The sequence below is a fragment of the Myodes glareolus genome, chromosome 9, assembly GCF_982192425.1.
Source record: "Myodes glareolus chromosome 9, mMyoGla1.1, whole genome shotgun sequence".
Classification (NCBI taxonomy): domain Eukaryota; kingdom Metazoa; phylum Chordata; class Mammalia; order Rodentia; family Cricetidae; genus Myodes; species Myodes glareolus.
In genome coordinates, this window is record NC_142034.1 from 19,670,340 (window position 1) to 19,780,469 (window position 110,130).

At 49.0% G+C, this 110,130-nt stretch overlaps 7 protein-coding genes across 13 annotated transcripts; 4 read left to right on the plus strand and 3 right to left on the minus strand.

Moving 5' to 3' along the window:
• The first annotated feature begins 262 nt into the window (after nucleotides 1-262).
• Nucleotides 263-7,558, plus strand: C1ql1 (complement C1q like 1). The gene is made up of 2 exons (XM_085695866.2): nucleotides 263-1,126; nucleotides 6,889-7,558. The coding sequence occupies exons 1-2, from the start codon at nucleotides 530-532 to the stop codon at nucleotides 7,066-7,068; spliced, it is 777 nt and encodes a 258-aa protein (XP_085551992.2). The 5' UTR covers nucleotides 263-529; the 3' UTR covers nucleotides 7,069-7,558.
• Nucleotides 7,559-17,848: 10,290 nt separating this feature from the next.
• Nucleotides 17,849-36,235, plus strand: Kif18b (kinesin family member 18B). The gene is made up of 16 exons (XM_048445842.3): nucleotides 17,849-18,005; nucleotides 25,229-25,555; nucleotides 26,106-26,263; nucleotides 26,572-26,676; nucleotides 26,916-27,026; nucleotides 27,105-27,302; nucleotides 27,413-27,589; nucleotides 28,174-28,248; nucleotides 28,381-28,478; nucleotides 28,876-29,044; nucleotides 29,558-29,673; nucleotides 33,160-33,365; nucleotides 33,629-34,154; nucleotides 35,048-35,131; nucleotides 35,603-35,688; nucleotides 35,909-36,235. The coding sequence occupies exons 2-16, from the start codon at nucleotides 25,237-25,239 to the stop codon at nucleotides 35,983-35,985; spliced, it is 2,505 nt and encodes an 834-aa protein (XP_048301799.3). The 5' UTR covers nucleotides 17,849-18,005; nucleotides 25,229-25,236; the 3' UTR covers nucleotides 35,986-36,235.
• Nucleotides 36,236-44,236: 8,001 nt separating this feature from the next.
• Gfap (glial fibrillary acidic protein) lies at nucleotides 44,237-53,684 on the plus strand. Of its 2 annotated transcripts, XM_048445834.3 has the most exons (9): nucleotides 44,240-44,723; nucleotides 45,605-45,665; nucleotides 45,877-45,972; nucleotides 47,179-47,340; nucleotides 48,149-48,274; nucleotides 48,470-48,690; nucleotides 49,588-49,631; nucleotides 51,573-51,658; nucleotides 52,213-53,684. In XM_048445834.3, exons 1-9 carry the CDS (start codon nucleotides 44,257-44,259, stop codon nucleotides 52,252-52,254), a joined length of 1,305 nt encoding a protein of 434 aa, XP_048301791.3. In that variant the 5' UTR covers nucleotides 44,240-44,256; the 3' UTR covers nucleotides 52,255-53,684. The 2 variants fall into 2 exon arrangements, with proteins under 2 accessions (XP_048301792.3, XP_048301791.3); XM_048445835.3 differs by lacking the exons at nucleotides 51,573-51,658; nucleotides 52,213-53,684 and adding an exon at nucleotides 49,956-50,542 and having other exon boundaries at nucleotides 44,237-44,723.
• Fam187a (family with sequence similarity 187 member A) lies at nucleotides 53,676-55,693 on the minus strand. Its single transcript, XM_048445836.3, has one exon. The coding sequence runs from the start codon at nucleotides 55,674-55,676 to the stop codon at nucleotides 54,414-54,416; it is 1,263 nt and encodes a 420-aa protein (XP_048301793.1). The 5' UTR covers nucleotides 55,677-55,693; the 3' UTR covers nucleotides 53,676-54,413.
• A 133-nt stretch (nucleotides 55,694-55,826) lies between these two features.
• Nucleotides 55,827-60,148, minus strand: Dnaaf19 (dynein axonemal assembly factor 19). 2 transcript variants are annotated; one of them, XM_087909919.1, is made up of 4 exons: nucleotides 60,018-60,148; nucleotides 58,422-58,573; nucleotides 57,948-58,080; nucleotides 55,827-57,295 (listed from the first exon to the last, which is right to left on the minus strand). In XM_087909919.1, exons 2-4 carry the CDS (start codon nucleotides 58,562-58,564, stop codon nucleotides 56,858-56,860), a joined length of 714 nt encoding a protein of 237 aa, XP_087766045.1. In that variant the 5' UTR covers nucleotides 58,565-58,573; nucleotides 60,018-60,148; the 3' UTR covers nucleotides 55,827-56,857. The 2 variants fall into 2 exon arrangements, with proteins under 2 accessions (XP_087766045.1, XP_087766044.1); XM_087909918.1 differs by lacking the exon at nucleotides 60,018-60,148 and adding an exon at nucleotides 59,803-59,925.
• Eftud2 (elongation factor Tu GTP binding domain containing 2) lies at nucleotides 60,109-103,945 on the plus strand. 2 transcript variants are annotated; one of them, XM_087909916.1, is made up of 28 exons: nucleotides 60,109-60,239; nucleotides 63,085-63,193; nucleotides 73,407-73,572; nucleotides 74,370-74,448; nucleotides 75,702-75,777; nucleotides 76,259-76,324; nucleotides 77,056-77,091; nucleotides 78,264-78,354; nucleotides 78,780-78,862; nucleotides 80,711-80,877; nucleotides 83,541-83,665; nucleotides 88,374-88,437; nucleotides 88,792-88,882; nucleotides 92,018-92,153; nucleotides 94,211-94,338; nucleotides 94,667-94,860; nucleotides 96,145-96,256; nucleotides 96,581-96,721; nucleotides 98,075-98,176; nucleotides 98,946-99,028; nucleotides 100,812-100,898; nucleotides 101,070-101,196; nucleotides 101,370-101,457; nucleotides 102,004-102,122; nucleotides 102,274-102,368; nucleotides 102,820-102,973; nucleotides 103,123-103,230; nucleotides 103,509-103,945. In XM_087909916.1, exons 2-28 carry the CDS (start codon nucleotides 63,089-63,091, stop codon nucleotides 103,602-103,604), a joined length of 2,919 nt encoding a protein of 972 aa, XP_087766042.1. In that variant the 5' UTR covers nucleotides 60,109-60,239; nucleotides 63,085-63,088; the 3' UTR covers nucleotides 103,605-103,945. The 2 variants fall into 2 exon arrangements, with proteins under 2 accessions (XP_087766042.1, XP_087766043.1); XM_087909917.1 differs by lacking the exon at nucleotides 60,109-60,239 and adding an exon at nucleotides 61,335-61,435.
• A 432-nt stretch (nucleotides 103,946-104,377) lies between these two features.
• Nucleotides 104,378-106,847, minus strand: Higd1b (HIG1 hypoxia inducible domain family member 1B). Of its 4 annotated transcripts, none has more exons than XM_048445840.2 (4): nucleotides 106,692-106,847; nucleotides 105,850-105,999; nucleotides 105,032-105,166; nucleotides 104,378-104,519 (listed from the first exon to the last, which is right to left on the minus strand). In XM_048445840.2, the coding sequence occupies exons 2-4, from the start codon at nucleotides 105,947-105,949 to the stop codon at nucleotides 104,449-104,451; spliced, it is 306 nt and encodes a 101-aa protein (XP_048301797.1). In that variant the 5' UTR covers nucleotides 105,950-105,999; nucleotides 106,692-106,847; the 3' UTR covers nucleotides 104,378-104,448. The 4 variants fall into 4 exon arrangements, with proteins under 4 accessions (XP_048301797.1, XP_085551990.1, XP_048301798.1 ...); XM_085695864.1 differs by lacking the exon at nucleotides 106,692-106,847 and adding an exon at nucleotides 106,642-106,682; XM_048445841.3 differs by lacking the exon at nucleotides 106,692-106,847 and adding an exon at nucleotides 106,091-106,520.
• Between the last annotated feature and the right edge of the window lie 3,283 nt (nucleotides 106,848-110,130).

Consider the following 110,130-nt stretch of genomic DNA (forward strand, 5'->3'; position numbering starts at 1 on the left):
TTTACCTGACTCTAGTCCCCCTCCCCATTTCTGTACCTCTCCTACTACCTCTGTGGCGCCCACCCGAGTCTCATAAACCCCGCCCCTCTCTGCCCCTCCCTCCTCACGGCTTCCGCGGCCCAATTAGGTGCCTGTCCCGCCCGCAGCCCCACCCCTCGCCCTCTCCGAGCCCGGCGAAGCGGGTGGGCGGGGCCCAACGGAGGGGGCGGTGGCCCCCAACCCGAGAACGCGGGAGGAGCTAAGCGCAAGGCGGGTGGCGGTGGCCACCGCGTTCAGTCCGGCAGCTCAGCGGGAGGGAAGTACGAGGCCGAAGCCGGCTGCTGGGCTCCGCAGCGCAAGCAGCGCAGCGCGGCGCCCGGGCTCCGGCCCCATGCCCGCAGCCCCGCCGGACCGCCCTTGAGCGCGGGCATTACGCCCGCGCCCCCTACCCGCCGGCACCATTGCCCCGACGGCGCGGCCGGGTGGCCCGGCTCTCCCCAGGCTCCGCGCCAGCCGGAAAACGCTGCTGGCAGCCGCCGCGGGCGTGGTGATGCTGCTCGTGCTGGTGGTGCTCATCCCGGTGCTGGTGAGCTCGGGCGGCCCGGACGGCCACTATGAGATGCTGGGCACCTGCCGCATGGTGTGCGACCCCTACCCCGCGCGGGGCCCCGGCGCCAGCGCGCGGTCCGACGGCGGCGACGCTCTAAGCGAGCAGAGCGGTGCGCCCCCGCCCTCCACGCTGGTGCAGGGCCCCCAGGGGAAGCCGGGCCGCACCGGCAAGCCGGGCCCCCCCGGGCCTCCAGGGGATCGGGGCCCTCCGGGTCCTGTGGGACCGCCCGGGGAAAAGGGTGAGCCAGGCAAGCCTGGTCCTCCTGGCCTGCCGGGGTCAGGAGGCGGCGGCGCCATCAGCACGGCCACCTATACCACGGTGCCACGCGTGGCCTTCTATGCCGGCCTCAAGAACCCTCATGAGGGTTACGAGGTGCTCAAGTTTGACGACGTGGTCACCAACCTAGGCAACAACTACGATGCGGCCAGCGGCAAGTTTACATGCAACATTCCTGGCACCTACTTTTTCACCTACCACGTCCTCATGCGCGGCGGCGACGGCACCAGTATGTGGGCGGACCTCTGCAAGAACGGCCAGGTGGGCCATGAGGGAGCATGGGGCTGACCTGGGGGCAGGGCACCCAGGGAGCCCTAGCAGAATGCGTTTTGGATCATAGTCGACAAGGCACACCAGGCAGGCGTATGTGGAGACCCTAAAGCGGCCCTCTTAACTATCACATGAAGAATGGTTGCAATTAACAGGCACCCCTGACTCTTCAGCCCTTGGGCTCGAGCTCTAAGGCAAATGGTTCAAGGCACCCGGGGAGTGAAAATGCGTAAAGATAAATCCAGCTAGTCAGATCATAGGGCTCTAGGGCGCGCGGACTGGTCCTTGGGGGTTTGGCCCTTGGGAGGCTGATTCAGGTTGATTTCACTCGAGAGCTAAGATTCAAGCTGACGCCGACTGACTTTAAGGGAACAGCAAGGATGTGCTCTAGGGCACGGATAAGGAGAAACAGTCTCCGCGCCGGAGGGCGCTAAACCGAGTGGCTAGGGCGCGCAGGAGGAGGGCTGCAGGAAATGTTTTGGGCACAAAGGCAAAGGGAGTCCGGCACCCAATAGCCTTAGCTGCAGTACATCCCTGGCTCTAGAGAAGGAATCCTCGAACTGGTCTGACACCCTTTGCAAACACCGTGGAATGCGCAACCTTTCCCCAGAGTCTCAGAGCTATCCAGCGCCTCCAGGGAAAAGTTTCCTCCAGAGACGGGGCGGAGTGATAGAAACTCCTCTTCTTAAGGTCTCCAGGTCCAATTCCTCCATTATCCTAGAAGATAGGGAGGTGGAAAGGTCTCCCTTGTTCCCTGGATTGCTTGGGTCTGAGATAGGGACGGCGGGCGGGCGAGCGGGCGCACAGCGTTTTCCTTGGCACCACCCACCCTGTTTTCCCAGTTCCCAGTGCTTTCATCTCTGGGTTACGTGAGTCCCACCCCGGGGGCGTGGTCAGGTTGAACCTTCTCTTCTCAGAGGCCGGGGTCAGAACTGAGGTGTTCTGACCTCAGTGAAGTTTAAAGGGAATCCCCTGTGATTGAGACTCCAGATCTTCTCGGAACCCCTCCCACTGCAGCACTACCCTGCTCTGGGATCTGCAAAGTTTGGGGACAGGAGAGTGGGCAGAAAGCCTATCAGCATGGAAGTCTTGTCTTCTTTTTTCTTCTGCCTGCTCCCTCCACTCCCCAGTATGGTTTCTGCCTCTTCTTTCTCTGTCTCTTGACCATTTCTTACCGGAATCCGCCATTCATCTCTGTCTGTCTTCTCTGGGTCGTCCACACACACACACACACACACACACACACACACACACACACCCGCCCAATTCTCTATAGCTCTCCCATTTGTGTCTATCAGGCTTCTGGTGTCTCTCCTCTTTGTCCTTGGTTCCTGACCAAATGGGAAAGCCCCAGAATCCAGCAAAGCCTCATTCTGCAGACAGCCCCACAAGTCCCCTTATTAATCACCAATAAGGCATGCAGCAATGTCACCTTCATTGATGACATTCCTTCCTTCCTCAAAGAAAGTTTGAGCTGGCCCAAAGCCGAGGTTTAGGGGACTGGAGGCTTGCTCGAATTGAGTGGTTACTAGGCCTATAGACTCTGCCCCACCACAGGGGTCTCCCAGCAGGGTCCCAGCAATAGAGCTGAGGAGGCTCCTAAGATAGCATGTACTTGGAGTGGGGCCACTTGCCTTAGCGTCCTGGAACTGAAACCATTCCCCAAAAGTCTTTCCCCTCCCTCAGAAACACAGTGTTAGCACAGCCTGATGAAGAAGAGTTCTCAAGGCGGAAGGACCACAGGCTGCCAGAGGCTCTCTGAGGGTGATTTTAGGGTTTCAGAGACTCTGCACATTAACAGTTACTCAAGACATCCCCTTGGACGGTGGTGGCGCACGCCTTTAATCCCAGCACTCAGCAGATAGAGTCAGGTGGATCTCTGTGAGTTCGAGGCCAGCCTGATCTACAAGAGCTAGTTCTTGGACAGGCTCCAAATCTACAGAGAAACCCTGCCAAAAAACAAAAACAAAAACAAAAACCAAAACAAAACAAAATCCCTCCCAAACAAAAATATGATAATAGCAATGGAGTTTGCGGCCTCCTCCCCAGTATCCTTTTGTGCCTTCTTCCAGATTGTCCAAGAGGCTCACTGAATCTCACCAATCATTCCACATATTTGTCATGACCCCCTACAGGAAGCAAGGTGTGAGGCTTGTTTGGCACCAAGGGTTTAGCCCATTTGCCCACTGGGTCTTTATGGCTTATGTAGTAGAGACAGTAGTGGTCATATAATAACCCACTCAATAGGTACCGCATCAAAGGTGGGCTTGGAATGCACCTGCAAATGTGTTGTCTGACAGAGTGATTCAGTGGGTCGGTCCTACCCTAGCTCAGAACCACTTGGCAGGAAGGAAAGGATGCTGAACCTGGGTTTGCCAGGTAAGGAGAGGCCACTAAAGAGGAAGGAAACAGGCAGAGGTAGGTGAGAGCATTTTACTAAGAAGAGAAGAAAATGACAGGACTGCACAGTGGGTGGAAACAGAGGGAAGGAACTTCTGCCTCCATGTCTTCAGGACAGAGGTCACCAGAGTGTTGACTGCCTAGATTCCTGCTTTCAAAGAGGTTGCCAGTTCTTTGGGAAGGCAGACCAATTCTGGGCAAGAAGAGCGGAGAAAGGGGTTTGCCATCTGATACCAAGTGCCCAAGGACCTTTGCCCAAGGTCCACAGCCCTCCCTCCACTGAGATAGCCTTGTGTCAACCCCCCTCCCAGTCTGATAGCACCTGGTACTAGTGCTTAGGATGAGGCGTCTGAGGAAAGGGTTCTAGGATCGGGGCGACCGTCTGCCTCCATATCTGGTTCAGACAGGTCAGGGTAAACACTAAATTGATCAACATGGCTATATATAGAGGCCGTGTGAGGACATGCCAGTAGTCAGTGCTGTTTGTCCAGGGAAGGTGAGTTCTACCCATGGGTGAGGGCTTGGAGGGCAAAGGCTGGCAGAGATGTGTAAATTGAGGTCCGTGCCATAAAAAACTCCTGGGGATCACCTCACCTGGAGGGTGGAAAGAGACCCAACTGTCCTCGCTAATTCCTGGTACCATTCACAGCACAGAGCCTAGTACCACGTGTAGAAAGGGCCCGGTAAACCTATGAATCCTCTATGAACCAGGCACCTTGGCCACTTCTGGGAGCCACACCTGCATACCCAAGACCCCAGCCTGGACTGGGGACAGGAGCCATTTCCCTGACTATAGCCTAGCAACTCGGTTCTCTTGGTTGAACCACTGCCTCGGTTTCCCCTCTTGGCAATCCCTCCTGACAAGGAACAGGCTGCTTTCTGGATTCCATGGCAACCTCAATTCTCCCATCTTTCCTACGGCTCCCAAGAGGAGCTGGATGCCTCAACGGCTTCCAGTCTTGAGTAGAGAATTGGGACCCCTGGGTTCCATTTCAGGATCTCCCACTGTCTCAGGATGGAAGGGCATAAATTCTTGCTGCTTCCATGGATAATTAGGATAATTACAGCAACAATCATGGTGATGAATAAATAATAAACATAAGCTTAACACTTCTGATGCCTGTCACATCACCAGGAGATTCCTGTTGACGGATGGCTGTGTTCTGATGGATTTGCCTATTAAGGAGCACACTGTTTTAATGAGTTAAGTCTAAATTAATCTGGGTAATAAAAATAATTGTTATTAGTAGTAATTTATTAGCAAAGATAATGAAGTGCACGTGTAATAATAAATACTACCAGGATTAGGGCCCAGGGAACAATACAGAAGTTGGCTGTTTGCTTTTTGCTCTTCTCTGCTAGTTTAAAGCCCAATCAAGGCTTAATTTTTTTTCTTTGCCATCTAAAGGCGTTTGTAAAGGTGGCAGTAGTGAGATACGGACTTCTCATCCAGTTTTCTAGACAGAGAAACCGAGGCTTTAAATTAACAGAGTCTCTTCCTTATTTCTTTTTTTCCACTTTTTTTTTCTTTTTTTTAGGGGTGGGAGACAGGATTTTTCTGTGTAGCCCTCACTGGCCTTGAACTCACAGAAGTCCCCTTGCCTCTGCCTCCCGGGGGCTGGGATGAAAGGTGTGTGCCAGTATTGCCGGGCATACCTTTAATATTTTATTGCATTTACTGAGGTGGGGACACAACCCTTCTTGTTGTGGAGACCGGAGAACAACTTGCAGGAGTCAATCTGTCCTACTGTGCGGGTTTCCATCTGGGAACTGAATTCAGGTCATCAGGCTTGGCAGTAGGGGTACCTTTACCCTCTCACCAGCCCCTTCTCTTGCTTTGTTTTAGGAGATGTCTCCTCAGTTATAATCCATATAGTTCCAGCCCTGACTGGGGAAGAGGTGTAGTGGGCCCTATGGGTGCAGCATTGCTGCGGAGTCGGCTGTTTTAGCAAGGATGACCCGCAATTGTACTTTATCTCCTCTGTTTACCCCCACTGCCGGCTGTGCTTCGGCATCAGCCGAGGTTGCAGGAGCTGTCTGAGAACCCAGTTCAACGTAGCCTTCCCCACTGCTGACCATAACCCAGGGGATGGCTTTTCTCCTCTTGCTCTCTCTTTCTAATTTTTAAAGTTTACTTTATTTTATGTGGATGGGCACTTTGCCTGCATGTATGTCTGTTCATCACATGTGTGCCTGGTGCCTTTGGAGGACAGAAGAGCATAGGATCCCCTGGAGCTGGTGTTACAGGCAGTTGTGATGTAGGTTCTGGGAATCGAACCTGGGTCCTCTGGAAGAATAGCCTGTGGTCTTATGCACTAAGCCAGCTCTCCAGCCCCTCTTCTTCTGTTCCTAACTCTTTATTTTAGGGAGACCCTAAGTCCTAAAGCTTAGTTCTCTTGTTGCTTCAGAAATGTCCACAGATATTCAATCACCAATATCCTTCCCTCAATGTCTTAAAACTAGTGAGAGCCTCCAAAAGTCGTGACAATATTCAAAGATCTGTGCTAGTGCGTCCCTTGAGCGGTCCCCTCCTGTCCTCATGTCCCTTCAAGACAAGGACCACTGAGTATGTAAGGCCTCAGTTCCTTTCTTCCCATCCCGTTCCTCTCTGCTACCCTAGGATGAGGCATGAACATCCTTTGGTCAGGGATATAGCTGTAACTCCCAGCGGCCTTGGGCAGGGAGGTCAATCAAAGGCCAGGAGAGGAAATAATTACCAGGCCTTGAGTCTCAGTAGCAAGGTAAAAGAGACTCTAGAATGAGCTTCGGATAGGACCAAAGGTTCAGCCCTGGTTCCGGGGTGGCTCCTTACTGGCAGCCTGGTATTACCCCAGCTGCCTCACCTCTGGCCAAGCTGTATCCTTTGTCCATCCATTGCCATGAGAGCAGGTGGGTGTGAGAGAAAGGAAAACATCATGGAGATTGAAGCAGAGAGGAAGGAATGCTAAGGACAGATCTTCCATCTCAGAAAGCACAAGGCAGCCCTCTATGCAAGGAAGGACTTCCAAGCTGGGCCACCCTGGAGGCACTGAGGTGGGCAGCAGGCAGATGGTAGGACCTGCAGGAGTTATAGAGGAAGACTCCATCTGGACTTCAAATTCGGGTGCAGATGTGCCCTGCCCTGGAATCCAGGGCTTCTCTATGGCTGCTCCCAAAATGTGATGCATGATTAAAAGGGGGTAGGGTGGGCTGGTGGCAAAGCAGGCCGAGTCCGGAATGGCCGGAAAGCTGCACCTGAGGGCCTCCAGATCCTCACCATGTGGCTGCCTCACCTCCTTCCCCTCTCACACTGCCCCATTCCCCATCCCTAACCCCACCTCCACCCCGCCCCCACACCCCGCCCCCACCCGTAGGTACGGGCCAGCGCCATCGCCCAGGATGCAGACCAGAACTACGACTATGCCAGCAACAGCGTGATCCTGCACCTGGACGCAGGCGATGAGGTCTTCATTAAGCTGGATGGAGGCAAAGCGCACGGTGGCAACAGCAACAAATACAGCACTTTCTCTGGCTTCATCATCTATTCAGACTGAACCCCTGCACCCCTTTCCATCAGTTGCTCTTCATCCCTGGGGCTCCCCTCTCTGGAGAGGCAAATGAGAACCCATTCCCTACTCATTTTCAAATTGCCTGGCCCAGACTGCCAACCCTCCCAGGCTGAATCGCCCCCAGCCCGCCTCCAACCACCCAGTCCAGGCCTTTACTCCTTGGAGCGCTAAATCCCCTCTCTGGCTCCCCCCCTCCCCGCACGCAGTTCCGGCCCGGGTGGCAGGTCGCCTTCCTGGTCCCAGCCTGCACTGTATATGTGTACAATAGGACTGTTTACTGCCCACCCCGTCCTGCCAGCCAGCCCCAGTCTGGGGGGCGGGGAGTTGGCGCTGTTGCTTCCTGCGGAGTGACCCCGCCTCGGGGAGAAGCGGGTTAGGGGCTGGATAACTTCCCAGCACCCACAAAACCCTGGAACAGCTGCAACTGGTCTGACCAAAGCTATAATAAAAACATTTCCACCCCGTGGGGATTTCAGTCTGTGCCCTGGGCAAGTCTGTAGGAGGTACCCTGGACCTTCACCTCTAGACTGGGAAGGAGTATGGTAAAGGTTTCTAGGGACAACCAGATGCTGGAAGCAGACATGCACCGGGAGAAGGACCAAAAGGTCTGGTGCTTACCACAGCCCACGTGGGCAGCTGGAGTGGGAGGAGTGGGAAGCAATGCCGCTATATCTTACGTGGGGGTGAAGTGACATTTTTGTGTTGGCTACGTTGGGAACAAGGTACAGGCAACTTTTTAAGCAGAGAGCCTAGGTTCTTGTGAGACCGCCTGCGATGCAAGCTCCTCTCCAGCTGGCGAAAGCCGCAGAAAGAACCAAGCTTCGCACTAAAAGCTAGTTAACCTTGTTCCAAGCGCTACTCCTGGCCTCTGGTTTTTCATCAGTAAAATGTGGGAAAGGAGACCCACTTCCCCCGATTGAAGATTAAAGAGGTATAATGGACATGCTCAAAGACCATAGCTCTTCCTGTTTAGATGTCATTTTAAGGTATGCAGAATGCTTTTAGGTACTCTCCCACCCACACTGGAGTTAGGTGAATGGGTAGATTTGGTTGTTTTTAGTTCTGTGGTTGTATTTGAAGCCAAGTCACCCTGAGTCTCTTTGGCCTGCCTTTGCCCCTTTCAACTTGTAACTGGCAAGCTGCAACACCCGGACAGTTAGAGCATTTCTAAATAATTATAGCTAATATTTAGAAAACTCCCACTGTGTGTCACACTGGGTAAGTACTTTATAAATATTTCCTCACAGATGTGTGTGAGGTGCAAAATGGGTTCATGAAATGATTTCCCATGCCCACAGGTGCTTTTATTTTGTCTAATTTTTGTTTGTTTGTTTGAGAGACAGTTTCACTATGTAGCCCTGGCTGGCCTAGAACTCACTTACTCTGTAGACCAGGCTGACCTACAACTCGCAGAGATCCGCCTGCCTCTAGAGTGCTGGGATTAGAGGTGTGAGCCACCAATGCCCAGCATATTTTGTACATTTTAATGATATGTTTATTTTGAGGTGGCGTCTTGCTCACCATCTTACCCGGTGGGTCATCACTCCCTACCTCACATGAGCCTCTTGTTCCAGCTTCTCGGGGGTTACAGATGCTCTGCTCTACACCTGGCAATTTTATCCACTTTTAGATAAAGACACCAAAGCTCAGAGAGGTTATGTAGCTGGCCAAACCACGGGGCTACAAACAGGCAAATGCCAACCTTTGAGCCAAGGATAGCGCTCTTACCCAGTGCTCCATATTCATAAGGAACTGGCATATTCAAAGCAGAGCTGAGACTGGAGCTGAGGTAGCCCTGCCCCATTCTCCTCCTTCCACCCCAGCCCTACAGAGGCCTGATGCATTAATAAGCATCTGCCATGGGCCGCCGCCACGGGCTGGGGCTTTTGGAGAATGCCAAGGCTCTACATTGAGGAAAGGTCCCATCTGGCTCGCCAGTCTGGCTCAGCTGGAGAGACAGGAAGGAGGGGTAGCCACCCTCCTGGCCAGGCCCCATGTATGGACCCTTGTCATGGCTGGCAGATTTGAATGGCTTTCTTTATCTTCCCTTCTCTCCCCTATTTCCCCCCCCGCTGCCAGCTGTGGCCATTTAATAAAATTAGTTTAATGCTTGTTCCCTCCCTGTGGGATCTGGAGATTGAAATCTGCAGGTCCCCATAAACCCAATAAAACCCCTGGCAGCTCTGGATGAAACTAGAGACTCAGTGGGAAGTGTGATTAGATTAGAAGGCACTCCTCCTGTCCCCAGGGATATCCACAGCTGCCTCTGACTCTTTAATAGCCACACTGGCTCAGAATTACCCAGTGACCATACTTGGGGGTGTCTGCCCTAACCTAGAGACCATAAGGACTGTCCCAGGACCTCTGGTATGACCAAAAGTATGCTAATTGTGTCTACAGTGAGTGCTTGGCTAGCTGGCTGCTTTGCATTTCTGTCTGGTGACTTGCTAATCCTCATGTCATTTTGAGAGATGGGGGCTCACAGATTCGTGACTTGCCTATGGCCAGGTAGGATGCCTATGGCACACCTAGGAATGGACTGAAGTCAAGGATTTTTTCTACCTTTGCAAGGCTCCGGGAATGTCCCGCGATGCCAGCTGCTTGACACTTAGGCGATATCCCAGCTGCAAGGGAATCTACTAGAAGGTGTCTTCTCCATCTAACAGTGACTCCCTAAAGACAAAAATCTGTTTTCTCCCTCAGATGAGAGACAGCTGATGAGGGGCAAGAGCTGTGTCTCCTGCATCAGACTCGTGGGACCTCAAAGTCTGTATTTTCTTTAAACACTGCCATCTAACTCCTTGACAGAGAGCTGTATATCTGCTTCCCACAGTAACTGATCCCTCAATGTAGTGGTGGTTCCCATTCGTAGTTCTGTGGGTAGGGACAAGTTTACTTTTCTGTTCGTCTAGGCCTTTCTGAGATGAGGGGACTGTTTCTACCTGTGAGCTAGGGTAACTTGAAGACAAGATTGCCTCCTTTAAGCTGGGAGTTCTCTAAGAGCAGATGGCCCATTTCCCCCTCAGCCTCCTCAGTCTGGGGCTTTTTAGGCACAGGGATATTCCGGGGCAGGGCTAGGTGGGGAGTGGAAGAAGGCTGGACAGATAGAATGCAAGGCCACTCTAGGGAATGCAAGCAAGAAGTCTCCCCAGGTTACCTCCCCCTACTCTAAGGAGAGGAAGCAAGAAGTCTCCCCAGGTCACCCCCACACACACTCAAGGGAGTGGAAGCAAGAAGTCTCCCCAGGTTACCTCCCCCACTCTAGGGAGTGGAAGCAAGAAGTCTCCCCAGGTTACCCACACACACACACTCTAGGGAATGGAAGCAAGAAGTCTCCCTAGGTTACCCCTCACTCCCGCTGCTTTAGAGAGACATGTGACTAATTAAGGAAGAACGTCTCTGTCAGGGAGTGAGGATGGAGATATCCCCAGAGTTCACTCACATAGGAATGGCAGCCCATTCTCTGTCCAGGCAGCTGCCAGCCATAGGTGCTAGCGTCACCCTGGTTTCTGAGGTTACCGGGTCCAGAGGGGGCAGTGGGGTCCACTGCTGGGGACTGCCCTAATTGGATGACTTTGCAGGAAGGCCAGGCAGGTGCACTCAGCCCTCCGCTTCAGCTTCCTACAACACATCTGCCATGTCGAGGTCTAGGGGTTAATTGGCTCCTGCCTCACTCCTGGTGACCAATATTTCATTTACTGCTCAGAGGGGGAGCTGCCCAGACAATCAATCCTGGACAAGTGTCCAGGAGGTAGGGGAGCTGGGCAGGCACAGGGGCTGTTCGGGGAGGAGTTTGGGGGCGCTGGGGAAGGGGCAGGAGCTTTAGACCTGGAGAAGGTGGCCAACTGACTACTCAAAGCAGCTCTGACTCTGGCTGGGTTCTGCTGACCATGATAACAGCCCCAGGACTCTCAAAGGCCAAGAGCAGATTCCAGGGGTCCAGAGGCTTCCGCACTGCAGCCAGCCATGCTGTTTCCATGCCCTGGCGCTGCTGCATTCCTTGATCTAGATGCCCCCCAGACGAGGCTGTGACAGGCTAGGTACTGTTAATAAGGCCTCTTTTCACACGTCACATCACGAAGGTATGTATGAGAAACTGAATTGGAGGTGTGAGCTCCTAGCTCCCAGGTAACGAACCTTAAAATTCTACAAATGAAGTGATAATGGGGTGGAAGCGAAAAGCCTGTATGTGCCTGGGACAGGAAGGGCCTGGAAGGGTGACTGTGAAACAGCAGCTAGTGACTGAAGGAGACCAAAGGACTCTCCCTCCCCAGGCACTTTCCACAGGCCGCCCAATTGTCTTATCTGCTGAAGCTGAGAATCAAAGCCACAGAGTGGGTGGCTTCCAATCCACAGCTGGAAACACAGGGGCCCAGAAAAGGTTGCCCAGGGCAGAGTTTGAACCAGAGACTGCAGGACCTAGTGCACAAGCAAGGAGTGGAGGGAGACGAAAGACCCGGGTCAAGTCCTGGCCGTGGTACATGTTCTAAGAGAAGACACTTCATTTTCCTGACCCTTTGTTTCCTCATCTACAAAATGGGGCGGGGGTGTGTGTGACAAAATCGACTTGCAAGGCTGTCGTGAGGACGTGAATGAGAACTTGGAAGTTACGAGGAAAAATGCGTATGTGTTGTTATTGTTGTAATCCAAGTCCCCTGAGCCCTGTGACATACTGTTCCTTGTATGTCAGAGACTGGGGTTAACATGATGCTGCTTAAGAGACAACACCTGGGTTGTTTTCCAGCCTGGTAACAACCAAGTAAGTTGGGGGTTCTAAGGGGAGGATCTGGTGTGGGGGATCCAGGAGGGAGAGCCAAGTGTTCAGAATGTGCTCTCTGGTCTCCATTCCGGACTCTACTTTCCCTTCTGCTCTGAGGTTCCCAGTGGGAGTGAGAACAAGGATACCCCGAGGCCTCCATCTGTTCCTGTCTGGATCTCCTCTGCACACCTCTGAACACCTACCTATATACAACCAAGGCCCTTGCTCAGTGCTAAGGACAGGACAAGAAGCCACTAGAGCAGTGGTTCTCAATCTGTGGGTCGAGGCCCCTTTGAGGAGGTCAAGCGGTCTTTTCGTAGGGGTCGCCTAAGGACATTGGAAAACACAGATGTTTACATTACAATGCATAACAGTAGCAAAATTACAGTTATGAAGTGGCAACGAAAATAATTTTATGGTTGGGGGGTCACCACAACATGAGGGACTGTATTAAAGGGTCACAGCATCAGAAAGTTGAAAACCAGAGCACTGGAGATTCAAGATACCTGTGGGGTAGGTGTACAGCCACCCCAGCATGGTGGCATGTGAGGGCAGGGGCAGTTCAACCAAGTGTGAACAGGGGTTGCGGTGGCACAACTACACTACGCGAGGCTTGCTTTGTTCTTGTTTCACACGTACGCTGGTCTCTAAAATCTGAGCCCCTGTACCAGGAATTGTTGTAGCTGAACTTTTGGGGTGACAATGTTTCTTCTTCCATTCCAGGCTGAGCAGCTCTCCTTCCCCCTAGTCACCCAGCAGGCCTTCTGTAATGCCTCCTTCCAGATGGCAAAGGGCAAATCTGAAGGCTTCTCCCCAGGTCCCCAAAGTAGAAGTCCCTTAGGTCCCTCAGGAAGAAGCTCCAGCCTGGGCAGGAAAACTCCAAGGGCAAGAAAGTCACAGACTTCTCCCTGTGACTGACTGACCAGATGTAGAGATGGATCTGCTAGGACCCTTGGCTACCACGGCTGCCTGCAGAATACCTGTGCACTAGTCAAAGCCCAGGTCCATCTCCTGTTCTTCCACAAAGCCTTCTGGTGAGGGCCAGACTTTTCCATAGAGGACAATGTTTCCTTTAGTATATGACACTGTGCCAGCCACATAAGAACCATTCTGCCATAATGTTAGCTACTTCTTTTTCTCCTTCTTTCTCTCTCTCTCTTCCCTTCCTTCCTTCTCTTCCTCCCTTCCTTCCTCTCTTTGTCCCTCCCTCCCTTCTTCCCCCACCCCCGCTCCTTCCCTCTCTCCCTTTCTTCCTTTCTTTTTTGGTTTTTTGAGGCAGAGTTTCCTCTTTATAACTTCGGAGCCTGTTCTGGCACTTGCTCTGTAGACCAGGCTGCTCCCAAACTCACAGAGATCCCCCTGCCTCTGCCTCCCAAATGCTGGCATTAAAGGCATGAGCCACCACCACCTGGCAATGTTAGCGATTTCAAATGTTAGTCTCTTGCCTTCCTTAAACTCCCCCCTTCCCCTCCATGCTGGTGGATGGGCACCACGAGACACCAGTCAGGTGTCCTTCAGGGTGAAAGGATCTGTTCCCTGACTGCTGGGAGTGCTGCCAGCCAGCCATGTGCAGCTGCTGAAAATCCCTCTCCTGGGGGACTTACCTCTGCCAGTGTGAGCGCGCCTGTCCTCTCATAACTCGCTCCTGTATCTGAGTTTGCCAAGGGCTTTGAGACCTCGGCTCCCTGCCCAGTCCTCCCGCCCCTACACAGGACCACTCTGAAGTATCCTTCTAGCTTCAGAGACTTGGCACAGTTTCTCCCTTTGCTCCATCCTGCACCATCCTCTTCCACAGGCGTTAACTCCCAAAGCAATATGACTGAAATGAATGAATGAATGAATAAAAACTTGGGACACACTGATTTGCTCCACGGAACATACTCTGCAGCGTACCCAGTCTGTCATACTTTGTCTGATTTAAAAAAAAATTTTTTTTTGTTTGAGTCAAGGTTTTACTACGTAGCCCTGGCTGGCTTCAAATTCTCTATGTAGACCAAGCTGGCAGAGAACAGATCCACCTGCCTCTGCCTCCCATGTTGGCATTAAAAGTATGTTCTACCAAACCTGAGCCCCTACTTTGATTTTTGTTTGTTTGTTTGTTTGGTTTTGTTTGTTTGTTTTGTTTTCAAGACAGGCTTTTTTTTGTAGCTTTGGAGCCTATCCTGGAACTAGCTCTTGTAGACCAAGTTGGCCTCGAACTCACGGAGATCCACCTGCTCCCGAGTGCTGGGATTAAAGGCATGCGCCACCACCACTGCCTGGTTCTACTTTGATTTTTTGAGACAAGTTGCTCACTGGGGCCTGGGAACTTCTCACCAGGCTGGAATAACTGACTGGTGAGCTTCTGGAATCCATCTGTCCCTACTTCCAGCACTGGGATTACAAGTGCATGCTACCATGATCAGCCTTTTACACGGGTGCTGGGACTGGAACTCAGGGATTCATGCTTGCCTGGCAAGCAACTTACTGACTGAGCCAACCATCTTCCCAGCCCTGATAATCTCGGTTTTGTATTAATCTTCAACTGCTCATATTTCATCAGCTCCTTTCCATCACGGTTTAAATCTTTCTGTGTCAAAGGCCTCCTTAGACACTGTCGTCTCTCTCACCTAACTACTTCCTATCTATCTGTCCCCCTTGAGAATTAAATGTCCTTAAAGAGTGGTCATACCTTCCTTTGTCCCATCCTGATCTGGAGCCTGCCATTCCTCCAAAACTGTCCAAGTCAAGGCCACTGAGAATGCCTCTATGATAAAGCAAATGGACTCTTTAGTCCTCAGCATGCTTGGCTTTTGTACTAGGTTCGACTGGGCTTGATTTAAGTTGGTAAGAATAGTATCATAAAGCTGTCCCTGCTGGTACAGGCCTGTAAGCCCAGCTACTTGTCAGTCTGAGGCAGGAGGATTTTGAGTTCAAGGTCAACCAGGAGGACAGTGAGTTCAAGGGCATCTTGAGCAACTCAGCGAGACCCTGTCTCAAAATAAAATTAAAATGGAGGGTTAGAGCTATAGCTCAATGGGAGAGCACTTGCCCTAGTTTATGGGAGATTCTGGGCTTCATTCTCAGTATCACTAATAAATAACAGAATGATGGGCTTGATCCAAGGACCTTTTCTTTCGGTTGTTGTTAGTTCGAAGTCAGCCTGGTTTTACAGGGCCAGTTCCAGGACAGCCAAGGCTACGCAGAGAAACCCTGTCTCAAAAACCAAGCAAACAAACAAAAGAAACAACAACCAAGTGCTGGAATTAAAGACATGTGCCACTGCCCAGCCCAAGGACCTTTTCAAATTTTTCTATTTCTTTTTAAAAATTTATTTATTTGTTTGTTTGTTTGCTTGCTTATTTGTTTATGTATTTGAGGTTTTGTCTGCATAGATGTCTGTGCGTTGCATGCACGCCTGTATCTTTCTGTGGAAGCCAGAAGAGGGTGTCAGAGTCCCTAGGATTGGAGTTATGGACCATAGTGAGTAGCCATATGGGTGCTGGGAATTGGATTTGAGTCTTCTGGAAGATCACTTAATATCTCTCCAGCCTCTAAAATCAGTCTGTTTCTGAAGCATCTAATGCCAGACCTTGGTGCAAAGATTGTAGAAATTAAACACATAAGGGATGTGGCTTGGCTGTACAGTGCCTGCTTGGTATGCACAAGATCCTAGTTTTGAGTGTACAGATGTGCTTCTCGTCTGTATCCCCTAACCACCTAGGGCTGGCTGTTTCAGCAGTCACAAAAAGTAAGACGTGCGTACACCTCACAGGATGTAGGATGTAGACCACACCGGTCAAGAAGCCCTTCTTGCCTGAGCAGAAGACAAAAGCTAAGACTGCACAGTCTTCAGGGTTAGAGTCTATGTCTTGAGGGTATTTTTCTACATTTATTTATTCACTGTGCATTATTTCACATTTATTTATGCACACCACAATAGGCATGTGGAAGCCATAGACAGCCTGAGAAAGCTAATCCTATCTTCCACCATGTAAATTCTAGGGATAAAACTTCAATCACCAATTTAGAGGTTTTTATCACTGAACCACCACGCCAACCCTGCCTTGAGTTTGTGTGTACTCACATATATATTTTACAGTGCTGGGCATCGAAATGCGGCTTCCTGACTTCCAAGCAAGCACTCTACTGCTAAGCTACATGCTCAACCCTAAATCTTAAAATCTTTGTGTTTTGTTTTGTTTTTTTGAGACAGGGTATATTTTATCTTGGCTCTCTTGGAGCTCAATATGTAGACCAGTCTGACCCCAAACTCACAGAAAAACTCCTGCCTCCTGAGAGCTGGGATTAAAGGCATGCACCACCATGCCCAGCTGAAATGCTTTGGGTGGGGGAGGGTCCTGAATCGAGACAAGGTTTCTTTGGGTGGTTCTGACTGTACTGGAACTAGCTTTGTAGGCCAGGCTGGCCTCAAACTCAGAGATCCACCTGCCTCTCTACCTCCCTGAGTGCTGGGATTAAAGGCGAGCCCCATCATACCCAGCTGAAATTATTTTTTTAGGATTTTAAAAAATAATTATGAGTACATGTATTTGTCTATGAGTGGGTGTTTGCATGCATATGGAGGTGCTTGCAGAGACCAGAAGAGGGTGTCAGATCCTCTGGAGCTGGAGTTATAGGTAGTTCTGAGCCCCCCAATATGAGTGTTAGGAACCCAACTCAGATCCTCTAGAAGAGCTATAAGTTCTCTTAACCAGTAAACCTTCTCTCCAGCCCCTAAGCCTTGAAATTCTTATTTGGCTAATTGTAGATCAATTGACCTTCTCACAAAACAACAACAACAACAACAAAAACTCAAAAAAACAAAAACTCTTGTCTTTGCTTCTAAGATCCAAGCAACAGACACTTTGCATTGCTATCCCAGGGGCTCACTCTATAGTTCTGGCTGGCCTCACATTTACTATGTCTATGAAGCTGGCTTTGAACTAGTAACATTTCCCCTCTTTTTCTGCCATAGCATGTACTGCAATCCCCACCCTGATACATACCTAATTTTGCCTATAGATTGTGAGCTCCATGTATCACTCATCGCTGTATCCTCTGAGCCTGGCTCTCATAACAACTGTTGAATGAATATGAGAACACCTAGTGTCATTTCACTGAACGTCTACAAGAAGTGTTGCTCACATTATGGCTTTTTAATTTTTTATGGGGTTGGAGATTAAGCTCAGTGGTAGAGCAAAGGCCCTGGATCCAATCCTCAGCTCTGGGGAGTAGGGGTCGGGGCAGGGGGGGAGACAAAACAAAAAGTGCCAGACTTGGTACTTGTTCTCTTCATGGCCTTCAAGGTTCTGAACCCTAACTACACCTAACACCTCTGTACAAACACATCACTGTAAGAGGGAGAGCCTGAAAGCTATCCTTAAACAACCGATGCCTTTTGTTGATGGAGAAGGCAAGATTATCCAGTGTTTCTTACTGCTTTGCAGTAACTGCACCTTCAATCAGTTTCCTTGTTTCGTCCTCACTAAGGGCTGTTCTATCGTTTTGGGTCCAAGAGTTCGGGTCACATCAACCAGGTATTCAATAAAGACGCTACTAACCTGTTGACAGTTGTGGTGAAGGAATTTTTTTTTCTTTCCTTATATGCTCTAGATCAGCACACAGTGTCACGATTTACTGAAAATAGAGAGCAAATAGAGGTCTCATTTTGTAGTCCTGGATGGCTTTGAACTCACACAGATCCCCTACCTTGAGTGGCGAAGGAAGGCGCCACTACAGATAGGAGGGTGCCCGTTAGGGCAACAGAAGCAGATTTAAAATCCTGTCGAATATGTTGTCGTTGTGACTGAGGCGGAGATCAGCAAACAGACGACAGAGATGGGGCGGGGCCTCTCGTATTATAGCCGGTGCGGGACTGGTTTCGGGCGGCAACTCTGGTCAGTCCAGTCTCTGCCAAAGAACCTCCGGCAAGCTAGGCCGCCAGTGCGCAGGCGCAGCTCGGGCTGTCTTTGTTACTTAGGAAACAGCCAATGAGCGAGCTCGGCGGTGGCCAATGGGAAGAGCGGATGAGCGGACCGGCTAATTTGAACGTGCCGCGCCGGAAGAAGACTGGTTCGGTGAAAGAAGGTGTAGGGGAGCTCTCTCCCGAGTCCGTGGGCTCGGATCTGCGGCGGAGGGAGGCGTGAGCCACCCGCGACACCAGCGGCGGGAACCGACGTAGGTAAGCTTTGGCCCACGGTGGCGGCGGCCCCGCGGGCTCGGTGCGGAGGGCTCGTACGCACGGGCCGGGCTGCCGCCGCCCCAAGCCCGAGCCAGCGCTCGTTTGGCAAGGGCAGGAACGAGTAGGAGGGCACTTCCTTTACACCAGAAGTACAGCAGATCGCGACCCCTGTGTCCGCCGTCCGGCACCCATGTTGGGCCCGCTCAGGTACACCGATCCTTTGAAAGATGCACCCGGCTCCGTGGCAGCTACCTCTCCTCGAGTGTGAGGTGGAATTGAGACTTTCTGTGTGCTAGACCTGGAAAGCTGGGACGCCCTACGGCGTGGGGTAGCCACGCTCCTCTTCACACGTCTTGTCAGAGTGGATTACAAAGCTTTGTGCGCCAGGGTTCGGGGGTGTGGGGGCGCTGCAACTTGGTTTACGAGGCACCCAGTAAACACTGTCGTGAACGAAACAGAAAGGGAGTGAAAGAAAACCAGGTCTGTGTTTTACCAGGAAGATCGATTTTTTTTTTTTAAAGCTTTGAACAGTTGAGCTGCTGACGTGACATTTAAAAGACAGAGTCAGAGAACTTAAAATAGTTTATTGAACTTACTGGTTCTGTGTATCAAGGGAAATGCTGTATCCTATATTTTTACTAGCAATGTCTAATATTCGTTGGGCACTTACATGAACTCAATTTCAGGTTGAAACGAACTCATTCAAGCCTCACAATAACCTGATGAGACAGATAATAATATTACTTACAATTTGCATATTGTGAAACCGAGGCACAGAGTAGCTAAGCCGACTTGGCAGAAGATCTGTAATTTTATTTTTCCCAATGAGCTTTTTGGTGTTAATACCACTTCCCTAAATCTCCCCACTCCATTTCTTCTTTGCCTATTTCATTATTGAACCCCACTCCCACCCAGACAGGTCTTTAAGGCTTCAAGGTGTCTCATTCTCAATTTATACACACACACACACACACACACACACACACACGCACGCACGCACGCACACGCATATACATATTAATTTTGCTCCATTTGTACTTTTTTTTCCCCTTCTCTTTTCATGGTCTAGGGATCAAATCCAAGACCATGAGCACTCTACCAAGGAGCTCCATTCCCAGCCCTGGTACCATTTAAAGAAAGTATAAAAGTAGCATATTGTTAGAGACTTTTGTAAAGCCTTTCTCTGTCTGGTGACAAAGCAACTGTAGGGAATTATCGCAATCCTGTGTAAGCTACATACTCTCTCTACAAGCGGCTAAATTATAAACACAAACCAGGCACAGGAAAATGCTTTCGTAATCCTGGCACCTGTGATCCCAGGTGAGATGTGGAAGAGGAAGATCTCTGAGTTTAAGGCCAGTCATGGTGAGACTCAAAACAAACACAAACAAATACCAATGAAAGAAATAAATTCGCATTTGGGAATTTAAAAAAAGTACACTGAACTCAGTTAAATAGAATGTCACAGTTAGGATTAGAGGGTGAGCAGCAGTTGTTGCGGACGGGATTTAGTGGCAAATGCTTGCCCAGCATCTACTAAGGCCTGAGTTTAGTTCTTAGCACCCCCACCCATTCCTCCCCAAATAGAAGTTATAAAAATTCCTAATTGATCTAAGGCCAATGAGGAGATTAAATTAGTTTAAAATTTACCTTCACACAAATGGAAACCCCCGACTGAATTCCCAGATATTTACAGTCAATTAGAAAAGCAAACATTTGCATTCTATCTTAAGATTTAGACTTTATGTTGAACATGATTAGAATTACAAGTACATAAAAAAATAAGTGTGGTTGTTAAAGCTTCAAATAAAACATTAGGAATCAGAAACGAGCATGTTCAGGGCCCTAAGTTCAATCCTCAGGCCTGCCCACATCCAGTGTCTGTGTGTATTTGTGGGGGAGAACTGGAAATGGAGAGAAATACCCTTACCCTCACACCATATGAAATAATAAGAGCATTCCCTTTACAATGAGGAGAGATGAAAAACGCTGCTTCCGTTCAATACTGTAATAGAATTCCTAGCCAGAACTGTTAAGACAAGAAAAGTGAATCACGGTTTAGAAGATAGGAAAGTATAAGCAAAGGAGACATGGTGGCCTGTGCTTATGGTCCAGCATGTGGGAGGCTGTAGCAGGAGGATCTTACGTTCCAGGCCAAACTGACCATAGAAAATGGCAAACTAAAGGGACAGACAGAATTATTAAACAGCTCAGCACTAGGACACCTGCCTGGCATGTGCAACACCCAGCCCTGGATAGAGAAAGAACAGCCTATGATTTTCTATTTAAAAGTCAAGCCATGCATAAGAGAATCCAGTTATTGTACCACACCGTTCTCTGGATACCAAGGAAAGGGACATACAAAGCCCACGAATGGAACAAAAAGACTAAATTGGCTGAAGGGCAGGAGTAGTGTGGAAGGGTGGAGCAGTGCTTCCCATCTGTTGAATGAGTTGTTTTGCTTCCATGTCTCGGATCAGACTCCTGTTCACAGAATGGGATAGTTGAGGAAACTTAAAGAAGCCATTTGTAAAGCATTTAGCATAGAGAGCTCAGCATACAGGCACTGAGCGAAGCACTCCGTAAGTGTTAGCTATACTTATTTTTAGGCTTTTGGGGTCCAACTCTGTTCTTCTCTGGCCCTTCTTCATTCCTAGGACAAGTATTGTTCAGCGCCTGCTGCGTGCTGGGACAGGTTCCCAAATGCCTGGGGTGCGTGGGTGAGACTGGACACACGTGTATGAGGACTGGTAAAACTCAGTGAAGGGGCTGTAGCTGGGCCTGCAACAGGGGTGTCCTAGGGATGTACTCCTTCATCCCCCTCCTTCTCAGCTCCCATCATCTGCAGGGGCATCCCCTCAAGTCCTAAGAAATTCTCCTCCAGGCCCCTCAGAGGTTGATTTCATCCCTACAAGGATGGGCAAAAGAAGCCACCCCTAATACATCTAAATCTTGGTTTCCCAGCCTCAGCTCAGCAGCGCACTTGCCTCTGGGTTTTAATGAGCTGCCCAGGGTTAGAAATAGGACTTGAGTGTGCCTGCCTGAGAACCCTGAAGATCTTATTAAAGAATCATCTCCCTTGTACTTTGGGCTGAAATGCTCTTTCCAAGCGAGGATCAAAGCAAACTTGACAAACGTTCTCTCATTAATCTCCCCATCCCCCTGGGGTGGGAGCAGATTGGTAGCTGGTTCTCACTGGCTTCCAAAGCGGGAAGCCGATGTGACGCTGACGGGTGGCGGGTGGCGTGGCTCTCGGAAAGACCACCCCACTAGTTGGATGCAGAGCGCAGACTGGGACCCAGGTGTCCTTGGGGCACCCATGGCAAGTGTTACCCTACATTCTGCACCTGGCGCCCTCGGCACTGTCTCGGGAAGAAAGAAAACATCTCATTAGGCAAACAGACTGGCCCCTCTGGCCCTCAGGAGGCGGGAGGAGAGAGCTGTAAAGGTTACTCATACTCTTTGCCGGTGCCCTTTTTAATTTCCTGCTTAGAATGTTAGGCCGCTCTGAGGCTCCTCCTCAGCCAGAACCCTCCCCACAGGCCTCTGGAACTGCCGGGGAGGCAGCCAGTGCAGACCTAGGCATACTCTGCCTTCATTCTCCCACAGAGAAATGGGTCTCCGGGGGGGTGTGAATGTAGAAACAAGAAAAAGGAACTCTGGTGTTGAAAATTTGGTAGAATCCATGTATCTGCAAGTACTTCCGGAACACGCCATCTAGTACTGTAAGAGGGATTATAATTATACAAACATAAGGGACTGTTAAAATCATGTGATCATCAGAGCATAATACATAATATCATTATCATACAGGATGGCAGGCTTTGCGGTCAGACTGCCTGGGATGGAACTGGGGCCCCATCACTCACTAGTATTGGAACCTTGGGCAAGTTGCTTAACCCTCTCTGTCTCAATTCCTCACTGAAAAATGAGTGTAATAATGCTATCCATCTTGTGGGACTGCAGTGGAGATAAAAGGGGATGATGTGTGCACGGTGCTTTGACCGGACCTTGACAGCGAGCTCTTCGCTAATATGTGTATTATGACAATCTGATTGCTGGGATGAAAACTGAATTATACACACATAAAAGGATTATTGCTGGTTGCTATCTTTCCCTTGTTTGGTGCTGGGAAGAAGTTTAGTTTAGGGGTAAAGGAACAGGAGTTTCAAATCAGCTCACTTCTACCCTGAGCTGTTGGCCAGAATGCTCAGAAGCCCTCTCTTGCTGAACAGCCTTCATTATGACTGATCAGCAGATATTACCTTTATTTGGGAAAGCATTCATCTGTTCATATCCCTCGGGAACAACCCCATTACTTCCCCATGTTAATATGTCCCTAGAGCCAGGCTAAGCTGACTGACTCCTGCCTGCATCCCCAAAATTCCACTCCTACCTTTGGTAGTCTGCTCAAAGGAGAAATGAAGAGGCAGACGCAGAGGTATGAAGGAACACCAAATGATTACAGGCAGGAAAGCTCTGAAATTACCAGATCAACACTGGGGAATCTGTTGTCTTACCCTCTGCATCAACAGATTCGGGGAGCGACATAGAGAAACCATCTCACCAAGTGCCCATTCCCACATCCCTAATGGGCAGTGGAGGGCAGGCAACCAAATAAAGAGAGCTGAAAATAGAAAGCAACTGTCATTATTTGCAAACTATATTATCATTTAATTGAAAGGCCTAAGAGAATCAATGGCAGTCTATTAGAACTAATAAGAACATTTGGTATTCCGGGCAGATGCACGGTATGCGTCCAGATATACAAAGCTTTCCTATATTCTGGCAAAATATGGTTCTGAAAATGGAATTTTAAAAAGTGTCTTTTCACAATATAACAAAGACTGTAATAACTAGTAATAAACCTAACCAAGAATGTACAATACTCATGAGAGGAAAATTATGAAATTTTACTGATGATTATAAAGTTGTAAGCACATGGAAAGAGACAGCAGGTTCCTAGGTGGGAAGCTTCCGTATCATCAAGATACCAAGTCTTCTCATATTAACCTATAAATTAAAAATAATCCAAGTTTCCAGGCGGTGGTGATGCACGCCTTTAATCCCAGCACTCAGAAGGCAGAGGCTGGTGGATCTCTGTGAGTTCGAGGCCAGCCTGGTCTACAGAGCAAGTGCCACCACCACCCAGCGCCCTTTTTTAAAATAAGAAAAAAAGTTGTTTTAAAGATGGAGAAAAGAGTGGGGGAAATCCTCAAATATGTAAGTATTTATTTGACAAGTCAAGAAACATAAAAGTACTGGAATTAAGCTTGGCAGTGGTGGCACATACCATTAATCCCAGTACCCAGGAGGCAGAGGCAGGTGGATCTCTGAGTTTGAGGCCAGCCTGGTCTACAGAGCAAGTTACAGGACAGCCAGGGCTACACAGAGAAACCCTGTCTCAACCCCCCACCCCAAAAGTACTGGAATTAAATAAGAGAATTTGAGGGTGGTAAATATAAGACCCATATCCAAAGCTCAGTTGGAAATGGAAGTAAGGAAGATGTTCCATTCATAATAGCAATTAAATTGAACCGATGAGATGGTTTTGTGGGTAAAGGTGCTCGCTGAAGAGCCCTGACAGCCTGAGTCCCTGTGTAAATATGAACATAGAGGGCCAAGTCCACGAAGTTGTCTTCTGACCTCCTCACACACACAATAAATGGGTATTTTTGAAAAGCAATTAAATCCATACTTTCGCATATACATATACACAATTAAAATAAAAATACAATATTTTGAAAATGTAGTTACATAACATCTGGAACTTTTTTAAAAGCAGAAAATCTCTTCTTGTGGGGCTGTCCTAGAACTCAGAGAAATCCTCCTGCCTCTGCCTCTGCCTCCCAGTGCTAGGATTAAAGGCATGTGTCATCACACCCAGCCTAAAATGTTAGCAAGTGTGTAAATTTGATGTAATTTCAGCTGTAATCACATCAGGGTTATTTTTGAGAGGAAAAGAGTGTTGTGGGTTGGGGTTAATAATACAATTTTGTTTTCTTATGTATTTAGATATGTATGCATATATGTATTTATTGGTGCTGAGAATCAAACCCAGAAACTCGTGTATGCTAGAATACATGTTCCGCTACACTACATCCCAACTTCCAATTTATTTCTTTTTTACTTCCCATTTGGTACTAGGATGGAAGTCAGAGCTTCATAAACACTTGGCTCCAACCTTCTTATTTACTTATTTATCTGAGCCAGGACCTCACTCTGAAGCCCAGGCAGACACCGGACTCATAGTCTTTCTGCCTCATCCTTTCCTATAGCTAGGACTGTAGTCTTGCATAACCAGGGTTAGTGCCAATAAATTTCTTAAAAAGTCAAATGGCATAACAAATGCCTGGGGATGACTAAGAAAGTTACAGAAAAGTCCAGTGAGGGCGTCTTCCTGCTAGCTTTAAAGTGTGTTTAGCGGTAGAGAAAGTATGGCACTGGTGTAAGTATAGACAAATTGTTTACTATGTTTTATTTGTCAGAAGAAGGCCATGCCACAAAGCATGTGTTGTGGTCAGAAGACAACTTGCAGGAGTCCTGGGGATTGAACTTACGTCATTAGGCTTTGCTGCAAGCACTTTTGCCTGCTGAGCCATCTTGCTGGCTCTATAACCAAATGACTTGGTTGGAAAATATAAGAAGTTCAGTAAAAGACTTTTGGAAGCATAGCCATTTGAATACGACAAAAGTGGTATTTCAAGTGAGAAAAATATGCATTCGTAATTGATTCTGCTGCCGGGCGGTGATGGGCACATGCCTTTAATTGCAGCACTTGGGAGACAGAGGCAGGCAGATTTCTGTAAGTTTGAGGCCAACCTGGTCTACAAAGAAAGTTCCAGGACAACCAAGACTGTTACACAGAGAAACCCTGTCTTAAAAAATAATAATAAAGCTGGGCAGTGATGGCGCACACCTTTAATCCCAGCACTTGGGAGGCAGAGGCAGGTGGATCTCTGTGAGTTTGAGGCTAGCATGGTCTATAAAGCTAGTTTCAGGACAGGCTTTAAAGCTACAGAGAAACCCTGTCTCAAAAAACAAAACAAAGCAAAATAATAATAATAATAATTGATACTGCTATTGATGTCTTGCTTCCTTGGGGACAAAGTTAAAAAAAAAAAGTGGAAGTCAGCCACTTTGGAAAGTGGGGAAAGACCCTTTAATATTGAAGCATACTCTTGAGTTGACTTGGTCCTCATCTCAGTCATGTCTCTGCACAGGTGTTGCCATGGTGATGGCTGTGGAAGACAGCGTGGTTCGGGTGGTCGTGCGGGTGAGGCCTCCCACCCCTAAGGAGCTAGAGAGTCAGCGGCGGCCTGTGATTCAGGTGGTAGATGAGCGGGTATTGGTGTTTGACCCCGAGGAGTGTGACGGGGGATTTCCTGGCCTAAAATGGAGTGGCTCACACAATGGCCCCAAGAAGAAGGGCAAAGATATGACATTTGTCTTTGACCGGGTCTTTGGCGAGGTGGCTACTCAACAGGATGTGTTCCAGCACACTACACACAGCATCCTTGACAGCTTTCTCCAGGGCTACAACTGCTCAGGTGAGAACTGCCTGCTGGGTAGTGGGCTTCCCTCGCTGTTCTGAGAGAAGGGGCTCAGGGATTTTCTGATCTCTACTTTGGGTTCCATTCATTCACTTGACTAGGCAACACATTCCATTGAATCCTAGTCTACTGTACTAGCCAAATAGACATGGCTTTGAACTCCTGGTTCTTAAAATGCTCTAGAGGGAAGAGGTGTGTGTGTGTGTGTGTGTGTGTGTGTGTGTGTGTGTGTGTGACGCACGCGCGCACAAACAGGTGAGTGATGGCAAGAGAAAACTGTGGACCTCGGTCAGCTTGGAGAAGGAAGGGGTAGTCCTCAGCTCCAGTGCAGATCCACAGGTCCTGGGGACCAGGATGGGCCCAGGGAGAACACGACTGAACTTGGACACTGGGGGAACACCTGTGGTGGAAGCCTTGGAACTGCGGTCTTAGACAACAGGGGAAAGGGACTTGGGAAGGTTGAGCCTGGCGGAAACGTGCTGGGATAGCCCTAAGAGAGGGAGATTTGGCCTAGCTGCCTCCCTCTTCCCCATTTTGTCCTTCATAGTGTTTGCCTATGGAGCCACTGGGGCCGGGAAGACACACACCATGCTGGGGAGGGAGGGAGACCCTGGCATCATGTACCTGACCACCATGGAGCTCTATAGGCGTCTAGAAGCCCGCCAGGAAGAAAAACAGTTCGAGGTGCTCATCAGTTATCTGGAGGTAGGGCTGCTGCCTCTCTGGCCCACATCGTACTTTATTCTCAGAACACCTGAAGAGGGGGTGGAGTGGGACCTGGGGAAGAGGGTCCAGGGGGCAGACATGGCCCAGTGAGAGACCGTGGGGAAAGGAAACCTGTCCTCCCTACTCTTGTCATCGGACATGACCTGCAAAGCGCTACTTTCAGGGCTGGTGTCTCAACGCCAGTTCTACTAAGTCTGTCCCCTCCAAGTCCCCCGAGTCAGTGCTCTGTTGCTGTCCCAGGGAGCATGCTCTTCCTTAAGTCTCTTCCTCTTGTCCTTTTTCCTAAGGTGTATAACGAGCAGATCCATGACCTCCTAGAGCCCAAAGGACCCCTCACCATTCGTGAGGACCCTGATAAGGGAGTGGTGGTGCCGGGACTCTCTTTCCATCAGGTACATGCTGGGCCTCAGGTGTGGCAGCCTCTCCATTGGTCCTCTGGGGTTCCCTCAAATGGCAATTTGGGAATCTCCTGAATGCTGTAGTAGTGATGGTGGTGGCGGTAGTGGCGGTGGTAGTGGTGGTGGCGGCAATAGCAATGAAGGCTGACAGGCTCTGAAGAGCAGCCTTTTCTGCCAGGAGAAAAGCCCTGGTGGTAAGACCACAGCCCCCTCCCTGGGTATCTCCTCTGTAGCCAGCCTCAGCTGCACAGCTACTGGAGATGCTGACCAGAGGCAACTGCAGCCGCACACAGCATCCCACGGATGCCAACGCCACGTCTTCCCGCTCTCATGCCATCTTCCAGGTGAGCGACATCATGTGCTCAGTCTAAGACTGGGGGTCCTGGTGTCTACACTCCTCATTCTACCCTCTCTGCCCCCAGATCTTTGTGAAGCAGCGGGACCGGGTTCCAGGACTGACCCAGGCCATTCAAGTAGCCAAGATGAGCCTGATTGACCTGGCTGGCTCAGAGCGGGCATCTAGCACCCATGCCAAAGGAGAGCGGCTACGGGAGGGTGCCAACATCAACCGCTCTCTGTTAGCGCTCATCAATGTCCTCAACGCCCTGGCCGATGCAAAGGTAATGCAGAGCAGCTCCAGCACCTCCAGAACAGAGAATGAGCGCCCGAACCAGTGGTCTTTCCCTCCAGCACAGGACGATCTAACCCAGCTATCCACTTACTGCCCCAGGGTCGCAAGTCACATGTGCCCTACCGAGACAGCAAACTGACCCGCTTGCTCAAGGATTCCATTGGGGGCAACTGCCGCACTGTGATGATTGCTGCTGTCAGCCCTTCCAGCCTGACCTACGAGGATACTTACAACACGCTCAAATATGCTGACCGTGCCAAGGAGATCAAACTCACGGTACATGCCCAGGGGATGTCCTGCATGTGGAGGGTGCCCCAACCTGAAAGGAGGTGGGGACAAGCCCTAGACAGTCACCTTAGAGCTCTATTTATTGTTCCCTAGCACAGGAAGGTTCCCTGTGTTCTGAATGCTCTTTGTGATAGAAGCAGTAATATTTTGTCCTGAGGAAGAGCTCAGCTCCACTGAGGCCGTGTCCAGACTTGCTCCAGGCAACAGAACCATATTGTCAATACAGTGATATCAATACCCATGTTCACTGACTCAGACAAAAGCAGAGGAGTTCCAGTCTCCTCTCTGTCTGTCTCCACAGTGAACCCTGCTTACCTGGAGCTGCTACAGAGCAGGCCGCTGCCTGGGTAGAGTGTTACGGTCAGAGTCAGGGTTCAGGCCACACACAATCCTCTGCCTTTTGCTGTGGTCCCAGGCACATTACAGTAGATCTCTGGTCCGTTACCTGTCTTGGGAGAGCGAGTCACGATACCATGAGTGAGGCTTCGCACACAGTTAGTGGTCATGGAGAGCATTGTCATTTGTTTGACAATTTGTTTAACAAACGAGCCTCTAATGTTTGCCCATCTCAGCTGAAGAGCAACGTGATCAGCCTGGACCATCACATCAGCCAGTATGCCACCATCTGCCAGCAGCTCCAGGCTGAGGTGAGGAACCATCGAGGAGGCAGACTTGGGGCAGGGAGCAAGACACAGAAGCTTGGGGTCCTGCTGGGGTTCTGTGCCCCCCTGGCTTTTGTGGTCCCCTGGGCTCTGAGGACTGGGCTGCTCTTGTTTCAGGTGGCGGCCCTGAGGGAGAAGCTCCAAGTGTATGAGGCAGGAGCCCAGGCCCTGCAGCAGAACTCCCCACAGCCCCCCAAGTTGAGCATACCACAACAGTGAGTTTGGCTGCCCTTTCCTGCCTCATCCCTTAGATCAGCTGCAGAAAGAATGAACCCCATTCTTTTTTGCCACTTGGTGGGTTTGGAATCTTTGCCTGCATTCTAGCACCTAAAACGAGGGGTTCCTAGCCGGAACCCAACAACTAGCCACTAATAGTAACCTAGATGAAGCACTAACACCCAGCCGTATAAGCAAACAGTGACTCCTCATCAGGAGAAGGTCAAGAGGGATTGTCTCTTGAACCAGAAAATCTCTGACACCCCCCCACTCCCAATGGCTTCTCATTTGTCACTCAAGTGTTGGCAGATGGACTCTGCCACCAGATACCAAAACATTCTGCCTCCCCTTGCTTACTCCACCTCTTAAGCCTCTCAAAATTCACTTCTTCCTTAGCCTTCCCAGCTCCCCATTACAGCCTGGGCGCTCCAGCCAGTCCTACACCCCAGAACTCCATGCACAGTGTGGGACCTTTCAAGAGGAGAGCCTGGAGTCAGAGGCTCAGGACCAGAAGGTTTTGGAGGACAATACTTCTGAGCAGAAACGGTCCCCACAGGACAAGCAGGTGGGATATGTGGGTGGGAAGCCTGGGCCTTGAGAAGGCTTGGGCTGGTGGAACATCATGAAGGAACTCCCTTTCTCCACCCAAAAGTCTTGATCGACCAGGTGCGCTTACATGCTTGCAAGTGGCTGGGAGAAGGGAGAGAAGGATTCTACTTATTTTTTTTAACACTTATCTGTGTATCTATCTATTTATCTACCTACCTATATGTCTTGTCCTGTCTGTCTGTCTATCATCTATCTATCTATCTATCTATCTATCTACCTATCTATCGTGTGTGTGTGTGTGTGTGTGTGTGTGTGTGTGTGTGTGTGTGTCCGTGCCATATGCATATGTATGAGTCAGAGGACAAGTGACAGTTGGTTCTCTCCTTCTATCGTGTGAGTCCCAGTGATTGAACCCAGGGTTTCAGGCTTAGTGACAAGCCCCGTTGTCTGTTGACTCCTGTCAGCAGCCCAGGGGAAGGATTTTGGGAGATCATCCTAGCTGTACTACTAATGCCGTCTCCTCTTTTAGTTTCCAGAACAGATTCCAGAGCCGAACCTGCCAGGGTCCCCTAGTCTGACTTTGCAGCCGAAGCCAGTCATGAGTCAACACTCACCACAGAAACTGGACGGGACCCACTTCAAGCAGTAGGTGTCTAAGGTGGGGAGGGACAGGTCAGGTTCCTGAGATGGGAGCTGATGTTCAGATTGTCATGAAAGTTCCAGCTCTTAGCTGACAGTTAAGTCCCTTTTCTTTTTTTTTCTTTTTCTTTTTTTGTTTGTTTGTTTTTCAAGATAGTGTTTCTCTTTGTAACCCTACCTGTCCTGAAACTCTGTGGACCAGGCTGACCTCAAACTCCTCCTGCCTCTGCCTATGTAGTTGTAAGATTAAAGGCATGCCCTGCCATGCCCAGGTCCAAGTACCTTTTCGTCAACCTTACCCCATGCAGTATTCAAGCGCTTGCTGTGGTCATGGATTCCATCTTCTTTATTCTGCCACATTGTTGGCAACCTAACAGGCAAGGAAAAAAGCAAAACAACCATAGACACACACACACACACACACACACACGCACACACGCACGCACGCACACACACAGACAGACACACCGCTCCCAGATAGACAGCAACAGCTGAACTGGGTAGGGCAGACTGCTGGGGGTGCTGGCAAGCAGCTTTCCAGTCTATGGGCAGAGCTGCTGTCCCTGTACCGCCAAGAGGCGCCGGGTCCCAGGCGGAAGGGGGGCAACCTTCATGAGTCAAGTTTTCCTATGCATCCTCAACAATAGATTGTGGCTCTTTTTTTCCCAGAAGTAAATAAGATCTTCCACCCCAAGCCAAAGAGGAAAAGATTTGGACCATTTCTTCTGGGCCACAGAGAGGGGTTTTTCTCTGGTTTTCCCATGGCTCCCGGTATACAAACCCCCTGCCACTTAGCATCGCTACTGTCAGCCCCTCTCTCCCTCCCCTGCATGGTTCACACTAGGCAGTGTATTTAAAGCTTCCGGACAGAAGGGCCTGCTTAATTTTATTTCTTGTCGGGGAGTGTCTGTTCCCGACTCAGCAAAAATGCTGCGGCCTGAATAATCAAAGGCTCATTATCTGTCTGCTGCTGCCAACTCCCTGGGCCCTGAGGAGGCAGGGAGATGTGGGTGGGGTGTCCCATTGACCTCCCAACTACTGGCTCCAATGGAGGACTCAGTGTCTTTCTGCTTGGTGTCCCCCATTATAAAGAGAGGCCACTTGGTCATCATTTTTGCTCTGCCTGTGGTTTGGTGGCCACTGAAAAGTTATTTCTATCTAGGCTGTGATCTGAAAATCACAAGTCTTACGCTCTGAGTTCTCTGAGATGAAATACTAATAAAGTATGGCATAGGATCCCAAGTATCAGTTGCTTCAGAGCATTGTAGTATCCTTTGCATTTGAAAAAGCTCTGGCAACCAGATAATAGGAATTTTCCTTTGACTTGATTAGAATCCAGAGCCTTGGGCAACCAGGGCTTTCACCTCCCATGCTGTTTTACAAGTACTGGAAACCTGATTTGAAAGTCCAACTGCTCATGTGTCAACTGGGGAGCTGTAGCCACTGTACAGGGTGCAGAGCAAGGATAGAACCCAAACCCGAGTCATCTGACATCCAGGCCCATGTATTTCTCCCAATGCACACTCTTTTTTTTTTAGTATTTAGAAGGGGAGCCGGGCGCTGGCGGCACACACCTTTAATCCCTGCAGAGGCAGGCAAATCTCTGTGAGTTCAAGGCCAGCCTGGTCTACAGAACTAGTTCAGGACAGAACCAATGCTACAGAAGAAATCCTGTCTTGAAAAAAAAAAAGAAAAAAAATTTCAGATGGGGTGGGGGCAGGCTGGAGAGATGGCTCAGCTGTTAAGATCTCTGGCTGCTCTTCCAGAGGTCCTGAGTTCAATTTCCAGCAACCACATAGTAGCTCACAACCATCTGTAGTGAGATCTGGCACACTTTTCTGGCCTACAGGCATACTTGCAGATAGAACACTGTATACATAATAAATAAATAAATAAATAAATACATCTTTTAAAAAAAGAGAGAGACAGCCAGGACTGTTTCACAAAGAAACCCTGTCTCAAAAAAACAAAACAAAACGGGGCGGGGGGGGGGGGGAATTCAGATCTTCCTCATAATAGTGGCTCAGAAAGATAAGAGTTTCCGCTGTGTCCTTGTTAGTTAATGTCCTGCCTGCTTTCACAAAGTGAGGCCTTGAGGCTCCTTTGCCAAATGAGTTTGTGTTTCCTGAGCACACGCTGACTGGCTAGTGAAGAGGTTCCAGAGAGTCCAGACAGGTGGTTACCTGAGGATAAATCATTTGCCATGAATAATCCTTACCAAGGTAATTGTGTTTATTTCTTTTATCACAGGCGTGCCTTAGAGGAAGAAAATTTGCTTTATGAGATTCTAAATTTACAATATCAATAATCACATTACCCTCAGAATTTCCTTTAAATAGTCCCCTGGTGCATGTGAAATGTGTGTTGATTTTCAAATACTTTTTCAGGGTCCCTACTATTAGCTAGCAAACACATCTCCAAATGCATTTCAAGGGTCTTCTCAAAGCCACAATCAACATAGCCTCTTATTTAATCTCTTATTCTAGCAAGGGTAGATACCATTTTACAGAAACAATAGCTTGCAGTGTGCCAGGCATTCTTTAAATATTCTGCATCTAAAATAAGTGACTTAGGCCAGGTGTGGTGTCTCACACTTTAGTCCTAGAACTTAGGAGTCTAGACAGGTGGATCTCTGAGTTCTAGGCCAACCAGACTTATGTGATGAGATCCTGTCTCAAACCACAGAAACAAAACCAGATATGGTGGTGCACCCTTTAATCCCAGCCCTTCAGAGGCAGAGATAGATGAATCTCTGACTTCTAGGCCAGCCAGGGCTGTACAGAGAAACCATGCCTTGAAGAACCAATAAATAAATACCTCAGCTAATGTCCCGAGCAGCCCTGTGATATAGTGGTACTTGTTACCACCCCATTTTAAAGTTGCTGGGCCTGAGGTTAACCAGTGCAGTGAAGATCCTGCATTGAGATTTGAATAGGACAGATCAGATCTGGGCTCTTAACTAACCCTGAGATAGAGATAGGACCACAGCTCTAAGCTAGGAGTGGTGGCACCATCTAAAATCCTCACGCTGGGCCGTGGGAACTGGAGGGAAGATCTGGAACTTGAGGTAATTCTCAGACACATTCAAGGCCACTCTGGGCTACCGAGACTAAAGACCACACCATTTATTAAATGGCTGAGCTGAGGAGGAACTCAGACTTCCCATGTCCAAGGTCACTTGGCACCTTTTTCCTATTTCTCAAGACACTGCCTTTGTCACAGGGAATGTAGAATAGGGGACACCTCCCACCATTATCTGTGGAGGTGTTAGCTTTCAGTAAGGGTGTGTCAGAGCAGGATCCACGGCGGGGAGCGTGGTGTAGGGGGGGTGAAGGAGTGTGGGTGTGACACAGCCAGTCTGGGGCAAGGCAGAAGGGAGATGATAGTAGACCAAGTGTCCTAAACCACATCTAGAGCGATGGGTCAGCGTACAACACAGACCTGGGCTGGGTCTAAATAAGTTACATACAAATTCTCTGTCCTCTTTTCTAGGTTGGCCCTCCGGGTACTATGCCTGGCACAGCGACAATACTCCCTGCTGCAGGCAGCCAACCTCCTGACTCCTGACATGATCTCAGAATTCGAGTCCGTACAGCAGTTGGTTCACAAGGAAAACACTGAACTTGGAACTCAGAGCCCCAGGATTCCTGGTCAGGCGAGGGGGAGCCCTCTGGCTCAGGACCTGTATCTGGAGTCTAGTGAGTGTCACTTTTGCCCTGTCTCACTGCTGTTGCAATCTCTAAGGCCCACTTGTAGCCAAGGTCTGGACTGAGGCCTCAGATGCCCGGGTATGCTGTGGTGGGAGGCTGGAGCCTAAGGTCGTGGGTTTCTGTGTGCAAACAGGCCAAAGAGAACCGAGGAGTTAAGGGCTCTTCTGTGCCTCCTGTGTCTGCTCCCATGTTCTGTCCACTCCCTCTGGCCAGCCCCAGGTCCCCTTTCAGCATGTTCCTTCTCTATCCAGAGTCTTCAGGGTACTGTGGTCCTGTGACGCGGACCATGGCAAAGCAACTGAATGGCCTCACACACACTCTGGGAATCCCGCTTGGACCTGACCGCACCTCAGATAAGACATTCCAAAAGCCTGCCGAGGAGAAGAAGAAGAAAAGGAAACTAAATCCTAGAGAGCCAGGCAGTCCTCCAGACCCTAATCAGGAGACTAAGCGCCAGCGCCAGTCCTTCCTTCCCTGCCTGAGGAGGGGCTCTCTACCTAAGACCCAGCCTTTCTCTGAACCCCGAACTCCCAAAGGAGAAAGGGCCTCCTCCCCCTCCTCTCGAGTCTGCCCATCTACAGTCATTAAAAACCGGGCACCCCTGGGCCCTTCTGCCCTACAGAACTGCTCTACTCCTCTTACCCTACCCACTCGTGACCTCAACACCACCTTCAATGTCTATGAGGAGTCCCCCTTCAAACCCAGCTCCCACGAATGTGTTGGCTGGAAGGAAGTCCCCCAGCAGCTGAACAGCACAGATCAGCCCTTCATCCCCAGGTGAGTTCCCAAGTATCTCCCACGTCTCCCAGGAGATGGAAGGCTGCTGACTCTCAGAGTGGAGACCTTTGCCATCTGTCTCTCCTTGGTCACTTGTCAGCCTTGTGCCCATGCCTCGTCCCACCAACTCTGCTGGCCCATGGCATGCTAAGAAGGGTCATCAGGGAACCAGGAATGAACAAGCCCAGCTGTCTGTTCTTAGGCTTTATTTTGGTTCCGTGACAAATACCTATTTCATCTACTTGTACTCCAGATTTTTCTCTCTATCCCAGCATCTGGAATAGGGAAGGAAGGCTGAGTGTGGTGGTGCCCAGCATTCAGGCAGCGACAGGCGGATCTCTGTGAGTTCAAGATCAGCCTGGTCTACAGAGCGAGTTCCTGTCTAGCCATGGCTCTGTAGGGACACCCTGCTTCAAAAAACCAAAAGGAGATGTGGGACACGAGGAAAGGAAAACTTTTCTTCAGTGTTTTCCAGGGCAAAGATGAAGCTGTTACCTTTGCCCTCGAACCCCATGATAGGGGAAGGGAATGGCAGCCAGCTCAGGACTGAGCTGGAGGCCAGCAGACTGCCCAGCCACAGCCCCACACCTTCCGTGCCCCTGAGCCGGCTCTCAGTAACAAGCTCAGAGCTGGGCAGGTGGAAGGGTGAAATTGCTTGAACTCCAGCTCCCAAGACACACCAGAAACTGACATCTGGATGTTCTCCCAGAGCAGGGCTGTCACTCAGCTGTCAGCGCAGGCTGAGAGAGGCAGGGAGAGAGACTACCTCTTAGCAGAAAGAAGCCTCGGGTCATTTGGTCCAAACTCTCTCCCTGCAAGCTTGGGGCTGGAGGGAGGAGACTGGTCAGTGGCATTTCTGGCTTCATCCTGATCTGCCCCTCCCACCCCCACAGTGCACCTGTGCTCCTGTTCACCATGAAGGGCCCCAAGTCTTCTCTACCTACGACCACTGCTGGCAAGAAGAGGCAGACTGTGAGGTGAGGCTGGAGGTGGGGAGAGGAAAGCCCTGACCAGATCAGTGGGCGCAACTAAGCACAGGCCCCCACCTGGTTTCCTCTGGCCTCCTTAGAGAAAGTAGCCGAGGTACTGTGAGCAGGGCCAGCATTTAGTTCTCTGACTGGAATCTCTCTGGTCTTTGCTTATTATTTATCAGGAAGTTTTCCCAGAGGTGATATGGGCCTTAACCCTAGCCCTGAGGGAGATTGGCATCATTCATTGGCTAATCTACTGATTGGATGGTTTCTCTCACCTGAGCTTTCTTGTGTGTCCCTCATTCCACAAGCCTCTCCTCCCCTCATTGTTCCTCCCATTCTCTCAAGTGGTTTTGAAACCGACTGTTCAGCTTTTGCCCTTGGGTTTAGTGTCTAGCTGCCTCCCTTCCACTTGCATCCCTGTCCAGAACACGCCTGTGACCTTCTCACCTTACCTCCCTGCCTTCCCTTCTTCAGGCCTTCAGTTTCTCGAGGCCGCAGCTGCATTGCCCGCCTCCCCAGTAGCACTTTGAAGAAGGCAGACAGAACCTTCACGGTCCCAGGTAACTGGAACTAGGAGCAAGTATGGCTGACTAGTGGAAGCAGACGAAAATGGGATGCGGGACAGGGTGGATGGAGACCCAGCGGGAAGGAGGGCCTGAAAAACTTGCAAGCATTTCAGGGACCCTGAGAGGGAGGAGGAGGATGGGATGAGAGGCAAGGGGACTGGGACAGAACCTCATTTTGTCCCTCTGTACCCCTTTCTGTCTAACTGGCCTGCAGAACCACCCTTGAGTCCTCAGTGCCTCGGCGACCAGAGGACTCACAAGGGACTGAGTGGTGTGACAGAGTGCTGTTAACTGACCATGAGGCCTCCAAGTTCATCCCAATCCACCAACACCTCTAGGCTGACAACCTTCTCTGGAGCTGCCAATACCATGAGCCCCGACCTGCTCTCCTGACCTTGGAACAATTAACACGTGCCTTTTCGGTATTAACACCCTCCTCAACCATCCATCTGCCATTTGCCTTCTCTATTAATCTCTGTTACAATCAGATTCTTGGTATATGTATATCGTTTGTGAGTATTAAATGTGTGGCTATGTTAAAGGATCCTGTCAGGCTTTCTAATTCACAAAGCCTTCCTTACAAGTAGGGAACTCTTGCACTCTCTTCTCTACCCCTAACGTTCATATCTGACAACAGGCGCTGCATAGTAGTGGCCTCTACACAGGGAAGTGGATGAGGACAAAGGGGGGATTTGCTGACAAGTCTGACATCTTCAACCCTGTGCCCACAGCCTGGGGCGGGACTCACCCCTGGTTGACAATAGAGCTTTGGTTCATAAAGTATTACTTTCACTCACTAGACACAGGGCATACACCCAGTGTATAAGAAGCGAATATAGCCTTAATGTTACCACTTAGATATAAGTGGTAGCTAGTTATACTGATATTTAAGCGTCCTTCTCATCCTTGGCTTCTCCATATATACATATAAATATATGTATATGCCTATAGATCTATAGATTTTTCTGCTGTAATGATCATCTCTCTCCCTGGAGTGTATTCTTCCTGCTACACGCTCATGGGTTAGTGTCCCCTTTCCTTTCTTACCTCAAGTGAGTGTGGTGACACACGCCTGTAGTCCCAGCACTTGGGAAACTGAAGCAGGAGGATCATGAGTTAGAGGCTAACTTCTGCTGCATAACATGAAGAAAGTCAACGGGAAATTTCTAGGGCTGTATCTCAGGGGTAGGGTGCTTGCCTGGCCGCCTGCAGCCTTCTGTTCTGGGGCCTGAACCTGGCTCTTCGCTCTAGGGAAGAGCCTCTCCATGGACCTAGGAGACGGCTCAGCAGTAAAAGCGCTCATCTTGCAGGCCTGCCTGTCTGCCTGACAACCTGAGTTCAATCCCCAAACCCACCAGAGTTGTCCTTTGACCACACACACACACACACACGCTGTGGCATGCATGTTGCCTGTGCATATGCACATACACGGTACATGGTATTTTCTTCCTTATAGGATCTTTGCTCCCAGCGGGTTTAAAAGAAATCTCACTTGGATGTCTGTTACACCTTAGGTGGGTCATTCTGCTGTCAGGGAGGGCCTTTCGGTAGGACCCAGGCCTGGGGTGAGGCTCCAAGTGAATCCCAGCTGGAGTACTGTGCAGCCTGCTCCTCTCCCTATTCCACCAGCTCTTGGGGGGAGGGAACTTCCTTTCCACTTGCCGGATTGTATAGCCGTTCAGCATGGCTATCTCTGTTCTCCCCATGAAGACATGGTTGGCCGAGTGAATTAATAGTGTAAACAAAATTACAGGAGCTTGTGTTGAACTTACTCCTGAAAACAAACATTTTAAGGGTATTTAGCACATTGTGAATAGTATGTCAATAATGCTGCCAGGTTCCCAGAATGCCTGGCCTCTCCTGCTCGGTTCTGTCCCTTATCTGGAGAGTGAGGAAAAGCAGGTAGATGAGCTTCCCTGTGCTGCCACTGCTAGGCCGTGTCTCTGCTGACGTGGGCCCTGTTAGGATAAGAGAAACAGTGAAAACCCCTCTGCCCAGCTTGCCCACAGTTGAACAGCAAGTGTCTGGGACCCAGCCCATGTTCTGGTTTTGACATAACACGGGACTGCTTCCTTTCTGAAGTGAATAGACATCGTTTCTCTTCCCAGGCATGGGGTTCCCGCCTCCCCAATTAGTCTTAATGAGTTTGTTCCCCTGGGTACCATGGCTCCCTGGAAGCAGCCACACTCACATCTGTATCCCCTGTCGGCTGGCACGGCACTTTCACTGAGGGATGGATTCCGTTGGAACAACGTCTCCATTTCCTGGGGTCTTCTCATACATTGCCTCTTCCGATCATCTGTTGCCCTTCAAGCCCAGAGGCAGTCTGCATGGGGCAAGGCAACCGGTAACAAGGGCCAGGAGGGCACGCTCTGCACCATGGGGGCCTTGCATGAGGCAGAGTTTGCCAGGCCGGGGGCAGCGTGATAGTGGAAGAGGTCACTTTTGACAAGGGTGTTCAGCAGGCAAACATTTGCGGCTCTGTGATGCAAAGTGTGCTCTCGGGTGACCCATAAAATGTACAACGTCTCTGGGCTGATGGAGCCAAGCACGGGTGGCTCCTGCCCTCAATCACAGGAGGTCGAGCTGAGAGCTTGCTGTGTAGTGTCCTGCATGCCATAGGCAGTCGGGCTGGCAGTGACTGCAGGGGGGCAGCAAGCTGACATCCAGCTTCCATCTGACTTGCATGGGCGATGAGCCTCTGAAATTGGATTGTTCTTTCATAGAGTCATCCATGAGACCTGGTAATCAATGCCTCTCCATCTACCACAGGCCCAGCCTGGCCTAACACCCCCTCTCCCTGCATCATCTCAGGCCTGCTTCTATGAGTTTAGAATCTTTTCGCCCCACACCCCTTATAGCCACCCCGTTGCTCACACTGAACCTGCCATTGAGGTATTCATTTCTTCCCAGTTCATGAAACCAGGCTTGTGGCAAAGAGCTGAAAACCTTTGTGATGGGAGAAAGGGCAGCATCTGTCCCTGTAACTGGATGAACAGCAAAATCTACCATCAGCGCTGAAAACTGTCAAGGGGGGGGATCTAGTCTTTCTGTGTCCCCCTCCCCCTTATATGTAGCCTTCAGCTTGCCCCTTCCCAGGGGAGATGGGCTTCATTCCAACCTAGGGAATCTTCCCAACAGTTAATTCATGAGTTCTATCCTAGAACCCCACTCACCTGTCTCCAGATTCTCCCTGGAATGGTCCCATGGCTCTCTTGGCTGTGCTTGAAAGTTCCTGGCTCCAGGTAGAATCTGTCATGACTGTCCTCCAAATTTTTATTTTTATTAGTGTGTGTGTGTGTGTGTGTGTGTGTGTGTGTGTGTGTGTGTGTTTGAGACCAAGTCTCTATGTAATGTTATTTGTCCTGTAACTCGCTATGTAGACCAAGCTACCCTGGAACTCATAGAGTGCCACCATGCCTGGCTTCTTGTAGTTCTGTGAAGAGGCATCCAGGACAGTTGGGGATGAATATTGTTGAGGGAGGAAGGGAACAGATTCACTTCACACCCAGAAGTCTGAGGACTGTGTTTCAACTAAGCCTCGTGGCTCTCCTCTGCTCAACACAGCTTCATCCGTTGGCCCATCCTATCCACTTTGAGAGCTGGAGGCTGGAAATAGTGGGTGATTGTCAGCCCTCTTCTCCTTCTAGGGCCACCTCTAGTTCCCACCTCTCACCCCTAATCAGGCGGGAGGGGGAGGGGGGATGTAGGGAGGAAGCGCAAAGCAGACTGGGAAAGCAATTAAAAAGCAGATCTCAGGGTTGGAGACTGGGAGATAAAGGATAAAGGACAAGCTGAAGTGGGTCTGGTCAGACCCGGGAGAGGCGAGGGAGAAAGGGCCGAGCTTATTAACCTTGCCACAGCAGCCTGGCCCCAGGACCTCTGAAAACGAATAAGCTGCCCACTCCAACCATAGGAAGAGATGGGGCCTAAGGAGGAGGAAGAAGGGATTCTGGGGTCCGGTCCGGAGTCATTCTGCAGCCACAGGCGCTGATTTCTGGCCAGCAGAACATGGCTGGGTGTAGGCTAAAGGTGGGAGAATGAATGGCTCCTGTCCTGAGGCAGTCCTCTCCAACTGAAGCCCCTGCCTGCAGAAACTTCCATTGGTAAGAAGCTAGCCCTATGCTGTGGCACCTTAATCTGGGACATGTAGACCCTGGTCTGAGGGGGAAGACAGATTCTAGCATCGGGAAATCTCTGCCTGCAGGGGAAGACACAGCTCATCTCCCCGGGAGGACTCAGGCAGAGGTGCACAGGGAACCCATGGGGATCCAGGCGTGAAAGGTATCAGTAGGAGTCATGATCCTCAAGCCTAGGGATGGAGGAAGGCAAGTGAGACCAGAGCCCACTAAGGGATAAGGGAGACAAGAATGTGGCTTAGGGGGCAACATCTACTTCCGTCATCAGTTTCAAAAAAATGCATGTTGGACTGAACTGTGGGTGTAGCCAAAGTGCTTGCCTAACATCCATGATGTCCTAGGTTTGAACATCAAAGAAACCAGGCGTGGTGGTGCATGCATGTAATCCCAGCACTCAGGAGGTGGAGGCAGGAAGATCAGAAGTTCAAGGTCATCTTTGGCTACATACCTAGCAAGTTTGAGGCCAGCCTGAGATATAATGAAACTGTCTCACAAAACAGTAACAAAAACAAAGAAACAACTAAAACCTAATTACAACTTGTAGGACCTGAAGCCACCAACAGCTAGAAGTCCAGGAGAAAATGACATTGACCCCCCACTCTCTCTACTCACTGCCGTTCCTTGGTCCTATCTGCATGGCCTTGGGACCTCCCTTCAAAGGTTCTCACATACTCCCAGTAGACGCCATAGGACTTGGCAGCCCTTTCTCAGGTTCCTGCCTCTGCTGGCCAAGCCATCACAGAAGCCCTGGCACGCGGTGAGTGGAGCACCTGGGAGACAGGACATGGATGCTATGTTTGTCGACAGTGCCTACTGCGGCTGTCTCTCACCAACTTCATTCTCAAACCGTTCTTAGAAGGTGAGTCCTCATCTCACAGATCTGGAGATGGAGCTTCAGTGATGGTTCCTGGGTCATCCCAGGCCCTGAGAAGCTGTGTTGCTTTCTTCTCAAGAGGGCACCATCACGGCAATTTCTAAAAGAAAAGAAAACAAAACAAACAGAATGCAAACAAAGGTGGACTCTAGAGAAACCACCAACCTCTAGGAAACCCTAGTTCCTTCCACCTTTTTGGACCTGGGCAGCTGAGCTCTGCCATCTAGTGGCCCTGGGGCTCAATTTCCTTCTTTCCGGGAGCACCATGGGGTCGGGTCAGCCAGTCTTGCACCCGGCAGGAGCTGGTGACACTCGGGTGGCAAGGCCACTTGGAATAGAGACTGGCATCAGTGGGAAACACCAGGCACTGTGTAGATGGGTTGAGACCAGAAGTGGCATTGTCCCGGAAAGGCACTGAGGCCTTGCCCTGGAAGCAAAAGATCTTTCAGATTTTAATACAGGCAGAGGGACAGGAGGAAGCCGTCCTTCCCCGCTTTGGCTTGAAGCAGGGCTCAGTTTGACTGTGGACTCTGTAGTGAGGTATCCTAGCATCTGTCTCCATGGTTGGCAGCACCCTGCTGCGGAGTCTAAAAGTCGGCTGGAGTTTGGCCTGAGGCTTTTGTTGTTGGAGACTTCTGCTTGGGAAAGTTGAAAAAGGAATAAGCCTTTTCAGGATGAGGCATGAGCAAGGCTAGGAGGATAGGAATCCCTGCAGCAACTGGGAGGGCAGAGGGCCTGCCTGTTTTCCTACCAAGTGCCTGTCTGGGGCAGAGATGCATGAATGTGGTAAGAAGTGGGCTGGGAACTTGGCTAGAGAGCTGCCCAGCGACAGGGCTTAGTCACGTGGAGGCATAAAGTGGAAACGATGCAGCTGTGAAGTGATGACGCAGGTAAAAGATGACAGATTCGGAAAGATGCTCACAACATATTGTTGAAGGAAAAGCAAATTGTAAAATAATTGGTGCAGTATGGGCCTGTTTTGAAAAAAAAATGTATTATATGTGTAGAAAAGTCTGGCAGTGTTTGCTACATGTGGCAAAATCATGGCTAATTAAATATTTATATTGCTTATGTGTACTTTCTGATTTCTCTACAGTGGATGTACAAAAAAAAACACTAATAAAGTTTGTACATCAAGTGCAACCAAGAATGTCTTTCTTTTGTCTCTATACACAAATACCCCTTGAGAGAGTGTAGCAAGGATCTGAAGGCCCAGTGCGGTTAGAATGGAACTTGGGCCTGCATCAGGGGTCTAGGGAGGGGGCTGAGGGACAGAGGCTGGGGGAATCTTTGGCTGCACTGAAACAAACACGGTGGACAGGAGGAATTCTCCGGTTGTGTTGACACACCTCTCCTGCCCTTGATCTTTTCCTTCCAGAACCACTTGGCTTACACCTAGAAAGGTAGGCCACTCCCACCCTGTGAGGTGTGTCCTAAGTTAAAGGTTGCCCTCTAGTAAGGCTCTTCCTTTAAGTTCCCTGTTCTTTAATGTCCCAACTTATAAGAGGAGCAATAAGTCACTGGGGCAGGAAGTGGTCACACAAGCCTTTAATCCCAAAGGGGCAGTTGGATTGCTGTGAGTTCCAGACCAGCTTGATCCAAATAGTGAGTTCCAGGGGACACGATGAGTTCCAGGCTAAAGGTCGCTGGAAACTTCTCTACCTTACTGTGCCATTGTCCCTGACAGGGGTGGGGGGAGGTTTGGCTAGATCCTGAGAGGCTCCTTCCTTCCCATGCTGGGATTTGCTAGGTGAACCTCAGCGCCCATTGCATGCTCAAATAAATGCCATGTCCCTGATTCAGAATAAGGGATGTTGCTATACCAGGAGTTAAGGGGTCTGAACTGGCTCGAGCAATGGGAGGGGCAAGCAATCAGGCATTGTGTGTAAGCTGGAGACCTGGCAGTGCTGAGCTGGCCAACCCCCTGCCCCAGGACCTCCTCCTTGTGCCCACTGAATGACTCACCTTGGCATAGACACAATGGTCAAGGGTGGGCACACAGCCTGCTTCCCGCTGGACTCCAGACCCCCTTCGAAGCTTTCCGAGAAATCCATTGAGCTGGGAGCTTGTACAGCACCCGGGGCTGACATCCTGGCATCTTGGGATAAAAGCAGCCCAGCCCCTGTGGGGCTGCCCTCGCCGTATGGCTCCCTCACTGGCGGCAGAGAACAAGGCTCTATTCAGCAAGTGCCCTGGAGTAGAGATCAGAAGCTCAGGCATGGACAGAGGAAGGCAGGGGTGGGGGGAGCTGAGCTGTCTGTTTTCCAGAAGCCCAAGGGCACAGATGGCTAAGGCGCATGGGAGGGACCACAGTGGAGAGGATAGACAGACCTGAAGTCTCGTGGCAACAGCCTCATCCCCACCATTGATGATGGTGAATTCTGATTTCCCAGACCTACATATCCCCCAGAGGCCTGAAGTGTGGAAACTTGAAGGAGATAAATCTCCTGGGAGAATGAGGGGTGGGCCAGGGAGACAGGGTGTTACAGAAATAAAGGACCTAGCATGTACAGCCAACTCATTCAGGGCTGCTCTGTGGAGCTATCAGGGGCCAGGCTCCGGGAGGAGCAAAGGGAAGCTGGACCAGGAAGCCAAAGAGGGGCTCAGGGGCTTGCTGTCTTGCCCTATTAGGATCCTCATGCATTCCTTCTGTCATGCCCCCTTGACACACAACCAGAGGCCCAAGGTGACCCTGAAGTCATAGGGAGGGCCCCAAGCCCAGCCCTTTACTCCTGAACACCAGGAATGAGAAGACATGATGGCAGGTTCTAGGGAGAGGACTCTGGACATCTGTTGGGAATGGGAGTCAGCAGGAAACTATAGTATTATAGGCTGGTCCTGGAGGTAGGGCATAGGTTCTTCAAGTTCCTAGCATCTCACAGGCCCATGGAGAAGTGCGGAGCGAGGGTAGCCCTGGCTTATAGGCTCGAAGAGCTGAAGGCAGCTCACCATCCCAGCTTGTTTGTTCTCTCTCTCTCTCTCTCTCTCTCTCTGTGTGTGTGTGTGTGCACCCACACACAAGTGTTCGTTCACTGCATAGATGTTCATATGTGTACATATATGTGCTGAGACCTGGTGTCAACCTGAGGTATTTTTTTGAGACAGCATTTCTCCCTGGGACTTGGAATTCACCAATTAGTCAGAGAGACCCAAGGATCCTCCTGATTTTCCTTTCCGGGCACTGGAGTTACAAGTATGCATTGTCAAACCTGGCCTTTTGTGCTTGTTTTGTGGCTAGAACTTGGAACTTCATGCCTGACAGCAAACAATTTATGGACTAAGCTGTTTCCTCAGCTACTCTAGCCCTCTCTTGACCCCTCTTACCAGAAAGGGGGTTTTCTTCATCTCTGGTGAAGCCAAGCTGGTATGCCCACGGAAGCCTTGAATCTGATACAAAGACCTCAGTGGGGTGAGAGGAGCTCTCCCCATAGCTGGGCTAGGGCCCAGCTCCACCCCCTCGGGCTATTCAGTGGGGTGCTGCCGGGAAGTCAGGGCAGAGCCAGTCCAGCCCATTCCTCCATAAAGCCCTGACATCCCAGGAGCCAGCAGATGCAGGGAAGGATGGAGCGAAGACGCATCACCTCTGCACGTCGCTCTTATGCCTCCACCGAGACGGTGGTCAGGGGCCTGGGTCCCAGCCGCCAGCTGGGTACCATCCCGCGCTTCTCTCTGGCTCGAATGTCTCCTCCACTCCCTGCCAGGGTGGACTTCTCCCTGGCAGGTGCTCTCAATGCTGGCTTTAAGGAGACTCGGGCCAGTGAGCGCGCGGAGATGATGGAGCTCAATGACCGCTTTGCTAGCTACATCGAGAAAGTCCGCTTCCTGGAACAGCAAAACAAAGCGCTGGCAGCTGAGCTGAACCAGCTTCGCGCCAAGGAGCCCACCAAACTGGCCGACGTCTACCAGGCAGAGCTGCGGGAGCTGCGGCTGCGGCTGGACCAGCTTACTGCCAACAGTACCCGGTTGGAGGTGGAGAGGGACAATTTGGCACAGGACCTCAGCACCCTGAGGCAGAAGTGAGGAGGGGGACAGGGGAAACGGCTAGTGAGCAGTGGGACTGACCCGAGAAAGGTGCTGTAAGGAAGGGTACTGATTCTGTCAAGCGCTGGGCCTCTCAGCTGCTGTATGTATTTCCCCATGCCTAGGAAAGGGAGAGCTATCTTTGCTCCCTAATATGATGGAACTAGCCAGGACAAGACCAAACCTTCAGGGATCTGATTCCCAAAGGTCTGCTGCCAGGGAGCTGGGCACTCTGGGGCACCTCCACACTGAGGAAGGCTGTGTGGGTAGCGATGGCACCAGCCACCAGCCCGTGGGTGCTCTGCCCTTGCATTCATTTGTCACTGGGAATGGTCAGAGTGGAGGTCTGTGCCCACAAGGAGGCTCTGGTCTCTGAAATATAGGAAATGCAAGAAAGAGCAGGCTGGCCTGGGTGCAGAACCCAGACGACGGTCTGTCACCAGCTTTTGACCACACTCAAGTCATTTTGATCGTCATAGCTGTGAAGTAGAGGTCATGCTACGATCGGTCCTAAAAGATAGTGACCAGGGGTCGAACTATGGGGCGTGGTGATTTGCATGGTGGACATTCGTGGGCCCCTCTGGTGCAGGAGGTGCACTGGTGTCTGCACAGAGAGCACAAGGTGGTGGGCGCGTCTGTGGGAGCCTGAACAGCTGCACCGACTCTGATAAGGCGCCTCAGTAATGAGTCAAAGCAGAAGCCCTTATCTGCTGCTCACTCTCTCAGCCAGGGCCTCTGTCTCGGAACCCTCTGACGCTTACTTCTCCTGCCACTCTATGGGTCCTGTGAGAGTGTTTTATGACGGTCACCTCCAGAGAGCTTGGGACATGGATCCAAGAGTCCTCAGGAAACCCTAAATCTGTGTCCCCTATCCCAGGCTCCAAGATGAAACCAACCTGAGGCTGGAGGCTGAGAATAACCTGACTGCCTATAGACAGGTCAGTGAGATGGGAGGGATGGGCAGCGAGGGGGGAGAGGTCGGACAGACAGACAACAGGGAGGTTAATGGCAGCCCACCCAGACACAGTCCCTGAACTTAACCTCCACAGCAATTGCCTGCTTCCCAGAGCCCCACAAGGACAGGGAAGACAAAACTGGAGGTTGTCATGGGGCAGGCTCTGGGGTCAAAAAGTCCTCTTCCCATCCCAGGAGGCAGATGAAGCTACCATGGCCCGTCTGGATCTGGAGAGGAAGATTGAGTCGCTGGAGGAGGAGATCCAGTTCTTGAGGAAGATCCATGAGGAGGTGAGGCCAGGTGCAAGGAGGGAGGCCCAACAGGTAGCTGTAAGTAAGAGAAAGAGAGAGAAATATTCAGAGAAACAGAGACACCAACTGTCAGGAAGAAGAACATGGAAGAGAAAGAGTGAAGACAGAGAGGCTAAGGGAGATGCTTTCCAGTATCTACTACCCCTGGAAAATGCACACATCCTACCCACACCACCATGCTCTAAGAAGCACAAGGCCAGGTCTTTGGTTTCTCCCCATCAGCTCTGTGAACCCTTCTTATGGTTCCCTTTCACAACAAGGAGGGCATTGAAACCCGGAGAAGTTTTTTTTTAAAAAAAAAAAAAACACCCCAAAGTCACACAGCCTCTCTGGTTTCACCCTCTCCCCCACCTGTCTCCAGTAAGATGGGACCCACAGGAAAACCCCACTGAGGACATGGTGACACACATCTCAGAACCTGGGAGGTAGAGGTGGGAGGCTCAAAGTGTTTAAGGCCAGTTTCAGCAATACAGAAAAGTTGAGACCAACCTGGTCTACATGAGACCCTGTCTCAAACACACACACACACACACACACACACACACACACACCTGTTCTCTGACCTCAGGGTCTGGACGCAAGACATATTCAATATTCATGCCTGGTTCCTGGCTCTGCGGCTCTGGGAGGAAGACACCCTCAGACTTCCGTGTCATAAACATTAGGGTTCTTATTTTTTTTAATATTTATTTATTTATTTTGTATACAATAGTCTGTCTGTGTGTATGCCTCAGTCCAGAAAGGGGCACCAGACCCCATTACAGATGGTTGTGAGCCACCATGTGGTTGCTGGGAATTAAACTCAGGACCTTTGGAAGAGCAGGCAGTGCTCTTAACCGCTGAGCCATCTCTCCAGCCCCAACATTAGGGTTCTTATTTTTACTTTTTGATAGGGTCTCACTGTGTACCCTTGACTGATCTAGAACATGCTATGTAGACAAGTCTGCCTCAAAAATCATAGAGATCTGCCTACTTCAGCCTCCCACATGCTGGGGTTAAACATGTGTGTCAGCAAGCCTGGCGTATATCTGTTAGGTTAGGTCATATGCTTCTTCCAGTAAAGACTGCCCCGTTTCCCTGAGCCGAGGCCATATCTGGGCAGGCAGAAGTGTGATGCTAGGAGAGCCCCAGCTGTAGCCTGGACCTAAGATTAGAGCCTCCATACCCCCTCTTCTACCCTACTAGGAAGTTCGAGAACTCCGGGAGCAGCTGGCCCAACAGCAGGTCCATGTGGAGATGGATGTGGCCAAGCCAGACCTCACAGCAGCCCTGAGAGAGATTCGAACTCAGTACGAGGCAGTGGCCACCAGTAACATGCAAGAGGCCGAGGAGTGGTATCGGTCCAAGGTACCTGTGGGCCAACCTGCCTCTTCCAGGCAGCCCTTCCTGATCCATACTGGAGAATAAGGAAAGGAATCTTAGGAAAGCACCCATATAGGTGACCAGCCTTTCTGAGAGAAGCGAGATGACTTGCTCAGGACCACACAGGCACCACTACTTCCCAAACTACTAATTGCTATTGCGACAACTGCTTTTAACCAGCAGGGTTAAAAGGTTAACTAGTTTGCACAATGTCACACAGCTCCTGAGTGATATAGGGATAAAGTTGCCCATTCTAACCCATCTCATTTGAAACGCCGCCTTTTTGGCACCTCTGCCAGTCTGTGTCCTGTGCTCCTGAACATCTACTACTGTGTGCTGGGTACTCCCGAGATGCAGAAACATTTGGTCAAGGTGCTGTCAGAGTTCATACAGACTGTGGGAAACAGGGAAGGTGAGGGGCTGGGTCTTGTGCTAGGCAGGCAGCCTAGAGACTCAAGAGAAGAGGGAAGGGCATCTCATGTAGAGAACAAGCTTTGGCGGGAGGCCTGAGATACAAAAAGCAGACTGGAGATGCTGCTGACCCAGGGCACCAAGCCCAGTGTGAACTGCCTAAGCCAGTGACAGCCTGAGCAGGATGAAGGCCTGATAAATCCTTCAGTTAAAGACGCTCCCGGGGTGGGGCCGGGGCGGGGCGACTACTGAGGTCGACCCCACTTTTCTGATATTCCAGAGACCATGTCTATCCCCCATCCCAGGCAGTTCCCTGGTCTGTGCACTGTGCCATTGGGAGGCTCCAGTCCTCCCTTCAACTTCAGGTCCTCTCTCGGTTTAGTTTGCGGATCTCACAGACGCAGCTTCCCGCAACGCAGAGTTGCTCCGCCAGGCTAAGCACGAGGCTAATGACTATCGTCGCCAACTGCAGGCCTTGACCTGCGACCTGGAGTCTTTGCGCGGCACGGTGAGCATTGGCAGGCACTGCTGGTCGGATGGGGGCCGCGCCACCCAAGATGTTGCTGGAAGGGGACCGGGGTCGGGAGTTGGGGGGGGGGGGGATGATATCTGAAAAGTTGGAAGCGGCAATAGGGGGCCAGGGCAGAGCCTCGAAGCCTCTTGGAATCGCCAGGCTCTTCGATCAGTGGGCTCTATCCGACAGAATGAGTCCCTGGAGAGGCAAATGCGTGAACAAGAGGAGCGCCACGCACGAGAGTCGATGAGTTACCAGGAGGCGCTCTCCCGGCTGGAGGAGGAGGGTCAAAGCCTCAAGGAGGAGATGGCCCGCCACCTACAGGAGTACCAGGATCTACTAAACGTCAAGCTAGCCCTGGACATCGAGATTGCCACCTATAGGAAATTGTTGGAGGGCGAGGAAAACCGGTGAGCTCATCACCGCCCTAGGGTGGTGTCTCTCGGGAGTTGCAGTTCCTCTTGTTCCCTACAGTACTCCAACCTTGTGTCCCCTCCCACCCCCAGAGTCCAGCCTAACGCACAATAGCTATTCAAGAAATGTCTGAAGAATAGATACCTATTCAACTAATATTAAGTACCAGGGCTGAGGACTTGAGTTATTCCCCAAACTAAGCAGCTGACCCCCAAGACTGGCCACAAATATGGCACTTCCCAAGGCCTGATGGGTTTGTTCTGCATCCTTGGAGCTATTGTGACCATTTTTTGTTGTTGTTGTTGTTGTTGTTCCTCCCATTTCCCAAGCCTCCATTCTCCTTCCTGGAGGTATTCTACGGGCAGACAACACACAAGCTCCCTGCAGACTTTTTCAGCTCCGGGAGAGTATTGGCTTCTGGGTTGAAAGTTAGGTGGTGGAGGCTGGAGAGGTTACTCTGTAGTCAGGGGTCAGGTTCCCGGCAGCTGTTTGATTTCTTGCAATGTCCTGTGGTAACACTCTGGTTCCAGGAGATCCAACACCCACTTCTGCACGCGTGTATGTATAGGCATGGTAGCTCATGGCCTTCATCCCAGTACTTGAGAGGAAGAGGCAGGCAGATCTCTGTGAGTTTGAGGCCAGTCTGGTCTATATATTGAATTCTAGGCCAACCAAAGCTGTATATAGAGAACTCTTGTCAGAAAGAGCTGGGGGCAGAGAGGAGAGAGGAGAGGCAGGAATGGAAGAAGGGAGGGAGGAGAGAGTTAGGGGATGTCGGGAATGGAGTCAGACTGGCCTGGCAAAGGACTTTGAGAGTTTCATGCTGTCCCTGGACCAGGACCTGGGATGTCTCAGGGTGACCTCATCATCCCTATTCCTCCTCTGTTTTTCAGCATCACTATCCCTGTACAAACTTTCTCCAACCTGCAGATCCGAGGTCAGTATAGTGGGGCCTTGTGGGAAAGGGTATTGAATTCCCACCTCCTCCCCCCAGGCCTGTGGACTGCTCTTGGGAACTGGCAAAGGGATCCAGGTTCTCCTTGGGAGCCCTTATGACCCTTCACTGAGATCCTAGACAGTGCACAGAATCCTAGGGCTCATAGCTGTTCCTGTCTCACTCTGCCCTGGGCCCCCATCCCCTAGCTGTGCCCCTGCAGGACCGGTGAGGTCCCCACTGATGCCAGGTCTGCTGGCCTTGGACAAGCTCTGCCCTTCTGAATGTTTTCTATTTTGTTTTGTTTTGAACTGCTTGTCACTACAGGGGGCAAAAGCGCCAAAGAAGGGGAAGGCCTCAAAGTCACAAGACATCTCAAAAGGCTCACAATACAAGTTATACCAATATAGGCTCACCAGATTGTAAACGGAGCCCCGCCAGCTCTTGGTTAGATAGATACCTGCTTTTCAGTTGTGCGCTTTCCCCAGCTTGACAGGGAGTAAGCCTTCCCAAGCCTATTTCCCAGCCCTCTTGGCCTCTTCCTCCCAGGCCTCCTCTAAAGGACTGGGACCTTTTCCCAGAAGCTTCAGTCCCTAGTCCAGGCCCTGGTTCTGTGTAATTAGGTTATACCGACAGAGCTAGCCCATGATACAGGGGGCTTATCCCCGGGAGCTAAATGAGAGGCTCTGAAGCCTCTGAGCAAATGCCAGCCTCTGCCTTGCCTCTTTTCTGTCGCTAGGTGGTCCCCTTGGGTCTTGCAGTGCCTCTGGGCAGGCTCTGTGTTTGATTCATGTGTCCCCAAGGTTCTGTTGCTTCACTCGGCGCTGATTCAGCCCAGAGGACTAGTTCCCTCTAGACTGCTGCTCTTGTAGTGAATAAAGTTTTATGTTCCCAGCTCTTCATTTTAAATATTAGTGAGTGTGACATGTTACATTTTTTTCTCTCTAAGGGGGGCTGACCAAATTGCTTTTTACTGGTATGTGGCCCTTAAATGATTCTTGGTTACAGGGGAAAACTCCATCTGGGAATATTGGCCACACATATTTCAGGATGTGGTTCAGCATTAGAAAGTTAATTACGCTGACCGGGTAGAGGTAGGAGTGCCAAATGTTAGGCAGTCAAAGGTCACTAGAGTCCAGACAAGTGACAGAAAAAGGTAGGAATGAGGAAGGGTCCCACACGCATTAATCGCTCATTTGTGCCACACATTAACACGCATTAGTTGCCCCCCCCCCCATTTTCTAGGAGAGTAGGCACCGTGAACCCTTTTGTGTAATGGAGGAAACTGAGGTTTCTTTCTTGGCGCAGCCCTTGGTTGTCAGGAAGCCAGGTACCAGAACAGAAGGCCAAGTGGGCTACAGGACGGCAGCGGGACATGCCCGCACTGGGGGGCAGCAGCAGGACGTGCCCGCACTGGGGGGCAGCAGCGGGACGTGCCCGCACTGGGGGGCAGCAGCGGGACGTGCCCGCACTGGGGGGCAGCAGCGGGACGTGCCCGCACTGGGGAGGGGGACGGCAGCGGGACGGGCCCACACTGAGGAGGGATGTGGCAGCGGGACGTGTCCACACTGGGGAGGGGGGCGGCAGCGGGACGTGTCCACACTGGGGAGGGGGGCGGCAGCGGGACGTGTCCACACTGGGGAGGGGGGCGGCAGCGGGACGTGTCCACACTGGGGAGGGGGGGCGGCAGCGGGACGTGTCCACACTGGGGAGGGGGGGCGGCAGCGGGACGTGTCCACACTGGGGAGGGGGGCGGCAGCAGGACTTGCCCGTACTGGGAGGCAGCTGAGAGACTCCAGTCACTTTGGATAAGTCAAGGCTCTCCCTGCCCAGTTAGATAGCCCTGTAGTCATCACCCTGGGTGCATGATGGGGAAGTTGGGCACAGGACAGGATGCTTAGTATCCCAAGAGCCCACGGAGGCTTCCTCTCCTCACACCTGCAGAAACCAGCTTGGACACCAAGTCCGTATCGGAAGGACACCTCAAGAGAAACATCGTGGTAAAGACAGTGGAGATGCGTGATGGTGAGGTGAGGAAAGATTCTGGTTGGCCCCAGGAGTTCTTGAAGCTAGACTAGAGAAAGAAAGCTTGGGACTAGCTCACGGAAGGTCCTTAACCAAGTACTGGGGACTCCAGTGGAGCTCTGGAAGAAGGGACTGACCTTGAATGTAATTCTCCTTTCCCAGCCCTTCCCCAGGTGGTGTGTAAAGGACAACCTGTGTACCAAGGCTACCTGAGGGTCCAGCTCTGACTGGGACAGTTAGGGAAAGAAAAGGCCTTCAAATTTTACTCAAAGGAATTTTCCCAAGAGGAATGGGAACAGGAGATAGGTACAGCATGCATGGGGTGGCGGCGGCAGCAATAACTACTCTTGTGCCATAGTGTCAGGCATGGCATTCAAGGCTTTGTAAGTGGCATTTCACACCCCAACTCGACTTCAGCATGATGTAATTACAATGACAGTCAGGGAAGACAGATCCAGGACAGTTGGGAACTTGCGTCGGGATGCACAGCCTAGCACATGGATCCAGAAGCTGTGTCAGTCCCTAACTGGACACTGTGCACCTTCCCTGTCCCCTGCAGGTCATTAAGGAGTCCAAGCAGGAACACAAGGATGTGGTGTGAGGTGTGCCCACCTGCTCCTGCCACACAGCGTGAAGGGTCCAAGCTCCTCCTCAGATAGTCCTCATCCGAGTTGGCATTCCCCTTCCCTTTGTTTTCATGCCTGTCTGCTGCCCAAGGCTCAGTCCTTACTCAGCCTGACAGATGGCACATACCCTGCGCCTCCAACTAACAGGCTACTCACCCTAAAGGGGCAGTCAGGAGGGGAGGGGCCGGCAGCTGGGTTAGAATTGGAAGGAAAGAGGAAAGTTGGGCAGAGCAGGGAGTCTTAACGAATCATTTCCTTCATCCTTGTTGTTATGGAAACTGTTGCTAGAGCTGGAAGGCTCTGGGAACTGGACTTTTTTTTTCACAGGCTGCTGGAGGGAGACAGAAAGTCAGACAGAAAGGGGAGGTCCCAAGGCAAAGTAGCTCTAGTCAGAGACTTATGCTTCTGGAAAGGCCCTGACTGATCGAGGGGTGGGTAGGGCAGATCTGCTACCTGGAATGGCCACTAAGGCAGTCCTAAGGGTCCTCCAGAGTGGTGACTCACGTCTCAGTCCCACTGAGTTGCCACGTAGCTCAGCAGCCTGTGAGCATATGGAGACTTGGTTCTCAGTGCTGGCGGGGGGTCTATAGCATAAGTGAAGAGGGAAGTAGTACTGGGAGGGAGTATAGCAGGGTACCTGGCACCTAAGTGTGGGTGCAGTGAGCTCAAGCCCTGGAAGGCTCCCCTACTCCGGCTGGAGGAGTGCCGCAGCGGAGATGATTCGGACATTGGAGTGGGAAGTTGTAGGCCACCAATTATGCTTGGCTCTGAATCCTGGGAATCAGGGAAATAGCTCCTTCTCCTGGACACCGAGACAGGAGAGAGGGACTTCTGTCTGTTGGGCAGGGTGCAGCTGTGCCTCAGTAGTGAAGGTCTGTTCCTGGCTGCGTAGTCCCTATCCACTCAGTTCTCTGCCCCGTGACTGCTGCTTCTCAACCCTGATGAAACCACAACCACCCTTTTGAGGTCCTCCATCCCATAATTACTAGCTGTTGTTCTCCAAGGCAGGGGCCTATGTCCTTTCTTATGGGTATACGTAATACTACCTATATTTTAGCATCATCCTATTTGACAATTTGAGAAACTGAGGCATGAGCCTAGTGGACTGGCTCATATACAAGCCGCCTGGAGACAAGTGACATCAGACTGCCCTTCCACACCAGAGCACCCTCTCCCGGGCTGGCTGGTGGGCAGGTGATGGGGAACTGTGCCCAGAAATGGGGCTGGAAGTGTCCGCTCCACTGCCCTTTCCTCCCCTCTAAGGTCGAAAAATAGAGTGGGCCCCTTCCTCCTGCCAGGACATTGTACCCTCTCCTCCCACTCCCTGCCACTTCTACTAACCTGCAGAACAGCGCCGTCACCTTTGCTCACAAGAAGAAATAAAGACACGTGTCACAGCCTTGCACAGAGTGGGTCTGATTTGTTCAGAAGGTGGGGTGAAGACCAAGACAGGACTCAATCAACTTGCTCATCACCACAGACTGCACTGAGATCCTGAACTTCTATTGCGGCCGCCCCAATAGGAGGTCAGATCCACCTCCTACAGAGCCCTGGTGCCATGACCTTGGCCCCAGACCCTCTTCTCATGCCCAATCCCTAGCCTGGGTGCCATCATTCCAGAAAGTCCTGTGTTGGAGCTCCACTTTCTCCACCCATTCCTGGTCCCCGACTTTGCCTTCATCTTCTTCATGCCTGCTGCTCTGCTCTTCCCAGAACAACTGGAAGCAGAACAGATATAGGCGCTCCCTCCACTTTTCTTTCTTCTTCTTCTCCATCCCACCCCATCCAGTTCAATCAGAGCCCAGCCGTAGTCCTTAAGGGCAAACCACTTCCAATGTCAACGACACTGATGGGTGACCTGCTGGGTGTCGGTTCACTTCCTCCTGCAACCTGAGTGTGATGTGAGAAGACACATGCACCTGTCCACTTCCCTCCTGACCCCACTCTCTGACCTCTGACCTCCCTCAGGCTTCTCCACTTTCCAGATTAGACTCAGGCCCCTCCCATGAAACTGGGGAGTAAGTTGTAAATAATAGACTTGTATGTACATCACCTTGTCACGTGTCCCAGCCCAAGGTGCCTATCCAGAGGCATCTGGTATCATTTAACAAACATATTAAAACACAACTGGTTTTCACAGCTGGAGAAGGGGATGGGCTGAGAAGTTGGGACAATGGCGAAATGAGTAGCAACAGCAACGACAGACGTGAATGGTGACAAAGACGGCCGTGATGAGCAGGTAGGCTACCAGGGTGAGTTCCACAGCAGTGCGAGTCTCAGGGTCTGAGAGCGAGGCTGGGTAGCGTCCTCGAGATGTTACTCCCAACCGGAAGCCAGCGATCCTCAACCCTTGCCGCCAACAGTAATAGATGCCCCGGTCACTCAGCTGGGTGAAGCGGATGTGGAGATGGTTGCCATGGTCGATGAACACTCTCATGGATCTATTGACACCTTTTAGGTACTGTGTGCGGTAGAGGGGCTGATGGTCTTTGTCCCAGGCCACAGCATGCTCTGGCCTGGCCCCGGGACAGGAGATGATGAGGCCATGACCTAGCCTCTGCTGATGGAATTGAATGGGCACCTGAGACAGCCAGGGCCGGCTGCCCAGCTTGGACACATAGTTGTAGATTGTTAGCACACCCTTCTGGACCTGAGTCTTCTTCTCACAGGACACTAGGCAGCTCTGGATCAGCAGCTCAGGTGTGTGGTACCTGGTCTTGACGCGCAGTTTCCTTGGCACAGCCCGAGAGCCACAGGACACAACATCGGGCAGTGTCTTCAGGTATCGAGGGGAGAGACCAGGGTTCTGCAGGTAGCAGAGTCCAAGGCGCCACTGTTCCCCATGCACTCCACAGCGGTCACAGGGGGTCCACTCCCAGAAGGTAGTAAAGACATGGAGGCTTCCGTAGTATTCATCTGGCAATGGCTCCTGGCCCTTGTCCTTGAAGGTGGCTACCATTCCCTCATGACTTTGGATGTCCACATCATAGGCATAAAAATAGTCCCCCTTACGGGTGCCACAAAAATATAGGCCTGAGTCCTCTGACTGAGCCCGGAAAACCAACAGGCTGAACATGCGGATGCTGAAGCGGACCAGCATGCTGCTGCCTACTCGAACATGAGCTGCCTCTGTGAGCAACCGCCCATCGAAGTCAGTAAGCACGACGGTGTGGCTGCTCCCCAGGTGCTTCTGGTAATACCAGACCACAGTTGAAACATCCTCAGGTTTGCAGTGGCAGGGAAGCTCAAAGCTCATGTCAGCCAGATAGGCAGCGTTATCAAACATCAGGAAAGCCGGGCAGGGCGTCCTCTGAAAGATGTTCTCCTTCTCCACGATTTCAAAGGCCTGGAGACTGCCCCAGGCACACAGGAGCACAGTGGTGTGGGCCAGACTCATGCTTGTAGGAAGGAGGGTCTTGAGGGGCCAGGGCAAAGCCCAGGACACCAAAGATCTGTGGCTTTTTAGAAAGCACTGCTGAGAGGAGGCTGCTACATAAAGAAAGGTTCAAACAACCAGTACAGGAAGCCAGAAAGTGCAGGGGAGAGAGCCGATGCAAGACAATTTATTCCCAGCTGATGTACAAGGTGCTGTTCTAATGCACAGGACTGATCTGGTCAGGAGGGAAGGGGGGTCATTCTAGAACTTAGAAGTCTCTCACCTTTCTAGAACACTGGCACTCACCTAAGAATGGGTTAAGGGAAACTAGAATGAGCTCTAAGCACCCTCGGCCCCGCCTGCCCTGGAGAACATCCCTTCAGCAATCTGAGAGATATGACAGGAACCCTCTCTTGCACAGCTGGTCATCTGGGATGCTGGCCAGACCTGAGCCAGTGGACTGGGAATTTCCCAGGCTCAACCTGAGAAAGAACTAGGTCTCTGGGGGAAAATTCTGCATCTCAAACGAAGGAGCCTTTGCTTATTATTGATTGGCTGTTCATTCACTGGCTTTGGGTTATAAATATTCTGGTTAAGAGTTATGATCAGTGCTTATCTTTTATCAGAGGTCAGTGAGTTTGTTTTTTTTTTTTTTCTCCTCTAGGAGGGAGTTTGGTGTGGCCAGAATTTAGTTGCAAACACACCCACTTCTCAAGGCAAGGGACGTGGCCAACTCGTAAGGGTAGGGAGCAAAACACTCTCAACTAGTAGGGCCCAACATAGATAAAATTATGGGTTGGAGAGGTGGGCAAGCCCACTACTTGAAAAGGGAAGTGGGTGTGGCTTTCTCACGATAGTTCTTTCAATACTTCTGCAGAAAACCCAAGATAACCACCACAAAATGCGTTCCAAAGGAGCTGGTGGGATGGCTCAGTGGTTAAGAGAACCAGTTGCTCTTCCAGGGGACTGGGGTTGGTTTGATTCCGGCACTCAAATGGCAGCTTACAACCATCTGTAACTACACTTCTAGAGGCTCCAACACCCTCTCTGGCCTCCTCAGGCACTGGGCACACACATGGTGAACATACATACACGTAGGCAAAACACTCATACACATAAAATAAAACAAGTCTTTTTCTTAAAAAAAAATAAAATAAAATGCTTTCTGAGACCACTGGGACTGCTGAGGGCTGCCAGTTCCATTAGTGGACCCCATACAGCCCTCGCAGCTCCTGTAGGAGTCCCTCCTCTCCCTGTAGCCCAGCAGATGGCTCCTCCAAGTTGAACCCCTCCTGCATGGGTCCGGCGGTGCCCATGGCCTGCAACTTCTGAAACAAGTGCTGGCAGCTCTCGCGTTCTGCCCGGCTCAGCAGGCTCAGGTTCAGGGTAAACCGTCCCGTGTTAGCCAAGCTGTGCAGAATCTCTAGCACCGCCGCCCGGTCACTTAGCCTCACATGCTCAGCCAGTGCCACCAGCAGCTCCCCGAGAAGTCCAAAGCCCACATCCCTCTTAAAGAGGTGGCCCAGCTTGGGACCCCCAAGCTGAAGCAGGGCTTGGTAGCGCTCTGGTCCACCTCTTAGGTGCCGACGCCAATCACGGTAAAACTCTGCAGAGGTTGCAGGCTGGAAGGGTGATGTCTCCTGCATTACAAAGGGAAACACGGCCAGCTTGCCGCTCTGCAGCTGTGATGGGGAGGGGGGTTATGAGTTTTCATCTTGGTGCTGCAACTGCTCCCTGAGCTCTGGGAAGACTGGCCTCTGCGGCCTCATTTTCAGATGAGGGAGCTGAGGAGGGAGGAGAAAAGGAGCTGGGGAGGGAGGAGGGAGGAGGGCCCAAGGGATCCAGGCTATGATTTGAAGGTCTCCTTTGTACTGGGGTTTTCCTCCTGAGAAAGGAAACATAGCTCTTGGCCTTTTAGAGTAACTCAGAGTTTGCTGGAGAAAAGGCGGCAGGGCGGGAGGTGGGGGCGGGGAGGGGGAGTTTACTGTCAATCTCTGACAGAGAAGAAAGAATTCAAAGTAAGTGTCAAGGGTCTGTCAGGCTGGGTCCCTCTCTGATACTGCCGCAGGGTTGTTATACTATTTCCCATCGGTCTCAGAAGGAATACTGGACTGCTGAGCCCAGCTCATCTCAGTCCCACCATCTGATTGCTATTCTAGGATTAGAGGGGGGAAAGCCTGTTTCTGTTGGCTTCCGGGAGATGTAAGGAAGTGGTGTGTGATGTAAAAAGACAGGGCCATAGCTTTAGCATGGAGAAATCCTGCTGGGCTAAAGAGGCTGGCCCGCACCTACCTGGGGTATTTCAGTGGCCACATCCTCAAAAGTCCTTTCCCTAGTAGTGTGACAGTTCCAGGGCACAATTCCTTTTCCCCTTATCTTGTCCTTCTGGTCCAGAGGTTTCAGGTGTGATGCAAGGACAATACCTCTAGGTCAAAGATAGAGATTGACACTTCGTTTCCCTGAGTGTGGGGCAGCTACTTGGCTGGATCACAACAGCAACGGTGGCACAGTTAGCTAACAGCACTCAAGCACTTCAAACGGGCGACATGCTGTGCTTACACACGATAATTCAAACAACTGTAGCAGCCATTTCTCTGTTACAGACGCAACCAAGTCTCAGTTGGTTAAGGAACTTGGGCAAGACCGCCCAGTAGTAGAGGGTGGGGGCAGGATGGGAGCTCAGAATGATCTGAATCTAGACTGCTTGCTTTTAACTTCCATAGCCCACCATGCCTGAGGGGCCTCATAATAGAGCTGCACACCAACCTGAACTCTTCGTAAGAAGGCACTCTTTGTTCAACCGCCCGTAACTTGGCAGCATTCTCCCTTTGGTACTTCTCATCAGCGGCAAGTGCAGCCTGCAGCTCTCTCTCCAAAGCCTTGAAGTTGATCGTATCATTCTTTTCCATGGCTCAGGCCTGGAAAGGCAAGAAGAATGCATATCAGCAGAGGTTCAGCATCAGGGTAGAGGTGATGCCTTGAGATTCTTTGCCAGAATGTGAAACAACCCAAAGCAATCCAGTATGTATCCTGGAGTGCTACAAAAATCTAGTTCCGTCCTTTACAGATGGAATGGAATTGCATGATGAAGACGCATTCAAGGCTTCTCACAGAAAACAGAACAGAAAGCTTCCGGTTTGAAGTCTCAATTTCGTTCTCTGCTTCTAACACTATGTTAGATGCCAAGGGTGCAGCGGTAGATGTTTGCCTGGCGAACACAAGACCTTGGGTTTGATGTCCAGCACCACCACAAAACAACTTGGATGTTTCAGCTGAGAAAGCATTTAGATTTTTGAACCTTTATTCTTTCACATAGGATTTCTCTATGGCAGGTTGTTGCCACAATGGACAATGGAGCACACCACACACACACACACACACACATGCATGTGTGGGCGTGCGAGAGAGAAACCAGGATTCTTGAGCCCAAGGACAAAATTTCACACTTCACTAAATATTTTTAATGGTGGAAAGAGATATTTTCACCTAAACGAAAATCAATGACTACGCCGGGAGTCGAGGGAAAGCGGCAGAAGGGAAAAAAGCTAAGTGGCTTCCATCCCCAGGGGAAAAAAAAAAGCTCAATGATCTACATCCCCAAGTCCCTGATCAACGGAGGGCTGCAGGCACAGGTGAGTGGGGCATTAACTCCAGTCCCACCACTGCAGTTCTGCAGCCTTCCGGTGTGAGTCTAACTGGCTGATTTCACCGGAATCTACGTGTTCCAGTCTGAGCTCCGACATTCACTTGTGAGACCTCTCTCCTCCTCAGAATTCTGGTGAACCGGAGCTAGGTAGCGTAGTTCACTCATGATTACCCCTAGGGCAGGACATGAGCTGGTCCGCAAGCAACTCCATCACCACCCTCGCCGACCCCAACGAGGGGAAGAGGAATGCTAAGTGGGCTGTATTAGCAAGCCAACAATGGACTCAAGTGTCTCAGATCCCGTTCGGTCATTTTTTGGGGGGGGAGGGGGTGTCTCGCTATGTAGTCCAGGTTGTTCTCTTCAAAACATCTGAGTTCATGATCTTTCTTCCTCGGGAGCAGCTTAGACTCCCACCACCCGCCCACCTCCCTGACGAGGTCTAAGCCGTCCCTAATCATAGAATAACTAGGTCAGTCCCCTTTACTTTCCCTAGACTCTCACCCAGCAGCCCCAATCTTGGACCCCTTGCTTTGGGTGAAAATTCTCGATCTGTTAGAACACTTGTGTGTCGCCCGCCCAACAGCGGTTGTCGCCTAGCAACGGCTCCACTAGTCTGCCCACGTGGCCTGCCCGAAGGTCCTCCCCTTCAGGGTGTCCCAAGGCGCCTGGTCAGATTCGTGAATCCTCCGGCCTTGTTTTTCTTGAGAGCGACTCACGCTTTGTTTTTGAGGACCAACAAGTTGATCTTCCCCGTTTCTGTATTTGAGGCCAGCATTCCTCGAAGCTGTTTTTCAGGCAAAGGGCTGTCCTCCGAGGCGGAGCGGGCCGGCGACGCGCTCGGGGTCCTTCTTGGTGCCTGGCGCCGGCGTTGTCGCGGCGTGCAGCGGAAGCGCGGGCTCAGGCGGCGGGTCAGGAGCGCTTTGCTGAGCAGGAGGCGGGTGAGCTGACTCGGGAGGGTTGGAACACGAGAGAACATGAGCTTGGGAGAAGGCGATTTATATAGTATTTATCCCTTTTGTCACACAGGGACAAAGTGAAGCCTGGAGTAGGAAAGGGAATGAAAGCCCCCCCCCCCAACACACGTACACACACACACAGACGGTTCCGGGGTTTCCGCGATACCCTGCATGGTTTAAATCTTGTTCCTGGGTAGAGAGAGGTGGCGCTCTAACGACGCAGACCCCTGCCACTCCCACTTCCATTGGTGCTTCCTTCACCGCTGAGCTTCAAAATTCGGCATCCGAGCTGGCTGTGATGGCTAATGCTTATTTCTCCCGCTCTGGCAATCGAGACAGGAAGATTGTCGCAGGTTCAAGGCCAGCCTAGGCTAAGCATTGAGTCTGGCTCAAAAAATTAAAGCAGAAAAGATTGAGCATTCCTTTGAGAATCCGCGTTGTAGCGATAAGATGCAGGTTTAGTATTTAGAGACTAGCTCTGCTTAATTAAGCATATTATTAATTCACCTCCCCCCCAAAAGAAACCCGACAAAACTTGTTGAGGGCCTATTGAGGGTCGTTTTGTGCTATACATTGTTTTTGTTAGTTTGTTTTTCCTCCGATTTAGTATTAACATTTATCAGTGACAAATAGACAAATATACACTCCTGTTCCCCAAGTTCTATTCAAGGAAAGACTTTGTTTACTTGGCTGGGGATATAACTCAGTGGTGGAGTGTTTAGTGTGAGGCCCAGGATTTGATCCTAAGCACCAAATTAGTATGCCCAGCTAATCATCCTTTGTGTGTGAGTGTGTGTGTGTGTGTGTGTGTGTGTGTGTGTGTGTAGTGAGTGAGGGTGCAATTGTGCTATATAGCCTTCAGGCAAAGGTCAGAGGCCAGCCTTCAGAATTTGGTCCTCATCTTTTGACCTATCTTGAGATAGCGTCTCCCAGTTACTGCTAATAGCGGCTAGCTGGCTTTTGAGCTGTAGAAGAATCTCTCTGCTTTCCATTTCCTGTAGGCCTTCTAGGATGACAGACACTTGTGCGACTGCATCTGGCTTTTTTGTGGGTTTTCAGGATTGAACTCAGGTTGCACAGCAAGGGGTTTCCCCACGGAGCCACCTCCTTGGTGCATTGAAAGTTTTTATGCCATGATCGTTCGCTCCATTTTCCTACTTGAGGAAATACATAGAGAGGTAAAGTAACTTCTCTGAGTCGCATCACTGTTAGAGATGAGGTTAAGGTACAAATGGAGCCCTCACCCCTGAGGCCCGATGCTTTCCCCACACTCTAGATTTTGTTGCTTGCAAACTGTAGAGTTGTCGGAGAGAATAATATAATAATAAATAGTTAACTAGCATTCGGGGTAGAAAATACTGATGAGAGTCAGTTATGGTGTCATAGAGAAATGAGACATCGGTGGTCTAGGAAAGCTTGAACTATTCCTTTGAACAGAATTTCAGTAATTGAAGTGAGAAAAAAATCCACAGTTCTTATTCATTACAAAGGAAAATGAGTGATTTTATAATGAAAAGCCTGTCAACTGCCACCTCAATTGAGGGATCAGAATTAGCATCAATAAGGACAGGTTGGAATTGTGTACCAAAAAGAGCATAGCATCCCTATGTGACATCCTAGCTCCAGATGTGTAACCTGAGTGTAATAGTAGGCAAATGCACATGAAGGATCATTCTACAAAGCCAGTGGTTTGTAATCTCTGGAAAGGTCAAGTCATAAAAATCAAGACTAAAAAACTGTTGTAGATTAAAAGAATAAAGCTACCTTTTTGCAAGCATACGATCTTGGTTTGCATCCCTGATTGTGCAGTTCAGTTTTGAAACAGTTCGTCAAACTTGGTGGGGTCTTAGGAAGTAGACTAACCTGCCAGTATTAATTTTTTTATTTTAATGATTGTATTTTGACATTTTGAGAATATTATTGTTAAAAAAAGAAGTGAGATGCTGGAGAAATGGCTCAGTAGTTAAGTGCACTTGCTAGGCAGTCATGAAGACCAGAGGTCAGATCCTAGTACCCATGTTACAATCCTTGTATTACCCAAAGGTTCTGAAGCTGTCTTTGATACATGTGCATTCAAATACACGTAGACACACACACACACAGAGACAGGTACACACATATAAATAAATTTAGGCAAGGGGAGGGTGGACGGTGTGTGAGTTGTATACCTGTTATGTCAACTTGGGAGGCAGAGGCAGAAGGCCAGCTTGGGTAACAATGAGAGCCTGTCTTTAAAATGAAAAAGAAAGCCAGGTGGGAATGAAGAGCTGGCTCAATGATTAAGAGTACTAGCTGCCCTTTCAAAGGACCTAGGTTCAATTCTCACTATCACACATTAGCTTACACCTGGTCTATAATTTCAATTTCAGGGAATCTCACTTCCTTTTTTGGTTTCTGTGGGCATCATGTCTATGAACATGGTCTACAGACATACATGTGGGCAAAACATCTATACACAGAAAATAAAATACATAAAAAATATTAAATAAGTAAAATAAAGCCAGGAATGGGGCATATGTTTGTTATCTCAACACTTAGGAGGCTAAGGCAGGAGGTTCAGGAGTTCAAGACCAGTGTGGGCTTTATAGAGTTTGATGCCAGCTTGGGCAACAAGAGGCCCTGTCCTTTAATAAAATAGAGTGTGAGATGTGTGCAAATAGATAAAATGAGTAGGGTGGAGAAGTGGAGAAAGTACTAGACTCCGGGAGATTCTTTAGTAGATTGGTCAGTCATGAGTTAACTCCTGAAGGATGGGTGTAAGGAGACAGGCTGTGATGCAGGCTTTCAGGACTTGCCAGATACTGACTGTTCTCTTCTTGAATTTTAGCATCATGGATACTGACTTGTATGATGAATTTGGGAATTATATTGGACCAGAGCTTGATTCTGATGAAGATGATGATGAACTGGGAAGAGAGACAAAAGATCTTGATGAGGTAAAACAAAACAAACATTGTTTTTTTGTTTGTTTGTTTTTCTTTTTTTGGTTTTTCGAGGCAAGGTTTCTCTGTGTCATAGCCCTAGTTGTCCTGGAACTAGCTCTTTAGACCAGGCTGGCCTCAAACTCATAGAGATCTACCTGCTCTGCCTCCCGAGTGCTGGGATTAAAGGCGTGCGCCACCACTGCCTGGCTGAACATTGTTTTGTTTATCCCTCTCTGTTTTAAAACAATGCTCCCGTAATAGCCTGCATGTATTTCTAATACTGCCTTTTTTATAACATGACTTTTGTTGGGATTTTGTGTTGTCCCCTGACAGCTTAGGCAGGACTATAAGAGTTTCATTCATGAGATGGTCTTGGAGTTCAGATTCTGGGAACAGTTCTGTGGACTCTTCTGGTTCCTTGCAGTGTCTCCTGACAGGCATGAGTGAGCTCGTTCAGGACGGGCAGTCAGCTACGTCAGCGCATCTACACCTGGAACAGCCTTGTAAACTCAGATTTTAAAAGTGGCACACAAAGCCGGGCAGTGGTGGCACATAGATTAAATCCCAGCACTCAGGAGGCAGAGACAGATGGATCTCTGTGAGTTCAAGGCCAGTCTGGTCTGGTCTACATAGCAAGTTCTAGGACAGTCAGAGCTACACAGAGAAACCCTGGTTCAGGGGGTGGCATACAAAAGGAGGGTGCAGATTTCTATTACTCCAGGTTCAGAGTGGGAGATAGAGTTTAGAATAGTTTAAGGCTCGCAAAAGGCACTTTATATAAAAAAGCCAGGAATGTTATATAATCCCAATACTTAGAAATGGGGGCAGGAAATAAAGAGTTCAAAGTCAACCTTAGTTTTATAATGAGTTTGAGGCAAACCTGGGCTACATGAGATCCCGTCTCCCAAATATAGCTCTAAAGAATTAGTAAGAAGATTGTTTTTTTAAGGAGGGGTACAATTTATATTTTTTGTCATCACAAATACCTGACGAGAACCAACTAAAGGAAGAAGGATATATGGCTCATGATTTGAAGGACTTCGGTGGCTCATGGTGGAGAACACATGACAGCAGTTGGTTCTGTGACAGCTACGTATTCACATCTCAGGACGCTAGGAAGCAGAGGGAGGACAGAAACCAGAACCAAACTGTAAGGTTCAAGGCTCCGTCTTCCTAATGTTTCACAGCAGCCTGAAACAGTACCACCAACTGAGGGCCAGGTGTTCAACAAGCAAGTGCTGGACATTTTCATCCAAATGGCACTGAAAGTGGCTCTAATGTTTTAGCATTGTTCAGAACATGAGTAAAACGTAGATTTAAAGAAGTAGGATCTTTAGGGGATGAATGATTTCAGTGGAAATGAGACTGGAATGGGGTGAGAACAGCTAGCGTCATTGTATAAACATACAGGACTGTCAAACAATGAAAAACAGATTCATCCCATTTCTTGGCAATGGATTGGTCAACTAGCAAGATGATATTCTTGGGACAGCAGAAAATGGAAACAGTTCTGGCTGCTATCAGTCGCTGTGAAGGGCAATGCTGCTCAAGCTAGAAAAAATACGCACTAGGAAAAAGAAAGTTGAAGCTAGCCAGGCGATGGTGGTGCACACCTTAATTCCAACACTCAGGGACGCAGCGGCAGGCAGATCTCTCTGAGTTTGAGGCCAGTCTGGTCTACAGAATGAGTTCCAGGACAATCAGAGATACACAGAGAAATCCTGTCTCAAAAAGCAAACAAACAAACAAAAAAGAAAGTTGAAGCTTCTTGTAGGTGTGGTGAAGGGAGGGTGGCTTGCATCTTCAGTTTGTTCAAGTCTGCAGGTCCAGGTGAATTGCACCCTATGGGGTGTTAGGAAAATCTTAAAGAGGTAATCTGAGAGCCACGGGGTTATGCTTCAGAGGGAGAGTACTTCCCTAGTGTGCATGACAAACCCTGGGTTCAGTCCCTAGCACTGCCAGATGGAGGGTGGAGAGGAGAGGCCATGAAACAACAACAACAACAACAAAAATGAGTCAAGAAATTCATCTTAAAATGGAATTGGAGTCAAATGTGGTAGTACACACCTTTCTTCCTAGTAATTAAGAGGCAGAGGTAGATGGATCTCTGTGGGTTCAAGGTCAGCCTGGTTTACATACTGAATTCTAGGACAATCAGAACTACAGAATCAGAATCTAGCTACACAGAGAGACCCTGTCTCAAAAAATTAAACAAAAGATGGAGGTAGGACACTACATTTTAAGATGTTAGGTGTGAAATGTATCCATGTAGAAGTAGTAACAGGATGATTTTGAGGGGCTCCAGGCTGAAGCAGTATCTTACAGCGTAATCCAAGTTGGCCTCAAATTCATGACAGTCTTTGAGGCTCACAAGTATAAACTACAGGAAAGTAATTCTAGGGGCTGGAGAGATGGCTCAGCAGTTAGGAGCACTGGCTGCCCTTCCAGAGGACTTGGGTTCAGTTCCTAGCACACAATGGGTAGGTCACAACCACCTAACATACAAATAAATAAAAATAACCTTTTTTTTTTTGTTTCTGAAACAAAGTTCCACTCTGTATCCCTAGCCATCCTAGAACTTACTCTTTAGACCAGGCTGGCCTCAAACTCATCTGCCTGCCTCTGCCTCTTGCGTACTGGGATTAAAGGTGTATACCACCACCACCTGGCCCCAATAAAGTAACTTTTTAAAAAATAAAAGGTAGTTTTTAATATAGATGACCATTGAATACAACCTGGGGGGGCTGAAGAGATGACTCAGATTAGGAGCATTGACTCTTCTTGCCAAGGGCTCAAATTTGAATCCCAGCTCCCACATGACAGCCTACAAACCATCTATAACTCTAGTTCTCGGGGATCTGACACCCTCTTCTGACCTCTGACAACACTTCTGCAAGGGCGGCACATGGTGCACAGACTACAGACAGACAGAACACTCAAGGGCTGTACACGGTGCACAGACTGCAGACAGACAGAACACTCAAGGGCGGCACACAGTGCACAGACTACAGACAGACAGAACACTCAAGGGCTGTGCACGGTGCACAGACTGCAGACAGACAGAACACTCAAGGGCTGTACATGGTGCACAGACTGCAGACAGGCAGAACACTCAAGCACATACATGTACTTATTTATTTTTAAGGTCTTAATATTTTTATGTATTTATTAATATTTTTGTTTTTTGTGATAGAATTTCTCTGTGTAGCCCTGGCTGTCCTGGAACTTGCTTTGTAGCCCAGGCTGGCCTCAAACTCAAGAGATCTGCCTGCCTCTGCCTCCCGAGTGCTGGGATTATAGGTGTGTGCCACCACGCAGCTCCAAGCACATAAATTAAAAAAAAAAATCAGATAAGGGTTTTGTAAAAATGGTGTTCTCATGCTTTGTTACTAAGTTGAGATACAGGTCAGGAATATGCTATGTAAATCATATATGTAGGTGTTTTTAAATGTGGTACAAGGGATGGAACCCATGACCTCAAATTTGCTAGTCACATGCTTTATTAGACATTTGAATTTACTCATGCCTTATGAACCTTTTTTTTAAGATTTATTTATTAATATGTGTGAGTATTTTGCATGCATGTAGGTAAGTGTGCCTCATACATCCCTAGGGCTCACAGAGAATAGAAGAGTGCATTGGTTCCCCTGGAACTAGAGTTACAGGCAGTTGTGAGTTGCTTTGTGGATGCTGGGAACCAAACTCAAGTCCTCTGCAAGGGCGGCAAATACCATTTTTCCTTTTTTTAAAAAAAATATTTATTTATTTATTATGTATACAACATTCTGTCTACGTGCATGCCTGAAGAGGGCACCAGGCCTCGTTACAGATGGTTGTGAGCCACCATGTGGTTGCTGGGAATTGAACTCAAGACTTTTGGAAGAGCAGGCAATGCTCTTAACCGCTGAGCCATCTCTCCAGCCCCCATTTTTCCTTTTTAAATGATTTTAGATGAATATGTAGAGTGAATGGGCAAATGTGTGCAAGTGCCCCTGTGTGCTAGTGTGGAGGCCTGGGGACAACCTCTGGTGTCATTTTCAGGAATGTTGCCCACCTCCTTTGAGACAAGTTTTCTTATTGGAAGCTTAGTCTAGACTGGCTGGCCACTTAGCCTGGGAGATCCTCCTATCTTGTCATACAAAGACCTCTCTGCTTTGTTCTGTCCTTTCCAACCTTTCTCAGCAACTTCCACGGCACATTAAAGCTGACACATTAGATAACAGTCAGAATTCAAAGTGATCCCAGCAAAAGGAGTCCAGACGAAGTAATGCCCAGTGTTTCATTCAGTAATGTTTGCAGAGCTCTTTGCAAAGATTTGTGATGCAAAGAGAGTGGGTCACAGCTTTGCCTTCCGGAATTTACTGCTTCCTGAAGGAGATGAAGTACAGAAATATTTACCATAGGAGACAGGTGCCAGTTAGGTGATGCACATTCAGTACCATAGTAAGTGTCTGTGAGAAGGCATTCCTGACCTAGGGACCAAGAGATGCATCTAAGGAAGCTGCCTTCGATGAGGACCCGGAGAATGGGGGCACAGCTGTAGAAACAAAGGGTCACCAGAGGGTGCTCAGATTGGAAGGCGAGAACTCAGGAGGACAAAGTTCCTTTTAGGGATAGTGTCTAAAATTGATTGTGGAGTTGTGCAGGTGGACGAAAAACACTGAACTGTGTGTTTAAGATGGTGGTTACAGCTCCGTAAACCTGCTAACAAATGCGAAGAAGAAAAATGGAGAGATGGCACAGCAGTTAGGAACACCGCTTCTTCCAGAGAACCTGGGTTCAATTCTCAGCATCCACTCTGCAGCTCACAACTGTCTGTAACTACAGTTCCAGGGGATCTATCTGTACACCTCACATAGACATATATGTGGGCAAAATACGAATGCACATAAAATATAAATCATGATAAGAAAGTGAATGGTGAGGGGGGGCATATGAATGCTTTTTCCTGAGCTCCTCGGTGTCTTTGCTGTGTAAGTCTCTGCTCTTGTTTAGTTAATTTGTTAATCAGTCTTACTCCCACACTGCCGCTATAGTAGGCATTCTAATGATGGGTGTTTTGTTCTGTTGGTGGGAGTTGCTAAATGCATATTCTATACTTTGTGCGTACATTTAAACTTGTACATGGTGTTGTATTCTTACACCATTTTGTGCTGTGTCCTCCGCTTTGTGATTAGTGGACATTTGGGGTTCTCCCTGTAGCTGACCAGCATCTGATGACACCGCTCCTTTCTCCCTAGTATGCAGCACTCAACCCAAGGCCTTGTATTTGGTATACCAAGTGTTCTACTAAGGTTTACACCAGCTATTTTTAAATACTTTGCGGCAGGGGGCGGGGGGGGGATGGGGGGAGCGGGCACTCGCTATTTAGGTAAAAGTTAGATAAGAGTACCCTGGAATTCACTAGGCAGCCAAGCTGGCCTTGAACTAATGATCCCTCTTCCAGGTGCTATTATAGGAGTATACTACTGTGCCAAGACAACAAGATTTTTGTGATTTTTTTTTTCTTTTTAATATGAGACAGGGTCTCACACTGTAGTCCAAGCTGGCTTAGAAGTTATTAAGTAGCCCAGGATGGCAGTGAACTTGTGATTCTTGTGCCTTGGCCTCCCAGGTTCTGGGATTATAGGGATACATGTGATTTGGCTAGTGAAGATGTGCATAGGATTTTGGGGCTTGTTGGACATGGTAGCGCATGCCTGTAATCCTAGCAGTTGAAAAGCAGGAAGATCACAAGCTCAAGGCCAGCTTGAACTCCAGAGTGAAACCCTGTCTTAAAAAAAAAAGAAAAGAAAACTGAGTGCACATCTTTAATCCCAGCACTTGGAGGCAGAGACAGGCAAGGCTCTGAGTCTGAGGGCAGCCTGGTCTACAGAGTAGGTTCCAGGACAGCCAGAGAAACAGAGAAACTCTGTCTCAGAAAAACAAAAGCTAAACCAAAACAAGCTATTTGGAGCTCTAATGCATAAGAGTTTGTAAGAAGGTTGCTCATTCTGCAGAGAAGGGTCTGCAGGGAGCCGGTCAACCAGCACTGAACTTACTTCCTCAGCTTCCAGAGTAGCTGGGATGGCAAGCAAAGGGTTTTTGTTTGTGAGGTTTGTTTTGTTTGGGGGGGGGGGCATGGTCTCTCTATTATGTAGTTCTGACCATAGACCAGACTGGCCTCAAACTTGCAGAGATCCTGTGACTTTGCCTCCCTAGTGCTGGGATTAAAGGTGTATGCCGTCATACCCAGAGTGAAGATTTAAGGCACACTGACTGGATGACTATTAGGGAAAACTAATGGTGCAGGACAGGGAGGGAGAAGTGCTGGGTGAAGGTCTCGAGTGGCGAGGAGGGATTGGGGATGGGGTTTAGTTGACTGAAAACAAACAGTTCACCCACAAGAACAGAGCGGAAGGCATCGCGCACAGTGAGGTGGGTAGATACTGTGGTGGGCGTCTGTTTTCCTTCACACAAATCCCAAAATGTCAACCAGTTTTTTAAAAAAGAATGCAAATACCTCCAGTGGTAGGCTGCCTGGTTACCTCCTGCCATCTGTATGTTCTACTTCTGCTAAAGCGGCCTGAGATTACATCAGCTCTTTCAGTAGCCAAACATATCCTCCTGATGGTGGCTCCAAAATAGCTACCAAGCCAGTCTTTTGCCGCATACGGCTGAGTGCATTAGGAATGTAACCGTGGGCTTTTCTGTAGTAACTTCAACTCCTCTAATGTCTCCACCTGCATCATGCAGCAGCTCAGACAGACCTAAAGCAAAGCTAATGAGCATCCTTTCAGCATTCCCTCCCATCTACTGACAAGCAGCACTCCTTTGGGCCTCAGCGTCCCTTACATTCAAGCAGTGGCCCAACCCCACATCTTCACATGCATGCTGGGAGCTCTGTGGTGAGCCCCTGGCTGGTTTCAAGCCTTCACTGAAGGAAGAAAGCCAGCATTTTGCTTTGACCGTGCCATCCCTTGCTCTCAGTTTTCTTTTTCTTTTGATACTGGGTCTCATTGCGTAGCCCTGATTGTCTTAGAACTTAACTGTATGGACCAGGCTGGCCGTGAACTCACATCTGCCAGTCTTGGCCTCTGCTGGAGTTGAGCTGTGCACCACCTCATGTGGTTCTTCCACCCTGATTTCTATGCAAGACCTTCCCTTCAACACTCTGGTCACCTCCTGTGCTTCACACCCACAGTGGTCCTCTAAGGACTAGACGGGCGATCTGGAGAGTAATCTGGACAGCTCGGTGAGACCTTGTCTCAATTTAAAAAAAAAAAAAGCATTTGTCTAGTTATATTAGGACCTGGGTTCCATTTTTAGTATCACCCAAGAGCTCTGACTCCATGCCCCTGCAGGTATCCTCTGTTTCTTTGCTTCCCTAAGTGCAGGTTTCCAAGTCTTCCACTTGCTCTCAAACCCACTTCTATCCTACTCCCTGAACACTGTCCTAGTCGGAGTCACCAGTGACCTGGCCTGCCAACCTCAGAGTCTCACTTGATCTACCTACAGCTTCCGGTGAGCTGATCATTCCGTTGTTTTCCAGAGAGGCCCCTGGCTTTTACCTCGTGACCATTCTTAGTCTTTACTGCTGGTTTCTCATCACCCAGGCCTCCAGATGCCAACATGCCTAGAGTTTCATCTTTTTATTTGTTTTTTGAAATAGGGTTTCTCTGTGTAGCTCTGGCTATCTTGGAACTCACTCTGTAGACCCAGCTGACCTTGAACTCTCAGAGATTGGCCTGCCTCTGCCTCCCCAGTGCTGGAACTAAAGGTATGCGCCACCCCTGCCTGGACTAGAGTTCCATCTTTCCACCTCTCCTCCACCCCCATACGCTATACATGTCATTGTATCTGGGCTGTCAGGTGACTTCTGTGTCCACAAACTCTTGGGTTTCTGTCTTTGAAGACCTTTGTCTTGCGCCTCAGCTTTATGTGTCCTGCATCTGACTTGCCTTCCCTCCTTGATGCCCCGGGGAGGGTCTTAAATGTAGCATCTCTGCCATACTGCTCTTAAATTCTTCCTCATCCCTGTGCTCTGTTGCTCATGTCAGAGGCCTCCTCCCCTCCTTGCGCATACTTTCATTTATTAGAAAATACTTGGATCTACACCGTATTTCTAGGATTCAACCTCTTAAACCACCTTCACAACTGCCATGGTGCAAGTCACTGTCTCTACTAAATTCCTGCAGTAGGCTCCTAACTAACCTCCCTTTCTGCATGTTCTCAGGGTGGGAAACAGAAGTTTGAGCCTAAGACACTGAGCTATAACTGCTCCTGCGGATTACCTAGTTGAAAACCATTATTCTGGAAAAAGTGAAGTCAGTGCTGAGGACAATGGCTCAGTTGCCGCATAAGCATAATGGCACAAAATCAGTTCCTAGAACCCACAAAGGAGCCAGTTGTGGTAGTGTGATCTTAAAGTCCCACTGTTGGGGAGGCAGACACATGTGGATCCTCAGGGCTAGGACTGGGTGGCCAGCCAGTTTCAGCTAATCCACAAGCCCCAGGTCACAGTGAAAAGACAGCACTTTGCCAGCCTACACACGAGAGGGTTGGGGGTCAGATTACTCAAATAATCTGGAAGGTCCTTCTCTGTGACTTCAGTTTATTGTCCAATTGTTCCTTTACTCCTAAATATGTTGGCTTCCTGGCTAACCCTTAGAGTCTCCACATGTGTTTAGCTTAAGTCTTTTCATTGCTGTTTCAACTAAATAAAATGTTCTCCTCACCCCACCCCAAGACCCTTTTAGCTGATGAAGAATAGTTTTGCTCAGGGTTGCTCATAACCAGGAGTTGATATGTAAGAACTTACATTTGGGGCCAATTAATTGTTAAGCACTTAACTTAATTGTTTTTTAGGATATTCACAAAGTCATCATCATTATCGACTTTAGAACATTTTCATCATCAGGGAGAAACTACACCTGCTAACCCTTGCCTTCCCAGAGCCCTGTTTTCTTTCCCTTTGTATTTGCATGTAAATGAAATGATACACCTTGAAGACTTTTATGCCAGTTACTTTTGCTTTGTATCATGTTTTAGAGTTCATTTATGTTGTAGCTTTATGTACACAGATGATATGTGCATTTCTTTTCTTTTTATTGCCAATATTGTTCATATGAAAACAGTATATTTCACTACCCAGTCATAAATTGGTCTCCTTTTGGGTTTCTAGTTTTGTTTTTGTTTTTGCTGCTGTGAATAATAGTACCAAGGATAATTATTTAGAAGTCTTTGTGCATCTGTAATTTTGTGTATTTGAGGTTTATATTTAATACTAGCTAGTTTTATGTCAACTGACAAGCTAGAGTCTTAAAAAAAAAAACAACAAAAAACGGAAGCCTCAATTGAGAAAATGCCCCCACCTGGCTGGCCTATGGGTAAGCATGTGTTGCATTTTCTGGATTGACTGATGAGGGAGAGTCCAGCTCACTGTGGGTAATGCCACCCCTGGGCTGGTGATCCTAGGTGCTATAAGAAAAGAGGCTGAGCAAACCATGAGGAGCAAGCTAGTAAATAGCATTCCGTGCCTCTGTGAGTTCTTTTCAGCTCCTGCCTCCAGGTTCCTGCCCTCAAATGTACTATGATGTGGAAGTATAAGCGGAATTAAACCCTTTTCTCTCCGAGATGGTCATGGTGTTTTATCACAGCAGTAGAAACCCTACGGATGGTGCTGGTATACACCTTTAATCCCAGCACTGAGGAGGCAGAGGCAGGTAGATCTCTGAACCTGAGGCCAGCCAGGTCTACAGAGAGTTCCAGGACACCCTGGGCTACACTGAGAAATCCTGTTTAGGACTAGAATTGCTTGATTGTTTTCCATACTATGTTGAACATTTTGAAAAGCTTTCCAGAGCAGCAGCACCGTTTTCCTGCCCAGCATGTGAGGACCTCAGCTTTCACATTCTTGACAGCATCTGTTTTTATTTGTAACTATGATCATTTTCCAAAGCCAATTTTGTTAATCTAAGTGAGAAATGTAAAGATATAGGTTTGTACCTGATTTCTACCTCTGACTCTTGATGTGTGCCTTGGAGAAAGTGGGGTGTTTTTTGTTTGATTTTTCTTAATCTCAATCCACCATGGCCAGTGATCCCATGATCCCATTAGGAGAGGGGCAGGTTTGGTGCAGCTGAGCTGCCATAGCCAAGGCCCTTGAAGGTCCACTCTGCCGCAGATGGGAGCGGTTGTCAATCAGGAAAGGTACCCTTCTGTCCTCCCTCTCCCTCCCCTTTAGATGGATGATGATGAGGACGAGGACGACGTGGGCGAGCACGATGATGACCACCCTGGGATGGAGGTGGTGCTGCATGAGGACAAGAAGTACTACCCCACCGCCGAGGAGGTGTACGGCCCTGAGGTGGAGACCATAGTTCAGGAGGAAGACACCCAGCCTCTCACAGGTATGGCCGGAGGAAGCCTTGCCTAGCTGTCAGTGAATCTTCAAAGTTATGTGAATGAATTGGGTGATTTTTTTTTCTTTAATTTCCAGTATTGTTTATGGACTAAGATTCAATTAACTTTGTTTTAATATTCAGCGAAACTCTGAGCTTGTTAGTAAACAAAGACTTAGTACATTTGACCTGTAGCGCAGGCTCAGTGGTTAAGAGCACTGACTGCTCTTTCAGAGGACTCAGGCTCAATTCCAAGCACCCACATGACAGCTCAAAACCATCTGTCACAGAAGATCCAGTGCCCTTTTTTGACCTCTGAGGGCACCAGGCATACACATGGTGTACAAACATACACATAGGCAAAAACACTCACACACATGAAGTAAAATAGTTAAAAATATACATAGTTTTAAAGAAGTTAGTGCTTTACCTACTTCTTGGAGCTTAAAACTGCTGAGCTCTCTCTTTGGTTCGATGTTTTCCCGTGCATATTCTAGCCCTTCTCAGCAGTCCTCAGTGGTGCTATGTCCAACTCTTGAGTACTGGTTCTGGAAAGCGATTCCATTTTAAAATGTAAAGAGACTTGGATTTTTTGTGTCTGTTGTTTCACCGTACCACACCAAATAAGCTCGTGCAGTTAATGTCTCTTCACTGTCTTGTGCTGTCAACCTGAGTGACAGATCCGTGAGAATAAAACAAATTGATGTTATATATCATGGTTTCTAAAGCCCAGTCCAGCAGAAACGAGTGCTGTATTTTTGGTTTATTCCTAACTACGTGTCACTACTTTTTCTTTTTCCTCCTAGAGCCCATTATAAAGCCAGTGAAAACCAAGAAGTTCACTCTGATGGAGCAGACGTTACCTGTCACGGTGTATGAGATGGAGTAAGTTATAAGGTCTCTCAGTTCTCCAAAGAAATACTGCGGCCATCTTTTCTTAAGGCAGGAAAAGGTGGTTTATGATTGCAGGAGCCAGAGAATTACAACAGCAGTTTTTTATGATCAGCCAGAACTATGGCTGCTGGGATGTTTAAGTTCAGTCCTCTCTCCCTGCTCTCATCTAGATGTCAGCTGTTTCCTCTCCTCTGTCCCAGCACGACCTCCATCTCAGGGTAGTCCTGGGAGCCAGCCTTTGAGACCAGTGAGGTGTTGCCGTTATCAGTGTTGAGATCACCAGAGCTGTCTGTGATCAGCAGCTGAAAAATGGCTCCAGGAAGCCCCTGCTGAAAACCTTTGTCTGTTGTCTTCTGTCTCTCTCTATATATTTTGATGGTGGTGGGGTTTTTTGTTTGTTTGTTTGTTTTCTTTTTTGTTTTTTGGGGTGTGGGTGGGTTGTTTGTTTGTTTGTTTGTTTGTGAAGATAAGGTTTCTTGGAGTAGCCTTGACTGTCTTAGAACTCACTCTGTAGACCAGGCTGGCCTCAGACTCAGAGGTCGGGCTCCCTCTGCCTCTTGAGTACTGGGATTAAAGGTGTGTGCTACCATTGCCCAGCCTGATTTTTGTTTGTTTGCTTTTTAAGAAAAAAATTCACTAGATAGCCAAGGATGGCATTAAATTCCTGCTCCCCCTGCCTCCACCTACTACTAGGTGTTGAGATTATAAACCTGTACCACCATGCCCAGCTGATCTTTGCATTCTTCTCATCCCTCCCATGTCCCAGGTCACATGCATCCTAGGCTGGTCTTGATTCTGCTGCCTCCACCACCTAAGCACTGAGATTACAGGTGTGATCCACCATGCCTGCCACTTCTTTATTCAACCTTTTTTTTTTCCCAATCATTTTACTGTTGAAATCCCTGTGAGGGTGAGCATGATGGCCCAGTGGGAGACAGGTGTCAATCTAAGTTTATTCCTGAGACTTGCATGGCAGGAGAGACCCAGTTCCTACAAGCTGTCCTTTAGTCTCCCCATGTACTCTGTGACGCACGCACGTGCCCTCTCATCTGGAGGGCATCAGCCCGTTTCTGGGTTGTGTTATGTCATGGGCACCGCAGCCGGGGCTCTGTAGATCCAGATGCTTTGTCTCTGGGTATTCTACCCAGAATACTGTTTCTGACAGTTGTTTCTGGCTGGAAATTTCTGAAAATCCCTCTGTGCCATTGTCGTAGTTCCTCATCTCTTTGCCTTTCCTCTTCCAGTTTCTTAGCAGATCTGATGGACAACTCAGAGCTCATCCGAAACGTGACCCTTTGCGGCCATCTCCACCACGGCAAGGTGAGAAACTGTTCTGCTTCCCTGGGAACAGGATTTTTCTTTGAACCTGCTCATCTTCTGAGCCCTTAGAGTCACAGAGATTCCAGTTTGAAGTCCTGTGGCTGGGTGGGTGGTTGGGAGGACAAAACAACACTCCTGCATGCTCTTATGTTGTGAAATCCCAGCATTTCTGAACTCTGTTCCTGAGCCACTTACATACCTGAGCAGTCTGTTTACATCTGGACAGAAAAGGCGAAATTGAGCCTTTCTCTGATTTTTATAACCTTTTATTTCCTGAGGGAGGTCTTTCCACGAAAGATTTCATCTTTCATTGAAAAATAATCTTGTGGCTTCTGTGTTAATCCTTTGCTGTCCCATAATCCTCCTCGTTTTCCCTCTTCCTCCCTTCACGCCTGAATTACATGGTGTATTGGGAGCTTGGGGAAAAGGGCACAGATTTTCCTCTGTAATTGGCAGGTCTTACGCATCTCTTCTCTTTCAGACGTGTTTTGTAGATTGTTTAATAGAGCAGACGCATCCGGAAATCAGAAAGCGCTATGACCAAGATGTGAGTATAACTTGGGCCTCGTTCCTTCCCTGTCTTCACCCAGCACTCAAATCAGTGCTGTCTGCAGACTGCCGCTATGGGATTGTACTTTATTAATAGGTGGAAGCAAGTAATTTCAGCTTTCTCAGGAGCATGGAGAATATTAACCTGCAGTAATTTTAGATGATCTGTTCTGCATTTGGGATCCCTTCTCAGTGATGTATTCTGACTTTTACAGTCTCCTCTTTCCTGTCGTTTTATTAATAGCCTGTTCTATAAATATCATACAATTGAGCCTTGTTGTTTTCGTGGTAAATTTAAATGCCTGTGAACAAGACCAGCAGTGGCAGCTAGTCTCAGTGCAATAAACGTTCAGACTCTGCCAGATTGACTGTCGAGACATGTGAGACTTGAAGGCTGGCACGTGTCTCCTTTACCCCTCTTTAAGATCCAATGTAGTGTATACAGCCTAGGTCTCTAGCCATGGCGTGGTCTTTAATGACTGCTCACTCACCCCCACCCCTGCACGCTCAACTTTTTCCACACATGCAGGAACTTTTTCCATCTGGGGGTGGGGACACAAGTCTCATTGTCTGGAATTGCTGCAGAAACACCCTGCTGTCCTCAGTGTAGTTTCCTCTTGGGGGACCCCCTTGTGTTGGGAGGAGGTAAGGGAAGGTGATTGATGGTGATGGTGTGCAGACGGGAGAGAAGTCTGAATTCAGGTGGTAACATCACTGAATTTTTTCCAGCTGTGCTACACTGACATCCTCTTCACAGAGCAAGAGGTAAGTGTGTCTTGGGAAATTAGATTTTGCTTGCACACCACCAGCCATAGTTTTGTAGCTGATGGGAGGGGTGTGGTGGCGGTGGAGGGGCGGGGCTTTGCCATGGCATTCCCATTTAGCCTTGCCCTACACTTCTGCTGCCTCAGTCACTCCATAGTGAGAAGTGGGAAGGCAAGCTGGAGCACGGGTAGGGAGCCTTCCAGTCCTTGAGTAGACTTAACTTTACCCAATAAGACAAATACTGAGAGGTGACATTCAAATTTGTAAAACTCGACATGATCTTTACAACATTCGGACTCTGTATGATGACTGCTATGTGCATCTCCTTCCGGGAGGGGATTTTCTGTGGACGGCTCTTGGACCATTGTGATTCTTTTATCTTTCTGTCTGGATCTTCCCTGTCACCTCTTCTCTTCCCCCTCCTTTATTATCTGTCCCCCTTTCCCCTCAAGAACTACATGGAAGGCTCACATACATACACAGGGTTAACTAAAGAATTTAGGGCAGTGTTGCACAGGATAAGCCATCATAATGACATTCTTACTGTGCTGAGGCATGCTCATCAGAAATTCAAGGTCAGCTGAGTGTAGTGGTGCATGATTTTAATCCTAACACTTGGAGGCAGAGACGATGGGTGGATCTCTGAGTTCCAGACCCGCCTGAGAGCTACATAGTGAGACCTTGTCTCCAAAAAAAAAAAAAAAAAAAAAAAAAATAGTTCAAAGCCTACTGGGGTGACAGAATGAGAATGAGGCCAACCTGAACAACTTAGTGAGACTGTCTCAAAATAAAAATTTAGAGATGAGGATATTGCTCAGCCAGCAAGTGAGAAGACCCCTGTGTTCAATTTCTAATACTCTTTCCCCTCCAAAAAGAAAATTGTCTTTGGTGTTGGAGATGTAATTCTGTGGTAAAATTCTTGCTTAGCATGCTCAAGGCTCTGAGTTGATCCCTAGGACTATAAAAAAGAAAAGGAAAAAGTGTGTGTGTTTCATCTGCAAGATCATGCCACGTAGAGGCCTAGATAAAAAGAATTACACCTGCTACAAGAAGAGACATCAGTGTAGTCAATCAGCAGTTCTCATACACACACACACACACACACATACACACACACGCCCCGCCCCGCCCCGCCCCCCAAGAACTGGCTAGTGTCTCTGTCTTAATTTCAGAGAGGTGTTGGCATCAAGAGCACTCCTGTGACGGTGGTGCTGCCGGACACCAAAGGGAAATCTTACCTCTTCAACATCATGGATACACCAGGTGGGGCAGCCCTTGATTATTTTCTGAGTACTTTGAAATACTGTAACTGCCTTCTTTTTTTAAATTTATTTATTTATTATGTATACAGAGGTCTGCTTGCATGTGCCCATGCAGACAGGAGGTTGTGCCCCTGGGGGCTGTGAGCTACCATGTGGTTACTGGGAATTGAACTCAGGACCTCTGGAAGAGCAGTCAGTGCTCTTAACCTCTGAGCCATCTTTCCAGCCCCTATAACTGCCTTATAGGGGCAGTTATATTATTATATCCCAGGGTGGGACTCTACTGGGAGAAATTTATGCGCTGCAGAGTGCTGTGGGCAGGAAGAGGAGGAGTATTGGGTTTGCAGACTTGGCAGTGCTCCTCGGGTCATCCCACGGGTTAACTGCCTCATGCTACCAAGTGATGGCTGGATATTCGGTTTTCAGGACATGTGAATTTTTCTGATGAGGTCACAGCTGGCTTGCGAATCTCGGATGGAGTGGTCCTTTTCATTGATGCTGCTGAGGGGGTAAGTTAGTGTGGGCTCTTAGAAGCTAGTCCCCTGTTACTGTGCCTCCTACACATTACTCAAAGTGCCATGTGAGCTGGGAACCAGGGAACATAAAAGCCCGTGTGGTTAAGGCTCAGGTTTGCTCTGAATTTAGGGAAGCAAGTGATGTTCAAAGTTAGAGATTGGAGTTGGAATTGTATGCTTCTAAACTGAAAAATTGGGTATTGCCGTTAACTTTATTTCTATGGTCACTAGTGTGATACCAGCAGAGGGAGCCAGAGACACCTTATTTAACAGTTCAAACTCAGTCAAGCATTGTACACGGAACTCGCTCTCATCTGTTTATGATTTCTCTCTGTACCCAAAACACGCTTTCTCACGTGTCCTCTCCCCTGTTGTATAAAAGTATTTACAGATTGTTTTCTTTCCTTTTTTTTGTTTTGTAACGAGGTGAGATCTTACTCGACTCGCAGAGTGGCTCAGTTTGTTAAGGTACTTGTTGCCAAGCCTGGTGACATAAGTTCAGTCCTGAACTCACACGTGGTAGAAGCAGAGAACAAGCTTCCAAAAGTTGACCTCTGACCTCCACACGATGCTATTATATGAACACGCCTACACACATTAAAAATAAATAAATGTAATTTTAAAAGTTAAAAAGAGCCAGGCTTGGGTGTCAACGTGTCTTTAATCCTAGCACTTGGGAGGCAGAGGCAGGCGGATCTCTGAATTCAAGGCTAACCAGGTTTACAGAGTGAGTTCCAGTGCCACTGGAGCTGCACAGAGAAACCCTGTCTCAAGAAGAAATCTCATTGTCTAACCAGGGTAGCTTTGAACTCACAAAGATCTGCCTGCCTCTACCTCCTAAATGCTGGGATTAAAGGTGTGTGCTACCATACCGAGCATATCCTCGTATATCTTGATGGTCTGGTTGACTCATCTTTGGCTATCAAGAGTTCCTTGTAACTGGCTTTTTCATCCTCCTGACTCACCTCATCATGTTTTGAGTACTTGCTTATTTTCTTACATATTTTACTTATCCCAGTCCTAAACCAGACATTTCTTCACCAAGCTGTGACTTCCTATATAGTGGAGACCACTATTTAGAAACAAAGATCTGGGGTGCTGCTATGGTGCTTCACCTCCAGGCCCATTCACTGCACACAGCTAGGTACTGCCCACCCACCCACACATCTGCCACTCTCTGCACACAGGTGTTGGAAAGGTCCTGTGTCCCAGCTGTAGCTGTGTGTGTGATCACAGCTTCGGGGAGTAAGAGGACCGCTGCAGGTTTGGGGCAGGCTGAGGACAGAGCAAGGCCTTGTCTCAAAATAAATAAATAAATAAATAAAATTTAAAAAACAAACAAACAAACAAAAAAAACAGCAAAGAAAATGGCTTGTTCATCCAGGCATGGTGGCACATTCCTGTCATCCTAATTACTCTGGAGGCCAAGGCAGGAAGACGGCAAATTTGAGACTAGCTTGAGCAGTGTTGTGACACCCTGTCTGAGAATAGACTAAAACAGAGAGGGGTATAGCTCAGAGGCAGCATTCCCCAAATGTACAAAACTCTGTGTTTAATCATTAGGATCACAGAAAAGGGTGGGGAGGAAAAAGGACATCAGTCATCCTAATGCTTGTTCCCAGCCCTGCTCTAGTGCTGAGGAGCTGGGTCCCAGCACCGCTATTGTTTTTACTTGCTTCTCAGACCTGCTGGGTAGGTATCCTCTTAACATTCCCGCATCTGCTCTGGGGGTCTGATGCCTCCAGCTGGCCCTTCACCCCCAGACCATTTCCCCCTTGTACTGAATGTGTTGAAAGTGTCCCCTTCGGCTCTGCTGTAGACGGTGTGCCCTGTGTTTCTCAGGTGATGCTGAATACAGAGCGGCTGATCAAGCACGCAGTGCAGGAGAGGCTAGCAGTCACCGTGTGCATCAACAAAATCGACCGGCTGATCTTGGAGCTGAAACTGCCCCCAACCGATGCTTATTACAAACTTCGACACATTGTGGATGAGGTCAATGGATTAATAAGGTATAGACTCCTGGGAGTGGATTTCCTGTCCCCTGTCCTTAGGAGAGTCTGGGTTTCATAAATCTTAATTTTACCCTTGAAGACTTCTGGGAGTCACTTTTCGGTGCATGTTGACATATGAGCCTGTCAGTTCTAACAGGACATGTTGGGTCTCTCCAGAACTGCCTCCAAGCCTAGCTTTAACAGCTCAGTGTCTGAACCAGTCATGTAGTAATAACACATCCCTGGTTTTGTAGTCAGTAGAATCTAAAGCAGTTTCACCTTTTTTTTTTTTTTTTTAAATTTGTTTTTTCGAGAGAGGGTTTCTTTATATAACATTTCTGGCTGTCCTGAAACTCGCTTTGTAAAACCAGGCTGGCCTCAAATTCACTGAGATCCACTTGTCTTTGCTTCCTAAGTGCTGGGATTAAAGGCTGCCAATACCCGACAGCAGTCTCACCTTTACCACACACCATGGCAGGTTAAGCGGGTTACTAAAGTTCATTATTTATTTATTTGTTATTTTAGGTATCTGAGTGTTTAGCCTGCATGTGTGTTTGATGCCTACAGAGGTTGGAAGGCGTTAGATTCCTTAAAGCTAGAGTTACAGGGAGTTGTAAGTTTTCATGTGAGTGCTGGGAACTGAGCCCGGGTCCTGTGCAAGAGCAATGTGCTGCTCTACCTGCTGAGCCATCTCTCTAGCCCCCAAAGCTCACTTTGCTTCTACTAAAAAAAGAAAAATAAGAAGAAGAAGAGCACAGGTGCAGTGTGGTGACAAATGCCTATGGTCCCAGCACGTGGGAGGCCAAGGCAGGAGGATTAGAAGTTTGAAACCAGCTTGGAATGCACAGCAAGTTCTGGTTTGGCCTGAGTGACATCGAGGGACCTTATCTCAAAAGCTCAGATTTGGGTGGGGGAGATGGCTCAGTGAGTAAAGTTCCTGCTTCATGAAGACCTGAGTTCAGATCCTTAACATCCTTGGGACCAGCTAGAGTGGTGCCTCACACCTGTGATCTAGTTGGAGGCAAAGAAGCCACATAGCCAGCCAGTCTGGCCAATTGATGAGCTCCAGGTTCAGTGAGAAACCCTGGCTCAAAAATCAAAGTGGAGAATAATAGAGAATGACACTCATTGTCTTCCTCTGGTCTCTGTGGGTGTACACACCCACCTACACAAAATAAATTAAGCAAGCGACTTCCAAAAAGAAATAAATTGGGCATAATGCTTCACACCTATAATCCTGGCACTCAGGAGGCTGAGGCAGGAGAATTGCTATGAGTTTGAGGTCAACCAGGGCTACAGAGTGAAATACTATCTCAAAAAACAAAAAGAGGACTTAATAAGATGGCTGAGCAGATAAAGGGGTTGCACAAGCATATCTATATTCAGTCCCTAGAACCCACAGAGTTGGAAGGAGAGAGCAGATGTCATAAATGTGTTCTCTGACCTCCTCACTCACCCCACACATACATGCCGTACACCCATGCAACTAATAAATGAGTCAGTAAATTTTTTTAAACAAAACTAAGTAAGTAAATGAAGAAAAATTGCCTATTGGCATGTTAAAAGAAATGAAGTAGCTAATTGGTCTAGCTCCCTTACCATATGGCACCTGCTCCTGAATGATATTGGCTGCACTTGTCTCACTGTTAACGTGGGCCGAGTAAATGAAGAAGCTTTGCTGTGTGTTCTGGAAGATTGAGGCCCACATCAATAAGTGTGGGAGGTGGCATAGAACTACACATCTAAGTTGCTTTGAGGCCCATGTTAGCAGTGTTGCTGTAGGATAAGGTACTGGATGAGTCTGCAGAACCCTGACACAGGCCATCTTACTCCTTGAGTCCCTGAGCCTCCTGCCTGAACCTCCCAAATGCTGAGATTACAGACCTACACCTCCCCTCCTGGGTTTCCGAATGGCTCTCAAGTTGTTTGAAAAGTTTGGGCTGGGGTGTAGCTCCATCCTGGAGCATTTATCTGCTGTGTACAGGGCCTGGGCTCTGCATTCTACGAAACAGTGAAATGAAAGAGTCAACAGGAGTTTGTGCAACAGGAGGCCAAACAGAATAAAGTCAGTGACAGTGGGGAGGAGCAACACTGCTCTTTCGTTTGTGTGTCCTGTCCCCACCTGTATACTTCCACCCTAGTAAGGGCCTCTTAAATAGTTCAGGCTAGCCTGGAACCTCCTGTAGAACCAAGGATGACCTTGAACTTCTGATCTCCCCCTCCCCAGTACTGGATTAAAAGGCTAATATTAGTTTATGTGGTGCTGGGGCTCAAACCCAGGGTCTCACAAGTGCTAGGCAAGCATGACCCATTCCTGTACATGCCCATTTGTATTGGAATTGAGATGTCTCCTAAATATATCTCTCTGGTCGCATTAGATTCATTTGTGTTCTGAGGTCTTTACCTCTATCCTGTAGATTTCCCCTTGTCTGTCCTGTGTGGTTAACTTTTTCAGGACTGCAGAATGTCCCAACTCTGGGACATCAGCTTTTTACTGAGACAGTGAGGGACCGACTTCATCATTCACTTTCTTGACCAGGCTTTTGGCAAATCTAAGAATCTTAGGCCAGCACCTCCCGAGGCTAGAGGATGAAGACTGTGATGGGAGCTGCTGCCCTTCCTCTGGGTGGATGTTAGTAATGCAGCAGCCTGGCGCTGGCTCACAACCGTCTCTGTTTCAGCATGTATTCCACCGACGAGAACCTGATCCTTTCCCCGCTCCTGGGCAACGTCTGCTTCTCCAGCTCCCAGTACAGCATCTGCTTCACACTGGGCTCCTTTGCCAAGATCTATGCTGACACCTTTGGTAAGCTCTGCCTGCTGCCGTCTCGCCAACTTCCCCAGGCCTTCCTGCAGAATGGCTCAGAGATTGGCTTCCTGTCATAGCCCTGTGCTGGGATGGGAGTTGGGGGGATTACTTTATCACTTGTTATTGTCACATTTGGGACTCCTTTTGGCCTCAGATCCTTTCTTCAGGCTAAGTTGTTTCTAGACAATATTTTTTTAAGATAATGAATTTTATTTTTGGTGTAAGTTTGTGTGTGTGCCCCTAAATATATGCATGTGCAGTGTGCACATGTAGTGCCCATAGAGGCCAGAAAAGGTGTTGGGACCCTGTGGAACTGGAGTTAGAGGTGGTTGTGAGCTGCCTTGTGGGTGCTGGAAACCAACCTGGATTCTCTGGAAGATGAACAAGTGTTCTCAACTTCTGGGCCATCTCTCCAGCTTCCTTTTAAGATTGTGTGTGTGTAGGTGTAGGTTAGAGGTTAGAACAGGACGTGGGATTCCTTGGAACTGGAATACAGGTGGGTGTGAGCCGTCTTATGTGGGGACTAGTAACTCAACCCAAGTCCTCTGCAAAACCAGTGATCTCTGTGCAACTGAGCCATCTTTCTACCCTGTCTAAATAACAACAATTTTTGAGTAATTAGGAAGAAGCCAGATGTGGTGTTGCCAGTCTTTAATCCCAGCACTCAGGAGAAGCAGGCAAATCTCTGCGTTTGAGGCCAGCCACGGCTACACAGGGATAACCTGTCTAAAAAAGAGAGCTCATTTTAGAAATAAACATCCCACCTAGAATGAGACCTCCTCAAGGTTTGTAGGATTTATGCCCATAAAGTACTTTCAGTCCTTTTCCAGGGTGAACAGACTTGCACCGTTAGTGCTCCTTGCTATCTTTCCACCCATCTCTAGTCACACGTAAACGTGATAGGTGTGATAGGCCTCGTTGAGAACTCATTGGATTTGCAGTCAGCCTTTACAGCTTTACAGGCCTCTCTGGCAGGCATGGTAAATGAGTTTATGAGCCTCGTTACCATATCCCCATGACCAGTTTTCCTACCCAGTGGGATTCCACTCTATCTAGCTTTCATCTCTGCCTCGCTGATGAACTGTCGGTCCCATAGGATCTTGCAGTGAGAGTCCATATGTCAATGTGAGATTTCTCTAGAGGGTTATTGTTACCCTGATTTTAGAGCTGAGGAGACGGGCCATGTGAGAGTTCTCAAAACAAATAGATGGGGCTGGAGAGATGTCTCAGTGGTTAAAAGCACTGGCTGCTCTTCCAAAGGTCCTGAGTTCAATTCCCAGCAACCACACGATGGCTCACAGCCATCTATAGTGGGATTTGATGCCCTCTTCTAAGATAAAGGTGTACATGCAGATAGAGCATTCATATATAAAGTAAATACATCTCTTTTATAAAAAGAAAATAATCCACAAAAACTAATTTAAAAACCAAAAATCTAGCCAGGTGGTGGTACATGTCTTTAATCCCAGCACTCGGGAGGCAGAGGCAGGTGGATCTCTGTGAGTTTGAGGCCAGCCTGATCTACAGAGTGAGTTCCAGGACAGGCTCCAAACCTACAGAGAAACCCTGTCTCGATAAACAAAAAACTAACTGGGCGCTGGTGGCACACACCTTTAATCCTAGCACTCAGGAGGTATAAGCAGGTGGATCTCTGTGAGATTTGCTTTTGTATTTGTTTTTACATATTTTTTGTTTATTTATTTATTTATACTTGCAAACATTCATACACATAAAATAAAAATAAATAAAAAAGTAAATCTGTCTTAAAAAAGATATTACATCTAGACACCTGCATTTCCACGCATCACTGAAACACTGGTTCTGGTTGTTTTGCAGTTGCAAACTATGGGTGGATGGGACTGAGAGTGGAGCCCGAGGTAGCATGTACATAGTGTGCAGGCAGCTTTGGGCTTTATCCCCAGCACCTACATAATAAATGATGGATGGCTAAATGGGAAGAGGGACAGTGCATAGGACTAACATGAGCAGAGGTCCAAGAGAAATCTGTGTGTTCCTCAGTGTCCTTTGTAGCAGCATGAGAAGCAAAATCAAAGGTTTCCTGACTCATAAGGTCAACTTGCTTCAGTTTCCTTATGCTTTTGTCTTTTTAAGAGTTTCACTCTGTATCCCAGGTTGACCTGGAACTCAGCATATTTCCCAGGCTGACCTTAAACTTCTACCTCACCGTGGCTGCCTAAGATGGTATAATTTCTTTTTTCCAAGACAGGGTTTCTCTATGTAACAGCTCTAGCTCTTCGAGTTCGAGGCCAGCCTGGTCTACAGAGTTAGCTAGTTCCAGGACAGGTTCCAAAGCCACAGAGAAACCCTGCCTCGAAAAACTGATTGATAGATAGATGGATGGATGGATGGATGGATGGATGGGTGGGTGGGTGGGTGGGTAGATAGATGAGAGAGAGAGAGAGAGAGAGAGAGAGAGAGAGCGCTGAAGGAAGGAGGGGAAGACAGTTCCTGTGACCTTCCAGCAGGACAGGCTACAGGAAGGTGATAGGGCTTGACAGGTACAGTAGAGAGCCAAGTGCTTCCAGGCTTACAGGATTGGAAGAGGGCCGATGAAGACAGGCATCATCATTCTTGGCCTGTGTAGGTCACAGTGCATTGTGCCACCAAGGAGAAAAGGCCTATTGGAAACAGCTGGAAGACCATTTTTAGGTGTGGTACTATACACATACCTGCCATCCCAGCAACCAAGGAAGGCAAGAGGATTGTGAGTTCAAGGTCAGTGTAAGTGACAGAAGTCCTTTTCTCAACAGAACAAAACACACACACACACACACACACACACACACACACACACACAAGTTTGAGTATATATGTCATTGGTAGAATGCTTACATAGCAAGAATGGACAGATAATATTGGGGCCTAGTGGAGGGGGGCTTGAGATTCCAGGTACTTGCTTCCGTTGGCGTTTAGGAGCTATTAAAGACTGTGGTGGTACTTGCAGAACTGTTGAAAGACTGGGCGTTCAGGAAGCACTGCCTGTTTGAGTATCTTGTCAACACTCAGAGGCAGGGTTGTGAATGGGGATTATTCTCCGAGATTGGATAGGAGATGGGTGGGAGGGCTATCTGCTCACTCTTTAATTAAACATTTATTAAACTTTGAAGTGGAAGGTCCTTTATTGCAGGTGTTGAAGGTTTTATCCATTTTGGAGACTGGGTCTTAGTAGGTGTCCTAAGATGGCCTTGAACTTGGAATCCCCCTGCCTCAGTTTCTTGAAAAAGATTACAAACCTGCATTACCATACATAGTCTTCTTGCAACTATTTAAGAAGCTGTTGAAGTGGAGAGGGTGGTTTAGTGGTAGACCACTTGCCTAACAAGCATGAGGCCCTGGATTTAGTCTTGTGAGCTCAAAGTTCAGTCCAGTGGCAGTTAATACAACACTGTAAAGGGCATGGCTGGGGGAACAGTTCACAGGGTCAGGGAAGGTTTGGTAAGTGGTAAAGTAGGAAAGAAGAAGCAGGGATGGGACTCAGTCAGCAGAGTATATAGCATGCAGGAAGCCTGAATTTGATCCTCAGTAAAACAGACCTGGTGGTCCACATGTATAATCTCAGCACTTGGGAGGTAGAGGCAGGAGGATCCAAAGTTCAGGGTCATTCTTGGCTACATAGTGAGTTCAAGCCAGCCTGGGATATGTGAGACTCTTTTTTAAAAGTTAAAATGAAAAATACAGTGTCTAAAGAGCAGGAAGGAGAACTTTATAACTGGCAGGAGGAGAAATGGGTTTGGCCCTTATGTGCCATGCAGCAGTAGCTGCAATGAGAGAAAAGTCTGGAGAGAAAGTGTGGCTTTGGGAAAGGAGGGTGCATTTCCTTTGCTGTCTGCGGTAAGGAGACAGCCTGCCATCAAGTAAGACTATGTAGGAGTTAGGTGGCATTCTCTGCTCTCTAATTGAATGCAGCTTTAGGAGCTCTTTCCTCAGAGGAGGATTTTGTTGTTTTGTGAAACTGGGGATTGAGCCCTAATTAGGGGCTCATACATGCTAGGCATGTTCTCTGTCACTATGTTGTATTCCCCTCCCCGGGGCAGAAGAGAATGAATTGTAAAAAAGCCACAGCTGCTTGGTTCAGTCTGATCAAATTTCACATTGCAATTAAACTGAAAATACTAATTGGTAAAAGATGAGACAGGTAGTTGTGGTGTCGAATGCCAATAGGGTATACTGAAGAGGTAAGGATAGGCAGATCTGTGAGTTCGGGGACAGCCCGGTCTATGTGTGAATTCCACGCCAGACCGGGCTACATAGTGAGACACTTTGTTCAGGAAAAAAAGGATGGCTTCAGTGTTTACTCCCCAGGTTGGGTAACTCCTGGGGGTTAGGGGTCTACTCAGTGGCACCTTGTGATGGCCCTGCAGCTAGAAGGTGGTCCACATGGGTTTCAGAAAGAATAGATGTCACTGTAGGCGGGATGTAGATGTCCCTCCAGAGGACACAGGCCATGCCCCTGTTCATAGCTTGGTCCTCTGCCTAGACAGATGCCTGGGTTCTCCTTCTGCCTCTGCTAAGGCCTTATATCTTTGAGCCAGTCCTGTCCTCTGTGCCTCAGTATCTGGCTGTCTAATTAGAAGGAAGTGTCTAGACCTTGGGAAAAAGGTGCTTTCACAACTTGTAGCACCTAAAGCAGAATTTTGAACTACCCTGTCCTAGGAAAATTGTAATTGTGTGGCTTCCTCTATAGGTGACATTAATTACCAGGAATTTGCTAAAAGACTCTGGGGTGACATCTATTTCAATCCCAAAACGTAAGTACCGTGTGGGGCATTACTCGCGTGGACTGGTGATGATCTGCAGTCCTGGTAACAACACATGAGTTTCTGAGGCTAAAACCTACTTTTATCTTATGCATGAACTGCCACCTCCGCAACTTGGAATGCTAGCCTTGTGAGCTTAGTGGAGGGAGAGCCCCACCCTTACATCCCAGGTCTTCAAGGCCAGGCCAGTAGCTGTGAGTCCTCTCAGGAATTCATTTAGAAACTGTGGTCACCTAGAGTCCTCCCTCTGCTTGGCTTCTACTCACATTTAGAATTTAGGCAATGTACCCTTGGGATAAGTCACATTCTTCCTCCTTGGTCACTCACACTTCTTTTTCTCTTTAGGAGAAAGTTCACAAAAAAGGCTCCAACCAGCAGCTCCCAAAGGAGCTTTGTGGAGTTTATCTTGGAGCCCCTTTATAAGATCCTTGCACAGGTGAGTGATGGGTCACCTGCTTCAGGTCTGCCTTAAATTTGCTAGGTCGTCACTTGTTTGTTTTTATTTTGTGTTGGGAAGGTGTCAGGGTGTTTGTATGGAGTGAGTGTTCACGAGCAGCTGCATATGCTTATGCATACGTGTGTGTAGGCCAGAGGTTGGTGTCAGGTGGCTTCCTCTTTAGCCCCGACCTAGTTTTTAATGAGACAAGGTCTAATCTAAATCTGGAGCTCACCAGTTGACTACCTGCTTGGTCAGCGAGCCTCCACAATCCCTCAGTGCTGGGATTAGACATCTGTGCAGGCATGCCCAGCTCTACAGGTGGGTATTGATCCCAGCTCTGGTCCTCGTGCCGGCACAGCATGCTCTTTACCCATCTCCCAGCCCCATTATCAACTGTTTAGTAATAACCTTTGAGCCAAGCAGTGGTGGCACACCAAGCACTCAAGAGATAGAGGCAGGTGGATCTTTGTGAGTTCGAGGCCAGTCTGGTCTATGGAGCAAATTCCAGGACAGCCAGGGCTACACAGAGAAACTCTGCCCTCCAGAACAAACAAAAAACAAACACATTTGAGCAGTGTCACACACCTTTAATCCTAGCACTCAGGAGGCAAAGGTTGACTGATCTCTGAGTTCAAGGCCAGCCTTATCTAATAGGAAGTTTCAGAACAGCCAGGGTTAGAGAACCCCAAAAAACTTCAAAACCTCTGCGAAAACTGAAAAAATGACTTAATGGTTAAAGTGCACTAGTTCATCTTGTAGAGAACCTGAGTTCACTTCCCAGCACCCATGCTGCACTGCTCACAAACATCTGTAATTCTATTTCCAGGGCATATGGTACCCTCTTCTGGCCTTCATGGGTATCTGCATGCTTATGGTACACTACAAACATAATGTTCAGTGCATTTGTACATACATGTAAAATAAATAAAAATTTTAAAGAAGTTTAGGAGTCTTGGAGTGTAGCTCAGTACAGTAGAGTGCTTGCCTGTCAGATACAAAGGCTAGGCTTTAATTCTTAGCACCGCATAAAACTAGGTGTGGGGGCATATACCTATAATCCCACCACTTGGGAAGTAGATACATAGGATCAGAGCATCTGTTCATGGTCATCCTACCTACTTAGTGAATTTGAGGCTAGCCTTGAAGCCCTGCCTCTAAAAAACCAGGGGCCTGGAGGGGGGTGATTCAGCAGTTAAGAATACTTACTGCTCTTACTGAAGACCTCAGTTCAGTTGAACACCCACATCTGCAGGTTCACAACTGCTCTTAACTTTAATTCCAAAGGAGTCTGATGCCCTCTTGTGGGCTCTGCAGGAACCTGCATGCATGTGGTGCACATAGACTTGCACACACATAAACAAATCACATTTTAGATAGGAAATACTGTAATACTCCTGAAATGTTTCAGCCAAGTGTGCTATCACACTCCTGTAATTCTAGCACTTAGGAAAAATGGTAGCAGAAAGATTAAGCTACCTAGGCTATATGAACCTCTGTCTCCAAAAAAAGATTGTTTGTTTGTTTTGAGACAGGGTCTCATTATATAGCCATGGCTGGCCTGGAACTCATAGGAATCAGCTTATCTCTGCCTTCTGATTGCTAGGATTAAAGGAGTAAGCCCCTACATTCAGCTAAGAAAGGTGTTTTTTATGGCATTATCTCTAACTGCATGGAAAGAAAAAAAACTTAGAAATAAGCTAAATGTTTATATCATTGAAAACCTGATTAATTAAATCATGGCCTATCTCATAAAATGAAGTGTTTTGCAGTCACTAAAAGAATGTATGTTGTTTATTTGTTTGGGTTTTTGTTTGTTTGTTTGTTTTTGTTTGGTTTGGTTTTGGTTTTTTTGAGATGGTTTCTCTGTGTAGCCCTGCTGTTCTGGAACTCTGTAGACCAGGTCAGCCTCGATTCAAAGAGATCCGCCTGCCTCTGTCTCCCTAGTGCCAGGGTTAAAGGCGTGTACCACCATCACTGCCCAGCCTGTTTGTTTTTTAGAGAGTGATTGTAAGAGCTTCACAATGACTGTTTTGATTTTCTGTGTGTGTTATAGAAGGTTAGTAAGGATGTGTCACCTGATCATGAAGCCTGGAGTCTTATGTGCTGGGAGACTGGAGCAAGAGGATCATAATGTAAAGGCCAGCCTGGGCTACTGAGTTAGTTCAAAGATAGCCTGGGCATCTTAGTTGTTTAAACTCTGCCTCAAAACAAAAGTAAGAACAGAACTTGGAAAAAAGTTCAATATTGAAATCATTGAAACCTGATTAAGTGAATCATAGTGTATTTCTGAAACATCTGCCTCATGGTGAGAGTCCCTTGTGTTCTCAGTACCACACGAGAGAGAGGGAGAAAAAGGAGAGCCAGTTAGACTTGAAGTAGAATGTAACATGCTTATATGAGTTTATGCTAAAGTGCAGAGCTGAAAAGGTGAAAATATCATACAGGAATTTTCATGCAAACCTTCCTTCCAAGACGATAGTATAAGATATGCAGGTAGGTGTTTAATCAAGTGCTGTGTTCAGTGGACACACATACATGCAATCACAGCGTGTGTGGCCGTTCCAACCCACAAAAGAGGAAAACACAGCAATAGAATAAAATAATGACTCAAATTTATCAGTGCTAAAAAAAAAAAGAAAAGAAAAGAAAACTTAGTATCTCATGGCAGGCTGGAACAGATTAATAAAAGAAATTTACAGAATCTGCCTCCATGGTGAGACCTTGAGTCTGCAGAGGATGATTTAGCTAGGCCCTGTCCTGACAGGTGGCCTTTTTTGGTTCCTTTCAGTATGGGCCTCTAAATCTGGGCAGTCTTTAAGTAGGAGGGGTAAGAGATTTCTTGAGTGGCCTTAATACTGCTTGTCAGACGCCAGGGGGCAGCACTGACAGTAGTCAAACAGTGCTTAGTTTATGGGGTGTGTGGAAACTTAAGCAGGTCAGCTTCACTCCTGCAGGCTAGGTAGCATAGATTCATTCCTCCAAACCAAACTGCTCTTGCCAAGAGCCTTCCGTGAAGAAGACTGCTTGTAAGGTTTCTCTTTGGCTCCCCCCGACACACACACACACTCCATGAATGTAGTGCCTCACTAGGACTGTCGCTACAGAGCTGAGTCAGTGCCTTCTCTCTCATAGGTGGTGGGTGATGTGGACACCAGCCTGCCAAGGACCCTGGACGAACTTGGCATCCACCTGACCAAGGAGGAGCTAAAGTTGAACATCCGCCCTCTGCTCAGACTGGTCTGCAAAAAGTTCTTTGGCGAGTTCACAGGTAATAAATAGCTTAAGGCCCTTAACATTACTCTCCTCATCCGGGCGTCGGGGTTCACACCCGCAGTCCTACAAGTTGGCAGTTAGATCAGGAGTTCACAGGACACTCTAGGCCACAGGATACCACAAAAAACAAACAGCAACAAAAACAGTGTCGTGTGTCCTCCCACAGTTTGCCTCAGACACAAGTCCTTGCAGGACAGCAGCAGCGCTGTGAGGGTGTGTGGACTACAGTGGACTTTCCCAGCTGTTTGCTTTAGTTGTTTCTTGTGTTGGAAAAAAAGAGTTAGGTTTCCCCCATCGGGAGAGTCAGGTGGGTGGCAGGCCATGGGCTCTGGTGGATTTACAGGGATCAGGCAGGAGGTGGGTGCTGAGGGAAGTAGTGGGGAAGGCACAGGTGAGGACTCGAGATGTTTGGTTTTCTTCATCACTGTGACAGCACCTGACAGAACCAGCTGATTGTGACTCGTTCTTAAGAGGGTGCAGCATTGTGGGGAGGGAAACATGGTGGGTTCATGGCGATGAGAGTGGGCAGGCAGGCCTCTTACATCTTCACAAACCAGGAAGCAGCTTGGGCTGGGGGTGGAACAGCTGTAACTCAAAACCTGTTTCCCAGTCACCTCCTCTCTCCAGCTAGGCCCACCTCCTAGGGTTCTGCAGCCTCCCCAAACAGTACCCCACCTGGAGACTGAGAGTTCAAATGGGAGCCTGTGGGGGACATTTCATATTGTCCAAATAGGGGCGTGGTTTCAGCCTCTGTCTGCTGAGCTTCTTTCTGTTCTGTGAAAGCTGATGCCAGAGCCGGAGAAGCACTGAACTATCTGAGGAAAGGCCTGAGCTTATTTTTGTTTGTTTGAAGAAAGGGTCTAATTATCCAGGCCTGGCTGTCTTGGAACTCATTATATAAACCAGGGCGGTAGTGAGGCACACCTTTAATCCCAGCACTTGGGAGGCAGTTCGAGACCAGCCTGGTCTACAAGGGCTAGTTCTAGGAAAGGCTCCAAAGCTACAGAGAAACCCTTTCTTGAAAAAACAAACAAACATAGCTATAAAATAGGGTGTGATAGTACATGTCTAAGCTTAGTGCTCAGGAAGCAGAGGCAGGCAGATCTCATGGATTCAAGACCAGCCAAGTCTACAAAGGGAAGTCCAGTCCTGCCAGGGTTATATAGTGAGAACCTATCTTAGTAAGTGTGAGTAGTGGAGGGACAAGGAAAGTGTCCTCAGCAGCCATTGATTCTCAGGCTGGTGGAAATTAGGTGTCTGAACCTTTTAAAGATCATAGTAACCCTAGACTAGCCATCAGTCTGAAGATACTGGACACGCATCAAAGCAGATACTCTTAGAACTAGGACTGTGACTCATTTGTAGACCTCTCGGTTTGATCTTCAGACAGAGAAGAAAAAAAGATTTTAGCAGTCCCAGTATCCTAATGAGCAGTCTGTTTCATGGCTTTACTAATCTGTTAGGGAAACAGTAACCTATTGAGTATGGATACACAGTGTTTTGCAGAGGGCAGCTGGTCCCCTGAGGCCCATCCTAAGTGAGTATAAGGAATAAGGAGCTTTCCTGGCTCAGTGTCAGTACTCAGTAAATACGTGGCTTCAGTAGAGCAGGAATCTCTGTGGCCATAGCTTATTTAGAGTCTTTAAACTTTCTTGTCAGCTGCAGTGTACGGAATTAAGTCTCACTGAAACCTACTTTTGTTTGTTTGGTTTTTGTTTTTGTTTTTTCTAGACAGGGTTTCTCTGTGTGATAGTCCTGGTTGTCCTGGAACCCACTCTGTAGACCAGACTGGCCTCGAACTCACAGAGATCTGCCTGCCTCTGCCTCCCGAGTGTTGGGATTAAAGACATGTGCCACCGCCCAACTTGAAACCCACTTCTTAAATTTCTCTGACGTGGTGTGACTCCAAACGTGTGTGTTTGCTCTTCATAGGAAATTGACTTCCCTAGAAGTTAAAATACTTTAGGTTGAGCCTGCTCTTTCTGTCCACTTCCCCTGCCAGAGTGTGCAGCAGTGCAGTAGTGTAGTAATGGCCTCCTCTTCTCCCTCCAGGCTTTGTGGACATGTGTGTACAGCACATCCCATCTCCAAAGGTGGGCGCCAAACCCAAGATCGAGCACACCTACACTGGCGGCGTGGACTCCGACCTTGGCGAGGCCATGAGTGACTGTGACCCAGATGTAAGGGAACATGTTTTATGGCACAGGTTTTCACTCTAACTCAGGCTGGCATTGCACTCTCAGGAGTCCTCCTGCATCAGCCTACCTTATGCTGGATTGCCAGTCTGTACCACCTGTCCGGGATGTAGTTGCATTTGTATTTTTCTTGTGTCTGAATCTCCTGTTGGCCCTTCATAGAGGAAGGGGAAATGCATAGCTGGGAGTTTCTCCAGGAGTTCACATTGTCCTTCGTTTGGCCTTTCCCCTCACAGCTCCTGCACTGCTGTCGGGGAAGGTGTGTTCCCTTCAGGCTTTATGTGGCTAAAGCTCTTCTCTGTCCCCTGCCCAGGGTCCCCTGATGTGCCACACCACTAAGATGTACAGCACAGACGACGGAGTCCAGTTTCATGCCTTTGGCCGGGTGCTGAGCGGCACCATCCATGCTGGGCAGCCTGTGAAGGTGCTGGGGGAGAACTACACGCTGGAAGACGAGGAGGACTCCCAGATCTGTACCGTGGGCCGCCTGTGGATCTCCGTCGCCAGGTACTGTCCTCCTGACCAAAGCTGCAAGGACACCTGCGGGCTTCTGTCCTGGGGCTGTCACAGGTGTTAAAAGGAGTCCTAGGAAATGCAGCTACCTGGTTGGTACAGTGCTGAGCGAGATGACCCCACTCCCGACACATCTGTCAGCATCTAGTTCTTAAGGTTTCCAGGGCTGAAGGGCGACTCCTGTTGGAATGTCAGGAGTTTTCCTTTTGAGTTTTGGGTGTCTGGAGTGAAGGTTTTTTTAGTAGAATTTCTGTTTTTACTTTTTTTCCTTTTTAATGTGGATGGGTGTTTTGCCTGGTTGTATGTTTGTGTGCCATGTGCATGCTTGCTGCCCAAGCAGGCCATAGAGGCTTTGGATCTCCCGGAACAGGCGTTATAGACAGTTGTGAGCCTCCGTGTAAACTAAGGTCCTCTGGAAGAGCAGCCAGTGCTCTTAACTGTTGGCTCATCTCTCACCACTTTTCATCTCTTCTGTGTCCCTTCACTTACTGCTTCAGGCTTCTTCCCAAAAGCAGTTGTTCAGATGTCTGCTGTTTGTTTTCTGACTGAGTCTCTGGAGTTCCCGGTGTGCTTGATCAGACTTAGCGTGAGCCTTCGGGCTGTTGTCATCAGATAACAAGCAGAACCAGAGCAACCCTGGGTAATGTGGCTGCCTACCATGTCTCAGCGATGGCCTCTTTCTCTCCTCCAAATCCACCCTTTCTCTAGAAGGCAGAAGAAAATTGAAGTGTTCAGAAATTAAAGGGTCTGGCTGGGCAGTGGTGGCGCACGCCTTTAATCCCAGCACTCGGGAGTCAGAGGCAGGCGGATCTCTGTGAGTTCAAGACAAGCCTGGTCTACAAAGTGAATTCCAGGACAGCCAAGGCTGTTACACAGAGAAACCTTATCTCGAAAATCGAAAGAAAGAAAGAAAGGAAGGAAGGAAGGAAGGAAGGAAACGAAATTAAAATATCTGTGTTTTGGCAGTCCCCTGTATTAGATAAATCTTAGACAATTGTTTTTGTGATACAGGGTCTTACTATGTAGCCCTGGCTGTCCTGAAACTCACCATGTAGACCAGGCTAGCTTCTAGTGCACAGAGGTCCAGCCAGGCAGTGACTTTTTACTGGGAGACTCCACTTGGAATGAAGCTTTCCCATTACATCCGCACACACCACACTCTCGCCTCGCCCTTGTCCTTGTGCCTGTGGGACTGCTCATCACTGCTCTCCTGCTAGAGAGGATATGGAGTGAACGCGCTGACGAGGTTCTATGCTTGTTTACTGGGTGTTATTCCAGGTACCACATTGAGGTCAATCGTGTTCCTGCTGGCAACTGGGTTCTGATTGAAGGTGTCGATCAGCCGATCGTGAAGACAGCAACCATAACTGAACCCCGAGGCAACGAGGAGGTAGTGTTTCTGAAGGGGAGCACATTGAGCTAGAAAGGCACCAGGAACTATAGTCAATGTGAACAAGCAAGCTTTGAACTTAGAAGGTCCTAATCCAGAGTTATTACTGTTTCTTGGCTCGGCACTAGCATGCGCTCTCACCCTGCCACATTCTAGGAATTAGTTTCCTTCCCAGTGCTGTGCCAAGATGCTGGGAGCAAATGGTCCTTTACGTCGGGCCCCAGTTGTGTCATGGTTCTCAGCTGGGGAACCAAGTTTCTCCCTTAGGCCTGTGCCTTCTTGCCTACCCCTGAGGGCCTCACTCCTCTGTATTTTGGATCTCAGGCTCAGATTTTCCGGCCCTTGAAATTCAATACCACATCTGTTATCAAGATTGCTGTGGAGCCAGTCAACCCCTCAGAGCTGCCCAAAATGCTTGACGGCCTGCGGAAAGTCAACAAGAGCTATCCGTCGCTCACCACCAAGGTATGTCCAAGGCCTGCAGCAGCTGCCAAGCCATACCTGCCCTAGCTACCTGCTCTGTACGGTCACTGCGTGTCATTCAGCAAGTGTTCCTGAGCTGTTGCTTCCCACAGCCTAGTTCATGGACAAGCCCACCCATTACCATATAAGGGCAAGACAGAACTGGAGTGCCTGCATGTTTCGTCAGGCAACTTTGCATAGACTTAGTCCTTAAGATGCACACAGTTTGGAACCAGGTATGGTGGTAGACACCTTTACTCCCAGGAGGATACAGACGGCTCAGGGTCAGCCTCGGCTACATAGGGAATTGGAGGCCATTGTGGGCTACAAACAGGACTGGAGAGATGACTCAACAGTTGAGAGCACTAGCTACTCTTCCAGAGGACCCAGGTTTAATCCCAGGCCTCAGATGGCTCCTTACCACCATCTGTAACTCCAGTTCCAAGGGATCTGAAGCTCTTTTCTGGCCCCACAGGTGCTAGGCATGCATGTGGGCTGCACATATAAATGCAGGCAAAACACCCATACACATAAAATAATAACAGAAAATTAAACAAAAGTGACTGGTTCTTATACACTCTTGAAGCTGCCACCAAACTATTTCTTAGAGGCAGGAAGGGAGAATTAAAGGGGTAGCTTACGTTGGTGATATAAAGACGGTATTTAACGTGGATGACCAAGGTAGGAATCAAGTCAGTGACATCATACTCAGCAGCATTGTGCTAAATGGTCCTGCTGTCCTAGGGACCTAGTGGTTAGGGTGTTACTGCCCTCTGAGTTCTTTGGGAAGAGATGCTTACTGTGCAGTATTGGTTGACCTAGAATGTCTAGAACTAGCTGTATAAACCAAATTGACTTCAAGGTCAGGGTGAATCCTCTGATTCTACCTCCTGAATATTGGGGTTACAGGCACACCACCAGACCCAGCTTTTTGTTTTTGTTTTGTTGTCGGGGTTTTTTTGCGGGGGGGGGGGGGATGTGGAAGGAGCTAAAGATTGAACCCAAGGTCTCAGTCATGCAGAGAAAATGCTTGATCACTCAGCTGACCCTAGCTCTCCACTGAACTTTTTAAGAAACTGAAAGAGCCTGGGCAGTGGTAGTCCACGCCTTTAATCCCAGCGTTTGAGAAGCAGAAGCAGGTCGATCTCTGTGAGTTTGAAGCCAACCTGGTCTAAAAGCAAGTTCCAGGACAGCCAGGGCAGAAACCGTATCTTGGGAGGGGAAAAACCGAAACAGTTGCTGCTTCTGATAAGAAGTTATGGTACCTTCATCTCTAGTGTCTTGATTCTTGCTTACATCTGCTGTGTCCAAGACAAGAGAGAGGGGACCGTGACTGCTGGGGCTGCTATCTTTCAGGTGGAAGAGTCTGGCGAGCATGTGATCCTGGGCACTGGGGAGCTCTACCTGGACTGTGTGATGCACGACCTGCGGAAGATGTACTCAGAGATCGACATCAAGGTGCCCTCCCCTAGCTTGGCTTCCAGTCCAAAGGGATATCCTAAGTGCCAGACCCTCAGCTCCCCTGGATGCCCACTAGACCCTTTAGAAGAAAGCACTTCCCGCTAGTCTTTGTCGGGAAGATTCTAAGGATGTGTTTACCCTGATCCCTGGGTCATTTTCAGTGTCATGCATTTAAAGTCAAGGCTCCCAATCCAGCGTTATTTTTGTCCCTTTATTAGGAAAAGAAACTACCCAGTCTCTGGTGATTGGTTCAGGTGGGTGGAGTCATGGAGAGTGGGAGCTGACTCTCAGGGCTTATCCCCAAGTCTGACCTAGCACCTTGAACCACGTGTGGGATGGCATCATCTCCCAGTCAAAACATATTCTCTCCAAGGTCCTGTGTTACTGGGCAGGTGTCCTCTTAGATGCCTCCACTCCTGGGGCTGGGACTTGAGGATGGAGGAGATGCTCACAGTGGGTCCCTAGCACTGTTTCTATCATATCCCAGGAGTTATTCAGTGAATAAAAGGTATCGAAAGCTTTCCTCAACCATAATTAAAGCCTTAGTTTTAGAGCCTAGTTTGAACCCTAGGGCATTTACTCCTGACTCAGAAATAGAATTTCTCTACTCCCAGGCTCTTTGGTTGGTAGCGTGGACAGGTCTTTAGCCTGTGGTTGCAGAACCACTTAGGGAACTCATGCAAAGGAAATGCTTCAGAGTTCCCTAGGTAGAACTCTCTTCTTCCAACCAAACTCAATTTCACCTCAATTTTTTCTCATTGCCTAGGTGGCTGACCCAGTTGTGACGTTCTGTGAGACAGTGGTAGAAACATCCTCCCTCAAATGCTTTGCTGAAACACCCAATAAGAAGTAAGCCGGGGGGGGGGGGGGGGGGTGGCTGGAGAGATGGCTCAGCGGTTAAGAGCATTGCCTGCTCTTCCGAAGGTCCTCAGTTCAATTCCCAGCAACCACATGGTGGCTCACAACCATCTGTAATGAGATCTGGTGCCCTCTTCTGGCCTTCAGGCATACACGCAGAAAGAATATTGTATACATAATAAATAAATAAATATTAAAAAAAAAAGAAGTAAGCAGGGGGTGGGGGCAGGGAGAGCAATAGGGGACAAATAGGAACAAATACAGTGGCGGGGGTGTGGGGAGGACGCCAAGAAGAAACTCATTACTCTGTACACTTTCTTGTTTTTATGAAGCAGAGTCTCATACTGCAGCTCAGGCTGGCCTGGGGCTTGTTGTGTCTATCTTCAAAAAAAAAAAAAACAAAATTAAAAAAAAAGATAGAGAGTATGTGGAAAGGAAGATATCCAACATCAACTTGGACACACGTGTACATGTAAACACACACGTGCAAATGCTCAAAGGACGAAGCAGGTGTGGTGGCAAATGGCTGCAGTCCCATCACTTGGGAGGTAGAGGCAGGAAGATCAGGAATGCTAAGCCAGCCTCAACTATATAACAAATTTGAGGGCAGCCTGGGCCATGTGAGATTGTTAATTTTAAGGGGAGGGAGCATAGTGGTATACAGTGGTACGCACACCTTTAATCCCATCACTCAGGTAACAGATGTGGTTAGATCTCTACATAGAGAGCTCCAAGGTCAGGGCTACATAGTGAGCCCCGTCTCAAAACAACAACAACAACAACAACAAAAAAAAACAGGCTTGGTGGTTTAAATCTGTAATCCCAGCTCTTGGAAGGCAAAGGCAGGAGGATTGCTGCAAGTTCAAGGTCAGCTCCATCTATATAGCAAGTTTGAAGCCATTTGGGGCTACACATATAACCTCATCTCAGAGGAAAGAAAGAAAAAATGATGGAAGCTGGGAACGCTGTACCTTGTACCTGGAACTGACAGCCTCACTCTCCCACACTCACTCAACCACAGCTTTGGGTGGGTTTCCTGAGACGGGGTGAGGGCTGATGAGATGCTCGAGTTTACTCCAGACTGTCGCCCTTTCTGCTCCGACATTCCTTCCTGAGAATTTCCTAGCTGTCGTATCAGCTTTGGAAAATTTGCCCTACATATTAACTGGTTTTTTTGCTTGTTTGTTTGTATTTTGGGGTGTTTTGTTTTGAGGCAGGGTTTCTCTGTGTAGCCCTGGCTGTCCTAGAACTCACTCTGTAAACCAGCCTGGCCTTGAACTCACATTGATCTGCCTGCTTCTGTTTCCCAAGACATGCACCACCACCTGGCTGCTTTTTGTTTTTTAATGGATTCTTGAAGTGGAACCCAGCTCCTCATACAGCTGCCGGTTACATTCTCCAGCCCCAGCCTTATTTTTCAAGAAAGCAGACAGAAGCGCTGGAGGCATGGTTCAGTGGTTAAGAGTGCTTGTTGCTCTTTCAGAGGGACCAAAGTTTTTTTTACTTTTTTCTAGCACATACGTGGTTACTCCCAGTCCCAGTCCAGGGTATCTAGCACCCTTGTCTGGCTCCTTTGAACACTGCACATATGTGGTTCATGTGCATAAATGCAAGTAAAATAACTCATACACGTTTAAAAAATAGACAGAAAACAAAGAAGATTGGTACCCTTTGCTGCCCCCTGCTTCTAAGTCTTCCGTGTCTGTTACTGTCTCAGAGGTCTGTGTTGTCACCCCTGCTCATCCTTCTGACTACTCCTGTCCTTTCTGACCAGGAACAAGATCACCATGATTGCCGAGCCTCTTGAGAAGGGCCTGGCTGAGGACATCGAGAACGAAGTGGTCCAGATCACCTGGAACAGGTTAGACAGGTTCCACCTCCAGGGCTCCCACTTCAGCCTCTTTGCCTGGTCCCTTGCCGCCATCCATCCTTCTTTGCTGTTGTCCTGGATATGACATGGACAGAGTGGGTTACTGTCTTCCAGAGAGGAAGGATCTATGGCCCAGGAGCCACTTTGTCCTCTTTCTTCCAGAAAGAAGCTGGGCGAGTTCTTCCAAACAAAGTATGACTGGGATCTGCTGGCTGCCCGTTCCATCTGGGCCTTTGGTCCTGATGCTACAGGACCAAATATCCTTGTGGATGACACATTGCCCTCTGAGGTAGAGTAAACTGACAGGCTGGGAGGCCCGTGGCAGTGTTTGCCTCAGAGTGAAGAAACTGCCATGTCCTTCCCTATTGAAAGAGAACCTTCTCACAGCCCTTCTTTTCTCTTCCTTTTGACTTGGTGGCTGTTACCTGTGGGCTGCTAAGGAGGCCTCCTATTTCTGTGCAGGTGGACAAGGCCCTTCTTGGCTCAGTGAAGGACAGCATTGTTCAAGGTTTCCAGTGGGGAACCCGGGAGGGACCTCTCTGTGATGAATGTAAGTCTACCAGCCGCCTCCTGGCTCCAGTCCCCAGACACTTGCACCTAGCCACATGAGGTGATGAGTTAGGGTTGGGTTTCCCATCTTTGGAACCCAGCAAGCAGGAGAAGCAACTTGGGATACACTGAGCTATCCCAAGCCTGGGCCTGCCTCCTTCCTGCTCCCTTCCGATCTCAGTGCCATCATTTGGTCTAACCCTAAATGAAGGCCTTTCTAAACTGGCATTTGCTCTTGATTCCTCAGTAGAACCTGTCTTTAGTGTGCTGAAAAGAGACAACACGAGGATTTTCAGGCGGGAGTGGTTTATTGACGCAGACTGGATTACCTAGGACCAATTCAATTTCTAGAATGTAGTCTGTGTCCAGAACCAGCACATAGTCTAAGGAAGTGTCATTGTCATAGCATGCTGAATCAAATGTTAAGTCCATGTTCAACTGTTTGCTACTGGCCTGTGATATTTGTATCATATCCTCAGTGTAGCAAGTTACCTTGCTGTTCTCCCATGCCCTGTGTCTAGCCCCAGCTCTCCTATCTCTGTTTCAGTGATTCGAAATGTCAAGTTTAAGATCCTGGATGCAGTGGTTGCCCAGGAGCCCCTCCATCGGGGTGGAGGCCAGATCATCCCCACAGCTAGGAGGGTGGTTTACTCTGCCTTCCTCATGGTAAGTGGACCTGTCGGGAACTGTTGGCTTCCCTGAACAGAAGAGTAAGTGGAAGACCAGGTAAAACCACAGAAGGACTAAGAAGATCCAGAGACTCTTTATGTCCTCACTCAGTCTTCCTCAGGCTGAGCCCTGTCTTGGTCTGTTGCAGGCCACTCCTCGTCTGATGGAGCCTTACTACTTTGTAGAGGTCCAGGCCCCTGCAGACTGTGTGTCTGCTGTTTACACAGTCCTGGCCAGGCGCAGGTGAGCAGCCTGTTGTTAGGCTTGAGAGCAAGAAGCCCCTTGATTGCCGAGGGAGGGAAGGAAGAGGTGGCCCCAGCCATAGCTTTCTCCACTTCCCACTCCAGAAGCCCATCCAGCTTGTTTTCCACAGGAGGTAGAGAAGAGTTGAGGCAGCCCCTAGCTTTACACAGGCACAGCTGGGGTTTCTCCCACCCTACCCACCCCAGCTGCTGGGAGAAGTGCCAAAGTGAAGCCGCGATGGGGTGGTCCGTGGGGTCCCATCTCTTCAGTGTCCCTGCTCTTGCCTCCTCCCCAGAGGTAGCTGCCCAAAGCCCATTCCCTCTGCAGAGAATGTTCCATTAGGTCTTTCTTTGGTGCTGGGCTAGGATACAGAGAAGGGCCACAAGACCCATTGCCCTCTGCTTGGGGGCTGTGTACAACTGAGGCCTTGACCTTTGTCTTTCTCTCTCAGGGGGCACGTGACCCAGGATGCACCCATTCCAGGCTCCCCTCTCTACACCATCAAAGCTTTCATCCCAGCCATCGACTCTTTCGGCTTTGAGACTGATCTCCGCACTCATACCCAGGGCCAGGCCTTTTCCCTGTCTGTCTTCCATCATTGGCAGGTGAGGAAATTTGGCCACCTTGGCTTCCCAGTTCAGCAGACTTCCCTCCTGGCCAGTTCCCCTTCTGTCCAGGGTGTTCTCTATGACGTTCCACAGCCTGAACCTTCTGGGTAGCTACCTCAACTCCCTGAATTCTCTCTGTGCTCCAGATTGTACCTGGTGATCCTCTGGACAAGAGCATTGTCATCCGCCCATTGGAGCCACAGCCAGCTCCTCACCTGGCCCGGGAGTTCATGATCAAAACCCGGCGTAGGAAGGTGTGTGTTCTTTAATCCATTGCCATATCCCTCCACCCCCAGTCTCCACAGGAGTGGTGTGTGGCTGTTCTTCCTCCTGGAGGGCAGTGTACTGCTGTGTGGAAGATCAGTGTCTACATTCCTCAGGTCAGCAGAGCAGGGCACAAGGGGAACAGGAGCTGTAACAGGACCTTAAAGGAACAACTCCTTGAACAGTCTAGATCAGCCTTCCTCCCCTCACCCCGTGCTATTACCCCTCCTGTGGAGCTCACCCTAGTGCCTGGCCCTGTTCTCCACAGGGCCTGAGTGAAGATGTGAGCATCAGCAAGTTCTTCGACGATCCTATGTTGCTGGAGCTTGCCAAACAGGATGTTGTGCTCAATTATCCCATGTGAGGGCCGGGCCGGCAACTCCTGCTCCCTGCAGTGCCTGCAGCTCTGGACTCAAGCTGAGACCTGTGGAACTGAGCCTTCATGCCATGAGCATCTAGGAACTGCTACAGGCCGCCCTGAATAACCCAGAAACCTCCGCGCCAGTGTCCCAGTGAGGAAGGGGCATCCTTCTGTGGCCTCTGGCTCCATTCCCAAGGAGCTGAGGAGCTTAGGCCCAGGGAAGAAGAACGAGAACAGGATGACAGTATTTAACCCCAAGGGGCCTGTCTTCAGGATTTACATGGAATTTTATTTCTTACAAGTTCAACCTTAGCCATGGTTTCTAAATGAACAGAACATTCTGACCTCTGCCTTGGTCGCTGCTTTTGTTCACCCTCACCCCACCCTCTGCCTGTCTAATCCAAGCACTTAGATTCTGGGTACGTGATTTCCCATGAGGTATTTGCCTCTGGTCCCAGCTGCAGCTGCCTTCCTGACTGGGTCCCTAGGGGGGCAGCCGTGGTGGAAGGAATGCCTGTGTCTGATTCAGTGTTCCCATGAGCCTCAGTGCCCCTTCCCAGCCCCCACTTTCCCATTCCAGGCTGCCTCTGGCTAGACATGAGATGGGCAGGAGTTGCTGGGACCCTGGGAACTGAGGTTTGTCCTCCTCGGAGACTGCTGCACCTTGAGTCCCTCTCCCTTAGTTGGGGTCAGAGCCCTTCGGTTCCCACCCATTGTACTGGGCCCACCCTCCAGCTGCCACAGTTCCCTTGCTCTGCTCTACTTAGGAGTAAGACTTTTAACTTTCTTCAACATGGCTTTATTAGCGCATACAGAAACCGCTGGGGAATTGGGCCGTCCAGCCACCTCAGGGGTCCTCCTTCTCAGGATCCTCTGACACCCTCTTGATGTAATCCCTGTACATTGTGTACATGGCACCTGCGCAAAAAGGAAGGAAAGTGCCCTTTGGTGTCCGACCCCTAAATACTTCCCCCATCCTTCAAGGGGTCCCAGTGGCTCTGCTCTCCCTGCTCATTTTTCTGCCCCAGACATCCATGCACTCTGGGAGAGCAACTCCTCCGAGTTTATAAGCACTTTGCTGCCTATTCTGCACAGAGCAGTCTGCTGAGTGGACAGGTCAAAGGTGGTTCTTACGCCTGGGGAAACTGAGGCCCAGTGAAAGGGACTAGCCCACAGTCCCAGCTCACAAGTAGCTGCTGCTTCTTCCTGTTATCCCCTCTGGGGAAAATTCATGAAGCAGACTATCTTCATACTGTCCCGTTGCCCAGCGGCAGTGACCAGTGGGGACCCTGAAAAGGCCTCAGCATAGGGATTCATCAGGGAATTGATGTGGAATCTAGTGTGAGCACAAGGACTTGCACTTTGAACCACTTAACTGAGGACACTCTACTTTGTCCCCCTTCTTCCTCTGACCCCCACATGCTGCTTACCAAGCATGATCGCACCCACAGCACAAGCCTGTGCTGCCACTCGGGTGTGAATCAGATGTATGGACAACTTGGTGGGACCTCGAGCCTTCAGCCGGTAAATCCGATATGCGGCTACCACCAGGCAGCCTCCTACACCTGTCGGTGGAGAACAGAATCACTAGGCTTGTGTCCAAGTTCAGGGTCTCTTAACTCCCCTCCGAGCTTGCAGGTTGGACACTGGGATACTAAGATTCTTCGATGCACCAAAGTTTGGAAGTTTCCTTCCAAATGAATGACATTTTTAAAGTGCCTGTGACCCTCATGATGCCCCTCCCCCATATGCAGGAGGTTTGTTGTCATGACTACACCCCCACCTAAGCTTCTCCACCCACTTCTGGATCCCAACTCTTAGTACAGGTTTTCATGTTCTAGACTGGAAGGGAAATCTTGGGACAATCCCAGGCTGCCCATCCTGAGGCTGTTGTTAGCACTCTGTGTCCCGATGTTCCCGATGTACATAGCATTCAGTCAGCTGCCACCTCTGCCCATCCAGACTTATAAGAATTTGTTCCTTGACAGGCGCTGGTGACACACACCTTTAATTCCAGCACTTGGTGTGACAGAGGGACAGAGGCAGGTGGATCTCTGTGAATTCGAAGCCAGCCTAGTCTACAGAGTTCCAGGACAGGCTTGAAAACCTGTCTTGAAAAATTGGTTCCTCGTGCACCAGGTGGACCACTTGTGTCCTTTAACCATGCCCTCATTCTTTAAAAAGACCAAGAATCACAAAGTCCCAAGAGAGGAGGCATCCACCCCAACCCTCTTCTTCCCCAACTCACCTATAGGCACCAGTGGAGACTCCCTGGTCTTCCTTAGGAACTTCCCAGACAGGTTGTCCTCACCCTCAGGTGGCACCCACCAGCCCTTGTTAGCAGACATGATCCCAGGTCCAGATGGTAGCGACCGTGTGCCTAGGCTTCTGCCCAGCCCTAGAAGGAGGAAGTCCACAATGAGGATGCTGATCTTGGTCTCCAGGGGAAGGAGGATTACCTGCAAGGATCTTACCATGCCCAGCACAACCTGCACTTGAGAAGCTGCGCCCTCGGGTGTGCTCTCTCAGGTGTTTGGGCCGCTGGCGGCTACTTTCCTCATGTCCTTAGCGTCTGCCTCCTTTCCGGCTCATCTGACTTTACTGTTCTCTTCCTGCTCCCTATCTGCATCCCTATGGGTGTGATCCTCTGGCCAAGAAAAACAGCTGGGAAAACCCAGAGTAGACTGGAGCCGTCTTTGAATCTTGGGGCTCTCTTGGACTTGGATCTGTTGACAGTTGCTCCTAAGGGAGCTACAGAGCAAGATCCGACTCTAGGGAGCCAGAGCTGCTCCAGACAGATGCAACGCTGGTTAACTGTGTGCCTGGAGCAGATGTCAGTGATGAGACACTGATATATTTTGTACCTCAAGACTAAAGGAACAAATTCTGGTCCTCAAGCTGCTCACCAGCCTATTCCTTTCATCCTAATCTCTGTGAACCCCTAAAAGTGCCTGCTCTGATCATCGCTAAGTCCCAGCCCTCGGAGGAGGGATTCAGCCAATAGGATGCCCTCTGAGTCCAACTACAAAACAGAGACTACCTGAGCCAGCTCTTCTCGGTAGCCCGAGTCTCCAGCATCCCCGTGCTTACCGTAAGAGATAGACGGCTAGAAAATGGAGCATGAACAAACAGACCAGCGCTCAGTATCTGCTGCTTTGAATCAGCCAACACCCGACGCCAGATTTGTCACTATGGGGTCAGGGAAGCAGTGTCTTTGAAGTCGTGAAAGCGGGGAGGAGAGAGAACAGGGCATCAGTCTTCCTCCCCACGCCCCCATCGGCCAACCGAGCTCCAGACGCAGCAAAGTGAGGGTAGACCTGGTGGAGGAGAGACCTTAGCTAACGTGAGCCTGTTTGTGCACACGTGTGACTGCTGCTGTGGAGGACCAGAGAAGCAGTGGTGGGCAGCGCGCCTGGGTCCTGCTCCAGGGTGAACTGTTTAAGGCACTCTTAACGAGCAATGTGACGTATATACTTCAGTTGTAGGATTTTTCTGGTCTTGGCTTTGGTCTCCTTTTGAACCAAGCCTATAACCCCAGCTAGTTAGGAGACTGAGGAAAGAGGCTTGCACACTCAAAGCCAGCCTGGGCTACAGAGTGAGTTCATGTCTAGCCTGGACAACTGATTCAACCTATCTCAAGAAAATAAATAGATGTGTGGATGTACACCTTATCACCAGCTCTAAGGAGGTGGAAGCAGGTGAACTGCTGTGAGTTCCAGGCCAGCCAGGGCACTAGACCCTGCCTTGAAAAAATAAGACAGCCAGACAGTGGTGGTGCCCGGGTTTAATCCTATCACTTAGGAGGCCAAGGGAGAGGCAGGCTGATCTCAGAGTTCAAGGCCATCCTGGTTACAGAGCGAGTTCCAGGACACTCAGGGCTCATGGAGAAACCTTGTCTTGAAAAAACAAGAGAGTTGAGGACTTAGAGTACAGCTTTAGTGGTAAACACTTGTTTAGCAAGTGGGAAGCCTTAGGTTCCGCTCCAGTTGTGAGGGGCTGGGGGATCAAGAGTCTTTTTGTTGTTCAAGACAGGGTCTTAGGATTTAGCCTTGACTGGCTTGGAACTCATAATGTAGACCAGGCTAGCCTCCAACTCACAGAGATTCACCTGCCGCTGCCTCCCAAGTGCTGGAATCAGAGACATGTGCCACCACACCCAGTCAGAATCAAGGACTCGTCTCAGGAGTGTGAACCAGCTGGGATGGTGCTCACCTTCATGGCAGTCCCTTGACATGACATGAGTGTGACTCTGTCTATGCCAGGTGTTTCTGTTTCAGACCTGTCACTGAGGAACGGAGCTTCCTTCCGAGACATCAGATTACTTGTCCAAAGATACACAACTAGTAAGTAGTGGTGTCTTGATCTGTCCCATGTCTGACTGCCTTCAGGGAGGCCGGTTAATCTGAAACCCTTTCTCGCTTGTCCATCCTGGCATCCCTGACTAAGAAGAAGCAGCTGTTGCTGAGCCAGTGGGGACAGGTGAGGACGCACTGTGGAGGGTCCCGCTCTCTCCATGCCTCACAGCCTCTGTGTGCGTGCATGCTTGTGTGTGTTCCCCAGAGGAGCCTCTTTCAGCGCTGGCAGTGTGTCCAGCAGCTGATGTCCCTCTCTCTCTCCCTAGCACTCACTGCTCTGTGAGTAGGCTCAAGGTCACAGCAAGTCCCCAGGGCCTTCGCATATCCCCAGTGTCCATGAGAACGCTCCTCTCGGTCGTTCACACACACTCCTATGCAGCCTCTCCACGTCCCCACACTGGCCTGAGTTCTCAGGAGATGCACGGTCTACTCTCTCCTCGTGTAAGCTACAGACAGGAAGTCGCATGGAAGGGCCTGCAGGAGACAAGACAGGGATCGTGATCAAATTCAAATCGTTTTAAAAATGGACGGACAAAAGGCTAGAGACATGGCTCATTGCGCAAGAGAGCTTGCTCTTGCAGAAAACCCACATGGCGGCTCACAGCTGCCTGTACAGCCCCCTGTCCCTTCTGGCCTCCATGGGTACAAGGCTTATATGTGGTGCACAGACATACATGTAGCCCCTCACATATGTACTTAAAAATAAATTACTATTGGGCTGGAAAGTTCAAGATTTTGAGTTTGAAACCCAGCAGCCAGATCTGGTAGCTGAAGACTGCCTGAAAACTCCAACTCTGGGAGATCCAAAGCCACACTTGCACACACCCATTTATGTGCATGTGCATGTATATGCATGTGCACACACACACATGAAATGGTCTCACTCTGACGCCCTGGCTAGCCTGAAATTTGCTATGTCCACCAGGCTGGTCTTGAACTCAGAGTGCTCCAACTGCCTCTACTGAATTAAAGTGCTGAAATTAAAGGCATGTAACACTCTGCTGAAACCTTAAATATTACTACTATGTGAATGAATATGAGACGCATGTGTGTGAACATGTACATGCCACAGAATATATGTGGTGGTCAGAGATTGATTCTTTCCTTCCAACTTTTACATGGATCTGGGGATCATACTCTGCCAGGCTTGGTGGCAAGCGCTTTTACTCACTGGATCATATCTTGAAAGGCATTTTGGGATTTTGAGAGAGGATCTCACTATGTAGCCCAGGCTGGCCTGGAATTGTCGTGTACATCAGGCTGGTCTTGAACTCGGAGATCCCTCTCTGTCTTCTAGGTGCTAGGATTAAAGTGTAAACTACAAAGCCAGCTAATGAGATGCCTGACATCAACCTCTGACCTCTGCATACAACTGTGCACAGTGGCATGTGTGCATCCACACATATTCTAACACACACATGCGCACAGTAGCATGTGTACACCACACACATGCACACAGTTGTGAGTGCAGCACACACATTCTAACACACACATGTACACAGTGGCATGTGTGTACCCACACACATATTCTAACATGCACATAGTGACATTGTGCACCCACACACATTCTAACACATGCACATGAACATAGTGGCATGTGTGCACCACACACATTCTAGCATACATGCACACAGTGGCATGTGTGTACCACACACATTTTAATATACATGCACAGAGTTATAAGTGTGCACTCACATTCTAACACATACACACACACAGTTGTGTGCACCACATTCTAGCACACACACAGTTGTGAGTGTGCACCACACACATGCACAAGCAGAAGTGATGCTTCTTCTGCTATTAAGCTATTGAAACAATGGACTCCACAGAATGAAGATTTCTCAGGAGTCCCACAGTGGAGGAAGGGAAAGTCTAAAGCCCTGGCTCTGGCCAGAGGAGGAATTTACTTGTGGAAGAGATTTTATCCAGTTCTGACAACATATCTGACCACCTCACCAGACAGACCTGAACTAAACAAGGACAGGTGAATAACATGCTAGACACCACACCTTCACTAGGACCACTCAGTGATGCAGACTTCTCCCCTCCATCTAAACTGAAGCTTCATTCCAGTGCACAAAGATGGCTGTAGGGGTCACTGGACCCCTACATTCCCTTTTCTCAGCATGACCATACTGAATAAATTTCCTCTCATCTTTTGTCTAGTCCTC

Excerpts from the sequence above, each read along its gene's own strand:
- Eftud2 (XM_087909916.1), top strand. The coding sequence starts at position 63,089 with ATGGATACTGACTTGTATGATGAATTTGGGAATTATATTGGACCAGAG. Across the intron at positions 96,257-96,580 it reads AACCCCGAGGCAACGAGGAG|GCTCAGATTTTCCGGCCCTT; the intron begins GTAGTGTTTCTG and ends TTTGGATCTCAG. Across the intron at positions 96,722-98,074 it reads ATCCGTCGCTCACCACCAAG|GTGGAAGAGTCTGGCGAGCA; the intron begins GTATGTCCAAGG and ends GCTATCTTTCAG.
- C1ql1 (XM_085695866.2), top strand. The coding sequence starts at position 530 with ATGCTGCTCGTGCTGGTGGTGCTCATCCCGGTGCTGGTGAGCTCGGGC. Across the intron at positions 1,127-6,888 it reads ACCTCTGCAAGAACGGCCAG|GTACGGGCCAGCGCCATCGC; the intron begins GTGGGCCATGAG and ends CCCCACCCGTAG.
- Kif18b (XM_048445842.3), top strand. The coding sequence starts at position 25,237 with ATGGTGATGGCTGTGGAAGACAGCGTGGTTCGGGTGGTCGTGCGGGTG. Across the intron at positions 27,303-27,412 it reads ACGCCCTGGCCGATGCAAAG|GGTCGCAAGTCACATGTGCC; the intron begins GTAATGCAGAGC and ends TTACTGCCCCAG. Across the intron at positions 27,590-28,173 it reads CCAAGGAGATCAAACTCACG|CTGAAGAGCAACGTGATCAG; the intron begins GTACATGCCCAG and ends TGCCCATCTCAG.
- Gfap (XM_048445834.3), top strand. The coding sequence starts at position 44,257 with ATGCAGGGAAGGATGGAGCGAAGACGCATCACCTCTGCACGTCGCTCT. Across the intron at positions 48,275-48,469 it reads TGGAGTCTTTGCGCGGCACG|AATGAGTCCCTGGAGAGGCA; the intron begins GTGAGCATTGGC and ends TCTATCCGACAG. Across the intron at positions 51,659-52,212 it reads TGGAGATGCGTGATGGTGAG|GTCATTAAGGAGTCCAAGCA; the intron begins GTGAGGAAAGAT and ends TGTCCCCTGCAG.
- Dnaaf19 (XM_087909919.1), bottom strand. The coding sequence starts at position 58,564 with ATGGAAAAGAATGATACGATCAACTTCAAGGCTTTGGAGAGAGAGCTG. Across the intron at positions 58,081-58,421 it reads CCTTCTTACGAAGAGTTCAG|AGGTATTGTCCTTGCATCAC; the intron begins GTTGGTGTGCAG and ends TCTTTGACCTAG. Across the intron at positions 57,296-57,947 it reads TGGCCACTGAAATACCCCAG|GAGACATCACCCTTCCAGCC; the intron begins GTAGGTGCGGGC and ends TTTGTAATGCAG.
- Higd1b (XM_048445840.2), bottom strand. The coding sequence starts at position 105,949 with ATGTCTGCTAACAAGGGCTGGTGGGTGCCACCTGAGGGTGAGGACAAC. Across the intron at positions 105,167-105,849 it reads GTCTCCACTGGTGCCTATAG|GTGTAGGAGGCTGCCTGGTG; the intron begins GTGAGTTGGGGA and ends CTCCACCGACAG. Across the intron at positions 104,520-105,031 it reads TGTGGGTGCGATCATGCTTG|GTGCCATGTACACAATGTAC; the intron begins GTAAGCAGCATG and ends CTTTTTGCGCAG.
- Fam187a (XM_048445836.3), bottom strand. The coding sequence starts at position 55,676 with ATGAGTCTGGCCCACACCACTGTGCTCCTGTGTGCCTGGGGCAGTCTC.